This window comes from Dendropsophus ebraccatus, chromosome 7 (assembly GCF_027789765.1).
Source record: "Dendropsophus ebraccatus isolate aDenEbr1 chromosome 7, aDenEbr1.pat, whole genome shotgun sequence".
Classification (NCBI taxonomy): domain Eukaryota; kingdom Metazoa; phylum Chordata; class Amphibia; order Anura; family Hylidae; genus Dendropsophus; species Dendropsophus ebraccatus.
The window spans coordinates 10,632,054-10,776,232 of record NC_091460.1 but is presented as its reverse complement, the minus strand read 5'-3'; the positions used below and the strand labels follow the sequence as shown (position 1 = coordinate 10,776,232).

General features: G+C 45.9%; 2 protein-coding genes across 2 annotated transcripts; both read left to right on the top strand.

The window, feature by feature from the left end:
• Positions 1-88,142: 88,142 nt before the first annotated feature.
• Positions 88,143-107,992, top strand: LOC138796430 (tachylectin-2-like). Its single transcript, XM_069976031.1, has 4 exons — positions 88,143-88,295; positions 92,103-92,189; positions 102,074-102,191; positions 107,139-107,992. The coding sequence occupies exons 3-4, from the start codon at positions 102,161-102,163 to the stop codon at positions 107,990-107,992; spliced, it is 885 nt and encodes a 294-aa protein (XP_069832132.1). The 5' UTR covers positions 88,143-88,295; positions 92,103-92,189; positions 102,074-102,160.
• A 2,393-nt stretch (positions 107,993-110,385) lies between these two features.
• On the top strand, positions 110,386-142,216 carry LOC138796652 (uncharacterized). The gene is made up of 5 exons (XM_069976276.1): positions 110,386-110,427; positions 130,912-131,075; positions 133,195-134,038; positions 137,122-137,302; positions 141,744-142,216. The coding sequence occupies exons 1-5, from the start codon at positions 110,417-110,419 to the stop codon at positions 141,945-141,947; spliced, it is 1,404 nt and encodes a 467-aa protein (XP_069832377.1). The 5' UTR covers positions 110,386-110,416; the 3' UTR covers positions 141,948-142,216.
• The last annotated feature ends 1,963 nt before the right edge of the window (positions 142,217-144,179 follow it).

Genomic DNA, 144,179 nt, shown 5'->3' with positions numbered 1-144,179 from the left:
TCACAGCCTATCAAGTATACACTCCACAATATAACCTCTATGTAAAGTTGAAAAAACACCAGGAAACCTTCTTTCCTCTACGTTATATCATGGTCCGAAAGCTAAACTTAAAGCATGCACCCCTTTAAATCCCGTTACCTATGACAACTACAGATGGTATAGGCAAGGGGGAAATCAAACAGCACCCACCCCTAACTGTCATTGTGTGTATGTATGTGTGTTATGTGGTCAGACACCTTCTAAATATAAAGGGGCGTGGTTCTCCTGGAAACCATGTAAAAACTGAAATTGAGGTCCGTCTGTGAGGGGAGCCCTCCCAAAAATAGTGGGAGTTACAGGAAAACTGGTAACAATACAATCTTCTTAAGAGACCCTGGAATTTAACCCTTTAGTTACCACCATGCTGCCTTTTAACGGGGGATCAGCGGTCAGTATGACAGCTGACCCCCTCCTGTAACTGCCCGGAGCGGAGGATTCTCCGCTCCGGGCAGTTTAACCCGTTAAATGCCGCTGTCAAAGCATGACAGCGGCATCTAACGGGTTCCGGTGTGTACCGGACGGCTCCGCAGGTCCACTTACGCGATCGGAGGTCCCGCGGCATCGTCCGGTCCCTCCGACGTCTCCATGGTAACTCCGGGGGCCTAATGAAGGCCCCCGGGCTTACCATGGATAAGCCATCCTGCTGACAGGGATGGCTCTGCTACTGCCTGTCAGCAGGATGGTCACATGGCACAATACACTGTACTGCAGAAGCAGTACAGTGTATTGTATGCTGTGATCTAAGGGTACTATTCCACCGAACGCTTATCGTTCGCATAATCGCTAACGATTAACGATCTCAAACGCTATTGCGAAAGACCTGAAAACGTTCACTCATTTCCATGGAACGATAATTGTTACTTATGATCATAATTGCGATCGTTGTTCCTTCGCTATTTATTCGCTATTGCATTCGTATCTATTGCGAACGACCGAACGATGTCTTATTCAATGCGAACGATCTGCGAACGTTTTGCGAACGAGCAACGATAAAAATAGGTCCAGGTCTTATATAGCGATCAGCGATTTCTGAACGATAATCGTTCGGTGGAATAGGGCCCTAAGTCTTACACTAGTGTACAGTAATGTACACTAGTGTAAAAAAGTAAAAACAAAGTGCACCAAACACATTCCCCCCAGCCCCCTCCCCCATAATAAAAATGCATTACATCCCCCATACACTATAAAACATTACATAAAAGTGATCGAAAACACAAATCCTATACATATTTGGTATCGCTACGTCCGTAACGACCCAATCAATAAAACGATATCAATAATTATATCGCACGAAACACTCTGTAAAAAAATAAATAAAAAAACAGTACCAGATTAGCTGTATTTTATCAATCTGCTTTAGAAAATACGCCATAAAAGAGATCAAAAAGTCATATACATATAAAACTTGGTATCAATAGAAACTACAGATCTTCCCGCAAAAAATAAGTCCAAAACCAGCTCTGTCGCGCAAAAGATAAGAACGCTATGGATCTTGCAATGTGGTGACAGTTTTTGTGGGTTTTTGCTAGGAAGATAGTTTCTATTGCGCCAAAGCGGTAATAGTTAAAAAAAAACCCTACACAAATGTGGTATCGCCGTAACCGTAGTGACCCAGAGAATACATGTATTATGTTATGAGTGACTGCCGATACGGATTTTTACGGCGATCACCAATGGGCTCTATTCTGCTGCCATCAGCTCTTTATTGCAATGGCGCAGAATAGTGCAGCAGCGCCGGTAATGCCCGCAGCCCCCTCCTCTCAGCTACCGGAGGTCGCTGAGAAGTTGGGGCAGAGTGTGGGCTCAGTCCCGGCCAGTCCCCGGACCGACAATCGCCGTTATTACCAGTATAACGGCAGCCACCGGTAACGGGCACTGCATGCTTTCATCTCCTCTCACCGTTAATCCACAGTGAGAGGAGATGAATGTCCCCCCCGGAATAACCTTAGTGTTCACAGTGAGTAATTCCTTAGGGTACAAACACACTTGGTGTATTTGCAGCGAGACTCTCTGAGGATCCTGGCCCTGTGTACTCAATGGCAGACAAAGTCGCAGCAGGGATGTACATACCTGCTGCGAGTTTGTCCAAAGGCCGACCCGTTAACCCCCCGGCCGCTGGAGACTATACATCACCTGGTCCCGACTATACATCACCTGGTCCTTCGCTGATTCCAGGCACGTCCCGCTCAGCCAATCAGTGCGCTGCCCCACCGCAGCACTGATTGGCTGAACGGGCAGTGAAGACGCCGGGAGCCCCGTAGCCGGGATCAGGTGACATATAGTCTCCAGCGGCCGGGGAGTTAACGGGCGAGCTGTATTACCTGTAACCACCTCGTATTACCTGTAACCACCTCGCATTACCTGTAACCACTCCGCATTACCTGTAACCACCCCAGATTACTTGTAACCACCTCGCATTACCTGTAACCACCCCAGATTACCTGTAACCACCCCAGATTACCTGTAACCACCCCAGATTATTCATAACCACTCCAGTTTACCTGTAACTTCTCAGATTACCCATAACCACCCCAGATTGCCTGTAACCACCCCAGATTGCCACAGGCTACCCATAACCACTACAGATTACCCCAGATTGCCCGTAACCACCCCAGATTGCCCGTAACCACCCCAGATTGCCCATACCCACTCCAGAATGCCTGTGACCCCCCCCCCCCCAGATTGTCTGTTACCACCCCATATAGCCAGTAAACACCCCCAGATTGTCCGTTACCACCCCAGATAGCCGGTAAACACCCCCAGATAGCCGGTAAACACCCCCAGATTGCCCGTAACCAACCCAGATTGCCACAGACTGCTCGTACCACCCCAGATTGCCCATAAACATCCCAGATAGCAAGTAAACACTCCCAGGTCACTACCCCAGATTACCTGTAATCTCATTTAAAAAAAATTTTTAGCACCTGCGCTATTCTAATAACCGATACTAGCTGCGGTTTTGCACCGGCAAAATTACGCTCCTTCCCTTCTGAGCCCTGCTGCGTGCCCATACAGTGGTTTATGCCCACATATGGGGTACCGTTGTACTCGGAAGAACCTGTTACAGATTTTGGGGTGCCTTTTCTCTCCTTTTCCTTGTGAAATTATGAAATTTCAAACTAAACATACATATTATTGGAAAAATTCTAGTTTTTCATTTTTACTGTCTAATTTTAAATACTTTCCTCTAATACCTGTGGGGTCAAAATGCTCACCACACCCCAAGATGACTTCTTTGAGGGGTTATCTTTCCAAAATGGGGTGACTTTTGGGGGGGTTTCACTTCCCTGGCACTACAGGGGCACTGCAAACGCACCTGGCGCCTGAAAACTTGTACAGCAAAATCTGCACTGAAAATGCTAATTGGCGCTCCTTCCCTTCTGAGCCTCACTGTGTGCCCATACAGTGGTTTATGCCCCCATATAGGGTACCATTGTACTCAGGAGAACCTGTGTTACAAATTTTGGGGTGCTTTTTCTCTCCTGTTGCTTGTGAAAATGAGATACTTTAATCTGAACGAACATATTATTTGAAAATTTCTATTTTCCATTTTTTTCCGGCCTAATTGTGAAAACTTTCCTCCAGCCCCTGTAGGGTTAAAATGCTCATTATACCCCTAGATTAATTCTTTAAGGTGTCTAGTTTCCAAAATGGGGTCACTTATGGGGGTTTCCAGTATACAAGCCTCCTAAACACACTTCAAAAAAGAACTGGTCCCTAAAAAAAATTAGTTTTGGAAATTTCATGAAAAATTGGTAATTTGCTGATAAATTTCTAAGCCCTGTAACAGCGAAGAAAAGTAAAATATTATTGCAGAATAAAAATTATGGCAGAATAAAGAGGACATATTGGTAATGTGACCTAGTAACTAATTTATGTGATACGACTTTCTTTTCTTAGAAGCAGAGAATTTCAAAGTTTGTAAAGTGCAAATTTTTCAAATTTTTCATGATATATTTTATTATTTTTCACAAAAAACACAAAAGATAGTGACCAAATTTTACCACTAATACAAAGTACCATATGTTACAAAAAACAATCTCAGAATCGCTAGCATATGTTAAAGCATCACTGAGCTATAAGCGCATTAAGTGAGACAGGTCAGATTTTGAAAAATGAGCCTGGTCATTAAGGCTCAAATAGGCTTGGTCCCTAAGGGGTTAAATGTTCACTTTTTTTTTTTTTTTTTTTTTTTTTTACTTTAGCAAACTTTTTAGGACATTTCCTGTGAGTGAAAAACACCCTCTCATATTCCACTATTTTTTTTTAACTAGAGAGATCCACATACTGAGTCTAGGGGGCCGTCTATCTATCCACCTCAGTGCTATACCTGTACTTGCCATGAACAGCGTCTCTCTCGTGCAGATCCGTATATGATGGGGCCATTTTTCTTCATCCATGAGACCCAAAAGGCACATAGCAGGATCTAAAGTAACAGGCATGTGAACAACTTCTGACAATAGTTCCAGCACCTCTTTCCAAAAATTACTGACACGGGGACAGGCCCAAATCATGTGCCAAAAGTCTGCTGGCTGATGTAAACACTTAGGGCATGAGGGTTCTGGGATCCAACACTGGTGTATGATGTAAAGTTGGGTCATTTTATTGTTCACTGCGGGGGAAACATGCAGGTGAGATTCCAGTAACTCCTCACAGTCTTCATCAGTGAGGGTGGGTATGTATGTTTTTCATTTTTCTACAGAAGGAAGAGGGTGGGAATGTGCTTTAGATCTTATAAGGTGGTCATATAAAGATGAAATCAGGCCTCCCGGCCTTGGGATCTGATAATACCAATGAGGGGGTAGAAGGAAATAGGAGCACTAGGTGAGGGGAATTGTGCGTTCAGCGCATGTCTTAATTGCAAGAAACTGTAAAATTGTGAGTTTGCGATTTCATCCTTATTCTGTAGGTATTTAAATGACACCACTGCGTCGTATGTATAGACATCTGACTATGTACTTATCCCTCGCCGAGACCAGTATTGGTAGTCGGGGAGGTCAAGCAGGTGAGTATATAGTGAGTTTTGCCACAATCTTGACTCAGCTGGTATGTCGTTAAATTGTAGGATAAGTTGACCTGCCAAGTACTATATTAGTATGTCAGGTAATGCCATACCTGCTAAGTCTTTCGGTCTTTGGAGCTTGGATCAGAAGGAACCCCAGATAAAGCATATTATAGTTGAGTCTAGAGTCCTAAAGAAAGATTGCACAAGGGGGATAAAAAAACGTGCTGTAAAACGTACAGACATTTGGGGAGAGTCACCATTTTAACCAAATTTATTCGTCCTTTCACAGAGAGAGGCAGTGAACCCCAGATCTGGAATTTCTTTCTGAAATGGGTTAGGGTAGGATCCATATTCAAGGCAATGATGTCCGAAGGATCCTTACATATGTGTATGCTCAAATATTTAAAAGTACTGACCACCTTCACACCCTCCACCGTAATCCCCGTTAGCTCAGCTCTTTCAGCACTAAGATACATGATGGCGGATTTTGTCCAGTTAATGGTCAAACCGGAGTAGTGACCATAGTCATTAATAATGAAAATTGCTCTGGGTAGCGATTTGTCAGGGTCAGATGGCATCAGTAGCAAGTCGTCAGCGTATAAGCTGACTCGCTTCTCCCCTAGCGTGTGTGGGATACCAGATAAGCCAGCATCCCTCCTAAGCAAGGCTGCCAAGGGTTCTATAGAAAGTATGAAGAGCAGGGGAGGCAGGGGACATCACTGTCTCGTCCCGGGTCCCAACCTAAATGCCAGAGAGGGCAGGTCATTCAGAGCAATAGAGGCCTTAGGGTGATGGTATTATATAGATATCCAGGCGATAAAGATATCTCCGAACCGATATCTGCGCAACACTTCCAGCAGAAATGGCCATTCGACGGAGTCGAAGGCCTTGGCCGCCTCAAGCAAGGTCAAGGCCCAGTCCTCCCCCAGAGACAAGAATGTTCACACTTTAAATCCTTTACAGAGTATCTAAAAGAAGGCAAATTTAAATTGAATTTGATGGAAAAACGACCCACTACTACCGCATCTACCAACCTGATTGATCCTGCCTGCTAAACTGTGACTTTTTTCACCTAAAAGCAAATATTGATTTTGTGGCCCTTGAGGTGAGCACTCCAACATTCACATTCGATTCAAATCAATTTGATTTAATTTAAAAAAAAAAAAAGGGAAAAAGGTAAATGAAAGACTGGATTGAATTCGATTTGATTTAAAATTTGAAATTGAAGATTAAAAAAACAGACGATAAAGTGGCCTTTACTGACCTGCCGGATTTTGCCTTTAAAACATCTACAAAATGAAAGGAAGGCAGAGGACATCGCCAGCAAGTTTTTCTCCTGAAATTAAATTGTTTGAAATGGACAACACAAGGAACCTACTAAAATGGCAAGATTCTGATTGAAAGTTCAAATGTCAAGTTTTTGCCCGACACCCTGATGCAATTGTGCATGAGAGCCTAATTATTGGAGGCAGGGAAGCCAGAAGGCACCAAAATTATCAATACCAATTATGATGAGCATTGACAAGTTATAATTGATTTTGATGTTGTAGAGGTGAGCCCTTTAAAAACTTATTTTGATGTTCCTGAGAAGAGATATCCAAAAATGGAGTTAGACAAGTTAGAATTGAAACCTTCCAAAAATTGTTTATGATGCCGTTGAGGTGAGCCCTCTAAAAATTTATCTGGATGCCCTTGAGGTGAGCCCTCCAAAAATCCTGGGAGTTATGGGAGAACTGATAACAATACAGGCTTCTTAAGAGACCCTGGAATTTGAATGTTAACACTTTAAATCCTTTAACCCCTTAGCGACCCATGACGTATCTGATACGTCATGGTGCCGCTCGGGGTGTTCAGAGCGGGGTCCCGCCGGGACCCCGCTCTGAACGGCGCTGATCCCGGCTGACACGTGCAGCCGGGCAGTGCCTCTATTAGCCGGCGCGGGTCCCGTTGCCGCACCGGCTAATTAAGCCTCTTAAGTGCAGCTGTCAAACCTGACAGCTGCATTTAGAGGCACTGCGCCGCACGTCCCTGGTGTCTAGTGGGACGGATCTCCCCCCCGCGATGCGATCGCGGGGGGGAGATCCGTTCTTCTGCCCGTGCCGGGCCTCAGCGTCGGAATGACGCTGATCCCGGCTCGGCAATAGATTGCTGTGGCCTGCAGCAGGCCATAGTAATCTATGACCGATCTAATCGATCTTTGCTGTGTATATACACTGCATTGATCTCTATGAGAGATCAGTGCTGTCTATATACAAGTCCCCCAGGGGGGCTTCTAGTTACAGTAAAAAAAAAAGTAAAAAAGTGTTTTTATTAATAAAAAAATCCCCTCCCCTAATAAAAGTCCAAATCACCCCCCTTTTCCCATTTTATTAATATAAATTAATAAATAAATAAATAAACATATTTAGTATCGCCGCGCGCGTAATCGCCCGAACTATTAATTAATCACATTCCTGATCTCGCACGGTAAACGGCGTCAGCGCAAAAAAATTCCAAAGTGCAAAATTGCGCATTTTTGGTCGCATCAAATCCAGAAAAAATGTAATAAAAAACGATCAAAAAGTCGTATATACGCAATCAAGGTACCGATAGAAAGAACACATCATGGCGCAAAAACTGACACCTCACACAGCCCCATAGACCAAAGGATAAAAGCGCTATAAGCCTGGGAATGGAGCGATTTTAAGGAACGTATATTTGTTAACAATGGTTTGAATTTTTTACAGGCCATCCGATACAATATAAGTTATACATGTTATATATCATAATAATCGTAACGACTTGAGGAACATGCATAACAAGTCAGTTTTACCATAGGACGGACGGCGTAAATGCAAAACTCCCCGAAATCAAAACAAATTCTTTTTTTTTTTCAATTTGACAGCGCAAATGATTTTTTTCCGGTTTCGCAGCATATGTTATGGAAAAATAATGCCTGTCATTGCAAAGTACAATTGGTTTCGCAAAAAATAAGCGCTCATATACGTCTCTAGGTGAAAAAATGCAAGCGCTATGGACTTTTAAACTTAAAATGGAATAAGCAAAAGCGCAAAAACGAAAATAGGCTTTGACCTTAAGGGGTTAAAGAGTATCTATAGCAAGGCAAATTTAAATTGAATTTGATGGAAAAACCACCCACTACTACTGCCTCTACCAACCTGATTGATCCTGCCTCCTAAATAGTTACTTCACCTAAAAGCATATTGAATCCCATTCGATTCGATCTAATAAAAAATAAAAATAAAAGATTGAATTGAATTTGAATTAATTTGAAATCGAAGATTAAAAAAACTGCAGATAAAGTGGCTGCAAAATGAAAGGAAGGTGGAAAACACCACTAACAAGTTTTATCCAGAGATAAAATGGTTTGAAATTGGCAGCGCAAGGATCTTACTAAAATAGTAAGATTCTGATTGAAAGTTGAAATGCCAAGTTTTTGCCCCACACAAGTTTTTGCCCTTACAAGGGCTTTTGTGGGTCTCTCCTGCCTAAAATCACCTATTAACTAACTCACTCTGCTATACACTGTCTCCCTCTCTAGCTACAAGTAGCATCTGATAACGAATCTCAAATCCACTGTTCTATGCATTGCCCCTGAGACGATCCCTCTAAAAATTAGCATGAGACACTCGAGGTGAGCCTTTTAGAGGTGTGGGGATTAGTTCAAATGGCAATAGTCTCTCTCCATATGCAGTTTAGCCGAATATTTCATAAGGCAATGGAAATCCAGACTGGAATTCGTGGGAGCAGTCATCCCACCCAGCACTAAGATTGCTCCAGTGAAAGACCTGCCCGGATAAGCTGTGCAAACAGCCATATCATTTTTTTTTTTAAAGTGTCAGTAACCTAGGGTTACTGACAAAAGCTACCGGTTCACTTCAGCAAAGCCAGGAACCTTGGTGACACGTATCTGTCATATACTATGACACCTTGTACCTTCTCACAAGGCCCTTTTAAAAGCGGAGTTGAGGTCCTTGAGGTCAGCCCTCAAAAATTAGCCTTAGGCACTTGAGGTGAGACTTTTAAGAGCGGAGTTAGAGGCCCATGAGATAAGCCCTCCAAAAAATTAGCTTGAGGTCCTCAGAAAATATTGTATGGATGGCCCTTGAAGTGAGCCCTCTAAAAAAATTATATGGAGGCCCTTGAAAGAGCCCCCGAAAAAATTATGAGCATGGCCCTTCAGGTAAGCCTCAATGCTGTTTTTTTTCTACGGTGTTTGAGGTGGAGGAAATGAGCTGGAGTAGACACATGGCACTTCACTTTTGGCTGCATTCCACCGGTGGAGAAGCAAAGTCTGGGTCAATCCCGGGGCTGTTCATTTTCATCAGCGTCAGCCGGTCAGCACTGTCAGTTGACAGACCGCTGCGCTTATCCGTAATTTTTCCCCCAGTTACACTGAACACCCTTTCTAACAGAACACTGGCGGCAGGGCAGGCCAGCACCTCCTAGGCATACAGGGACAGTTCCAGCCATGTGTCCAACTAGGAGACCCAGTAAGTGTAGGGTGCCAAGGGATCGGGGAGGATAGGGCCGCGGTTGGCCAGGTACTCCCGTAACATCTTCTGATACTTCTCCCTCCTGCTCACTACAGTCCCCGCAGTGATGGAAGTTTTGTGCGGGGGTGCCATGAATGTATCCCACACATTGGAGAGTGTTCCCCTGGTGGCTGTGGACCTGATAGATGTTGTCAGACTTTGAGAGGAACTCTCCTCTCTGCCGCCAGCGATGATAGATGGGAATATTTCCATCATGTTCTGCAAGATTTCCTTATGGTATTCCTGCAATCCATGGCTCAGTTGCCCCTAGCAACCAATCAGATTCCACCTTCATTTTCCAAAGAGTCTGTGAGGAATGAAAGGTGTAATCTGATTGGTTGCTAGGGGCAACTGAGCCAGTTTCATTTTACACCATGTTTGATAAATCTCCCCCCCCCCCCTTATCTTTATACCGGGGGTTGAGGATAGCAAACATACAGTATCGTTTGCTCTCCATTATGTGGCCAATGCGTTTGTCCTGGGGAAAGCAGACCAACATAAAGTTCGCCATATGTGCTCGGAATAGGCATGACTTCGCTGCCCCCACCGAAAGGATCGCTCTCAATTTTTTCCTCCCCCTTCTCTTCGCCCTATCTGCGCTGAATCGGTGGGGTGCACCCAACTTGAGTACTACCCTCGCCAGCTTCCTCCTCTTCAACAGCCTCCTCCACGTCATCGTCCTCCTCTTCCTCCTGCAACTGCTGTTGAGAAGCAGACAGTGTGGTCTGAGTGTCTACGTCTCCTCCTATCCTGGCCTCCTCTGTGCGCACCGTGTTCTCCCTTATGGCGATAAGGGATTATTTGAGGATGTATAGGAGCGGGATGGATACGCTGACCGTGGTGTCGTTGCAGCTGACCCTCTTTGTGGCCTCCTCAAATATGCGTAATACTTTGCATATGTTTGCCATCCATGGCCACTCATGTTGGCGAACTGAGGCAGCTTTGTTGGAGGCACATGTGTGTTTTGGAGCTGGTACTCAATCAACGCTCACACACTCTGGACAACATATGATATGTTGAATTCCAGTGAGTGCTGACGTTGCACAACAGCCAGTGTTCAGGCAAATGGAGGTGTTGCTGAAGTTTTCAGAGGCTAGCAGCACCAACGCTGACTTCCGAAAGTGGGCACACAAGCGCCGCACTTTTGCCAGTAGCTCTGCGAGATTGGGGTATGTTTTTAGAAAGCGTTGTACCACCAAATTAAAAACGTGGGCCAGGCATGGTACGTGTGTGAGTTCGGCAAGCTCCAGAGCCGCTACAAAGTTACGGCCATTATCGCATACGACCATGCCTGGTTCTAGCTGCAGCGGCGACAGCCACATCTGCTGCAATATGGCATCCATCACCTCTGGGGCGCTGTGCTTATCGCCCAAGCTAATGAGCTTAAGCAAAGCCTGCTGACGCCTCCTCATACCAGTGCTGCAGTGTTTCTAGTTAGCAGACAAGGGCGATGTTACTGCGGACGAAGAGGAGGAGGGGATGTCAGAACCCGTGCTGTCAATCTTGGGCGGGGGTAGGAGGTAGGCCGTCCCTGGTCGCGACCCATTCCCCGCTTCAATGACATTTACCCAATGGGCCGTCAAGGATATGTAGCATCCCTGGCCACAGGCGCTTGTCCACTTGTTGGTGGTCAAGTGGACCTTCGCGTGTAACTCAGCACCTGCCCCCATAGTGGCCGAAGCAGAGGCAGATGGGGAGGTGTCCTTGCTGGTAGCCTGGACTGCAGAAGGGAAAGAACCAGTGGCGGCAACAGATTGTCGTGCACTTGCTCTCTCCCACTCAGCCCAGTACTTGGCTTCCAAGTGACGCTGCATGCCTGAGGTGGTCATGTTGCTCTTCTCAGAGCCCCTACTCAGCCTTGAATTGCAGAGTGTGCAAACTGCGCTGAGTTAGTCATCCACGCACACATTAAAAAATCTCAACACTAAAGAAAGTTTCCCCAATGGGGGAGCTTTGCACGTGTGGCTGCTACGGAGAAGAGCTAGGTCCCTGCTGCCTCTGCCCTACGTTCTCTCAATGGACCATTCTCCTGCCTCTAGCTGCCTTTTGCGGTGCTGTACAGCCCTTCTCATCTCCCTTGCTTTCCCTGCTGGACATTACCTCTGGACAGGTCGGGTCGGTGACTTCATCATCCGGCACCTCCTCTTCCACATTCTGCTCCTCCTTCTGCCCACTGAAGGTACCAACAGTCTCCCCCGATGGCAACTGTGTCTCATCTTCATCGATTACAATTTGATATGCAGGTTGCCGGTACACACCACCAAAGTCACCAGGAGATGGCGGATACTCCAGTGTTTGGGCATCGCTACACAGAAAATCCTCAGGCAGCTCTTGGGATTCTTTAAGTACTTTAATGGAGTCCAATTCAGGAAAAGGACCCGAAAAGAGCTCCTGAGATTGGGCAAGGGTGGCATGACTCTGTTGGTGAGATTGGGCAGGTTAAGAGGAAGGAGTGGACTGGGTAGATCATGCGTCTCCAAACTGCGGCCCTCCAGCTGTTGCGAAACCACAATTCCCATCATGCCTGGACAGCTAAAGGTTTGGATTTGGCTGTCCAGGCATGATGGGAAATGTAGTTTTGCGACAGCTGGAAGGCCGCAGTTTGGAGACCCATGGGGTAGATGATTGGGTGCTGGACTAGTGAGTGGAAGCATTATCTTCTATCCACTTTACCACCTGTTCCTGCTGCTTAGGCTTCAGCAGCAGTGTACCCTGGCCCCTGTTTAACTGTCCAATGAACCTACGGATGCTGGATGAGATTTATGTTTTTTAATTGTGCACAGCACTCAAGAGAGTAGTACCACGCTTAGATTTTTTGCCTTTGCACACAAGGAGTATACAGCCGTATACCCTCACTAATGTATTACAAGAAGTATACAGCCATATACCCTATACAGACACATAAACTGCAGCCTATTCCTCACACAGCACTCCAGCTGCCTCTTTGAACACACTGATGTGCTGCTAGCTAGTTTAATAGCAGTATATCTTTAGATAATTATATTCTTTCTATAATTTTAGCCCTAACAAGGGCTTTTGGGGGGGTCTCTCCTGCCTAAAATCACCTAACACCTGACTGTCTCTACTACACACTGTCTCCCTCTCTAGCTCCAAGTCTCATCAGAATATCACTATTCTATAACTGCTTGTGTGCTACTAGTGCCTACCCCACCCCACCACTGTTCTCCTCCTCTGCTCTGCACTCTGCTGTGCTGTGTTGGGATCTGCTATTTCAGGTCCTGTCATTTGGAGGCGGGAATAAGATTATAGAAGATAGAGCAGTCTGGCAGGTGGGCCAGTAGAGAAATCCAGATCACCTCTACCTTCAGAGCAGTCAGGGAGTGATGTTACTAGCCCGGCCATTGCTCCTAACACAGATAACACAGAGAAGTGGTCGGGAACCTAGAGAATGAGCTGTAAACATGAGTGTTACTGTTGAGAGCCTTTTTTTTTTTTTTTTTTTTTTTTACTTTTAATGAACTTCTGTTTTAGATATAGTTATTGTGATGAGTATACCCCCTTTAATAGAGCCTTTCTACAGCAGCCAAGATAATGGCTCTATAAAGAACATCAATGTATTGCTCATAGAAGTCCTCTTTCTCAATTATCAACCAAATAGTCCAACTATTAACCCCTTAAGGACCTATGACATACCGGTACGTTATGAGATCCTGTCACTTAAAGGGGTTATCCAGTGCTACAAAAACATGGCCACTTTCTTTCAGACACAACACGACTCCTGTCTCCAGTTCAAGTGCAGTTCGCAATTAAGCTCCATTCACTTCAATGGAACTGAGCAGCAAAACCCCGCCCAAGCTGGAGACAAGAGTGGGGCTGTCTCTGGAAGAAAGTGTCTATATTTTAGTAGCGTTGGATAACCACTTTAAGGACCATAACACGTGGGGACCGGTAGCTATATGCAGCCAGGTCCTCAATGTTAATGAAGAGCCGCCGCGATTGCGAGGTGGCCCACCATTAACCCCTGCGGCACTTACAACAGTGACAGGAGCTGCACTCTTGTCACTGTCTGATCGGGACCCCCGCAGTCACACCGATCGTTCTATCTAAATGCTGGAGGTCACGTACCTTCCTCCCAGCAGTCAGACGGGTGATCAGTGTATGTGCAATGATCGCAGATTAAGCTGACCAATGTTATGCTATGACATAGCAATGATCAGTGTATATAATGCAATATAAAAATATTAAAGTCACCTGGGGGGGGGGGGGGGGCAGGGCATAAAAAGTGTAAAAAAATGTTAAGTTTTTAAAACATGCCATAGCCCCTCTCTCATCACTACCCCTTCCCCATTTTATAAATAACACACATAACAATAAATAAACATATTATATAACGTAGCGTGTGCAATTGTCCCATCTATTAAAATAAAACAATTATTTTAACCGCATAGTGAACGGCATGAATAATAAGCGGTAAAATATACGCCAAGATCTTTATTATAGTGGTTGAAAAATCTCTATATTGTAATCCGTATTCTTCTTCTTCTTCCAGCCATTTCTCTGCGATTAATACAGCCCGAACCACTTTGCGCACAGACTCCATTCTAACTGTGTTTCGAAGCCCTCGGCGGTGTGGTGTGCTATCTTTTTTTGGTTTCGATCAAATTTTGTTGTTTTTAAGAAATTTACGTTTAAAGACCCCAAATTTCCCATAGAAAATAATGGCCCATTGGAAATAATGGCCACACTCTAACGCTAACAGCCAATCACAGCACATATGCAAATAGCTGAAATATAGCAGCCAATAGAAATTCTAAGGTCTTGTCAGTCAATGCCTCACAACATCCACACAGTCACGTGTCCACTATTGGCCAATAGAAGATGTAGAATATGGAAGGTCCTTAACGATTTTGTCTCACTGACATGAGTAAGATTGTCATGGTAACAGAGCAAGGATCTTTACCATAATAAGTAGCAGAGTTCAGTCAGTAAAGTAGCAGAGCTGAGGGGACGGTACCCAAGCCACTCTTAAAAGGGGCATTACTTAAGCCGCTCTTAACCCCTTGCCGCAAAATGACGTTCCGGGAATGTCATGCTCTCCCTGCCTCCCCCCTCTGTCCCTATCAGCGATCAGGGAGCGGAAGGAGGCTTTGTCACACAGCCTCCTCCCGCTGCCTCTGCCCGGACGGGAGCCACGCTCCCCCTGGGCAGTTAACCCTACAGACACCGCGGTGCGGCCGACCGCAGTGTCTATGGAGCAGCCGGAGGGAAATGACTCTTAAATGAGTACTCCATTGATTTTTTTTTTTCACTGTTCTCCTTAAGTTCAGTGATTGGTGTGTTTTGCATGTACACAAAAGGTGTAACACTACAAACGTCAGCTTATGCCGCAAAAAAAAGCCCTCACCTAACTCCATTGGTGAAAAAATTAACATATTGCTGCTCTTACAATATGCAAGACAAAGTTTTTATAGCATAAATGCCATAAACTATGACAAAAGCCATATAAAGTGGATATCACTGTAATCGTACCAACCTGACTAATAACAATAAAGTCATATGTAACGTATAGTAAACGGTGTACAAAAATGGTGAAAAACAGCTGCTAAATTGTGTTTTTTATTCATGCCACCTCATAAAAAAATTAATAAAAAATTATTAGGGTGTCACATGTCCCCTCGAGTGGTACAGATGGAAACGTCAACTCATCTTACACAAATATTTTGGCACCGCAAAGCCTCTGTGACATGGTATAATGGCTAAAAAAACCCTGAAATAAAAAAAGGCCCCAAAATTCCCAAGGTCTCTGTCATGTCTGAGGCCTGTGGTTGAGGCCTATTTCTCAGTTAGTATTTGCTGTGTAAGAGGAAAAAAAATAATTAAAATAGAATATCTGCCAAAATAATGAAAATTTTTAATTTCCCCTCCAACTTGCTTAAATTTCTGCGTAACACCTAAAGGGTTAATAAACTTATGAAATGTTACTCTGAATACTTTGAGGGGTGCAGTTTTTACAGTGGAGGGATTTATGCGGGTAACTAACATACAGGCCCCACAAATCCACTTCAGAACTGAACTGGTCCCTAATAAAATCAGAGCTAAAATTTTCATGAAAATTTGAAAAATCGCTGCAAAATTTCGAAGCCCTCTAACATCCTCAAAAGTAAAAGGACGTTCACCAAATGAAGTCACCATAAAGCAAACATGTTGTAGATGTTGCAGTAATAATTAGTTTATGTGATATTACTATCTTTCTTAGGAAAAGAGTTTTGAATCTAAAGAAATGTAAATTTTTCTAATTTTTGCGCAATTGTGTTTTTTCTTTTTTACAAAAAACTACTGAGTGTATCGACCAAAATATACCACAAACATAAAAGAGGAATATGTCACGAAAAAACAGTCTCAGAATAACCGCAATAGTTAAAAGCATCGCAGAGTTATCACTACATAAAGAGACACAGGTCAGATTTGAAAAATAGGCCCCGGGCATTAAGGCCAAAATAGGCTGAAAAGGCAAGGGGTTAAAGGGATGGTACCCAAGTTGCTGTTAAAGGGACGGTACCCAAGTTGCTCTTAAAGGAACGGTACTCAAGTCACTGTTAAAGGACGGTACACAAGCCGCTCTAAAAGGAAAGGTACCCAAGCCGCTGTTAAAGAGACAGTACCCAAGTCGCTGTTAAAGGGACAGTACCCAAGCCACTCTTAAAGGGACGGTACCCAAGTCGCTCTTATGGAGACCCAAGGTAGTTGACCTTGTCGCCCGAACGTCAAATGGAAGGGAGTGTAACCAGTGGAGCAGTGAACAGTGTTGTTGTAGATCTCCACCAGTTCTCCCAACAGGTCAGGCCATTCACCTGGCTTGGATCCCACAGCGGTTCTCAGCATGTTGATGATCACCTGATTCATGCGCTCACACAGTCCATTTAATTGGCCGTGATACGCCGTGGTGCATAGTTTCTTACATTCATGGTACAGGCATAGTTCTTTGAAGAGCTGAAACCTAAACGCCGGACCTTGGTCTGAAAGAATGGCTTCAAGGCACCCATAGTGTTTGATGTAAAGGTGATACAGCATAGTAGCTGTGGTTCTTGCTGTCAGGTCCTTCAGTGGAACAACCAATACCCACTTACTGTAGTGGTCAATCATGGTCAGAGCCGAATCTGTTAGGGGCCAATTTCACATGGTCTATGGCCACAATCTCTCCCGGTTTGGAGGTGCGGATGGGATGTAGAGGGGCTCTGTCTTCTGTCTTCCCTCTTTTGGCCAGATTGCAGTCAGGGCAATTTTGACACCAACCTTCAATGTAAGTCTTCATACGGACCCAATAAAATCTTCTCCCGATGGTAGCTTCTGTTTTGTGTACTCCGAAGTGGCCGGACTGATTATGGTAGGCATCCAAGACCATCTTAGCATCTCGCCTGGGGATGAGGATCTGTTGAACCCTCTCTCCTGTGACAGGATCTAGGGAGTTTCTGAAAAGTAGGCCTCTCTGTAGGAAGAGGCATTTCCTTTGGTGCCAGAGTCTTTGTAGCTCAACGTCTGAGTGAGCCAAGGCAACCTGACAGGTATCTTGCCCGTAAGCAGGTAGTCTTGAAGCTCTCCAAGCACACGACTTTCCGCCTGAAGTAGTTTCCACTTGGGGAGATCATGACAAGGGTCTTCGCCAGTTTGCAAGCCGTATAGTGCATCAGCGTTCACATTGGCTTTGCCACTGCGGTACTTAATGGTAAAGCAGTTCACCAGAGGTGAGGCCCATCTCTGCTCCAAGGCACCAAGCTTAGCAGTGTTAAGGTGCGCCAGAGGGTTAATATCCATATACACTGTGAAACTGGAGGCCGCCAGATAATCTCTGAATTTTTCGGTGACAGCCCAGAGTAAGGCCAAGAGTTCCAGTTTGAAAGAGATATAGTTCTGATAGTTTTTCTCTCTTTCTCTGAGGCCTCTGCTGGCATAAGCGATTACTCGCTCCTTGTTATCTTGAACTTGGGAGAGGATGGCTCCTAGGCCTTGGTAGCTGGCATCAGTGTACCGCCGGAATTGCTGAGTATAGTCTGGGTAGGCAAGAATTGGGGGTTGAGTGAGAAGGGCTTTCAAGGTTTGGAAAGCTTCTTCCTGCTGCCAGTTGATGGACAGTCTCATTATAGGAACATCTTTTGGACAGCCACACAATAACTCTGTCAAGGGAGCAGCGATTTGATCAAAGTGCGGGATGAAGCGCCTGTAGTACCCAGTGAATCCTAGGAAACTTCTAACATCTTTAACGGTTTTGGGTGCAGCCCAATTGGTGACTGCAGCTGTCTTCTCTGGGTCAGGCTGGACGCCTGTGGAACTGACAACATGGCCCAGATAATTGACACGGGGCTTCAGCAGATGACACTTGGAGGGCTTGATTTTTAAGCCATGACGAATAAGGACTTGGAAGACCTCTGTCAGGTGCTGTAGGTGATCTTGATAGGAGACCGAATACACGATTACATCATTGAGGTACAACAGGACACTCTGGAAGTTAACATGGCTGAGACATCTCTCCATTAAACTGTGGAAGGTTGCAGGAGCATTACATAGGCCAAAGGGCATCCCATTGAATTTGTATAGTCCCATGGGAGTAGTAAAAGCAGTTTTCACCCTATCTTCTTGAGCGACAGGTACTTGCCAGTATCCACTGGTTAAGTCCAAGGTGGAAAAGTAGGATGCTGACCCCAGTGCTGCAAGCGATTCCTCTATCCTAGTGAGAGGATAGGCGTCCTTGTGAGTGACCTTGAGCTTCCTGTAGTCGACACAGAATCGAATGGCTCCATTTTTTTTTTTTTTTTTAACCAGGACAATAGGTGCAGCCCAAGGACTTTGGCTGTCTTGAATCATGCCAGCATCTTTCATCTCTTGAACCAGCTCTTTAACTAACTGGTACATGGCTGGGGCTATAGGGAGATGTCCCTCCTTGATTGATGGATGCTCGCCTGTATTTATTTGATGTTGTAGAAGGGCGGTCTTCCCATAGTCCAGAGGATTCTTACTGAAGGCCAAGTGATCTCTCTTTACCACTTTGAGAACTCCGTTGAAATACTCTGGAGGAGTATTGGCATCTCCTATATGGATGTCAGACTACCAAGGGGTGTTAGGTGTGGAATCAGAACTAAGGTTGACTGACCTCTGCTTAACTTTAGGGTTCTCCGCCAGGACATCTTCTGGATGTAGTTGGTACAGCTGGGCCACTGCATGGTACTTAGAGTCTTGCCAGAACATAACTGAGGTTCACCAGACGGATGGGTACTCTCCCTTTGGAGACTGTGACAAGGCTTCTAGCTGCTCTGATGAGAGGGTGTCCTTCCACATTGATGGGATCCAGGGTAGCTTGATAGTCTTCATTACCTATGCCGGGTCGTGCTCGGCACCAGATCACCACTTCACTATAGGCCGGAAGGACTACTGGACGTGGGTCTGCAATTCTGAATCACTAAAACAGTTAAACCAAAAAACTTTTGCTAAATAGCCTCCAAAGAGTAAAAAAAAAAGACACTCTATGCTCATAGATGTGTAATACATACATTACCCCAAAAACTCTTCACACAGAAGACATCTGAGCCAAACCACAAATTTTTTGAAATAATTAATAACGTTTACTTGAACAGTTATTTTGAAAACATGATTATTACACACAAGTTCATAAAATATTCATTATACAAAGGAGGACAATACAGGACAGACAACACAACATAAGGAAAGGGAGACAACACGGTTCATACATGTGTCATATGGGGAATAAAGTGTATGCTTTGACCAGCGGATCTCCCTAAAACAGTGCCTAATTATATTCATGCCCAACACCATATCAGAACTCGTGCTACCATAAGTTTCAGTTACAATTTTATAACTTGACCTGATATCCTGTCTCTAACTAGCTGAATTGTAGCTTCCCAGTAACCATTCTGGAGTAAGGGTGTACCATTACTAGCAACGAGTGACAGACCTCCTGGAAACTCACCAGACAGTTCAGAACAATCAAAATGCCTTGTAATAACCTGGGGGGAGGGGTATTTATGAAGACCGGCGTATAAGTATGCCTGTCTTATATTAGGCCCCGCCCCCTTTTCCCCGGCAGTATTCACTAAGAGGTGCACGACTCTTAGTGAATCCAGCCGGCCGGGCGCCCGAACCCACGCCCGGCCTACTAAATCTACACCTGCTTCCTCCCCGCCTTGTCACGTCACCCCAAGCTCCCCTGGCCCGCCCATCGGGCAACCGGGCGTACGGCAGGCGTACGCCAGGGAGAAGGGGTGAATCTGCACCTTCTCTCTGGCGTATACCTTGGGCAGACGTTTCGTAAATGTCCCCCTTGGTGATCAGTAGTAGTGACATGAGAGCCTGTGTCTATGAGTGCATCTAAGGGTATACCGTTAACTCTGACAGTTACATGGGGGCAGGACGTTAGGAACCTCTATTCCCACTTGGACGCCTCCTTGAACCTTGGAAATTTTTCACCCGAGGGTCGGTCCCTTGCCTTCGGGGCAGCTTGTTTTACTGGTAGCAATCTCGCCTGTAGTGGCCAGGTCTCCTACAGAAAGTACAAAACGTACACCTCTTACACCTCTTAGTACACCTCTTCTAGGTGGAGGACGGTCAGGGCTGGTAAGCCGGATGTGAGGTGCAGGTGAACGTGGTCAGCTGTGAGAGTACTTTCTAGAATTAGAAGTAGATTGTACTTGTAAGTCCTTTAGGGCCTGACACGCAGTCTTAAGGGTCTCTGCCATTGCTTCTACCTGTTCCTGCAGAGGGTTAGAAGGGGCAGTTGCAGCCTGTAAATCCTGACTTGGTGGAGTGGCAATGAGCACTGGTGGAGCTGGAGGAGAAGAGGCTGTATAGAGTGTCTCTGCAGGGGAGTCACTGGTGCCTGGAAGGCTGAGGGAATTGAGTGCCAGAGTCTTAAAGTGACTCTGTACCCACAATCTGTCTCCCCAAACCGCTTGTACCTTCGGATAGCTGCTTTTAATCCAAGATCTGTTCAGCAGGTGATGCAGTTACTGTCCTAAAAAACAACTATTAAACTTTCAGCCCTGTGTCAAACTGCCGTGGCCTAGAGTATCTGTGCCCTAACTTTGCACCACCCCTCCGTTCCTCCACCCCACCCTCTTCATCATTAGGAATACCACTGGCATGATTTTTCCTATTCCTTTGCAGTGAACTGCACAGGTGCCTACCGATCCAGCCCATGTGCCGTGTTCTCACAGGTGATGAATAGGAGACAATCTGCCTGGAGCATTCCTAATGATGAAGAGGGTGGGGAGGAGGAACAGAGAGGTTGTGCCAGCCTAATGCACAGACACTCTTGGCTATGCTAATTTGACACAGGGCTGCAAGTTTAAAAGTTGTTTTTTAGGACAATAACTGCATCACCTGCCGAACGGACCCCAGGACAGATCTTTGATTAAAGCAGCTATCTGAAGGTACAAGTGGTTTGGGGTGGGCAGATTGTGGGTACAGAGTCACTTCAATTCTGTAAATGGCATGCCAGGGTTTTGTTTTGCTAGGTCCTGGAGTCTATCTTGGGTGGACCTGAAATCTACACCCTCTATGAATCTGTCCGCACCTACAGGGGTGAAGGTGTCTAGCTGGCGGACAGCCCTGAATGTCATCTGGCTTCTGACGCCTGTCATAGAACCTGAGCATTTATTCTGAAGGGGACTGGATCTCAAATTCCGCTTTCAGCTTACAGAGGATTGCATCAATGCTGACCAGGTGCCCAGGTACGAACTTCCTCAGCTGCTGGTCTAGGAGGTTCTCCACCTGTTGCTCGGGAGATAAGGAGAGAAACGTTAGAGATCTATGTAACTTCTCACTAAAATGGGCCAGGGTCCTCGGGGTACCCCGATAAAATGGTAGGTTGGTGGGGCGTAGGAAGATAGAAGCAGGGTGAGCTGCCATAGGGGGGGCTGATGAGGATGCAACACCAGAGGCTGCTGGAGATACAGATGATGCTGACGATGCTGGCGGGGGTGCGGAGGCACCGACAACTTGCTGGTCATCACTGTCCGAGGTGGACATAGTGGATTTCGCAGTGGCACCTGAGTGGAAATTGCAGGGGAAGGGTTGCGGTAATCACCCCTGCTTCTTTCGGGCTGTACGGGACTTGTAGTGCACTGCTGGGTGGACTTAGGGCTGCAGGGGAGGGTAGTAAGATGGCGCTATCGGAACTTCCGGTGAATGTTGTGGTCCTTCCTGGTTCTGCCGCAAGGTGACGCTGGTGTGTTGGCGGGCTTTTGGCAGAGCTTTCCCACGGTGGCTTTGGCGGGCTTTCTAGGAGTGATGGCGTAGTCAATAAGCACAGAACACAGCCCCGAAACAATAAAGATGGCTCCCCCACTTCTACATAGGCAGTCAGGGAGATTCTCTTCGGGCACTTATCTTCAGGGCAGTAGGGGTTTTGGTCGTTAACAGTTCCCAACAATAAAGAGCACACAGTTCTTGATAACTTTTGCACAGTATGTAACACACCACACATTGTTCTTTATAACAGCAATTATAGACCGCAACAAGGTTTGAATCTTCTTTGTGACGCCAATTCTGTGGTGCCCACCCCCAGTAGTGTGGAAGTGGGATGGATGGTCACTTGCTAGATGGTGAAGTGTGACGCCACTCCTGTGGTGGTGGGCCGAGATATAGCCGGTCCCTGATGCCAGTGCAGGTTGGGCACACAGGTATGGTGGCACACCTGCTTTTAGTTTAGAGGGCCAGTTATACCTTGTTCCCCTGTTGACAGTGGCCTGACGGGTTATTGCGAGGTCCCTTGGGCTGTTGTCACGGTGGTCCGGAGGGGAGTAGTGACCCACCCGGACTAATGGCACTTCCACCCACAGAAAGGGGAAATGACCCAAGGAATGTTTATGTGCTGTGTTGGTGCCTGACGAGGAATCAGTCTCTTTATCATAAATAAAATCTGCTTTACTCTGAGGATACTTATGTGCAGCAGGTCATACAGCTTTGCATTGACAGAAGACCTTACACTTGATAAGACACTTGGTAACTTAGGATCCAGATCTGAAGTGGGCGAATAAAGAGTGGTACAGTTGTGGCAACTGAGTTGCGTGTTGAAAGGTTTATAGAAGAGATTCAGAAGAGTAGAGAGGAGGATGTTGTGACAGTCGGAGGTAGAAATAGAAGAATATTTGAGAAGAGAGAGAGAATACTTGTGCCCATGTTTTGACTCCTGGGTCTTTGCACCACCTTTTGCTCTACCAGTGTCAGGGGACCCGTCCTAGTGGGTGACACAGGCCCCAGATCTTGTTACCTGGGATGAGCGGAATGCTTAGGGTTCCCTGCTTACACCCGTGCGGAGAGATAGAGTTCATAGTCTTCTAGCAAGTTTGCTCTATCCGGATCAGTTCCTAGCCTTGCTTTAGGGATACTGTCCTGCTGTTACAGGATTATGAATATCAAAATATCAATATTCTAATTAAATATTAATAATTTCCATAAATGAATATTAATATACTAAGGCGAATATTAATATTTCCTATTAAATACAGCACTGATAATCACTCTTGTGATTATGCATATGGTATTATTAATATAACTCCTGTTTATGTTTCCGTTAAGATGCAATATTGACCATAAAGGTCTAATCAGGCCGTTAACAATCAATATTACAATACAGTACAGTCTCAGCAATGCTTGACTGTATAGTATTGAGACACATCTTAATCGTATCTAACGTTTCCCTTATTCCTATCTACCTGACTACTATACCTGTTCTTGTATAACAGATTGAGAAAATGCTGTGTTAACAATAATCCAATATTTATTATACACACTCAATCTACTTCTAAACAGTTATACAAATCACATACAGTATAATAATAATAATAATTATTAATCTACAACACCTAACTATAGTCTCACCTACGTAGCTAATACACACACAACACTTTACCAACCCACCCAGACCTATCACTAAACTTTCCCTAAAAAGGGGGGGAAACAAGTGGTTACAAAAGGGACAAGGAATGAAGGGGTTCAGAACAGAGGGGAGGTAGGCAGGATGAGAGAGAATGAGTATACTGAAGATGAGAGAGAGAGGAGAGGCTGGGAGCAACAGAGGTGAAGCAGGGAGGATACTTAGACCACTTCTTGTGTAGCAAGATCCTGATCCTGTGGAGCAGATGGTCTTGTTGGTCTCAGTGGGGAAGATGGAACTCCCACTTTTTGGTCTTGGTGGGCAAGATGGATCTCTCGAAGGCTACTACATGCAGTCTATTTAAACTCCCCCAGGGGGGCGTACCCAAAGCTACATGCCCGAGCATTGACACAGAGAGATGATGTCACCATGTTCATGCACGTACAGATATTTGTGCCCGTGCAGTTGTGCCCAAGGTTGTGGTGGGATGCAGATGTTATACAGGAATTCAGCTATCTAGGAGATAAAGGATCAAAGACCCCTGTCTTCCTGTATTACAGGGTGTAATAACAAAAATCTATGATCCAAGAGAGAGATATGGTCCTATTGGTGATGTGACTTGCACCCTACAACAAAAGGGTCTGTGTTCTGTAAGTGACCAATGTTTACTTACATGCTGCAGCACAAGGGTTAACAAGCAGAAGACAGATCTCTGCTTCACTGCACTGATAACCTCTGACCTCTGTTCTCCAGCTGAGCAATCAAGTAGGAACGGAAAATGTGCAGAGCTCCCTGGAGAAGTCAGAGGTTATCAGTGCACAGACAGTAAGGCAGATATCTCATTGTCTTCTGAGCTTTGGGTCACTTACACACTGCAGTACATAAAGGGTTAAGCAGAAGGTAGTCTGCTCCTGCACTTATGTATTTACCATAAGGACTTCTAATGGGCCCTTATTAGGTAAAAACAGTGGACTGACAGAGCAAGCAGCCATTGGCTTTCTGCTCTGCAGGTCACTCTTATGGCTGCAGCCAGGATTCTGTCACAATAGATTTTATTTTTTTGGCCACATCACAGAGCATTATATATATATCTCCACTGTGTGGGTTAAGATGATTTCCGACTGGTCTTCTCTATTGAAGGATCTGGGTTAGGAGTGCATATGTAAGAAGGTAAGAGAGAAATGATAAGATAGAAGAAGAAAGTTCGCTCATTGGTCTACAGATCCATGTGACATAAAACAACTAAGTACATTTACTTACAATAGTGACATCTTGTGGGGAAACTTTTACACTACTACATCACCACTTATATACAAAAAGGACAGGCTTTTAGGAAAAGTGTGTAACTACTAGCAACTAGCCACTGCTTACCTCATCCTTCATGCACTTACCCATGTAACTCTCTACTCTGTTCATCTTAATTCTCATTTTTGTATATTTCATTCCCTGATGGGATGTATAAATGAAATATACAAAACTTTTAATGAAAAATTTAAAACACATTAGAACTCCAGTTGGTTGCCTCGGTTCTCTGCATGGCACCCATGGCAGAAAAGTATTGCCTTTTTCATTTTAATTTTTGTATATTTCATTTAGATATCCCTTTTAAGGAGAGAAATTTACAAAAATCAGAAACAGAAAAATATCAGCTGGTGATGTCACTGCCCCGCACTCTCTCCTGGATCACTCATCTGCCTATGCCATCTGGAGATGGTCACCTTCCCAGTACCTATCCTACTGTATCTGGAGATGGTCACCTTCCCAGTACCTATCCTACTGTATCTGGGGATGGTCACCTTCCCAGTACCTATCCTACTGTATCTGGGGATGGTCACCTTCCCAGTTCCTATCCTCCTGTATCTGGGGATGGTCACCTTCCCAGTACCTATCCTACTGTATCTGGGGATGGTCACCTTCCCAGTACCTATCCTACTGTATCTGGGGATGGTCACCTTCCCAGTACCTATGCTCCTGTATCTGGGGATGGTCACCTTCCCAGTACCTATGCAACTGTATCTGGGGATGGTCACCTTCCCAGTACCTATCCTACTGTATCTGGGGATGGTCACCTTCCCAGTACCTCTCCTCCTGTATCTGGGGATGGTCACCTTCCCAGTACCTCTCCTCCTGTATCTGGGGATGGTCACCTTCCCAGTACCTATCCTACTGTATCTGGGGATGGTCACCTTCCCAGTACCTATCCTACTGTATCTGGGGATGGTCACCTTCCCAGTACCTATCCTACTGTATCTGGGGATGGTCACCTTCCCAGTACCTATCCTACTGTATCTGGGGATGGTCACCTTCCCAGTACCTCTCCTCCTGTATCTGGGGATGGTCACCTTCCCAGTACCATTGCTACTGTATCCGGGTATTCTAAATCTTCCCAGTACCCTCAATAGGAGCTGTGCTATAGACATTTGTAGTGACAGAAGCCCCAATGCAAAGTACCAGTGCAGTCAGTCTATTCAGGAGAGGTAACAGTGAGAAGCGGTGGGGCTCAGGAAGACTGTGACTAGTAACAGTGTAATAGTCTCCATGGGAGAGATGGCAAAGCAAGTAGCACTGTAGCCTACAGATAGAGCGAGGGGAAGAGACGGCTACGTGGCACAGAGGGATTGCGGCAGATGGATGCTGAATAGTGAGACATCTGAAAACAGTGACAATGGACATATTGGGAGCTTAAAGAAAAAGACTGGACTAGTATCAGTACTGTATGTGACACTGCGGCTGACTAGTGGGGAGAGGAGAAGGAAGCGGATACATTATATACCCACGTTTCCCAACCGGGGTGTCGCCGCACACCGGGGCACCGGGAGAACCCGCCAGGGGTGGCGCGGGATCCCGGTGGGAATTGTGACACTGTCACTTTAAGCATTCCTAGAAGCTGCGGCCGTGCAGCTTCTAGGGATGCACCAATCACTTTGACTTTCTGCCCGCACTGTGAGCGGGTGGAACATTAAAGTGAGCAGAATGTAGGAGCAGGAACTGTCAGCCTATGGGACACTGGGACGTCACATCATCACGCCTGCCAGAGAGGTCACGTCATCACGTCTGCTGGAGGTTCCATCCCCGCGGTTCACAAAATGGAGCCCGAAGAAAGAGAAGAGCTGCTCCCTGCAGCCACACAGCCCAGATTAGGTGAGTATCATGTGTTTTTTTTTTTTGTGTGTGTTTTTTTTAGCTATTAGGGGCAGAGCAGGGGGAATTATTATTGCATGGGGGCACATCTGGGGGCGTTATTATTGTATGAGGGCAAAGGAGGGGGCAGTATTGTATGGGGGTACACAGCAGGGGGCATTATTAGTATATAAGGGGAAAACAGAGGGCATTATTACTATATGGAGGGCACATCAGGGGGCATTATTAGTATAAGGGGCACATCAGGGGCAATATTAGTATAAGAGCACAGCAGGGGGCATTATTAGTATATGAGGACACAGCAGAGGGCATTATTATTGTATGGGGGTACACAGCAGGGGGCATTATTAGTGTATGAGGGCACAGCAGGGGGCATTAGTATAAGGGGGCACAGCAGAGGGCATTATTAGTATATGAGGGCACAGCAGTGGGCATTATTAGTATAAGGGGCACAGCAGGGGGCATTAGTATAAGGGGGCACAGCAGAGGGCATTATTAGTATTAGTATAAGGGGGCCCAGCAGGGGGCATTATTAGTATAAGGGGCACAGCAGGGGGCATTATTAGTATAAGGGGGAACAGCAGGGGGTAGTATTAGTATTACTAGTATAAGGGGGCACAGCAGGGGTATTATTAGTATAAGGGGGCACAGCAGGGGCCATTATTAGTACATGAGGGTACAGCAGGGGATCCTACATACAGGGGGCAACCCACATTCCTACTTGCTTTACAGCACTTGACACCAAGCAGCGCAGTTACCCCTGTATAGGAGCCTATAGGAGGGAGAAAGGGAAGAAAGTTGCTAGAATGTGCGGAGCCTAAAATGTTTGTCTCGCAGGTTCTGAAGACATGAAAAGTAGCTGGAAGAAATCATCATGGTGGTCCAGGCTGGATGGAGAGGAAAAGGGAAAGTGACGCCTCAGATCAAAGATGTCACCTGTGAGTCAATGTATGTCGTTTTCTGTATTTTGTAGAACATTATTTGCCCCGAGCAAATTTTTTTTCCAAGGAGTGTCCCGAGGTAAAAAAAGGTTGGGAAGCACTGCTATATACAGTAGTATAGGAGGATGGTGGCAGATGGGTGTTAGGCAGGGCCGGATTAAGGATGGTGGAGGCCCCGGGCGATAATTTGGTTGTGGGCCCACTTTTTTTTTTTTTTTCCCAAAATAAACTATACAGCGATCTATACAGATGGCTACTTACTGTAGGGGACTTAGCATCTACTTCTCCTCGCTCCTGGCTGTATGGCTCAGCATCCTCCTCTGTTGTACATGTGAAGGTCACTAGAGGCTGCAGTGCAGAGGAAGATGCCAGGCCCTAGAGACAGGAGTGGGGAGGGTGAGTGAGTATCGGAATGTCCCCACATTGTATTTGTGTTAATAAAGCAATGTGAGAACCCAGCACTTTCTGTGGGCTCTTGCCCACTGTGTCAGGGCTGTATAACAGGGCCTGATATCCTGGGTAAAATAAACCAAACGGTCGGCACAATCCACAAACGTGATACTTGAAAAAGATTCCCGACACTCGCAGAATTCAAATGCAATATTTCTCTTTATTCCATAACTGGATACAATTCACACAGGACGCGTTTTGGCTCGTCCGTATAGCCTTTATCAACTGTGTAATGACATACATGCAAACGGTATCTTATACAGAGGACAATTAGTCGCAGCATTATGACATCATGCTTGGTTACTAATTAACAGAATAAACAATACATTATACACAATGGAAGCATGTGCAAAAAACCAAAAGAACAAAATATCTGTATCATGAAAACCTATTATATAGATCTCACATATAGTGAATCAGAGGATACATTCTCATCAATGAATTCAGGATGGTATCTGTAGAGAAAAGAAAATTTATATCATGAATAAACTTGTTACCTGCATATGTTCAGTACAATAGGGCCAATAACGCATACTCCCGATTTAACCCCTTATGGTGCGTTTACACAGACAGATTTATCTGACAGATCTTTGAAGCCAAAACCAGAAACGGACTATAAACAGGGATCAGGTCATAAAGGAAAGACTGGGATCAGTCCTCTTTTCAAATCCATTCCTGGCTTTGGCTTCCAAAATCTGTCAGATAAATCTCTCTGTGTAAACGCACCATTAGGTTCTAATGTTTCCAATTCGTGAATCCAAAAGGCTTCTCGACGAAGCAGCAACTGCTTAAGATCTCCTCCTCTCCTAGGTAATCTTACTTGCTCTATTATCTGAAAGTGTAGTTGTGCTACAGTGTGGTGTTTTTTCTTGAAGTGTGCTGGCAATGGTGGTAAAAGGTTTTCACTTCTAATCGTGGATTTATGTTTGCTGATGCGATCTTCTATGCGCTGTGTTGTTTCCCCGATATACAATAAACCGCATGGGCACTTGATGGAATAAATTACATTTTTGCTATCACATATAAAGTATCCTTTTACTGAATAGGGTTTACCACTATGGGGATACATTATGAATAGTGATGAGTGAGCATGCTCGTTAAAGCTTGGAACTCGTTCAAGTACTAGGTTACTCGTTACTCGAGACAATGGCATCTTCCTCTTCCTGCATGTTTGGCGGTTTTTTCTCAGCCAATCATCATGCAGGAGAGGCTTTGGGAGCTTATAGCATCACGTGGGAACCCTACATGTCGATAGCAGCGATTGACTGGCCAGATCAGATGACCTGGGCATATAAGAATCTGGGCCGGCAGTATTCGCCTCACACGCATGCTGGAAGAGATTAGGGACAGAGCTGCTGCTGGTCAGGGAGAACGTTAGGGAGGGAATTAGAGTTCTTGTAGGCAGGGATACTGGAGACAGAACCCAACAGCCCTTGTAAGAGGTTAAACTTTTTATTTTTTTGAAGTACTCCAGACTGCTGACTGGGACTTGCAGTGCAGCTACCACAATCTTAGCTGCACTGTGGTGATCGACTGCTGGCAGAAAGGGGACAGCCGGTGTTGCATACAGACCCCACATAAGTCCTCATTACTATTTTTTTTTTTTTGTGGCTGGTGCAGCGGCTGTTGTACATTGTATTGCTGTGATTTGTAGTACAGCTGCATAGAACCTCACTGCTCATTGTCCTGTGTAAGAGGTGGCATACACCGTATAGCACCACTTACACGCAGACTATATATGACTACCTCCAAAGTAGTCTGAGTAATATATTATTTTGGCTTGCTGTGATCTGTAGTGCAGCTATCTCAGTCTTGACCAGTGCAGTGTCCATAAAATGGTGAACCCCAGGGTTAAGGGTCGAGAATGAGAACGAGGGGGTGGGGTTCCAAGCGATGCAGTGGGCAGAGGCCGTGGTTCTGGGCAGGGTGACACAGCACCCATTGAGGAGGGAGCAGTGGCACACTGCAGACATTCACTCCCTAGCTTTTTCTTGCAACTTACAGGGTCTCAGGGTACACCGCTATTGATACCACAGCAGTGTGAACAGGTGATGACGTCGATAGCAGATAATGTGTCCAGTAACTTATCCACCACCCAGTCTTCCACGCAGTCCACCCACGCTAGCCAAGAGAATGGAACCCTTGCTCCATTAGCTCTGCCTCCTTCCCCACAGCCTGGACCCTCCAGAGAAAGGAGGGATTCAGATCCACCACCATGCTCCCAGGAACTCTTTTCTGGACCCTTCCTTGAGTCTGAGCAACCGGAGCAGTCGATCTGTCCCGATGCCCAAACTATGCAGCTCATGCAGTCAGTGGGTGGTGAGAGTGGGGACTTACAAGTCCTTCACTTCTCAGCCAACAGCCAATTCTTCTTCCGCCATGCTGTCTGGCATAATTTTTGGGAGGCTCACCTGCTACTGCTTCTACCTTGGTCACTCTGTCATCACCGCCATACTGTGTCTGGCATAATTTTTGGGAGGCTCAACTGCTACCGCTTCTACCTTGGTCACTCTCTTATCACCGCCATGCTGTGTCAGGCATCATTTTTGGAATACTCACTTGCTACCTCAGTTTTAAAGGTTCCCTTTGTTCTCACTGCAATGCTGTGTCAGGCTAAATTTTGGGGTGGTTCATATGTTACCCCTGTGTTCTCACTGCCATGCTGTGTCAGGCTAAATTTTTGAGCATCTTGCCTTCAGTCGGTAGCTTTGCCATGGGTAAACACCAACAGGCAGTGCTCAAACTGCTGGGCAGCACCTTCTACCTTCCTTGGACGTTGTAGCCGTTTTGAAGGCAGGATTGACCAGGTCTTTTTAATACACAGGCGACCGCACTTGCCCTCTCTTAGATACTTTTTAAAAAATTAAAAGTGTATTAGTTCAAATTCCGGGGCCTCTTAAGACGACTGTATTATTATTTCTGTGTGTCATGCCCCAGCCCTGGTCAGTCTATTAACTCTTGCTGTGATCTGTAGTTGCAGCTATCTCAGTCTTGACCAGTGCAGTGTCCATAAAATGGTGAACCCCAGGGTTAAGGGTCGAGAATGAGGACGAGGGCGTGGGGTTCCAAGCGATGCAGTGGGCAGAGGCCGTGGTTCTGGGCAGGGTGACACAGCACCCGTTGAGGAGGGGGGGTGGAGCAGTCAGCTTGTCAGGCACCGGCAACTTGTCAGGCACCAGCAGGGGAACACTCTCCAAGTTCTTTGACCTCCAAAGTGACCTTCAGGCCTTTGACCTTGGTGCCTTGCCCATCTTGCGCATGTGCCTTGCCCATCTTGATCTGGGTCAGCACTATTATCTTGAGGTTGACCACCAGGCTGTTGCCCAGAATTTGGCGTTATGGCGCAATTAGGCAGCCTCAGACGCATCCATTTTTTAATTGTTTGTATGTACCAAATTTTCCGGCGAATAAGGCGACCCCTGACTTTTAATCAGATTGTCAGGAATTCACCTTATACGCCGGAAAATGTTAACCCCTGCCTGACAGCAGCCCTGCTCGACTGCTCGGGAGAGCTTCAGAAGAATGTCAGAGGCTTCGGGTACTTCCGAAGCTCTCCCGAGCAGCTAAGCGTCTCCGATTAGACGCTAGGCTGCTCGGGAGAGCTTCGGGCATCCCCAGCGCAGTCACTGTACGTCACACTGGCTGCGCTGGCAATGGGAGCGGAAAAGACGCGGGGACATCGGGTACAGGCCCAGGTGAGTTAACTGTTTTTTGTTTGTTTTTTAAATAGTTTACCCAAACGTTGGTGATGCGGCCATTTTTGAGCCCCCCCCCCCCACCATATAGGGCAACCATACTCGGCGTATAAGATGACCCCCGACTTCTGACAATATTTTTTGGGGTTAAAAAGTCGTCTTATACGCCGGAAAATATGGTAGTCTCGTAAGAAAGTTGTCGCATAATTTCATTGTTGTACATCTCAGTATCGAGTACTACAATAGAGCCGCCTTTATCGGCTGGCTTTATTGTAATTGTATCATCTGTAGCCAGTGTCCGAATCACAGATTTTTCTTCTTGTGTTAAATTGGATCTTAATGTACCAATAATGTTTTTGACTGTGTGATAAAATTTTTGCACATCAGTTGTAACTGTGTGAAAGTCTCTACTGGATATGTTTTAGGTGGTGTATATAATGGCTTTTAACCCTTGGACCTAAGTCACTAAGAAACAACATGTCAGGAGAAACATCAAGTACTTTATCAAAAGACGCAAAATGTTTTCAGTCTAATATGCCTAATTTTTGTAGAGAAATGTCCATGGCAAACATATCAAATATGTCCGATAGGACTGAAAGAAAGTTTTAATCTGTTTAGGCGTTAAGACATTCAGATGAAATGTTTATAACCAATTTATTGTAGTATAGGGATAAGATGGCCCTCTGCTGTGGTGGTGGTGCTGGTGGTAGACACTGGTCCCAGCAAGCAATAAAGGAAGGTCCCGGCACTCACCAAATTCTTTTTTGTGCTTTATTGTGGCATTCACATCATATAGGTACAAAAATAGGAGGGCGCGGCGTTTCGGCCCGTGGCCTTCATCAGCTCAACAACAGACACTAGCTAGTTTAAATAAGCAAAAAAGACCGCCAAACACGTGGGTGGAGCCCAAAATGACATCATAATGACATGTCAGGTGACGTAGTAGGTAAGCAATGCATTACAGTAGGTAGGCTAATACATCGTATAAGTATGAAAATAATGTTACATAACCGGTACCTGTAAGTAGGAGAGTGAGGGATAGTGAGGGACGGGTATATGTGTAGAAAGGGGGTGCGATGGGGAAAGCCGCGATGTCCCTGGTAGGAGCGGAGATCGGGATGCTGGGGAGCCTCTGAAGAGCGCGCACACCGGCGCATGCGCAGTGCTGTCTAGTGTGGCTGTATAGTGTAGGCTGGTTGGGATCGTAGCTGAAAAGGAAAGAGATGTAAGAGTGAGTGAATAGGAGCATGTAATCTAGAAGCCGTGTGCTAGCTTAAAGGGGTACTCCGTGCTGGGTTCTTTTTTAAAGGATCGCCGGGGAGGGGGTGGAAATTGAAGCCGGAGGTCACTTACCTCCTCCGTTCCAGCACCGGTGCACGGATCTCCTGCCCCGTGGCCGCTTCCTGGTCAGAGCTGCCACGTGAGACGTCTCAAGGCAGCTCTGCCAATCAGCGGCCGTAGCGGAGTCCCGCCTCAGCCGCTGAATGGCAGAGCTGCCTTGAGACGTGACGTCTCATCCAGGCACCGGCGCTAGAATGGGGGAGGTAAGTGACCTCCGGCTTCAATTTCCACCTCCTCCCCGGCGATCCTCAAAAATGCCCCCTGGCCCGGTGTCCCCCTTAAGTGTGCTATGTCTCTAAGTCTATGAGCGAGTAGATCAACGCATCGGTGTAAACCAGAGGTCAACACTGTATATGTAGCGATCACAGGAACATGAAATGAACACATAAAAGCGACGACAGTGCGGGATATAAACAATATATACAAAATGTATACTAATATACAAATGATACTGTCCAATGTACAGAAACTGAAAAGAATGAATATGTAGCAACATGTTGTGAGAATGTAGTGAGAGGGCATATGTGATCAAAGAATTGCTCAAGGCAATCGGGCATACATATGCCACTGTATAAAATGAATGCTTGTAAGGGTGTACCATGTTGTGTGTCTGGACATAATGTGTTAGGTACCAGGTCAGACTTGTGGGTACATGTAATGTATAGAGTAGTTAGAATATATGGCATGAAAGAAATGGCTATGTAATGGTACATCGCACCGACTAGCACAAGATATATGTGGAGGGACTAAGGAGCACAATATGGGGAGCAGGAATCACGTACCTCCAGGATAAGACGACCATATCCCCCCCGGGAGTTTGGGGTCTATAATTGCAGGGAGGACTGTAGAAGAAAGGAAAGTCATGTCAGAAAACTGGATAACGCATATTCCCTGTTTAGGACTCTAGGGGCGAGTGTTTGTAGGGTGTGTATCCAGAATGCTTCTCGTTTGTGGAGGAGGTTTTTGAGGTTCCCCCTCTTTTGGGTAATGTGACCTGCTCTTTGGTGAAAGTGCCTTCTCCAAACAGATGGATACAGGGCTGAGTCAATAGAGGCCACAATGGGTCTGCCCGGTGGATTATCAAGGGTTTTGTGTACCTTCGGTAGTACATATATGACTGGTGTGACCGGATAGTCCTTGGTCAAGTATGTAGGAAGTTTCGTGTCTATGGTTCCTTTCGAGCAATGTTTGTCCAATGTCTCTTTTATCTTAGACTGTATGTACGGAAGGGGGTTCCTTTGTAGTTTGGTGTAGGTGGAGCTGTCAGAGAGTGGGCGTAGAATCTCATGTCTGTAGGTGCTAATATCCATTACTATTATGGAACCCCCTTTGTCTGCTGGTTTAATTGTGATGTCAGTGTCCCCCATAAGTTCCCTTAGTGCTCTCTTTTCGTCTGGTGAGATATTGTTCTTGATGTGTATACCCAGTATGCTAAAGGAGTTTGTGATGGTTTCCACATCCCTCTTTACCCACTGTCCCTCACTCTCCTACTTACAGGTACCTGTTATGTAGCATTATTTCCTACTTATACGATGTATTAGCCTACCTACTGTAATGCATTGTTTACCTACGTCGTCACCTGACATGTCATTATGGCGTCATTTTGGGCTCCACCCATATGTGTTTGGCGGTCTTTTTTGCTTATTTAAACTAGCTAGTGTCTGTTGTTGAGCTGATGAAGACCACGGGACGAAACAATGCGTCCTCCTATTTTTGTACCTCTATGATGTGAATGCCACAATAAAGCACACAAAAGAATTTGGTGAGTGCCGGGACCTTCCTTTATTGCTTGCTGGGACCAGTGCCTACCACGAGCACCACCACCACAGCAGAGGGCCATCTTATCCCTATACTACAGTTCCTTCTGGATCACGCACCTGCTTCGGAACTCTTATGTCTACCACTTTATCATATGAGGACGCCGACACAGCCAGGATCCTCGCCTAAACTACTACCTCAAGAGCATTTCTACAGATTCCCACAAGTGAATACAAGAAACGAGACTTAGAAAGGGAGTCCAAGAAACTTACTTTGATTGAATTGCATGCAGCAACATTGACTGAATACCACGAGCAAAGCAAAATACCTCATGGCTTGAGAGTACATCTCAGACCTACTCTCTTTACTGACGACGAGACAAATTGTGAGAACTTTGAGCACATCCTCAACAAGTGCTCGCTGGACATTATAGACCTCACAATTGAGAGAATCCATAAAGAGATCATCACAACCCGGGATATGATAGAGCTAGCCGAGACTCAACTGCGAGACGCCCTCACAGCAGAGGACTTCAAGACACTTAAAGAGAACTCCAACTCACCATGACATGTGACACTCAGGAAGTGAGCCTTCTAGACACTTTGGTGAAGAAAACAAATACAGGGGGATTAGAGACCGATCTATATCGGAAAACGACCGATAGAAATAGCTTATTGCATTTCACAAGTTCACACCCATACAGTAAAAAAAAAAAAAAAATCTATCCTCAAACCGCAGTTTCAATGATTAGCATAGGCTGTATCCCAGTTCTCCAGGCGGTCCGTCCGCTGTATCCGCCCTCTCCACGGAGCGGGCAGACAGTGGGAATCATTGCGGAGAGTTCAGGTTTGTACGAACCCAAACCTCGGCAGGTTTGGACCATCCCTAATTATTACTAATCCTGACACAAGGGAGGTCAGATTACAAGAATTAGAACAGAGGTTCCGAGAGAGGGTATGCCCTACACACATTTTAAGGGAAGCTAGGAATTTTACACCCACTATAAAAAAAACTCACTACACAACAGAGGATCCCCTTTGTTCGAGAATTCCACCCTTTACAATATAAGGTAGACAACATTGTTAGAAGACACTGGACAATCCTGAAAAGGGCTGATCCAGAGATACCCAAGTTTCAAAACTTACCCTTATGGTACTATTACACGGAACGATAATCGGCCCTATCCGGCCGATTATCGTTCCGTGTAATAAACACAAAGATCAGCCGATGATTGTTGTCATCGGCTGATCGTTGATATAGGTTTGGATCTATAATTGTCGGCCACTGACCGCGCATCGCTACGTGTAAAAGTGGTGCGTGGCCGGTGGCTGACGAATAGCAAAGTAAATACATTACCTATCCATGGTCCAGGGCTCCTCTTGTGGTACGCTCCTCCCCGGGTCCTGCGCGCTGCAGCTTCAGAGCGGCCTGTCTTAATTGACAGGCCGCTCAGCCAATCACAGGCCGGGACTGCCGCGGCCAGTGATTGGCCGAGTGGCCTGTCAGTTAAGACAGGCTGCTCTGAAGATGCAGCGCGCAGGACCCGGGGAGGAGCGTACCACAAGAGGAGCTCTGGACCATGGATAGGTAATGTATGCCAGTTTAACAAGGGTTGGAAGGGCATCGGTAACTAGGTCCTTGCAGCACTTGTTAAACGATTATCGGGCCATGTAACACTACCCCTAATCTGTAACAAACATGCCCGCAACATTCGTGATAGACTTGTTAGAGCAGATTCACATCGCAAGACACTTTCATGCCAGACCAGGATTGAAACTAGGAGGAAAGGTACTTCCCCTTGTCTCCAATGCCGACAGTGTAATAGCGTCATTAAAGGAGAGTTCATAATGCATCCCCATAGTGGTAAACCCTATTCAGTAGAAGGATACTTTATATGTGATAGCAAATATGTGATTTATAAAAGATCAGCAAACATAAATCCACGATTAGAAGTGAAAACCTTTTACCACCATTGCCAGCACACTTCAAGAAAAAACACCACACTGTAGCACAACTACACTTTCAGATAATAGAGCAAGTAAGATTACCTAGGAGAGGAGGAGATCTTAAAGAGGATGTACCACCAGATACATCCTCTTGAATTTTGCCCACCGATAGAACGGCGTAGTCATGGGCAAGCCAGTGCCGCGGTCTGTTTTTCGAACCGCGGCCCGGTTCCCGTGTGCCGTTCTATGCACCGAGACCGGCCGGTGCTCAAGCACTGGAGGTAGGCCGGCCTGCCCCCAGTGGGAGGGAATTCCCTCCCCTCTTAGATGTGGCTACATTGATTCTAAAGGAGCCGCATCATAGAGGGGCGGGAATTCCCTCCCACTTGGGGAGGGCTGGCCTGCCTCCAGTGCTAGAGCACTGGCTGGTAACCGTGGATAGAACGGAACCGTACACGGCAAACAGGTCGCGGTTCGAAAAACGGACCGCGGCACCAGCGTCTCCATAATTGCGCCATTCTATCGGTGGGCAAAATTCAAGAGGAAGTACCTGGTGGTACATCCTCTTTAAGCAGTTGCTGCTTCGTAGAGAAGCCTTTTGGATTCATGAATTGAAAACATTAGAACCTAAGGGGTTAAATCGGGAGTATGAATTATCGGCCCTATAATACTGAACATATGCAGGTAACAAGTTTATTCATGATATAAATTTTCTTTTCTCTACAGATACCATCCTGAATTCATTGATGACAATGTATCCTTTGATTCACTATATGTGAGATCTATATAATAGGTTTTCATGATACAGATATTTTGTTCTTTTGGTTTTTTGCACATTCTTCCATTGTGTATAATGTATTGTTTATTCTGTTACTTAGTAACCAAGCATGATGTCATAATGCTGCGAGTAATTGTCCTCTGTATAAGATACCGTTTGCATGTATGTCATTACACAGTTGATAAAGGCTATACGGACGAGCCAAAACGCGTCTTGTGTGAATTGTATCCAGTTATGGAATAAAGAGAAATGTTGCATTGGAATTCTCTGATATCCTGGGTAAACCTCTCCCATGGCTCCATCTAATTAGGCCCTTAGCCAGGGGCGTAGCGAGGGGGGGGGGCAGCAGCCCCGGGCACAAGACTAAGGGGGGCGCAAGCTTCCCCCATACACAACTCCACTAACCTGCCACTGACTCCTCACTGTGCAGAGAGCTCGGCCCTGCTGTACAATAACTGCCCAACAGAAGAGCAGAGTGTGAGCTCAGCAGGACAGTGGAGTTGGTGCTGGGTGCAGGGTAAACGCTAGAACGGTAGATGCTAGAGTGTATCCTCTCCTTTGAGTGTGATGTCAGCAGGAGGGGCGGGGCCTCGACCAGAAGGGGCGGAGTTGTATTTACCTTACAAACAGGAAGTAGGAAGCAGTGAGCTGCTGCACCATTCATTCCTGTAGAGCCTAGAATGTATCCTCTCCTCTGAGTTTCTCACTATAGCAGTGATTGCTAACCTTGACACTCCAGCTCTTGCAAAACTACAATTCATCCAATGATGGGAATTGTAGTTTTGCAACAGCTGGAGGGCTAAGGTTAGCCATCACTGCACTATAGGGTATACATTCTAACATCTTCAGTAGTGAAATGTCTAGAATGTATCCTCTCCTCTGAGTGTATCCTCTCCTCTGAGTCTCTCACTGTAGGGTATACATTCTAGCATGTTTAGTATTGAAATGTCTAGAATATGGACCCTCTCAGAGGAGAGGATAAACTCAGAGGAGAGGATACATTCAGAGGAGAGGATACATTTTAGCATGTTCAGTACTGAAATGTCTAGAGTGTATCCTCTCCTCTGAGTGTGTATCCTCTCCTCTGAGTGTGTGTATCCTCTCCTCTGAGTGTGTGTATCCTCTCCTCTGAGTGAGTGTATCCTCTCCTCTGAGTGTATCCTCTCCTCTGAGTGTATCCTCTCCTCTGAGTCTCTCACTGTAGGGTATACATTCTAGCATGTTTAGTATTGAAATGTCTAGAATATATACCCTCTCAGAGGAGAGGATAAACTCAGAGGAGAGGATACATTCAGAGGAGAGGATACATTTTAGCATGTTCAGTACTGAAATGTCTAGAGTGTATCCTCTTCTCTGAGTGTATGTATCCTCTCCTCTGAGTGTGTGTATCCTCTCCTCTGAGTGTATCCTCTCCTCTGAGGCTCTCACTGCAGGGTATACATTCTAGCATGTTTAGTATTGAAATGTCTAGAATATATACCCTCTCAGAGGAGAGGATAAACTCAGAGGAGAGGATACATTCAGAGGAGAGGATACATTTTAGCATGTTCAGTACTGAAATGTCTAGAGTGTATCCTCTCCTCTGAGTGTATCCTCTCCTCTGAGTGTATCCTCTCTTCTGAGGCTCTCACTGCAGGGTATACATCCTAACATGTTTAGGGCTATGTTCACACATAGTATTTCGGTCAGTCTTTCTTCAACCAAAACCAGGAGTGGGTTGAAAACACAGCAGCTGTGCAAATCTTTCCATTATAATTTTGCCCTGTTAGTTCCACTCCTGGTTTTGGTTGAAAAAAAAAAAGACTGACAGAAATTCTATGTGTGAACGTAGCCTAGTAATGTAACGTATAGCGTGTATCCTAGACTTTAGGGCATACATTCTAGCAGGTTTAGTACTGAAATGTCTAGAGCACAGGTGTCAGACTTCGGCCCTCAGCTGTTATAAACTAAATTTCCCATCATGCCTTACCTCTCCAGGCATGGTGGGAATTGTATTTTTCAGCTGCTGGAGGGCCTGAGTCTGACATCTCTGGTCTAGAATGTTCTCTTTTCTCACTGCAGGGTATACAGTCTACCATGTTCAGTATTGTTCTAGCATATTCAGTAAATGTCTAGTATGTATCCTCTCCTCTGAGCAGGGCCGGATTAAGGTTGGTGGAAGCCATGGGCTTTGTTGGAGGCTCCCCCCCTCCAAAAAAAGAAAATAAAACAATATCGCGATCTATACAGATGGCAGCTTACTGTGGGCGACTTAACACAGACCCCTCCTCGCTCCTGGCTGTGTGGCTCAGCATCCTCCTCTGTTATGCACGTGATGGTCACTAGAGGCTGCAGTGCAGAGGAAGATGCCAGGCCCTAGAGACAGGAGCGGGAATGGGGTGAGTATCAGGGTGGGTTCTCAAATTGTGTTTGTGTTAATAACGCGATGTGAGAACCCAGCACTTTCTGTGCGCTCTTAGCCACTGTGTTAGTGCCATATTACATAATCTGATATCCTGGGTAAGCAGCACCGTTCTGCAAGATTGGCGCTCACGTACAGAGCCTATTATAAGGCTCGATCAGCCATCAGTCGCCCATTACTATTAAACTTAGCGATGCATGGCCGGTGGCCAATCATTTTTGAACATGTGTAAAGACATGGATCAGTTAATGGGGGAGATTTTGCTAGGGAGAAGCAGTGTGGGTATTATGGCTTAGAGCAATATAGCCTAACCTTCTCTTTTTTTTTTTTTTTTTTTAACTCTGGGCACCCCTACCTAATAATTTTCTAAAAAATACAAAAGAAATGTCATCCAGTGACTCACAGGTGACGTCTTCTTTGATCTGAGGTGTCACTTTCAGTTTCCTCTCTATCCGGCCCAGGCCTCCATGACGATTTCTTGACCTGCCAGACAAACAACTCAGGCTCTGCACTTTTACAACAACTTCCTTTTTCTTTTTTAAACCCATAAGGTCCCAAACAGTAGTAATTCCACTTTGTGGTGTGATTTCCAGTAAAGTGAGTAAGTATGTGGGTTGCCCCCTGTATGTCCCCTGCTGTGCCCCAAATAGTTATAAAGTCCCTATGTCCCCATATAGTAATAATGTCCCCTGCTGTGCCCCCATATAGTAATAATGTCCCCTGCTATGTCCACATATAGTAATAATGTCCCCTGCTATGTCCACATATAGTAATAATATCTCTGCTGTACACCCCATATAGCAATAATGCTTCATGCTGTGCCTCCATATAATAATAATGTCCCCTGCTGTGCCCCCACATAGTAATATTGTCCCCTGCTGTGCCTCCATATAGTAATATTGTCCCCTGCTGTGCCCCCATATAGTAATAATGCCCCTGGTGGCTGTAGTCAACCCCTAGTGGTGTCCTGGTAGCTGTAATTACCCTCCCTCCCATCCCCAGTGGTGTCCTGGTAGCTGTAGTTCACTCCCCCCCCCTCCAGTGGTGTCCTGGTAGCTGTAGTTCACTCCCCTCCCCCCAGTGATATGCAGTTAGCTGTAGTTATCCCCCTCCCCCATCCCCAGTGGTGTCCTGGTAGCTGTAGTTATCCCCCTCCCCCATCCCCAGTGGTGTCCTGGTAGCTGTAGTTATCCCCCTCCCCCATCCCCAGTGGTGTCCTGGTAGCTGTAGTTATCCCCCTCCCCCATGCCCAGTGGTGTCCTGGTAGCTGTAGTTATCCCCCTCCCCCATCCCCAGTGGTGTCCTGGTAGCTGTAGTTATCCCCCCCCCCCATCCCCAGTGGTGTCCTGGTAGCTGTAGTTCTCCCCCCCCCATCCCCAGTGGTGTCCTAGTAGCTGTAATTACTGCCCTAGGAACTTTGCATGCTGAGGCAACACCCCCCCCCCCCCCCAGGGCCCTGGCGTGGTGCATGGTGTATACCTTGGCTCGGCTGGCACCCCAGCACCGAATACTTAGCACCCAGTACTACTGAGTGGCACCCCCCGGTTGTCAGTAGTACTGGGTGCTGGGGTGCCGCTCTGCTTGATGCCGGCTCTTCTCATCAAACAGATATATACACTGGATGCTTTGTGGTATATAAGAATACATAGATCTGTGGAGGCTCAGTGTAGGGAAGTGACCCCAGAACAGCACTGATAGGGATAGGGGTAGATGTTTTTGTTCTATCCCCCATTAGTGCTGTTCTGGGGTTGCACTGAGCCCCCACAGATCTATGTATTCTGATCCCCCACAAAGCATCCAGTGTATAGGACCCAACTACAACAGCTGCAGGCACTACAACTCCCAGCATTCACTGACAGTCTGCAGCCCTCAGCATATGCTGGGAGTTGTATTGCCTGCAGCTGTTGTAATTGGTTTCTGGTTTAAAAGTTTGCGCTAGTGAACTGTAGTGACCACGAGGCTGTGTCAGTACACTGCCACAAACAATACACTGACCTATTTAGACCCCAATGGTACACAGGCTCGGCACACTATAGAAGTGATTACAGTGCAGTTACTAATGACTCATAGGGTACTATTACACAGAGCGATAATCGACTGAATCAGCCCTATTCGACCAATTATCGCTCAGTGTAATAGATACAACAATCAGCCGATGACAACGATCATGGGCTGATCGTTGATATAAGTTTGGACCTATATTTGTCGGGCACCGACCGCGCATCGCTACGTGTAATAGCAGTGCGTGGCCGGCGACTGACGATATATATATTGCCTATCCACGCTCCAGGGCAGCTCCTTCTCCGCCGTGGCCTGTGATTGACTGAGCGGCCTGTCAGCTGACAGGCCACTCTGAAGCTGGCCGATGATCGGCCGAGGGGCAGGGAGAGAACCTGGGGGGCAGGGGAATCGACCGAGGGGAATTCCCCCCCCCCCTTCAGTTACGGCCCAGGTGTGCTTCCAGCAGACAGCCTGTTACACACAGGCATGGAACCTCACAGCAGCAGCCCTCGGTACCGAGCAGGAAGTCCAGGTACCGTGGGCTGCAGCTGTGAGCTTCTGTGCCTGTGTGTAACAGGCTGTCTGCTAAAAGCTCACCTGGCCCCGAAGCTGCACCCCGGCTGACACTGCGCAACACCAATCCACCCCCCCCCCCCGGCGTAGACATAGGAGGCGGCAGAGGAGGGGGTTTGGAAAAAAATGCACCAACCTGAATCCGGAACCCTGCTTCTGGGTTCGGGTTGGTGGGGGCCCCTTTGTGGTGGGGGTCCCAAGGCATGTCGCCCGTACAATCCTTAGATTGTTAGGACTGCCATTGTAGACAGCAGCGTCATCGTGATCTGGATTTCTCAACCTCAAACAGCCGTTATCATGGATTATTACACCAAATCATTTGGTGTAATAATCCTTTGGTGTAATATGACCCTTAGCATTACAGGGAGAGGACTGGTGTGTGTGGGGTCTGTATACTGGAGGAGAGGACTATACACCCCCCACACACCAGTCCTCTCCCCTGTATACAGACCCCACACACACACCAGTCCTCTCCCCCTGTATACAGACCACACACACCAGTCCTCTCCCCTGTATACAGACCCCACACACACACCAGTCCTCTCCCCCTGTATACAGACCACACACACCAGTCCTCTCCCCTGTATACAGACCCCACACACACACCAGTCCTCTCCCCCTGTATACAGACCACACACACCAGTCCTCTCCCCTGTATACAGACCCCACACACCAGTCCTCTCCCCCTGTATACAGACCCCACACACCAGTCCTCTCCCCCTGTATACAGACCCCACACACCAGTCCTCTCCCCCTGTATACAGACCCCCACACACCAGTCCTCTCTCCCTGTATACAGACCCCACACACCAGTCCTCTCCCCCTGTATACAGATCCCACACACCAGTCCTCTCCCCCTGTATACAGACCCCCCACACACCAGTCCTCTCCCCCTGTATACAGACCCCCCACACACCAGTCCTCTCCCCCTGTATACAGACCCCACACACCAGTCCTCTCCCCCTGTATACAGACCCCACACACCAGTCCTCTCCCCTTGTATACAGACCCCACACACCAGTCCTCTCCTTCTGTATACAGACCCCACACACACCAGTCCTCTCCCCTGTATACAGACCCCCCACACAACAGTCCTCTCCCCTGTATACAGACCCTACACACCAGTCCTCTCCCCCTGTATACAGACCCACACACACACCAGTCCTCTCCCCTGTATACAGACCCCACACACCAGTCCTCTACCCTGTATACAGACCCCACACACCAGTCCTCTCCTCTGTATACAGACCCCACACACCAGTCCTCTCCCCTGTATACAGACCCCGCACACCAGTCCTCTCCCCCTGTATACAGACCCCACACACCAGTCCTCTCCCCCTGTATACAGACCCCGCACACCAGTCCTCTCCCCCTGTATACAGACCCCACACACACACACCAGTCCTCTCCCCCTGTATACAGACCCCACACACAAGTCCTCTCCCCCTGTATACAGACCCCACACACACACACCAGTCCTCTCACCCTGTATACAGACCCCACACACCAGTCCTCTCCCCCTGTATACAGACCCCACACACCAGTCCTCTCCCCCTGTATACAGACCCCACACACCAGTCCTCTCCCCTGTATACAGACCCCGCACACCAGTCCTCTCCCCCTGTATACAGACCCCGCACACCAGTCCTCTCCCCCTGTATACAGACCCCACACACACACACCAGTCCTCTCCCCCGTATACAGACCCCTCACACCAGTCCTCTCCCCCTGTATACAGACCCCACACACACACACCAGTCCTCTCCCCCTGTATACAGACCCCGCACACCAGTCCTCTCCCCCTGTATACAGACCCCACACACACACACCAGTCCTCTCCCCCTGTATACAGACCCCCCACACACCAGTCCTCTCCTTCTGTATGCAGACCACACACCAGTCCTCTCCCTGCAGCCACTAGAGGCCGCTCTCTCCTCCCAGCTCCAGGGCCTGGCATGGTGAGGAGAGGTTGTGTGCTCCTGACTTACCTCTGGGGGAGGGGGAATAACTTCAGATACTGGAGGGAGTGAGGGGAGTTGGGCTGAGTCCTCTGGGAAAGGCCCTGGTCTGGATTTGGGCCTCCATCCTGATGTTGGAGAAGGTCCATCTTGTGGAGGTCAGTCTGGGATTGTGGATGAGGAGATGGCTGCGGTCGCTGCTGTAAGTACTAAAGTTACTCATAAGGATATATTGAAGGAGGAATTGCAAATCTCAAGATGGTATGATGATATAGAGAGAGACTGATCCTAGAGAGAAGCTGGTGAAGGGTGAGCGGCTGGATGTTTGTCTGAGGGATTTCATTGCTATGAAAGATTCATATAGAAAACCAACAAAAATACAGACATGGTCCCCTCTAACAAGGAGGGAAACCAGGCGACAAGCGTCCCGGAGACGGGAGATGATCAGCAATAAGGACGTTGATTATGATGGTGTGATAAATATTGTAACACAAGAGAGATCTGCAAGTGTCATGGCTGCTGCGCAGCCTGTAGAGGGCAATATGGCCACTGAGGGGTAACTGCACCAGGCCCTGGGGATGACTGCATGGACTGCAAGGATACATGGTCACTGGGTAATAGTGCTGTATGTGATCCAGACCCTGAGAGGAGAGGGTTAATAGTCTCTATATCTGATGGCTGTGCACTGGGTGGGATTGTGTTTGATACTCAGAGGCCTGTAATACCTGTAACCCCACAGGCAGAGACTGAATGTATCCCTAACAGGCCCAACATGGAGGACGGTGAGCCCACAGCCCTGACCCCAGAGGTAGAGACTGAAAATATCCCTAACAGGCCCAACATGGAGGATAGCGAGCCCACAGCCCTGACCCCAGAGGTAGAGACTGAAAATATCCCTAACAGGCCCAACATGGAGGATAGCGAGCCCACAGCCCTGACCCCAGAGGCAGAGACTGAAAATATCCCTAACAGGCCCAACATGGAGGATAGCGAGCCCACAGCCCTGACCCCAGAGGTAGAGACTTAAAATATCCCTAACAGGCCCAACATGGAGGACGGTGAGCCCACAGCCCTGACCCCACAGGCAGAGACTGAATGTATCCCTAACAGGCCCAACATGGAGGACGGTGAGCCCACAGCCCTGACCCCAGAGGTAGAGACTGAAAATATCCCTAACAGGCCCAACATGGAGGATAGCGAGCCCACAGCCCTGACCCCAGAGGCAGAGACTGAAAATATCCCTAACAGGCCCAACATGGAGGATAGCGAGCCCACAGCCCTGACCCCAGAGGTAGAGACTGAAAATATCCCTAACAGGCCCAACATGGAGGATAGCGAGCCCACAGCCCTGACCCCAGAGGCAGAGACTGAAAATATCCCTAACAGGCCCAACATGGAGGATAGCGAGCCCACAGCCCTGACCCCACAGGCAGAGACTGAAAATATCCCTAACAGGCCCAACATGGAGGATAGCGAGCCCACAGCCCTGACCCCAGAGGCAGAGACTGAAAATATCCCTAATAGGCCCAACATGGAGGACGGTGAGCCCACAGCCCTGACCCCAGAGGCAGAGACTGAAAATATCCCTAACAGGCCCAACATGGAGGATAGCGAGCCCACAGCCCTGACCCCAGAGGTAGAGACTGAAAATATCCCTAACAGGCCCAACATGGAGGATAGCGAGCCCACAGCCCTGACCCCAGAGGTAGAGACTTAAAATATCCCTAACAGGCCCAACATGGAGGACGGTGAGCCCACAGCCCTGACCCCAGAGGCAGAGACTGAACGTATCCCTAACAGGCCCAACATGGAGGACGGCGAGCCCACAGCCCTGACCCCAAGGGATGGAGGTGAGCGAACAAAGTATAAATATCTCCACAGTCCAGGGCAGCCCTGATCCCAGAAACAACATGGAGGATAGCAAGCACTCACCTCCAGTACAGAGGAGCAGCTCCAGTGTACAGCAGGTAGGGGCAGGTGACCCCACAGCCCAGGATAACACTGACCCCAGAAACATGGAGGACAGCGAGTAGTCACCTCCAGTACAGAGAATAAGCTCCAGTGTACAGCAGGTAGGGGCAGGTGACCCCACAGCTCAGGGCAGCACTGACTCCAGAAACAACATGGAGGACAGCGAGCACTCACCCCTAGTACAGAGGAGCAGCTCCAGTGTACAGCAGTTAGGGGCAGGTGTCCCCACAGCTTAGGGCAGCACTGACCCCAGAAACATGGAGGACAGCGAGCACTCACCTCCAGTACAGAGGGGCAGCTCCAGTGTACAGCAGCCAGGGGTAAATATCCCCAAAGCCCAGGATAACACTGATCCCCACACAGAGAGACCACAGAGACTGTTCTCTAGTGTTACTCGCTCTACATACCCCACACCCCAAAGAAGAAATGCAGTACAGATTAAGTATAGTGGTCCGGAGGAAGCCGCCCCCACAAGACAGTACATAGGAAGAGACATATTGAAAAATTTCATGAAGTTTGATGCATCTGAAATATACGCACTCATCCATGTACCAACCTCCAGGATCTATGACATTAGCTTTAAGCTGCCTCAGAGTCTGGACATGTTCTGGGAGATTTTCTTCAAAGGACAATGACATCTAGAATCATTTGCAGGTTATTCAGCTGTCCAAGCCTCTGACCGTGCTGGTCACTATTCTTTTCCAGTCTGAGGTGGTGGCACTGGCGGACTTACAGCACTGTCTAAACAGGCAGTGTACGGTACTCAGCCCCCCAGCCAAGGTCTACGATGAAGAAGGGTTCTGGAATGGTGGTTATAGAGTAAGAGCTCAACTCCTGCAGGACCATGGAGTCACCAGACATCTGCCTCACATCTTCTATCTGGGATCTGACAGGGGTATATGTTATTACCCTGGACAACCAAGGTTGTGCCATAGATGTGGGGGCAGACATTTGGCGTACACTTGCCCTCATGTAAAAAGCACAATGTGTGGAGAGCTGGCCCATACAAGAGACGCCTGTACAGGACGGGTCATATGTAATCTATGCTCAGAACATGGGCATACCTTCAGGGAGTGCCCAGTGGCACATCAGTCCATCTGAAGAGATTGGGGAGGATGTGGCCTGTGATCTGGAGGCAAGTACTTATGTGGAAGGGACAAGATGGTGCCGGCTTGGATGCAACTGTAACAGTGCAAGAAGTGGAAGTCATCATCCTGAAGTAAATAAGCAGGGATCCCCTCCGGTCAGTGCCGAGCCGTCCAGTATAGTGTCTAATGTTATTACAGAGACCTCTGTGCACTAAGGCCCAAGTACCATCAGAGTCACCGAGCCTGTAGACCAGGACGGATTCCAAGTGGTAAAAAGGAAACATGCTTCATCTGAACAGGAGTCTCGCAAACAGGTGATGGGAAAGATGCAGAAGTCATCAGCTGTGGAGACTTCATTGGGAAGGATTACACGAAACGATAATTGGCCCGATAGTACAATTAACGATGTCGGAGTAACGATTTTTTTTCATAACGATCATCGTTTAGACGGTACGATATATCGTACGGAAATTCGTTTTGCGATCGCTTAAGCCTATCTCACACATTGGTTAAATCGGCGAACAACTGTTTACACAGAACGATCTGCGAATTTTTTGCGAACGACGATTTTAGAACATGTTGCAAGATCAAAATGAACGATTTCTTGTTCGTCGTTTGATCGTTCGCAGCGTTTACACGTACGATTATCGTTCGAATTCGATCGTTATCGCGCAAATTCGCACGATAATCGTTCCGTGTAAACGCAGCATTAGTGTCTAAGGGTCCATTTACACAGAAAGATTATGTGACAGATTATCTGCCAAAGACTTAAAGCCAAAGCCAGGAGTGGATTTGAAAAGAGGAAGAATCTCAGGCTTTCCTTTTATTAACTGTTCTCTGTTTATAGTCTGTTTCTGGCTTTTGCTTCAAATCTTTGGCAGATAATCTGTCAGATAATCTTTCTGTGTAAATGGACCCGTAGGGGAAGATGGAGATGACATCCCGAACATGCTGGAGCCGGTTGAGGAGGAGGAGGGTACTGAGGACAGAGACATTGAGGTGCCTGTATCCATCAAGAAATACAAAAGGACATAACAGCGGTTAAAGGAAAAAAAAATATAAGAAAGTGAGGTAACCTGTATGTGCCTGAGAGTCTGCACACTCAATGTGAATAGTGTGAAGACCAGAGCAAGACGCCAGGCAGTATACCAGCGATTGTCTGATGAGAGCCTGGACTTATATATGATACAGGAGACCAGACTGGAGACTAATGTGGAGGTCTTCTTGGCTAAGAGGGACTGGACACATGGGGTGTCTTGCTGGGCTTTTGGGTTGGTTTTGGGTCACCCTGGGGGGTTCCAGTCAGGCTGATGGAGCTGCTCTCTGTGTTGACCAGCTGGGTCAGTCTCTGAGGGGTCCTGGTGGCGGGCTGCTGACATCACATGACCCGCTTCAACCACCTTCAGTGATTGGTGGAGCTGGGCCATGAAGCGCAAGTGATTTTAAACGGCCAGCAACATATTGTGGGGACACTGTAGGTGAAGCGGGACACTGCGTGCTGTTCCAGGACAGCGGGACAGCACCCCAAAATCGGGACTGTCCCGCCGGATCTGAGACAGTTGAGAGCTATGCTATGGAGTCTATACTGTAAGAGCGGTCACACTATGGTGTATATACTGTAAGAGTGGTCACACTATGGTGTATATACTGTAAGAGCGGTCACACTATGGGGTATATACTGTAAGAACGGTCACACTATAATGTATATACTGTAAGAGCGGTCACACTATGGTGTATATACTGTAAGAGCGGTCACACTATGGAGTCTATACTGTAAGAGCGGTCACACCATGGTGTATATACTGTAAGAGCGGTCACACTATGGAGTCTATACTGTAAGAGCGGTCACACTATGGTGTATATACTGTAAGAGCGGTCACACTATGGAGTCTATACTGTAAGAGCGGTCACACTATGGTGTATATACTGTAAGAGCGGTCACACTATGGGGTATATACTGTAAGAGCGATCACACTATGGGGTATATACTGTAAGAGCGGTCACACTATGGTGTATATACTGTAAGAGCGGTCAGGCTATGGGGTATATACAGTAAGAGTGGTCACACTATGGGGTATATACTGTAAGAGCGGTCACACTATGGGGTATATACTGTAAGAGCGGTCACACTATGGGGTATATACTGTAAGAGCGGTCACACTATGGTGTATATACTGTAAGAGCGGTCACACTATGGGGTATATACTGTAAGAGTGGTCACACTATGGAGTATATACTGTAAGAGCGGTCACACTATGGTGTATATACTGTAAGAGCGGTCACACTATGGAGTCTATACTGTAAGAGCGGTCACACTATGGTGTATATACTGTAAGAGCAGTCACACTATGGGGTATATACTGTAAGAGCGGTCACACTATGGAGTCTATACTGTAAGAGCGGTCACACCATGGTGTATATACTGTAAGAGCGGTCACACTATGGTGTATATACTGTAAGAGCGGTCACACTACGGTGTATATACTGTAAGAGCGGTCACACTATGGTGTATATACTGTAAGAGCGGTCACACTATGGGGTCTATACTGTAAGAGCGGTCACACTATGGGGTCTATACTGTAAGAGCGGTCACACTATGGGGTATATACTGTAAGAGCGGTCACACTATGGTATATATACTGTAAGAGCGGTCACACTATGGTGTATATACTATAAGAGCGGTCACACTATGGTGTATATACTGTAAGAGCGGTCACACTATGGTGTATATACTGTAAGAGCGGTCACACTATGGGGTATATACTGTAAGAGCGGTCACACTATGGGGTATATACTATAAGAGCGGTCACACTATGGAGTCTATACTGTAAGAGCGGTCACACTATGGGGTATATACTATAAGAGCGGTCACACTATGGTGTATATACTGTAAGAGCGGTCACACTATGGGGTGTATATACTGTAAGAGCGGTCACACTATGGGGTGTATATACTGTAAGAGCGGTCACACTATGGGGTGTATATACTGTAAGAGCGGTCACACTATGGGGTGTATATACTGTAAGAGCGATCACACTATGGTGTATATACTGTAAGAGCGGTCACACTATGGTGTATATACTGTAAGAGCGGTCACACTGTGGTGTATATACTGTAAGAGCGGTCACACTATTGTGTATATACTGTAAGAGCGGTCACACTATGGAGCCTATACTGTAAGAGCGGTCACACTATGGTGTATATACTGTAAGAGCGGTCACACTATGGAGTATATACTGTAAGAGCGATCACACTATGGGGTATATACTGTAAGAGCGGTCACACTATGGTGTATATACTGTAAGAGCGGTCACACTATGGGGTATATACTGTAATACATAGCAGCATTTCCTATGACCTGTGATATAATAACCTGCTAAACCTCCTATAATGTACAGTATTACATTGTGATCAGACGCTGTAGTCTGTATATTTCCGGACTGTCCAGTAATCTGCAGATCCCTGTCATCTCTGGAGCCATAACCCCCATCATCTATTACAGGAATATTACATATAGAAGCCTGTACTGTGTCTATAGATGGGGAAGCTGCAGCCGTCACTATTCTCTCCCCTCTTCTTATAGATGAAAGTATCACTTACCCCCTACAATTTAGTATCTTGTTAGGGTCCCCTAGACCAGTTATATCGTCAGCCTTGTAGTATATTGCCAGTAATCCCCCGATGATGAGGTCTCCATCCCGGTAAGGTATATTTATGTTATTTGCAATTGATCTTATCCGGAGATCACAAGCTTTTTGCATTGAGAGAAGCCATAGTTGCATCAATATCACAAGGAAAAGCAGCATCTGCTCCTAGGAATGGGATGAGGAAGAAGAAGAATATCTAAGTATTACAGGATGGAGGCAGCAAGAAGAGCAGAGACACAGAGCATGCGGCAGCTGATAGGATCAGTGACATTATGGGGACTGCTCTCATCTCTCCTCTTCTTATACAGGATGATGGGACATAGGTTACACTGTCTGGTTACATCACACATTATTCTGGTCTGATCCCTGATGACTGTGGCCGCATCCGTCTTTACCATGGAGAATTGTAGAGTAAGAGACAGAAATATGCTGATCAGCCATCATTGTGTTATACAGATATATTTGCTGTTACATTTTGTATTATTGCAAAGACATCACCTTCACAAACGTACAAATAAAAAAAATATATATATCTAATAATTTCTGTTTAGCAATTTTGATCCTATATTGTATTTGTGATGTCATATATATGTTTTTATTTGTACATATTATTGCTACATGCAGCTATGGTGTCCCACCGCAGGTTTTATTAGTTTTTACATCCCTTGCAAAAGTCTGTACTTCAAGTAAATGGTAATGAAGTAGTACCTAAGTTTTACCTCAAGATGTCACTATTATCTGTATATGCACTTGTATATTGCACAGCTGCAGTGAACAAAGGGTTATTGTTTGTTATAATGTGCGCACCAATGAGAGCCCTCTTCTCTTCTTCACCTATCTCTATTCTCCTTTTCTCTTTACACTTTCTCCACCACTCACAGGGGACATTACACCTCCTGTAGGAAGTTGTCACATGTAGAGAGGAAGTACACGCCCACACTTGGTAAGTCTTACCCAAGTCTTGGTGGAGAGAGGACGCAATACAAGACTGTCCCTGCTGTAGTCCAGCTGGGCCCTGGCTTTGCCAGGTCCCCCCTCCAGTAGGTCCAGTGTAGTCGTGTCTAGTGTGTGGTAGTGGATAGACGCACATGGGAGACAGCGACTTTCTTCAAAAGCTACACCGATTCTTAGTATGCAGTGCTAAGCCACTCAGGAGACAAGTCAGAGAACACCCCAACCCATGCCGTGAGAACTTCTTAAAGTGCAGGACAGTATCCTGAAACAAAAGGGAACTGATCCGGATAGAGCAAATTTACGACAAGTATACATAATCTATCTTGCAACATGTGTGTGTGTGGGGGTGGGGGCGCCGCCAAAAGCAAATTCCGCACAAGGCGCCATCTACCCTAAGGCCGGCCCTGATTATACTTATTCTAAAGTTCCGTCAGAGCACACATCTACCCTGGGTTGGGACTCTCAGCACAAACTCCTATCCACTACTCTAAACTTGCAGCACAAACTCCTCTCTACTGTTCTCCGCTCACTCTACTTCTCAGCATGCAACCAAGTCAGCTCAGCTCTTCTACTCCGAAGGCTCTTAGCACAGATTCTGTTCTGTCCTTGGGTCATCTCCCCTTTCTGTGGGTGGCAGTACCGATAGTCACAACTCCACTTTGGACCACCGTGTTAAATACCAAAGGGACCCATCACAGCATGGCAGGTCACAGACCACAGGGGAAAGGGCCAATTGCCACATCACAGGGAGAAAATTCATTATTCCTGAATCAATCCATAACTTGCAATATTATATTTATTGAGAGAATCATCCAGGCCTCCCTTGTACTTATATAATAAATCAGCCATAACAGCATCATGTGGTAGAGAGCTCCATAGTCTCACTGCTCTTACAGTAAAGAATCTGTGTCGGTGTTGATGGTGAAAGCTTCTTTCCTCTAGACATAGAGGATGCCCCGTTGTCATGGTTACAGGCCTAGGAGTAAGGAGATCACTACAAGGATCTCTGAACTGTCCAAATATAAACCCATAAAGGTATAATCCTAGGATTAGTGACCCAGTAATATCCTTATACACCTCCACACACCCCCGGGAGCTTCTGCTGGGACTCTTCACATACAGGCCCCTCTGCCCACCACACACAGGCATAGCCAAGAACTCCCTATGAAAGCTTATAGTGCACCACAGGCCGGTGCCGGATCAGCAGCGAGTTCCTCTGTTAATCCAGTAGTTTGGGTCTCCATGGATACAGACATGTAATGAGACCATAATGCACGCCACTCCTACAGGTTCCAATAGGGGTCACACATATTATGGTCTCATGGTGTGTTCATATCCATGGAGACCCCAAGTTCTAAATTCACAGAGGAACTCATTGCTGATCTGGCACTGGGCTGTCGTGACTGGTACACTTTAAATTACCCATTTTAATGCCTAGGCTCCTTCCCAAGACGAACACTTAGGCTGGGTTCACACTACGTATATTTCAGTCAGTATTGTGGTCCTCATATTGCAACCAAAACCAGAGGTGGATTAAAAACACAGAAAGGATCTGTTCACATAATTGTGAAATTGAGTGGATGGCCGCCATATAATGGCAAATATTTGCTGTTATTTTAAAACAACGGCTGTGGTATTGAAATAATGGCCGTTATTTACTGTTATATGGCGGCCATCCACTCAATTTCACCATTGTGTGAACAGATCCTTTCTGTGTTTTTAATCCACTCCTGGCTTTGATTGCAATATGAGGACCACAATACTGACTGAAATATATATAGGACAAAAAGTTTCTGAATTCTTATAAATAACATTGTAGCTGCTACCAATGAGGAATAAACTTCTTACCACTAATGTGACTTCTGGTGCTACACTACCCCATCTGACCCCCCCCCCCCACACACACACACACACACTACCCCACCTGACCCCCACACACACACATACACACACTACCCAACCTGACACCCTCCAAACACACACTATCCCACCTGAACCCCTCCCACACACTACCCCCTTCCCCCACACACACTACCCCACCTGACACCCCCACCTACACATTACCCCAATTAACCCCTCCACACACACTACCCCACCTAACCCCCAGAAAAACACCCCCCCCCACCTGACCCCCCAACACACACACACTACCCCACCTGACCCCTACTCACACATTACCCAAACTAACTAAACCCTCTGAACACACTACCCCACCTAACACCCCAGAAACACACACACACACTACCCCACCTGACCCTTCCCCCATGCACACACACTACCTCCCCCCTGACCCCCCCCCCCCCACGCACACACAGCCATGTGCTGCCCCACATGAATGCCCACCCAGCAGACCTCTGTGTTGTACCTGGCATGCTCCTCCATGCACGCACATCCGTTCTAATGTACTGTGCCACTGTCCTCTAATGTACTGTGACACTATCCCCTCTAATGTACTGTACCACCATATTCTCTAATGTACTGTACTGTGGTGTCCTACCACGGGCGTTACTATTATATACATCCTTTGTAAAAGCCTGTACTTATTGTACTTATGTGGTGATGAAAGTAGTGATAAAGTTTGGCCACTAGATGTCGCTGTATTAGATTTGTATATTCAGATGCTGCACAACTGAAGTGTATAAAGGCTTATTGTTTATTTGTATGTAACATGGATCTGCAGACCAATAGGAATCTGTACTTCTCTCCTATCACCTCTCTCTTTACTTCTTCTGTTTGCACTCTTCACCCACTCACAACGCACTAGTTATGCTAAGGAAGGAAGTCATGTGGGAGATAGGAAGAGTAGGTCAATCTTAGCTAGAACCCTGTATGGGTAGGACGCAGGACAAGACAGAGCTACCAATTTCTTCTCAGTAACGCTACACAACATTATGCAGTGTTAAACTCCTCTCAGGAGAGGACAAGTCAGAGACAACCTCAACCCATGCCATGGACTAGGAGAGTAACAGAGCAGGACAGTATCCACAGACAGAAGTAAGCTAGGAACTTATCCAGATAGAGCAAAGTTGGGCAAAGCCTAGGAACTCTTATCTCACAGTGCGGTTGTCCACAGGGAACCCTCAGCATTCCGCTCATACCAGGTAACAAGGTCTGTGGCTTGTTTCACCCTCTAGGACGGTTCAGCCAAATCTAGTGGGCATAAGGTGGTATGAAGACTAATCAAAGGTCCTCACACAGGCACAAGTGTCCTTTTTCTTCTTCTAAGTATTCTTCTACCTAATCCACCAGCATCCCGGCAGAGCACAGTACTACTTGGGTTGAGACTCTTACGACACCCTCCTCTCTGCTACTCTGCGTCTCTGTATCACTACACAAGTTACTCAGTCGGCACAACTATATCTCACACTACATTCCTATCACAGATTAGGGAGGACGTAAGCGGGCGCAGCATAGCTGCAGCCCGGACATGAAGGGGTGGGCAGTAGGGGGTTAGGGTTAGCTAAGTGGTAGGGTTTAGGCAAGAGCACGAGCGTAGCGCGTGGTTAGGCTGAGGGAGGGGGGATAGAGCAGGGGGAGTGGGAACCCTTAAAGGGACCAATAGGAGAGCAGGGGATAGCATTGGGGTGGGCTGCAGACCGGAGGGTATAAAGGGAGGGCAAGGGGCTTTCCACTCACCAGCTCCTCGTGTCCCAGACCTGGAAGCGTGACGTGCTGCCCTGCTGCTGAGATGGACCACAAAGCATTCTCTACCTCACTGAGGGAGGCCGCGACTTGCCATGGGACTGCAGGAGCAGCTTCTTCAGGTACTTGGGGGAGCTGCAAGCTCCCAGGGTGCGCACCCCCGTACCTTGCCAACGCCCGCCGGAGCAGCTGAGCCCCGACTTGCCCTGCTGCGTAGGGAGCCCTATCCAGGACTCTCAAGCCCCTGCTGACCGGTCCTCGCCACGCCAGTCCGGCAGGGCTGCTGGGAGGAATCGCGGAGGGGTTCCGGTGCCGGGAGTGAGGCACGTGCAGCAGCCTCTTCGTCCTCGGTGCCGGCTTCTGCCTCAGGAGCTGTTGCGGCTGGCCCCTCCCACTGGCGCATGCAGGGGGCAGCCAGGGGACGGAGTGAGTCCATCTACAGGCCCCACAAGAATAGTGTGGCGAAATCGAGCGGCCGGCGCTGGCCTGAGGGGAATTCCCAGGGGGAGGGCACCCCTGCTAACGACGTCAGCTTAGGTGCGGGTGGAGGCCAGGTCGGTCCAGGCGTCGTCGTGCTGCGGTGCGTCTCCAGCGGTCGACACCCTGAGAAGCGGCAGCCCTAATGCATTGTGGGCGCAGGGTCAGGGTGAGAGCCTTACGCCAGGGGCGTCATCCCGGATAGGAGGGCTTCTTCGTCAGAAGATGACCGTGAGGCCTTGGAAGAAGGTGAACTCGCCAGTGATCCACCGATGCGTCCGGTATCCTCTGTCGCGGCTGTTCCGGCGCCTGTCCTGAGTCAGCCTGGTGAGTTGCGGTCCATGTCTGTTTTGCCTGCGTCTTTGTCGCCCATGTCGTTTGGTGTGAGTGGTGGGGGTGTGTGCGTAGCTGGGGGTCAGGGGTCTGTGAGCGGTGGGGGTCAGTTTGCTGGTATGGGTGAAGTAGTGGCGTAGTTCTTGGCGGGTATGCGTGAGATGTTGTCCCAGGGTGTGTCTGCTCGGGGGGGGTCCCCTGTGTCTGCATGGTTGGGCGGTAGCGCAGCGCCAGGGTCGTCTTTGGCTGTCGGATTAGCGGAGGGGGTGTTGGTGTCGGTTGGGGCGTCTGGGGGAACGCAGGGTGCTAGAGCTTCTGAGGTTTCGGTGAGGCTCAACGACACTGCGCGCGGGGAGGTGTAAGTCTGCTTTGAGTGGCCCTGGAGGCCCATCTCAAGCAGGAGGTACGAGAGAAGATTTGACAGGGTGAATATGTTGAAATATTCTCCCTGCTGCCCCTAGAGAAGTTTAATTTAGATAAAGGAAAGCCTGATGACTGCAAGAAAGAGGAGGAAGAGAAGCGGCGGTATCTGCTGATACCGCGCACTTTTTCTAACTGGCTTCAGGCTTTCGCAATTCTGGCCAGTGTAGTTGGGGAAAAGGCTCCTCAGCACTGCTCAGCCCTGTTTCGCTACCTTGACTCGATAGGCGAAGTGTATCGGGTTTATGGTGGCACAGCATGGCTCCGGTATGACGAGCAATTTACACAGCGCAAGGCAATTCGGCGATCCCTGAGGTGGGATCACAAGGACATAGCCTTGTTGATGCGGCTCATGACGGCAGCGTGCGCTCCGTCGCAGCCGTTTCGGCGTCAACAGCCGGAACCTCGGCCAGCCAGCTACCGGGTTGTTGCTGGCAATACAGCGAGGGGCACTGTCGTTTCGGTTCCTCGTGCAAGTTCAAGCACGAGTGCGGAACTTGCGGGGGGAACCACCCACAATTTGATGCTTCAAGAAGCAGAAGGGGTGTACTGGAGAGACTAGCGGTAAAGGGGCGGACGCCGGTGAGCCTAGAGGCAATGCGTCCGTATCTAAATGGATATCTAGATCGTGCGGCAGCGGAATTATTGTTAGGCGGTTTCCAGTTTGTCTTTCGTATCCTGTTCTCGCGGGAGGCTCCAATTTTCCGCCCACCAAATTTGAAGTCCGCAAGGTTGCGCCCGGATGTGGGCGACAAATTGGGTAAGGAGGCGGCCCTGGGGCTGATGGCCGGTCCGTTTGTGGACCCTCCGTGGCTCCACCTGCGGGTTTCTCCTTTGGGTTTGGTCCCCAAGAAGGAGCCCAATAAATTCCGGTTAATTCACTATTTGTCCTACCCAGCGAGTTTGTCCGTAAACGATGGGATCGAGCAAGAGGTTTGCTCGGTCTCATATGTGTCGTTTGACCGGGCGGTGGACTGGTTGTGGTGGTCCGGGGCACTCATGGCCAAAAAGGACATTAAGGCTGCCTTTCGGCTTTTGTCGGTGCACCCTGACTGTTTCCATTTGCTGGGGTTTGTGTGGGAGGGGGCGTACTACGTGGATTGCTGCCTTCCTATGGGGTGCTCGATCTCTTGTTTATATTTCGAGACATTTAGCACCTTTGTGGAATGGGTCATGCGTAGGGAGTCGGGTTTGCAGTCGGTGTTGCATTTAATGGATGACTTCCTGTGCATTGGTCCGGCGCAGTCCACTTGTTGCTCCCTTCTCTTGCATACGGCCGAGCAGGTTGCCCACAGGTTCGGCATCCCATTGGCACCGGAAAAAAACGGAGGGCCCAGCTGTTTTTTGGGCATCAAGATTGATTTGGCCGACTTCCCTGTGACAAATTGGTGGAGCTGCGGGGGTTGGTGGGTTGTTTCTTTGAATTGCGCAAGGTACGTTTGCGGCAGTTGCAATCGCTGCTGGGCAAGCTAAATTTAGCTTGCCGTGTCATGCCAATGGGCTGCATATTTTGTCGCCGATTAGCGAAGGCCACGGCCGGGGTACGTTCGCCAATGCACAGGATACGGTTGACGGCGGATCATAGGGCGGATTTGCAGGTTTGGGCGCAGTTCTAAGTTAGTTTTAATGGCCGGTCTATGTGGATGGAGGAGTGGATTGAGAATATGGATATGGAGCTGTTCACTGATGCGTCTGGTTCGGTTAGTTTTGGGGCGTATCTGGGGGGTGAATGGTTTGCGGGGAAGTGGCCGGCTAGTTGGTGAGAGAATGGGTGGGTTCGTCACCTGGCCCTTTTGGAACTGTTTCCAATTGTGGTTGCGCTTAAAGTGTGGGGTGAAAGGTTTCGTGTTGGTTGCAGCGCTCTAAGACTGATCAGGCGGGCAAAGGTAGTAGGGTGCTGTTGCATGCGGTTCCCAGTTCGGTTGTGTGTCCAGTGGAGAGCGTGGGGTTGTTTAGTGTGGTTTGGCCTCTGGGTGCTGGGGGGCCCTTTTTGATTCATAGGGATGGGAGAGCGCTCTTGCGCTCTCAGTTTGTATCTGTGTTCCGGAAGGGCCTGGCGAGACTGGGCCTGCCGGCGCGGGAGTTTGCCTCCCATTCCTTTCAGATTGGGGGGCGACGGAGGCGGTTCGTTGGGGGTTGGAGGAATCATAGGCATGTCAGATTGGTAGGTGGCAATCCGCCATGTTCCGGTCTTATGTCAGGTTGGAGTTGCTTTAAGGGGGGGGGCATGCTTGCTTTTGAGGGGTGTTTTCATAATGTCATTGCCTTTATGTGTTTTGTTTTAGACCCGGCATGCTTTGTATGGATCCTCGGCCATTCGTTTGTTCAGAGAGGGCCGAGCCATGCGGATATCCGGGCAGAGGGAAGGCAGCTGGATTTCCCGCGGGCCGAAGTTCACGTCCGTTGGATGGGGATAGGTGGCATGCTGTGGAGCGAAGTGCTGCCTGAAGTCCATTACTACTAAAGGTTGGATAGGCGCCCTGATATTCTAGTACTTCACGTCGGGGGCAACGACTTGGGCGTAATATCTTCTAGGGATATCAAGTGCGATCCGTTGCACCTTTTGGTCGTTGTTCCCCGCCGTGATTTTGGTGTGGTCCAAAATTGTGGCCCGGTTTGTGTGGAGACACGCTCGTTCGGTGGAAAGGTTGAATAGGTCGAGAGGCAGGCTTAATGGTAAGGTGTCTCGTTTCGTGGCCCGCAATGGGGGCATCGTGGCCAGTCACCGGGAGTTGGAAGTCCCTGATCGGGGGTTTATGGATAGTGATAGGGTGCACCTTAATGGGGTGGGAATGGATCTGTGGTCTTTGGATATCCAGGACGGGCTGGAAAGAGCGGACGGTGTGTGGCGGGACTTGTGAGGTCAAGGCGTCGAGCTCGCTCGTGGTGGCGGAGGGGTTGTCGTGGATGGCACTGTGTGAGGAGGTGTTGGAGGTGATATGAAGGTGGCAATCCCCTCTCCTTTAGATTGCAGGGAGGTGGGGCATGGTTGATGGTGTTTACCGCTTAGGCGGAGGGATACATGATTCTCTGAGAAGCAGTATTGGGCATATTTGCCAGCCCTGAGTCTGCGCGGTGCGACTGGGGACCGATAGTTGATACTGCTGCTGGGCCATCCATGACCTCCCTGATGGGTATGTTGGTTAGGTTGGGTGGGAGTTATCGGGGTTAAATAGTATTGCTATATATATTTGACATGTTATTTATTGTTTAATAAAGAGGCTGCTGTGTCCATTATTCCAACGTTAGCAGGTGTCATGTCATCATTTAAGGTAAAAGGGAGGTGAATTGTTGGGAGGGGGCAAAAGGGGGAGTTTAAGTTATCATCTTAGGAAATCCCCGTAATCTGCCGTACACCTAGTCATGGTTGCTGTATAATCAAGTATTTGTCTACATGTGTATTATCCAGTGCTTTATCAAGAGAAATGTCATAACCTTGTAACCTACTGCAAGCAAGTACCTTTTTTAGTAAAGACCAACTTATTAATGCTAAAGAGACTCTGTGATCTTTCGCCTTACACCGATACAGCACACACCGCAACCTTGGGACACTTCCTCTTTCTGTGGGTGGCAGATCCGATAGTCCGGGAGGGTCATTAAACCGCTCTGGCCCTCTGTGATTATACTATCCCAAGAGACCCCGTAGCAACCCGGTAGGACACTGACCACAGGGGAAAAGCTACAACTGGCCTTGTAAAATAAAAGCAGGAGTGCCATCACCCCTGCGTGCCCAACCGGCACTGGCGTCACGATATAACACCTCAAGGCCAACCACCACCGGAGTGGAGTCACACTTCACCATCTAGCAAGTGACCGGCAAATTCTCCGATATAACATCACAGGGAGCTCACACAACAGTATCACTGTCCTCTAGTGTACTGTACCACTGTCCCCTCTAATGTACTGTACGACTGTCCCCTCTAATGTACTGTGCCACTGTCCACTCTAATGTACTGTACCACTGTCCTCTCTAATGTACTGTACCACTGTCCCCTCTAATGTACTGTACCACTGTCCCCTCTAATGTACTGTACCACTGTCCTCTCTAATGTACTGTACCACTGTCCCCTCTAATGTACTGTACCACTATACCCTCTAATGTACTTTGCCACTACAATTCCCATTATCATCTGTCAGCAGGACATTATGGGGGGGGGGGAGACTGGAGAGCCGCAGGTTGGAGATCACAGCCCATAGTAGTCTCCCCCTGTAATGCTCAACTCTCCTGGCTCCTGCTGTGCTCCAATGCTCTGACATCTCCTGGTCTGGATGCTGTATAATGCAGGAAGAGGTAATCTTATAGGAGGTGTCGGGTGGCAGGACAGGGAACCCTGTTCTCCCCTCCTCCTGCCAGCACTCTGCTCTAACGTTTTATCAGCGATGTGCAGTGATTTGCTGATACAACTGAATAGAAGGAGAGCAACGTGCAGGCTCGCTCACCGCAGTTCTCCTGAATTCGCTGTCATTTTCTCTCATTTAGACTGTACACAGGCTCTGCAGACCTTATTGGTGATTATATTGGAGATATTCAGTGACTCACAGGGCACGTCCGTCTTGAAAACCTCTCCGGCCATCTGTGAGACAAACATTTTAGGCTCCTCTCTCCAGTATCATCCTCATCTGCTTCACAGTAACTCTCTGTGCCCCATATGGTACAGACCCCTCTGTGCCTCCATATCCCATTGTAGTAGCCTCCATCTCCCCATAGGACACACTGAAGTAACCCCCCCTCCTCCTAGTTATTCCTACTGCAGTAGCCCCCATCTCCCTACAGGACACACTGTGGTTTCCCCATCTCCCCATAGGACACACTGTAGTAGCCCCTCCTCTCCCTTGTTAATCCCACTGTAGTAACCCCCCTCATCATAGGTCCCACTGTAGTATCCCCCCCCCAACACAGGTCCCACTGTAGTATCCCCCCATCATAGGTCCCACAGTAGTATCCCCCCCCAACACAGGTCCCACTGTAGTATCCCCCCATCATAGGTCCCACTGTAGTATCTCCCCCCATCATAGGTCCCACTCAGTAGTGGATTATAATAGGGGCGTTCTGGGCAGCAGCCCGGGGCCCTGAGCTCCTGGGGGGCCCATGACCACCTAAAAATACCTATACTTTCAATGGTGTACTGTCTCCTGGCTACACTTCTGCCATGATTTGCAAAAAATCACAGTTTTTTATGGCAATTTTGCACAAATCAGGACATCATGACATTATCTATCCTGTACTATGAACGCCAGGCTAGTGCTTCCATAGTTACAGTGTGGTGGGGGGGCCCAGGCTTGGTGAACAGCCCGGGGCCTATGGTAAAGTTAATCTGCCCCTGGTCCCACTGTAGTATCCCCCCATCATAGGTCCCACTGTAGTATCCCCCCATCATAGGTCCCACTGTAGTATCCCCCCTCCCCATCATAGGTCCCACTGTAGTATCTCCCCCCATAATAGGTCCCACTGTAGTATCCCCCCTCCCATCATAGGTCCCACTGTAGTATCCCCCCTCCCATCATAGGTCCCACTGTAGTATCCCTCCCCATCATAGGCCCCACTGTAGAAGCCCCCATCCCCTCTCCTCTAGGCAGACCAATCCCTGACAGAAAGTACTAAAAACATCTGTCGTCTGTCTTCTCCAAGCTGATGCTAAGGTCACAGGTCAGGGACAAAGCAGGAGAGAGGCAGCCTGACACACAGCTCAGCCCCCGCTTTCATCTTCTCTACTGCTGTCCCTGAGCTGTGAAGTCATCAGCAGCGTGTAGGAGAGAAAAGAAAAGAGTGCAGGTACCGCGAGGCTGGAGCAGAGAGCTTCCGGGGCAGCAGCTGAGCTGTGTGTGAGGCTGCCTGCTCCAGAAGCTCCCTGCAAGTGCAAACAGCCTCCCTGAAGCCACCTGACACTGTCAAATGGCGTTAGAAACTCGTATAAATCTCTCTGATTGGCCGGTACTCATGCTCTCCTATTGGTTGTATATCATGACGGTGCTGCCTCTGATTGGCTGGTACTCCTGCTCTCCTATTGGTTGTATATCATGACGGTGCTGCCTCTGATTGGCCGATACTCCTGCTCTCCTATTGGTTGTATAATATGACGGTGCTGCTTCTGATTGGCCGGTACTCATGCTCTCCTCTTGGTTGTATAACATGACGGCGCTGTCTAACTCTCTTACTAGTTATATAAAATACATAAAAAAAAAACACACTTCAGGCTCATTAATGCCAAACAGCCTTAGTAAAGTAGAAGTGACAGCCGGGGGGCGTTGGGAAGGGGAGGGGTATAGGGGGGGGGGGGTGGTAGCCGGTCTGGTTATTTTGGTTTCTGAAATTAGAAAAGGAGGCACAGAAATATCCCTGCTAGTGAAGTAGCAGTAAGGAAATAGTAGGAAGTAAAATTATAAGAAATATTATCCAGCTCATTCACTGCCACAAATACATATATAAAAAAAAATCTATGGAAGAAACTGAAGTCGGCCCTACGACTATCACGGCTGGGGCTACGGCTTGGGGGGTGAAGTGTGAGACCGGTTGTTGCTGCCGGACGCTACTTTTATATGAATGACAGTCTTGTCTCGTCTCAGTATCAAAAATAAAATAAGAAGCAGAGGGCACTCACTGTTCAGTGCAACTTCCTTTATTCCAGGTGGCACAGCTAGACATGTGGAGGCAGACGAGGATGCCATACACTTCTATGGAACCGTAGCAGTAGTTTCACACACATTCGTGCTTCATCAGACGTCTCTCCTGCAGCATGTTCCAGGTAAAATACTTTCTGTGATGTGCACGAGTGGGTGATACAAAGGAAACATGTTATAAACAGTGTAATAACCTTATCAAGTGACTAATACAAACATATTCAGCTCTATTCTGTCTCTGAGACCATTGCCTGCTTGCGCTCCTATAGAAGGGATCAGCTGTGCCTTCTTTTCTCAGAGGTTTTTGTTACTGTTTATCCTGCTCTATTATATATATGTTCTACGGCTAATGTTCACGTGCGGTAATAACAACAGCTGTTCTGTGTGAATGGCTACCTACGGCCGGAATTAATAAACGGCCGTTATTAGAGCACGTGAACATAGCCTAAGCCTAATCCTGACAGTCTGTTTCCGCCATGATGTTCCTGTACATGCTGAATGAGTCTTGTGGCCCCCTTATTCGTTGTCACTGAATGTACACGTCTGCAGAACCTTTGATTTAGTCTTGTCTTACCAATATAGAAGACCCCACACTTATATATTTGCATAAACTACACTTTTTGGCAAAAAATATTTTTCTTTCAAATAAGCTGGTTTCGGGAAGTTGTAATTTAGTACAATTTAAAAATCTTCCCATACTTATCAGCTGCTGTATGTCCTGGAGGAAGTGGTGTTTTTCTCCAGTCTGACAGAGTGCTCTCTGCTGCCACCTCTGTCCATGTCAGGAACTGTTCAGATCAGCAGCAAATTCCCATAGAAAATCTCTCCTAGTCTGAGCTGTATCTGACAGAGTTGGCAGTAGAGAGCAGTGTGACAGACTGAAAAGAAAACAACATTTCCTGCAGGACATAAAGCTGCTGATAAGTATGGGAAGACTAGAGATTTTTAACCTCTTAAATGGCCTTAAGGACCCGACCAAATTTCAGGAATATGACCTGTGTCACTTTATCCATTAATAACTTGGGAATGCTTTTACCTATCCGGCTGATTCTGAGAACGTTTTCTCGTGACATGTTGTACTTTATATTTCTGGTAAATTTGAGTTGATACTTGTAGCCTATATTTATGAAAAAAAACAACAAATTTTTCCAAATTTTTGCAAGAATTTCAAAATCAGATTTAGCAAGGGACCAGTTCACATTTGAAGTGGATTTGAGGGGACTGTATGTTATTTATGAAGCCCCACAAAGCACCCCATTTCAGAAACTGCACCCCTTAAACTGTTCAAAATTCCAGAAAGTTTTTTAACCCTTTAGGTGAGCTACAGAAATAAAAGCTAAGTGCGTGAGAAAATTGAAAATTTCAATTTTCTTTGCAGAAATTATATTGTGATTTAATATCTTTCATAATAGAAAATCTATTTCCAGAGAAATGCACTACAATTTTTATTGCCCCATTTCTGCGGTTTATAGAAATGCCCCATATGTGGCCCTATTGCGCTATTTGACTCAACCACAAGCCTCAGATATAAAGGAGCGCCTAGGGAATTTTGAAGCCTCCATTATAATTAGTTAATTTTCAAAGTACCTTTTCTGGTTGGCAGAGCCTCTGGGGTGCCAAACATACCCCCCACAAGTAACCCCATTATGGAAACTACACCCCTTGAGGAATGTAACAAGGGGTATACTAAGCATCTGGACCCCACTGGTGACGGGCACAAATGTGGAACAATGTGCCATGAAAATGAAAAACTAAATTGTTTACATTAAAACATTGGTGTAACTCTAAATTTTTTCATGTTCACAAGGGGTTAAAAGAAAAAATGAACCACTAATCATGTAGAGCAATTTCCCCCGATTACAGCAGTACCCCACGTGTGGACACAAAGTGCAAGGCGGGTGCACGGAAAGCCTCCAAAGGGAAGGAGCGCAATTTGGATTTTGGAAGCTGGATTTGGCCAGAATGGAGGACGAAGGCCATGTCGGGTTTGCAGAGCCCTCATGCTGCCAAAACAGTGGAAATTCCCCACACGTGACCCCCTTATGGAAACTGCACCCCTCAAGGAACGTGACAATGGGTATAGTGAGCGCATGGACCCCACTGGTGACAGGCACAATATGCCGTGAAAATGAAATTTTTTTTTTTTTTTTACACTAAAACTTGGTTTAGCCTTAAATTTTTCAGGTTCAAAAGGGGTTAAAAGAAGGAGAAAAAAAAAACAGAACTTGTAGATCAATTTCCCCCGAGTACAAAAGTACCTCACATGGGGACATATTGTGTAGAGATGAGTGAACCTGGAGCATGCTCAAGTCGATCCGAACGTTCGGCATTTGATTAGCGGTGGCTACTGAACTTGGATAAAGCCCTAAGGCTATGTGGAAAACATGGATATAGTCATTGGCTGTATCCATGTTTTCCAGACAACCTTAGAGCTTTATCCAAGTTCAGCAGCCACCGCTAATCAAATGCTGATAGTTCGGGTTCAGATCGACCCGAACCCGGTTCGCTCATCTCTAATATTGTGCCATGACAGCGCAGGACAGGCCTCCAAAAGAAAGGTGCACCATTTGGCTATTGGGAGCTGGATTTTGCCAGAAAGGAGGATGGAGGTCATGTTGGTTTACAAAGCTCCCATGCTGCCAAAACAGTGGGAACCCCTCACAAATGACACCATTATGAAAACTACACCCCTCGCGGAATCTAACAAGAGGTTAGGCGAGCATATGGACCCCACTGGTGACAGACACAAATGAACAATGTGACGTAAAAATGAAAAATTTTATTTTTTACACTAAAATGTTGTAACTTTGAATTTGGCCAGAATGGAGGACGAAGGCCATGTCGGGTTCACAGAGCCCCCGTGCTGCCAAAACATTGGAAACCTCCCAAAAGTGACCCCAACAAGCTCAGGAATCTGTGGCTCAGATGTGTCAGGGCGTGGGGTAACTTGAGGGGGCTTCTTGGGGCCTAGTCCTGGGGTGGCGCCTTGGGGGCTTATCATCACTAAATGAGGATGAGAATGATGAAGAAGAGGAAGGAAGAAGGAATGAGCGATCTTACTCCATAAGTCTTTCTGTAATTATATCTTGTGATTTGGGTATTTTATGCATCTTTTCACCTTATGTACATTCTATGTTTTATGTTTCTATCTTATTCAGACAGTAAATTATCTGTACTCCCCTTAATAGCTCTGATATCATAGCACATAACTATTTGTCTTCCTTGAGGACCTGTTATCCCCTCTTTACTTGGTTGTAAGAATGGAGGGAGAATCAGCTGATCACACAATTGTTATCTAAGAAAAACAGATAAACAATTCACCGTAGCCAAACGCTGATAACGGGGAATTAGCCCACGGCTACTAACTCCAAACCTACAATGTATCACACAAGGGGGAGAGGAGGAGTAACCCTATTAGGCTATTAGTAATCTGGCTCTCCCTACTGGCACAGGGTAGTAGTGGGGCACCCGTCCTAATAAGGGAGACCGCTGCCCTGAACTGCCCCTTTAAGACTTCCCTTCTAAATAATCAGAGTGACACTAATCTCAGCAGCCTAAACCCTGTCCCACTCCGACCTACGTCTCATCCAAGTAGTTGTCTCCTCAGGGAGGGAAACTAAGTGACATCACACAGGGATATAATACAAGGAAATAGAGGGAAGGAAGGGGGACGGGTGGAGGGAAGGGGGATATACAAGGAGGGGGATGAATGGATGGAGGGAAGGAGGATATATAAGAAGGGGGTGGAGGGAAGGAGGAAGGATGGATGCAGTGAAGGGGGAGGGACGGGGGGAGAAAGGATGGATGGAGAGAATGGGGGAGTGGATGGAGGGAAGGAAGGGGAACGGGTGGAGGGAAGAGGGATATACAAGCCGGGGATGAATGAAGGAAAGGAGGGGGATGGAGAGAAGGAGGGGGATGGAGGGAAGGAGGGGGATGGATGGAGGGAAGGAGGATATATAAGAAAGGGATGGAGGGAAGGAGGTGGGATGGAGAGAATGGGGAGGGATGGATGGAGGGAAGGGGGATGGATAGAAAGAAAGGAGGAGGATGCAGGGAAGGGGGGACGAATGGGGAGAAGGGGGAGGGATTGATAGAAAGAAAGAAGGGGGAGGGATGGATGGAAGGGAAGGGAGATACAGATGGATAGATACATTCTATATTCTGTACATACATTTATGTTATGTTGGTCTAAAGAACTTGTCTCCCCTGTAGTGAAGAATTTACTCATTGCTGTGACCAGATCACTACACAGATAGATTAGAATAGATAAGATAGAAATAGTTATATACAGTTATCACTACATATATATATGGTTATATACAGTTATCACTACATATATATATAATATATACAGTTATCACTACATATATATATATAGTATATACAGTTATCACTATATATGTGTATATATATATATATATATATATATATATATATATATATAGTTATCAATACTAGAGATAAGCGAAGCTGCCGAGGTTCGGGTTCGTGTGAACCCGAACTTTGTATGTTGGGGGACACCTAAAAACCAGGAATGGCCTCTTACCTCCAGTCCAGTCCTTGAATACAATTCTCTGCATTACTCAGAGCGAGAGGAAAATACCTCCCATCCAGCAACAAACCCCCGACCGTGTCACACTACGTATATAAAAAAGCAATGTAATAAAGAAATGATTACAGGAAGAAACTTACTGGATGGGTTTGGCAGAATCGGGCTGTCCGCATGGTCGGGATGAGATCTGCAGCTTTCAGCCACTGTTGTGGATGTAACTAGAATCCTGTAGATGGGGGAATGTTAGCGGCAGCTGGCGGCGGCACACCCATCATACCTAATAGTAATTGTAACCTTCTCTGTGACTGGGAGCGGGGGCTCTAGTGCCACCTAGTGGTATCTATTAGAATTGCAGCCTTCAGGATATAGTAATAAGAAATGCCTCATAAGTGATTTATTCTTAGCAATTACAATATATAAAATAACATGAACCATATGACGTCTGTTACATTTCTAGTCACATTGTTTTAAATGTTTTTTTGATACGTTATATTTTATAGTAAGAAGTGCATGGAACGTATCAGGAAATGTATATAAGGTAGGGCTGGGCGATTAATCAAATTAATTTGATTAATTCACCCAGAATTTTAGAATTTGATTTGATTTTTTGGCGAGAATTGTAAATTTGATTTTCACAAAAAAACCTTGCGGGCGGTCTGGTGTGGGGCGGGCGGTGAGGTGTGGGGCGGCCCCCAGCTGCTTAAGCTAGCAGAGCAGTTGCTGACCTTACACATAGCAGGATTAGATCCCCTCCTGGCCGCACTTGGAGGTCCCCGGTCTCTGTAGGAGGAGGTTGCAGAGACTGCACAATAGGGTGATAGCGCCGCTGCAGGTGCTGGAGCTGTACAGCGGGATCGGGGGTGCAGTGCAGACAATCCCCCTCAGTCTGCCCCAGTCACCCAGTCATCTATACCTGTACTACTACACCCCTCATCTATACCTGTACTACTACTACTACACTCCTCATCTGTACCTATACTACTACTACACTCCTCATCTATACCTGTACTACTACTACACCCCTCATCTATACCTGTACTACTACTACACCCCTCATCTATACCTGTACTACTACTACACCCCTCATCTATACCTGTACTACTACTGCTACACCCCTCATCTGTACCTGTACTACACCCCTCATGTGTTCCTATACTACTACTACACCCCTCATCTGTACCTGTACTACTACTACACCCCTCATCTGTACCTGTACTACTACTACACCCCTCATCTATACCTGTACTACTACACCTCATCTATACCTGTACTACTACTACACCCCTCATCTATACCTGTACTACTACTACACCCCTCATCTATACCTGTACTACTACTACACCCCTCATCTATACCTGTACTACTACACTCCTTATCTATACCTGTACTACTACTACTACACCCCTCATCTGTACCTATACTACACCCCTCATGTGTTCCTATACTACTACTACACCCCTCATCTGTACCTGTACTACTACTACACCCCTCATCTGTACCTGTACTACTACACCCCTCATCTGTACCTGTACTACTACTAATACTACACCCCTCATCTATACCTGTACTACTACTACACCCCACATCTATACCTGTAGTACTACTACACCCCTCATCTATACCTGTACTACTAATACACCCCTCATCTGTACCTGTACTACTACTACACCCCTCATCTATACCTGTACTACTACACCCCTCATCTGTACCTGTACTACTACTACACCGCTCATCTATACCTGTACTACTACTACACCCCTCATCTACACCTGTACTACTACTACTACACCCCTCATCTATACATGTACTACTACTACACCCCTCATCTATACCTGTACTACTACTACACCCTCATCTATACCTGTACTACTACTACACCCTCATCTATACCTGTACTACTACTACACCCTCATCTGTACCTGTACTACTACTACTACACCCCTCATATATACCTGTACTACTACTACACCCAGTAGCGTAGCTACCAGGGTTGCAGCGGTCACCAATGCAACCCAGCCCACCACAAAGGGGGGCCCGCGAGGGCCCCCTTGCCACCGCAGTAGTACAGGTAAAGTTGAGGGGTGTAGTAGTACAGGAACAGATGAGGGGTGTATGAGTAGTACAGGTAAAGATGAGGGACACACAGGAGAGCGCATGGGGCATACGAGGCAGACCTGGGGGAGCAAAGGGAAGACCGGAGAGAGCATGGGGTAGATCGGGGCAGGAGGGCACATACCCGGTATACCCTCCTCCCTCTCTACTCAGGCACACACCTCCGGTACTTCCGCTCCCCTCCTGGCCCCAGTGCAGACCCCCGATCCCGCTGTACAGCTCCAGCACCCGCAGCAACACTATCACTCGATGCTTCAGTCCCTGTAGTCCCCCAAGTTGTGATGACGTCACAATGCAGGGAGAAATGCCTGTATCGGCTGATGAACTGGCTACTCAGTCAATCAGTGACTGGAGCGGCATCGTGCCCCAGTCACTGACTAGCTGAGAAGCCAGTCCATCAGCGGGGTCGTGATGTGGACTTCCTGGAGATCCCATAACCCGCCGGAGGTCTCGTGACCAGGGGCGGATTAAAGGGAGGGCACAAGGGGCATGTGCCCAAGGGGCCTCCACCACTAGGGGGCCCCCACCAGCCCAAATCAGGAGGTGGTGTCTGGGAGCCAGTCCCATGCGCAAAAAGCATGTGGAAACCCTACCTGGACACAGCACTGGCCACACTGCATGCTGTCCAGGGAGGGAGGGAGGTGTAGGGTTAATCCTGTGTAAGCATCTCCCCCCCCCCCCCCCCCCCCCCCCCCCCCCCCCCCCCCCCCCCCCGGTGGGTCTTTCAATAGTTTCTTCCTGTCAAGCTTCCGGGTACCTATCTCCTGCCAAGGTCCTCACTCCTCCTTGCCCCTCCCCCTCACTGAGGAGAGGACTGTGTGGGACCTTAGCAGGGAAACCTGATCTCTCCAGCAGGGATGTGACATCATGATGGAGCATGCTGGAGCATCTGTCACAGTGGCTGACAGGCTGAAGGAACAGAGAAGAGCCAGAAGAGAGAAGACCTGTCATCTGCCCAGATCAGGTGAGTATGAGGTTTTGTTTTGTATTGGCACATCAGAGCAGGGGTATATACTATAGAGGCATATATCAGAGCAGGGATATATACTATAGGGGCATATATCAGAACAGAGGTGTGTGTGTGTGTATATATATATATATATATATATATATATATATATAGCCTGTGTGCAGCATATGACATATAGCATGTGTGCAGCCTATGATATATAGCATGTGTGCAGCCTATGATATATAGCCTGTGTGCAGCCTATAATATATAGCCTGTGTGCAGTCTATGATATATAGCCTGTGTGCAGCATATGACATATAGCCTGTGTGCAGTGTATGATATATAGCCTGTGTGAAGTGTATGATATATAGCCTGTGTGCAGCCTATGATATATAGCCTGTGTGCAGCGTATGGTGTGTATATATAGCCTGTGTGCAGCAAATAACATGTAGCCTGTGTGCAGCTATATATGCCATGATCCTTAGGGTATATTCACATGTACCATATCCGCTACAGATTATACACAGCCTTTAAGTACTTTCTGGGTGCTCCTTACTGCTTCAGGTAGTTTATATGGTTGGGAACTGAAGATGGGACTTATACTTGCAAGTCCAGGTCTGCCTGCGATTCACAACTGCATATGCTGCTGTGGTGGCTGACACAGTGGGCAAGAGAGCACAGAAAGTCCTAAAGTGCTCTGTTCTCGCATTGAATTAAGTGGGAACACACCGCGATGCTCACCCCTCCCCATCCTGTCTCTAGGGCCTGACATCTTCCTCTAGACTGCAGCCTCTAGGGACCATCATCTGCAGAACAGAGGAGGATGCTGAGCCATACAGCCAGGAGTGAGGAAGGGTAGGTGCTAAGTCCCCTACAGTAATCAGCCACCTGTATAGATTGCTGTGGGGTTTATTTGTGGGGGAAGAAAATGGGGGGGCCCCAACAAAATTGTTGCCCAGGGCCTCCACGAACCTTAATCCGGCCCTGCCCGTGACTGCTCCAGAACTCCAGAACTCTGCGGCCGGACGGATCATCCAGCCGGTACTTAAGTACCGGCCGCGATGATCCGGGCACAGACCGGTCATTCTGTGACCCGGCCGGGGTCACGGAACAGCCGGTCTGATACGTCGTGTGAACATAGCCTTAAGAGGGAAGAAAATAGGAAAAAATAAGAGTCAATGCATAAAGATAATGGCCAAGTGTTAGGTGGTTAGAGGGGGAAGGAAGGTCGGTCCTGGGGAGAAAAAGAGGGATTTAAAGGGGTAGTTTACTCCCCCCCCAAAAAATTCTTTCAAATCAACTGGTGTTAGAAAGTGCCAGGGATTTGTAATTTACTTCTATTAAAGGGGAAAAAAAATTTCGTCTTTCAGTACATGTCCAATGAACAACACTGCCCTCCAAATGCTGACTGCTGCTGTGGAGCTGGAACTTAGAAGGATCCATTACACAATACCAGTCTGGCTATTCACCTGACCACTGGGTGCTACTGGGAGCTGCAACCTCCATGCAAGCATGTAGAGATCACCACTGCCACAACCCCGTGTTCCAACACTTCCACAACGTCCACTGCTACCCTTCTGGCCACTGGCGAAACCCTGAAAAGAGCCAGACTTCTTTACACGCTTTCACATCCTTGCCGAGGATAATTTATTTGTATCAAAATTAATACTATTCTAAATTAAATGAATAGAAATTAAATTGACACTTATATTGGTACAACTTAAGCTAACAGGGGATACAAAGGGTGACACACAATGGGAGGTCAAAGGGTACTTGAAGAGGGATTGGAACATGTTAAATGGTTTATTAGAATGTTTATAGATTTTATGCCACTGATTCACCAATGTCCACTGCTGTCCAGGATGAAAATGGAACATTTTAAAAATTTTACATTTTCCAATACCAGTCTATGTGTATACTATACAGTGTATTATATCCTGTAGTGTCCGGTCTATGTGTATATTATACATTGCATTATATCCTGCAGTGTCCGGTCTATGTGTATATTATATCCTGTAGTGTCCGGTCTATGTGTATATTATACATTGTATTATACCCTGTAGTGTCCGGTCTATGTGTATATTATATCCTGTAGTGTCCGGTCTATGTGTATATTATACATTGTATTAGACATGACACTGTATTCTCTGTATAACCAGATGAGAGATCAGAGCGGCGGTCACAGCTGTCGCGCTCCGCTCCCCCGCCCGCACTCCTCACTACATGGATAAATCTGTAATCCATCCAGGACTCAGTTACCTGAATACATAATTACACAGGACGGACAATGAATGGGATATAGAAAGTCACACTGATGGAGGTGACAGGTGCGCCCCCTCCTCCACGGTGTAGAATTCCCTCGCCATATGCCGATCATATAGAGCTGTAATCACAGGGGAGCCCCCATATTGGGCTGTAATAACTACTCTACACAACAATCACAAACTTCTACTTAATTACAGGTCACAGAAACTTTCTGCCCATTCAGAGCTGTAATCACAGGGGAGCCGCCATATTGTAATAATTACAGATCACAGAAACTTTCTGCCTATTCAGAGCTGTAATAATAGGGGAGACGCCGCACACCAGAGAACACGGAGAAACTTCTGCTTATTTACATCACTGACTTTCTGCACATTGGGAATTAGATACGGAAATGTCTCTTATTCTTCTGTAACATGATGGAAGTGATGAATAAAGACTTTACATTTACTAAGTAAAATGGCTGACACCAATACCAATACATTGTAGTAGATACTGAACTCATATAGTGAATCAGGGATCACTGGGCTCAGCAGGTTTTAAAATAGCTGAAATGTCGGGTTATAATCATTGCTGAGACCCCCGCAGTCACTAAAAGCAATGGGCAGAGAGCTGAGAGTACGGACTACACGGGCCACCACCATGGCCGACATACTGACTGCAACTACATCACAGCCCCAACATACAGATTCAGGCCTTACACATAGGTTATAGTCTCAGGGATATTACAACGTCTGGCCCCACATACACTTGTGCTACTTAGTGAGACACAACAGACATACAAGGCCTCTCCACCACCCCACACCCTGTTCTGTACCGCTCCAACTTTCTACAGATGGGTGACTCTTCCTTTTGGAGAAGGTTCTAGGTTAGCTGGAAATCACCAGATTTGTTTCATGGCCCTTTAAGGGGCTGAGCACTAATTCACTGGGAAGTTGCCTCCAATAGATGGTCAACAGAGCCCATTCTTTTTCTTCTGGAGGAGAGACACTTTGAATACACTAAGAGGTACACTACCCAAAAGTAGCCTCTGAGCCAGGCAGTGTTAACTTGTTGGTAAAATCCCCATCTATCATGTCAAGTGACCACCAGGTTCTTCTTCTAAAGGGCAACCTATTGGTAGCTCCAATCCCTTTACTTGTATTTCTGGTAGCCCTGCCCATTCATTGCTAGCCCTGCCCCTTTATTGCTAGCCTTGCCCCCTTTTCATAGCCCTGCCACCTTTACATCATTTGGAGCCAATTTTGCTTTAACCCTCAGCGGCATCAACACGTTACTGTACATCTCGAGCCGACCTTCCATTATACCAGACAGCCCTCTGTTACTACTACATGTGTCAGAGAGCTGCTTCCTGATGCCAGCACAGACCAAGCGCCATGTCGGCATGAATTACCCCTTAATTCCCATTTTAAAATCGGAAAATGGGTGTTAAGGTGCTTTAAATGTGTTATCTGATCCAGTGCCGATCCCTGGTGTCCAGTGGCATCCTGGTGCCCAATGCTCTTCATACATCTGCGTCTGGGCGTTGCAAGTAGTGAAATATTTGACTTTCAAAAATTCTAATCAAATAGTCACAGAGATTCGACTATTTGAACGAATATTCAATTCCATTATAGTCTATGGGAAAAAAAATTGCGGCCAACCAAATTCGACCACAAAGTCCCCCATGAAACCTCCCTGGACGTTGCCAACACCTCCGGAATGACACTGAGACATTAGGGGGAGCATGCCTGGGTGCACCCAACACCCCAAAATCACAGTGTAATGACACTCTCCGCAATTGCGAAGGAAAAATATTTGCGAACAATTGCGAACAATATTTACGAACAATAATGGCAAAGTTCACACATTTCATTTGTATTTGTTGTGCAGCGTTACATAATGATTCCAATGTGCGTCCGTAGAGCGTCATGTTATTCGTACGTATCACGCATTACGCTGTACGGAAGCCTTTACTGGGCTACTGTTACAGTATGTATCAAGTGCCTTTACTCGGCTGCTGGAACAGTATGTATCACGTGCCCTTAGTGGGCTACTGGAACAGTGTGTATCAAGTGCCTTTACTGGGCTACTGGAACAGTATGTATAATGTGCCTTTACTGGGCTACTGAAACAGTATATATCACATGCCTTTACTGGGCTACTGGAACAGTATATATATCACGTGCCCTTAGTGGGCTACTGGGACAGTATTTATCACGTGCCTTTAGTGGGCAACTAGAACAGTATGTATAACGTGCTTTTACTGGGCTACAGGAAAAGTATGTATCACGTTCCCTTAGTGGGCTACTGGAACAGTATGTATAACGTGCCCTTACTGGGCTACTGGAACAGTAGATATCAGGTGCCCTTAGTGGGCTACTAGAACAATATGTATAACGTGCCCTTAGTGGGCTACTGGAACAGTATGTATCACGTGCCTTTTTCTGAGGTACTGGAACAGTATGTATCACGTGCCTTTTTCTGGGCTACGGGGACAGACGATGGGCTATTGGGAGCAGGACGATGAAGGGGTAGTAGAATGATGATGGAGGAGCAGAAGGATGAAACAGGTAGTAGTATGATGATGGAGGGGCAAAAAGATGAAGGGGTAGTAGTATAATTATGGAGGGGCAGGAGGATGAAGGGGTTAGTAGTATGATGATGGACGGGCATGAGGATGAAGGGGGTAGTAGTATGATGATATGGGGTGCAGCTGCATCATATGGGCACAAGGTAACAGTATATACAGTCAGTCAGTAGAGTGCTATCTCTGGGCCACAGCCTGTGTGCTGCTCTGAGGTGGGTTGTGTAATAAACTGGGGACCTTACACTGGGGTGTGTAATTTACTAGGAACCTGATACTAGTGTGTGTAATATACTGGGGACCTGACAGTAGGGTGTGTAATATACTTGATACTGGGGTGTTTAGTATACTGGGGACCTGATACTGGGGGGTGTAATATACTGGGGACCTGACACTGGAGTGTGGAATATACTGGGGACCTGTTACTGGGGTGTGTAATATCCTGGGGACCTGACACTGGAGTGTGTAATATACCGGGGACCTGATACTGGGGTGTGTAATATACTGGGGACCTGTTACTGGGGTGTGTAATATACTGGGGACCTGATACTGGGGTGTGTAATATACTGGGTACCTGATACTGGGGTGAGTAATGCTCCTTTTGTGTTGTTCTGAATGTGAAATTATCACTAGAAAAGTCTGTAAAAAAAAAAAACACTGGTGACAAGTCACACCCCGCAAACCACACCCACGATAGGCCACACCCCACCGATACCACATCAACAATAAGCCACACCCCTTGCTGTCAACGCTAAAGTGTCCCTGGAAAGAATTTTCAAATGTTGGCAACTATGCTGTATGTTACCTGCCAGGACCTGGTGACATCATCAGGAAAATCATGTCAGGTCCTGGCAGGTAGATAGAGAAAGGTCACAGCCTCTATGGCCTCCCAGCAGCCTCAGCAGCTCTGACACATCACTCATTATTACTGTCTGATGAATTTGTGCAAAATGCAATAATGTAAGCGATGTGGTAGAGCTGTTCTGGACTTAAGAAAGAGCTCATACTAGGCTCTCACTTCTAGGGATGATCGAACAGTAAAATGTTCGAGTTCGAGTTAAACCTCGAACAGTAGTGAAGTTTGGTTCAAAGTTCGACTCGAACTCGAACCCCATTAAAGTCAATGTGGAGATGTTCAGGTTAATTTTTTTACCTATATAGGCGAGGTGAAGCTGGAATTACTATGCAGAAGAGGAAACTGGAGACATGGAACAACTTAGTGAAGAAATTTTTTCTCTAAGAATGACAGAAAAAAAATGAAGAGGGTAAAATACTTCATTTAGTGATGAGCGAATAGTACGAGGAGACTGTGGAGCCTTGGTTGCGAGTCTCAAAACACAGGAATGGTAAGATATCCCTAGCCTGTTGCCACGGGGTGCCTCAAGTATTCAAGCTGATTCGATTAAAAAATAAATTAATTAATTTAAAAGAAAAATGAAAGATTGAATTAAATTTAATGAGTCATTAGCCACACTAGAGAATCATTATACTCAAATCTCTGAGGGAGATTTATGAAAGGGTGTAAATATACACCTGATGTAAACTGCCCCCAGCAACCAATCACAGCTCAGCTTTCAGCTCTGGTAGAATAAAAGGAACTGTGATTGGTTGCTGTGGGCAGTTTACACCAGGTGTATATTTACACCCTTTCATAAATCTCCCCCTCTACAGGAAATTAATGAAATGGAGAGCTGTTACTATGTGTACTTGAAATACAGAAGAGAACTGCGAGAATGTGAAGATGTTCTAAAGCATCACTATGACCATGCTGCATTTTCATTGTCTGTTCTTTTGATTTGATTTGAAATCAAAGATTAAAAAAACAGCCGATAAAGTGGCCTTTACCGAGTTGCTGGCTTCTGCCTTTGAAACGGCTACAAAATCAAAAGAAGGCAGAGGACACCCCACAATGGGAGGTGTCCGGGTTAATTTTGGCACCTATATGTAGGAGAAACTGTAATTATTCTCCAGAACAGTAAACTGTAAACATGGAAGAACTCATTGCCTAATATTTGGCTTTAAGAACTTACATCTATCAGATTAAGAGATTATTTTTTAAAAAAAAGTTGTTCTGCAATGCAGACTGTCAAAAATGGGCTCTGTACCCACTCAGGATAAATTTAACCACCAACTCCTCTGTACGATTATTTTACAAAAAAATTATTCTGCAATGACAAAAATTGGCTTTTTACCCACTAAGGATAAATTGGTGCCATTGGTGGCAGCGAGAAGAGCCCAGCAGGGAACAAGGAGGTTGCAGTTCAACTAAATCAGGTAGCAGGATAGAAAGGGGCATTTAAAAAATAACCATTTTGAAGCCTATAAAGAGGATGAGGAGAAAGAGATGTATGTAGTGGGCATCAAGTTCATACAGGTGTATTTTAAAAATATTTATATATATTTAGTTAAAACTCTTGAAACACTAGCTGTGGGCAGCAGTAGAATCCAATTTTTAGAAGCAGCAGGCATAGGAACTACAGACATGAGATGTAGTGCAGTAGAAATGTGTATTTACTAGTTTACAGTTTACTAGTCAGTGACATTGGCAACCAGGGCAACAAAATAGTCAGAGATCCATGCTTGATTCATTATTATAAATGTCAAACGATCCACATAGTCAGTGGATAGACGGATATGTTTACCAGTTATCACCCCGCCAGCTGTGCGTTCCAAGATAACACTGGTGCTGGGCAAGATAACACTTCTATGGCGTGTCGAGCAAGCTCAGGCCATTCAACCAGTTTGGACAACCAGAAGTTGAATGGGTCAAGAACAAGTCCAAAAAGGTCGATATTGAGAGGCACAGATAGTCATGGACCATAGTCTTAAGGCGTTCTCTTTGTATCATAATGCTGCCCTGCCTTTCCGGCCTTGGTGAGGTGGTAAAAAAATGATTGCCAAATGTCACCCAGTAAGGTTCTGCCACACTGCCTGCTGCTGCGGCTGCTTGTGATTCTACTGCTGCCGTGTTGCTGACGCTGTTCCGCCGTGACATTAGAATGTGAAGACCCAAAAGATGTCTTGAGTTGGTCAATGAGCACTGTCTCAAAAGCCCGCATTCTACTATCAATTTCTGTGGGTGGAAGGAAATTGCTCAGTACGGTCTTGTAATGAGGATCAAGGAGGGTTGCCACCCAGTAATCGCTTTTAATTTTTATTGCTTTGATGCGTGGATCATGTTGAAAGTAATGTAGCATCCAAGCACTCATGCGTGAGATGCTACCGGGATCTCCCAATCCTCGGGGTCGAGGGGCAATAACAGGATCTTCCTCCTCTTCCTCCTCCCCTGTAATCTGTGCCAACCTCTTACAAGTGAAGGGGAATCAATACCGGTGGTGCCCACCCCTGCCTCCTCATTCTTCTCCACTTATTCCTCCTGACCATCACCAGAGGTCTGACTAGCCTCATGCGCTCTACCGTGGGAGCTGTACTGCCGGCCTGCACCCGCCCTCGACCTAGAACCACTGCCTAAAGGAGACCTATAAAAATGTGCAACAGTTGGGTCCCCTACATCCTCCGGTGAGTAAGGTTCCGTGTCTGCCTCCTCCTCCTCCTCCCCCTCCTCCATCATTGTTGAGACCTGCTGCCGCAGAGTGCCTAACGCTTGTTCCAATAAAAATATCACCATAACAGTGATGCTGATAAGGGCATCATCTCAATTGACCATTTTGGTGGCCTCTTCAAAACTGGCAAGGATGGTGAACAGATCTTTCACCTGTTTCCACTCTCTAAGAATGAACTCCCCAAGGTCCGCACCACTGCTCGTCAGGCCATGCAACATTTCGTACTGCATAATGGCATTACGCTGCTGCCACAACTGATGGAATATGTGGAGCATGGAATTCAAGCATGTTGACACATCACAAATGAGACGGTTGACGGGAATGCCCAGATCCAGTTGCAACGATGCCAGTCATGCCGAAGCAGGGTGCGAACTTTGGAAGTGGGAGCTTAGACCTCGAGCCTTCTTCAGGAGACCGTCAACACCAGGGTAGCACTTAAGAAATTTCTGCACAACCAGGTTCATGACGTGTGCCAGACAAGGCACGTGCGTAAGTCTGCCGATCTTAAGCGCAGCAAGGAGATTGCTCCTGTTGTCGCACACCACCTTACCTGGTGCCAGGTTCTTAGCAACCAGCCAGTGGTCGGTCTGAGTGCGCAGAGCCCTCCACAGCTCTTGACCTGTGTGGTGACGGTCTCCAAGACAAATTAATTTGAGAACAGCACGCACGTTTAATTAATTTATTACCTGTGAGCAGACCAAAATACACTTTTTGGCACTATGTACAAATTGGCAAATCCAATATGCAGCCTGCAATCCCAAAGCTAAGTATTGCTGTGACTACAATGTTGTCTATGGACAGGAAAATGCTTATTGCAAATATGCTAGTGTAACCTTGCTAAACAACCCACTAATCTCTCTAGTCTCAATGCCTATCTCAGTAATCTTACTACCTATCTGTCTAATCAAAATGGCAGCATGCAGGGACACAATGATACACTGAGATAATTTGTACAGCACAGTGAGTGAGGAGACAATGGCGTCCAGAACGCAGCACAGTGACTAATCAAAATGCCAGCATGCAGGGAGACAATATAACACAGAGATAGGAGTCTGTACAGCACAGTGAATGAGGAGAAAATGGCATCCAGAACGCAGCATAGTGACTTTTATATGGGATGGTCATGTGATTTTAGCAGCCAATGAGACCCCTACACCTCAGCAATGACATTTCTGACACTTCTATGTGCTCTGCACAGATTGGCTGGCAAAAAGGCGCTAACTCGAACGAACAGTAAAATGTTCAAGTTCGAGAATATCGAGATGTTCGACTGGAACCTTACTTTTTCTCGAACAGTTCGATCAACACTAGTGCTCATCTGTCTGCTGTTCCATACTTTGGCAGCTCCGCCCTGGTGTGTTGTTCGTCCACCATACAGATGAGTTTCTGAACAGCCTGTTGTGTCTTATCTTCGGCTGTGCTGAAGTTGGTGGGGCATCAGCTTTGCTGAGAGTAATGCCCCTATTCCATGAGTCGTTTGAAGGAGCAAACGAGCGCTATTAGCGCTCGTTTGCTCCTCGTTCCCCGCTCGCTGCCGCCACTATTCAACGCGGCGTCAGCGAACGGGTGAGTGCGGGAGGGGCGGCAGGGAGCTGCCTGGGGGGCTGCCCGGGGGATCGCTGATCGTCCGGGCAGCCCATAGGATACAGCAGCGTCTGCTGCCGATGCTCCTATTCAACGGAGCGACGGCAGCAGATCGCTGCTATATCAGTCGCTTGTTTTTCAACATGTTGAAAAACAAGCGACTACAACGATCAGCCGACATGAACGATGTCGGCTGATCGTTGCACTCCATTCCACGGGACGAATATCGTTCGTAGCGGTCGATATCGGCCGAATACGAACAATATTGCTCCTCTAAACGACCCGTGGAATAGGGCCTTATGAGGAGTCGGCAGAGGAGGAAGACTGGTAGGAGGAAGAGGCAACAGGAGACAAGTACTGATGTCTAGCAATCCAGAGTGGTGGTATCACAGACGCTGAGGGTTGTTGCTAATTCTTTCAATACAGGGCCACATCCCTTCTTTGCTGTGTTTTCCTCTGTACTCTCAGGGGCTTCAGTCCATGAGGGGTCTAGGACCTTGTCATCATTGTTTTGTATCTAGTACCAATCAATGCTTCACGGTATAAAATCTAATGTATTTTTATTGTGTGCATTGACATGAGCTTCACTAAGTTAAAAGGGTATAAGCTGGAGTTCTTCCACACAGAGTTGTATCATCCCACATCAGTGATGCCCATTTAGCAGACACAATTAATATTAAAGCTGGAGAGCATATGTTTGAAATAGAAGATGGCTCCAAAGAGGAATGGAGAGGAATGGTGTTGGCACAAGTACTGATTTGGAAATCGTTGGACATAGCCTATGAAAGGAGTGTATTCATACAATAACTCTGTACCCCAGTTGTTACCTATCCATATCCCTGTTGTTAACCTTCCCCTTCCTGGTGGCAAAACCTCCGAACCACCCATGTCTTGTGGTCAGGACTTTGCCAGAAAAGGTGCCATGCCAGTGAGCTTCTCTGAGCTGGCCTTGGTGTGCTCTGGGTGCGTTGGCCTGCACTAGCGGACCAACTGGTTCCGGACCATGGAGTGGCTGGGGCTGTGTGTCTACCACCTCTTCTTCCAGACACTCGCATAGACTTCCATCCTTGCGGGGTCTAGAACCTTGTCACTGCTGCCCTTCTAGGAGCTCTCCACACTGCAGAAGGTTGCAACAGTTTTATCTATTTATTAATCACTTGTTGGAATTTCACACCCAGGGACTGCTTAAAAAGTCAATACTAATTTTGGTTTAAAATTAAAAATAAATCTGAATTAGCTTGTACTGTTGTTAACACACATTCTGGTTTCATGTGCAGTCTTCTACCCCTTTCTACACCAATTTTACAGTAATGTTTGTGGCCTAGAGTTCAGGAACCCGTTTTTTTACAAACTTTTGCACAGACCCAATGGGGTTGGGATGTGCACAAAAATTTGGATCAAACTCTGGGTTCTGGTTTGCTTATCTCTACCCCTTACCTACTGTATATTGGGGTTGACACCCTCTACATTCCCAAATGTACATTTCACAATATATATATTTTTTTTTTTTGCTTCCTTAAGGGGTTTTACAAATAGGAAAGTGGAGACATAATGGGAATCTTTTTTTATGCTACTAAAGGGAAGAAGGCAAAGGAAGGAACATGATGCCAAAATCTAACAAAAGTCCCTTGCTTCACTTACCCTTCACTTATCCCTGGCTTATTGTTTGCCACACAATGTAGGCTGCTTAGTGCACCAGGATTTCCTTGAGAAGAAGCAAAAGGGGCACCAGATTGTGACTGCCGCCTGTGGGCCAGACCACTCCCCTCTAATATTGTGACTGCCGCCTGTGGGCCAGACCACTCCCCTCTAATATTCTGACTGCGGCCTGTGGGCCAGACCACTCCCCTCTAATATTCTGACTGCGGCCTGTGGGCCAGACCACTCCCCTCTAATATTATGACTGCCGCCTGTGGGCCAGACCACTCCCCTCTAATATTGTGACTGCCGCCTGTGGGCCAGACCACTCCCCTCTAATATTGTGACTGCGGCCTGTGGGCCAGACCACTTCTCTCTAATATTGTGACTGGGTATCTCCAACATTTATTTAATTGGGCAAGTCCTATACAGTACAGAGAGTTAGGTGTTTTATACCATCTTGTTAACAGCTTGTAATGGTTCTTTTGAAATTGTATGCATCTGAAAAAAAAACCGGTTATGTTTCAACACAAAGGAACATTCAGATTCAGATAGCTTTCTTTCAATGTCTGTTTCCCAAGCTAGCATAAACAGAGGTGTAGGTGGTGCTAATCCCTTTAGAAGAGTAGTAACCAGTAACCTTTCCAGCCACTATAGTTCCCTATTTGATTTGTGTTTGTAGAGGAAGAGAGCGCTCATTTTTCTTAATTGTACCTAATTAGACAGGCTCTAATTCATGCCCCCGGTGTAGACTGGTATTTGTAGTTGTTTCTACCCTCTTGTTGTTGGAGATGTTTTATGTAACAGCCAAATGTCTGGAATACCTAGACCTCAGTTCTCTCTTTTCTTGATCATATGTTTGTGTGCCATCAATGGTTTTTTATTTGACCACAAAAAGGTAGAAAAGTTGCTGCCAAGCCAAAACGTGGGAGCTTAGGAGGCCTATATGGACCATTCGGAATAGGTATAGGATAGAGGCAACTATGTGTGGATGCTGATATATCTTTGTTCATGTGAACAGTGGAATCATTCAGTTTGAGTCCTTCATGTTTGTCATTCATGTTCGTTGTGGCTGATGTGCCTACAAAGCTCAGAAGGACACAGATTACATCCTGGCATCTTGAGGCTTGGGTTTAGGACTAGAGATGAGCGATGAGTCGATCCGAACCCGAACGTTTGGTATTTGATTAGCTGGGGCTGCTGAACTTGGATAAAGCTCTAAGGTTGTCTGGAAAACTTGGATACAGCCAATGACTATATCCATGATTTCCACATAGCCTTAGGGCTTTATCCAAGTTCAGCAGCCACCACTATTCAAATGCTGAAAGTTCGGGTTCGGATCGACTCGAGCATGCTCCAGGTTCGCTCATCTCTATTTAGGACGCAAAGCTTGATTTATACATTCTATGATAATATTGCTCATTCTGCTTACTAGGTGTGTGGATGTCCCAAAGGGGTTCTCTCTCAGTAGCACTCAAGAGGACACTGGTTAATCTCAGGGAGATCAACCAAAACACCGCAGAGAAACTATCACGAGTCTCGACGTCAGGAACAACCAAGACAGGGAATGTCTTCAGTCAAGGAAACCACCCAAGCAAGGTATTCATCCACAGACAGCTGTTTCGGGGGATTGCCCCTTATCAGTGTGGAGTACGATTCTGGCTAGTGGGAGCAATGCCTAGTAAGTGCATGCAAAAGGACGCTGGTTGATCGACCAAAACACCGCAGAGACACCATCACTAGTCTGGACGTCAGTGTATCTGGGACATTGCAACCCAGGGGGCAATGTCATAAAAACACTGACGTCGAGACACGTCTTGATCACGTCTGTGACTGTCTGCTTGTTTGCTAGCATGCTGCAATTTAGATTAGTGCGATAGGTAGTTTAGTGGGGTGTCGAGCAAGCTAAGGGACAAGCTTAGATTGGACTTTTATCAGCAAGCATTTTCCTGTCCATAGACGGCAATACTTGTTTGATATTGCAGACTGCATCTTGGATTTGCCAATTCATACAAAGTGCCTAGGTTCAGAGCTATCTTCAAAAAAAATAGTTCACATCTGTCATACCCAGTAACCAATCATACATAGGATTTGTGTACTGTGATTTATCCAGAGTGGGTAGATCTGTATTTTTTTGTTATATCTTATATCATAGCTATCATATTTGCTTTTGAACATGGTAAGAACTAGAGGTGGTAAGCAAGCAATATCAGGCGTAGGAAGGGGAGATAGAGGTAGTACACAAGGCACTCCTTCCAGTGCTCTGGCCAACATACAACCGAGAACATCGTCAGTAGCAGGACCGCCAGGCCTGTCATCTCTTGCTCGGTTTCCTGTGCGCCTTATTACTGAACAGCGTCGTCAATCTGTTCTTCAGTGGTTATCGGACCCTGAATCTAGCAGTTTGACCTCCTCTTCCTCTCAGTCATGGCCACAAATGTCATCATCAACGTCAGCAAAGACGGGCAGAATGTTCCTACTCAATATACAGACCACTGTAAATAATCCAGATTCTGAAGAGCTCTTTGACCACACAATGGAGTTAGGGTCAGAAGGCGGCCAAAGAGGATGATTTAGTCTGCTCTGAGTCTGACACCCAATTGCTGATGCCCTTAGAGGAGGATCAGGAAGCTGGTCTGTCGTCAGAAATACCGAGCGGTCAGCAATGCCTGAAAGTGCCCGTGGCTTTTAGTCCACAGCTTGAGGACGTAGACTGTCAGAGAGAGGAAGTCACCTGTGATGATGATGACATTGCGCATCCAATGTGGTCTTTGGAGCGACAGCTGCCGAGGGCATCAGTGAAGGATAAGGAGGATGAGGTGGTGACAGTGCGGGTCCAACCTCAGAAAGGGAGAGGGCGGTTGTACAAGTTGGCTGACAGGTTACCAGCCATGGTCAGTGGTGGCAGCGGGAACACAGGTACTAGGTTTTCACCATCTAAGAAGTCCAGAACCTGTGAAGCCTGGGCCTTTTTTGATCAAGCCTCTGATTCTCCGACTGAGGTGATATGCAGTATTTGCAGGCAACGCGTCAGTAGAGGTAAAAATTAGAAGTGTTTAAGTGCAACAAGCATGAACAGGCACATGCAGGGAAAGCCGGGAGATAGAAGAAGTGGAGATGGAGATGTCCACCAATGGTACTGCCATCTAATCTACTCCAGCCTGCAGAGGTTCCTATCACTGCACCCCCTAGAGCTACGCCACTGCTTGCAAGCTGTCCTCATCTCTTCAGTTATCCATTGAAACAAATGCAGTATTTTACCCTCTTAATTTTTTTCCGGTCATTCTTAGAACCAAATTTTCTTTTTTAAGTTGTTCCATGTTTCCAGTTTACTCGTCTGGATGGTAAATCCAGCTTCTCCTATCATGTATAGATATAAAAAGTAACCTGAACTTCTCCCATTGACTTTAATGGGGTTTGAGTTTAACTTGAACCAAACACACCTACTGTTCGATGTTCGACTCGGACCTGAACATCACTAGTAACGAATAGTCATCTTTTAGACTCTGGTTCCAGCTCTCTTCAGGTCATGGCCATGTCCTCCTGCATGGTTCTGGGCTGATTCCTGGCCTTTTTGAGAATCTTCCTTACCACATAAGGCATGGAGCCCCAGACCAAGGAAGATTGACAGTCACCTTGTATTTCCCTGTCCTCCTATTAGCCTCACAACGGATGGGGGTGTCTCCGCCCCTGTGGGAACGCAGGACGAGAGGAATTTTAATGATAAATCAAAAACCTCCACCTCTCATGCTGGACTATAACCAACTCCCTGGACCCCATAACCTCAGTTATTCCTTTGTCCTCTGGGCCACAGGTACGGGGACATGCTGTAATTCTTGCTAGGTGATCAAATACAGATTTTATGTAATAAAATAGAAATTAATTATTTATAAATTATACAATGTGATTTTCAGATTTTTTTTTTTTTTTTTGTAGATTCCGTCTTTCACAGGAGAATTGTACCTTCCATAAATATTATAGACATCTCCATTTTTTATAGGTTGGAAAATGGGCAAAATCGCCAGTTTATATACTGAGCTTGTAACATTTATATTACCTTTTATGTGACACTTGTATTTTAAAAAAAAGAAAAGGACTAAACTTATTTTTTAACTTCTGTATTCTGAGAAATGTTCTCACTTCTCTCGTATTGATGAGGATGCCTGATGTTATGTCTACTTCCCCCCGCTGTGACCCGGACTTGGGCGAGTCACCATAACTTGTTTTTTTTACCTTCACTTATGATGAAAGTACCAGAAACCACTTATTATGAGCTATATCTGGTCTGTGGTCTACCACTTCCCTTTTCTTCTAAAACTTCATATTTTTTTATTCTCAACACTGAAAAATATCCAAAAGTTTGTGTTAAACGGCCCTCTGGATTTGTTATGATCGCTCAGACCTAAAAAAGAAGTTATGGACAACACATAAGGCCATGTTCACATGGCGTAAGACACCGGCCATTCCGTGACTCGGACGGTGTAAGAGAACATCATCCCGGTCGGTACTGCAGTAGCGGCCGGATGATCTTCACTTGTTGATGAATTGGGATGTGGGCGCATCCGGGCTCGCCCGCATCAGAGTTCCCCACTGCACACAATGGAGCGTGTTGCCGGAGCCGCACGCTCCATTGTGTGCACTGACATGTTTTCTGCGGCTGCTATTCAATGTGTAGCCTATGCCGCAGAAAACTGACATGTTGCTAGGGATCCCGGCCGGAGTGTATACTATGTGTATGTATACATGTACAATGCAAGAAAAAACGGTGTTTGGAGACAGTATCCGTGCAGTGAAAAAAAGTTACTTTATTTTGCCATATGCATATAAAAAGACAACGTTTTGGCTCTTAACAATCCTGAGCCTTTCTCAAGTCTACCATAATGCTGTGCAATACACCCTTATATACAATGAATATCCAATCCACATACACAATCAATAAAATCACAACCAATTATAGAGGTTATGGGGCGGAGTTAACATAATCAGCATACTTTATCCATTTTACTGTTATATCAGTCCATTGATGTCTATTTTCCCGCCTGGGATTATACATAATTCATATCTGTACCTCCTAGCAAACGGCGATCCATGGTCCCACCTGCGGATCACATCCAGCGAAGATCTGTACTGCACTCCCGGGTCCGTTTGTAAACAAACACAGCGCGGCTGCGCCCGACCTCCACACTGATTGGAACAGTCCATCTCCATGGTAACCGTGTATGACGCTGCCCCTCAATGCCGATCAAGGTTCATTTGCAAATAAAAACAGTGCGACTGCGCCCGGCCACTGTCCTGATTGGTGCGGTCCGTATCCTCGGCGACCACACATGATGCCACTTCTCAGCGTCATTGGGCAGCAGTCCGGTTAAGCTAAGTTCTTGCCTTCACATCTTGGATTGTGTCCCTGACAGCTGATACGCAGCAATCCAGTCCTTCCATGTTACACACAGTGCATCCAAGCTGTCACACCGTTCATTATCAGACGTCCACAAGTGGCTGTATATGGTATATCATTTAAGTTAGTCCCTTCAGACGTGTGTTTCAAAGCAGTCTTTTGTTATCTTAGTCCCAAAAACAGAATCACAAGTGGATGGAGACATATGGTAATCCCCCTGATAGATTGAGATGAGCGAACCGGGTTCTCGAACCCGAACGTTCGGCATTTGATTAGCTGGGGCTGCTGAACTTGGATAAAGCTCTAAGTTTGTCTGGAAAACATGGATACAGCCAACAACTATATCCATAATTTCCACATAGCCTTAGGGCTTTATCCAACTTCAGCAGCCACCGCTAATCAAATGCCGAACGATCGGGTTTAGATCGACTCGTGCGTGCTCAAGGTTCGCTCATCTCTAGTGACCACTGTAACGTATAGACTAAGGCTAGGTTCACACTGCGTTTTCAGCATCTGTTTAACGGATCCGTTTTTTTTAATGTCCAGAAAAATAGGGTCAGCAACGTTTTTTGGTCAGTTTTGGTCCGCCAAAAAAAACGGATCCGTTTTTTTAATAATGGAAGTCAATGGAAAAACGGATGCACACAAATGAATCCGTTTTTTGCAATCCGTTTTTCATGCGTTTTTTTAAAAAAACGGATGTGTTAAACGGATGCTGAAAACGCAGTGTGAACCTAGCCTAAGCAGATTGAAGAGGTTATTTTGGCAAAATAACCTTGTCCCCAATCCACAGGATATGGGACAAGTAAGGGAATCGGGGGGGAAGGGAGGGGGAACCTCATTACCCCCTGACGGTCTCTGTATCAGGCCCCAGGCTTTTTTGTTATGAATACAGCCTCAGGTACGGCACGTGACCAGCGGCTCTTATTAATCCTATGGAGCCACTGGAAAGAGCTGAGTAAGCTGGAAAGTGTTTACTCAACTCTTTCTGGCGGCTCCATATTAATGATTAAAGCTGCGGGTCACGTGCCGTACCTGAGGCTGTATTCATAACAGAAAAGCTGGGGGCCCAATACGGAGAAGGTACGGAAGTTGAATTACCACTCCCGATCTCTTGTCCCCTATCCTGTGGGACAAGTTAATTTTGCCATGACAACCTCTTTAATAGTTCCATTTTCTTTGTATGTACATACAGTGCCCCCCCACACCCTCATATAAGCACGTACATAGTCTTCAAATGTTAGGCAGTGGTGATGCATACATTGTATGGATCATCAATGACCAATGGCTAAAGGTTTGGGATTTTAAAATATATAATTCTACCAAGTCAGAATGATACATTACTACTGCTGTGACTTAATAATACCACCATACGCTTACTGAATATAAAACACTATACACAGACCACCCACGCCCCATACCCTAATATCACTGATACCTCAGCTGTGGTGCTTCACAGGGGGAGTCTTCTTGGAATTGTTTGATTCAAGCCCTGCAGACAGTATAAAAGGATATGTTGCACATACATCCAGTGGCTCACAGGGGGCATCTTCTTATAGTAGTTCTCTTTCCATTCTTTTCCTTCTGCCTAAGATTCCCACGAAAAATTATTCAGAAAGTAAGTCAACGCTGGAGAATCAGCCACACAAACGTCTTAGGTTCCGCACCTTTCCAGCATATACACAACCTTTTACCTGCCCCAGTACCCCAAATAATGTCTCGCCAGTGCAAGGTAATTTTCCCCTATATATAAGTTGTATACCCTTAGTGGGTATTTTCCCCAATTAGGTAGATGACCTCAGGAGGTAGATAATCTCCCCCCTCCTCAATAAATAGGTATTCCCATCTAAGCTTGTAATCTCCTATGCATAGGATAGGGGATAGCAATTGACAAGTGGGGGTCCGACTTCCAGGACCCCCACTAATTTTCGACATTTCCGAGAATAAGAATGCAAATACTGCAGTGAATGGAGCATGCTTGCACTTTAATTTTGCGCCAAGGGCAACTATACCACTACCAGTAGAGAGGATAGCAGTAGTGACAGAGGATAATGGTGGTGACAGAGAGGATAGCAGTAGTGACAGAGGATAGCAGTAGTGACAGAGGATAACGGTGGTGACAGAGGATAGCAGTGGTGACAGAGAGGATAGCAGTAGTGACAGAGAGGATAGCAGTGGTGACAAAAAGGATAGGAGTGGTGACTGAGAGGATAGCAGTAGTGACAGAGAGGATAGCAGTGGTGACAAAAAGGATAGGAGTGGTGACTGAGAGGATAGCAGTAGTGACAGAGAGGATAGAAGTGGTGACAGAGAGGATAACAGTAGTGACAGAGAGGATAGCAATAGTGACAGAGAGGATAGCAGTGGTGACAGAGAGGATAGCAGTGGTGACAGAGAGGATAGCAGTGGTGACAGAGACGATAGCAGCGGTGACAGAGAGGATAGTAGTAGTGACAGAGAGGATAGAAGTGGTGCCAGAGAAAATAGCAGTGGTGGCAGAAAGGATAGCAGTAATGACAGAGAGGATAGCAGTAGTGACAGAGAGGATATAAGTGGTGACAGAGAGGATAGCAGTGGTGACAAAGAGGATAGTAGTAGTGACAGAAAGGATAGAAGTGGTGACAGAGATAATAGAAGTACTAAGAGAGAGGGTAGTAGTAGTGACAGAGAGGATAGCATTAGTGACAAAGAGGTTAGAAGTGGTGACAGAGACGATAGCAGCGGTGACAGAGAGGATAGCAGTGGTGACAGAGAGGATAGCAGTATTGATAGGGAGGATAGCAGTAGTGACAGAGAGGATAGCAGTGGTGACAGAGAGGATAGAAGTGGTGACAGAGAGGATAGCAATAGTGACAGAGAAGACAGAAGTGGTGACAGAGAGGATAGTAGTAGTGACAGAAAGGATAGCAGTAGTAACAGAGAGGATAGCAGTAGTGACGGAGAGGATAGCAGTGGTGACAGAGAGGATAGCAGTGGTGACAGAGAGAATAGCAGTTGTGACAGAGAGGATAGCAGCAGTGACAGAGAGGATAGCAGCAGTGACAGAGAGGATTGAGGTGGTGACAGGGAGGATATAAGTGGTGACAGAGAGGATAGAGTTGGTGACAAAGAGGATAGAAGTGGTGACAGAGAGGATAGCAGTGGTGACAGAGAGGATAGCAGTAGGGACAGAGAGGATAGCAGTGGTGACAGAGAGGATAGCAGTAGGGACAGAGAGGATAGCAGTGGTGACAGAGAGAATAGCAGTTGTGACAGAGAGGATAGCAGTGGTGACAGAGAGGATAGTAGTAGTGACAGAAAGGATAGCAGTAGTGACAGAGAGGATAGCAGTGGTGACAGAGAGGATAGCAGTAGTGACAGAGAGGATAGCAGTGGTGACAGAGAGGATAGCAGTGGTGACATTGTCTATGTGAAATGAGGACAGCTGGAGAGACAGCTGAGACCAGGAGACAGACAAGTGTGATATCAGCAGTGTGAATTCAGCTTTGGAGAATAACTAGGGGGCACAATCACTGACACCAATGTTAGCTACTTGGCCCATAAACATGCATTGATTTTGCTAAGGGACTCCGTTTTTCCTATTTCTTTACTTTAGAAATAATATTGCTAATTGTACAACCACTTTAAGCAAAAAAACAATTACAACACAATAGTTACCCCATGGGGGTGTTTTACTCCCAAGTGTTTAAATATTGTATTCTCCAGAACTTGAAAGATGCTGATGCTGGTACAAAACACCTCACGTATCCCTGCCCTCCCTCATGGCGTTGTGTTCCTTGTGCCGCCATACATCAGAAAGCATTGTGTAAATCTAGTATGTTTTTTATTGTAATTTTAGCTGTCACTGACGTATACATGAGGAGGTGGGAACCAGTATTGTGATTGGCTATAAATATATACTGTGTGGTATAATATAGGTATAACCTGAACGGTGCTCCTCAGTAACTCCACATTAGACCAAATCCTTGAGTCTCCACATCCTCGAGAACAGGTGTGTATTACAGGTGAGACAGGTAATCTTTAGACCTTAGCTAAACAATACCTCATATACGTCATAGTACATATAGTTCCGTGTTAGCCAGAAAAATCCATGTGGTGGTAAATATTTTTTAGGGGGGTGAGGGTAGATACAAAAGAGAGATAAGACTTGTTGTAATTTAAGGTTTATTTAGAAGTCCAAGATTCTTGGTCAGTTCAGTTTTATCTGTGGAGTGTGTCCATGTAGCGGGTCATACATCCAGGGGCCAGGGTTAGTCCATGTAGTGGGTCATACATCCAGGGGCCAGGGTTAGTCCATGTAGTGGGTCATACATCCAGGGGCCAGGGTTAGTCCATGTTGTGGGTCGTACATCCCTGTGCAAGGTTTAGTCCATGTAGTGGGTCATACATCCAGGGGCCAGGTTTAGTCCATGTAGTGGGTCATACATCCAGGGGCCAGGTTTAGTCCATGTAGTGGGTCATACATCCCGGTGCCAGGTTTAGTCCATGTAGTGGGTCATACATCCCTGTGCCAGGTTTAGTCCATGTAGTGGGTCATACATCCAGGGGCCAGGTTTAGTCCATGTAGAGGGTTATACATCCAGGTGCCAGGTTCAGTCCATGTAGCGGGTCATACATCCCGGTGCCAGGTTTAGTCAATGTAGCGGATCATACATCCAGGTGCCAGGTATAGTCCATGTAGCGGGTCATACATCCAGGTGCCAGGTTTAGTCAATGTAGCGGATCATACATCTAGGTGCCAGGTATAGTCCATGTAGCGGGTCATACATTCCGGTGCCAGGTTTAGTCCATGTAGCGGGTCATACATCCAGGTGCCAGGTATAGTCCATGTAGCAGGTCATACATCCAGGTGCCAGGGTTAGTCCATGTTGTGGGTCATACATCCCGGTGCCAGGGTTAGTCCATGTAGTGGGTCATACATCCCGGTGCCAGGTTTAGTCCATATAGCGGGTCATACATCCAGGTGCCAGGTATAGTCCATGTAGTGGGTCATACATCCAGGGGCCAGGGTTAGTCCATGTAGTGGGTCATACATCCAGGGGCCAGGGTTAGTCCATGTAGTGGGTCATACATCCAGGGGCCAGGGTTAGTCCATGTTGTGGGTCGTACATCCCTGTGCAAGGTTTAGTCCATGTAGTGGGTCATACATCCAGGGGCCAGGTTTAGTCCATGTAGTGGGTCATACATCCAGGGGCCAGGTTTAGTCCATGTAGTGGGTCATACATCCCGGTGCCAGGTTTAGTCCATGTAGTGGGTCATACATCCCTGTGCCAGGTTTAGTCCATGTAGTGGGTCATACATCCAGGGGCCAGGTTTAGTCCATGTAGAGGGTTATACATCCAGGTGCCAGGTTCAGTCCATGTAGCGGGTCATACATCCCGGTGCCAGGTTTAGTCAATGTAGCGGATCATACATCCAGGTGCCAGGTATAGTCCATGTAGCGGGTCATACATCCAGGTGCCAGGTTTAGTCAATGTAGCGGATCATACATCTAGGTGCCAGGTATAGTCCATGTAGCGGGTCATACATTCCGGTGCCAGGTTTAGTCCATGTAGCGGGTCATACATCCAGGTGCCAGGTATAGTCCATGTAGCAGGTCATACATCCAGGTGCCAGGGTTAGTCCATGTTGTGGGTCATACATCCCGGTGCCAGGGTTAGTCCATGTAGTGGGTCATACATCCCGGTGCCAGGTTTAGTCCATGTAGTGGGTCATACATCCAGGTGCCAGGTTTAGTCCATGTAGTGGGTCATACGTCCTGGTGCCAGGTATAGTCCATGTAGTCAGTCATACATCCTGGTGCCAGGTATAGTCCATGTAGTGGGTCATACATCCAGAGGCCAGGTTTATTCAATGTAGCGGATCATACATCTAGGTGCCAGGTTTAGTCCATGTAGTGGCTCATACAGTACATCCAGGTACCAGGTTTAGTCCATGTAGCGGGTCATACATCCAGGTGCCAGGGTTAGTCCATGTTGTGGGTCATACATCCAGGTGCCAGGGTTAGTCCATGTTGTGGGTCGTACATCCCGGTGCCAGGGTTAGTCCATGTAGTGGGTCATACATCCAGGGGCCAGGTTTAGTCCATGTAGTGGGTCATACATCCAGGGGCCAGGTTTAGTCCATGTAGTGGGTCATACATCCAGGGGCCAGGGTTAGTCCATGTAGTGGGTCATACATCCAGGGGCCAGGGTTAGTCCATGTAGTGGGTCATACATCCTGGTGCCAGGTATAGTCCATGTAGTGGGTCATACATCCTGGTGCCAGGTATAGTCCATGTAGTGGGTCATACATCCAGGGGCCAGGGTTAGTCCGTGTAGTGGGTCATACATCTAGGTGCCAGGTTTAGTCCATGTAGTGGGTCATACATCCAGGTGCCAGGTATAGTCCATGTAGCGGGTCATACATCCAGGTGCCAGGTATAGTCAATGTAGCAGGTCATACATCCAGGTGCCAGGGTTAGTCAATGTAGCGGATCATATATCTAGGTGCCAGGTATAGTCCGTGTAGTGGCTCATACATTCCGGTTCCAGGTTTAGTCCATGTAGTGGGTCATAAGTCCTGGTGTATTAGTTCATGTAGTGGGTCATACATCCAGGGGCCAGGTTTAGTCCATGTAGTGGGTCATACATCCAGGGGCCAGGTTTAGTCCATGTAGTGGGTCATACATCCAGGGGCCAGGTTTAGTCCATGTGTTAATGACTTTAAGGTTTTTATCAATTTGAATTCCCACACTTTCCTCTCTCCGTCACTCTGGAAGTGACCTTTGACTACCACAACCTTTAGATCTTTTATTCTATGATCTGGTCCTGATGTGGCCTATATGGGTGTTTAGGCTTCTTTTTATTGTGTGTAAATTCATTCTAGTCCACAAACAAAAGGATATCGGCCAAAATGTACGGTACAACTTATCATTTATCACTAGAAATAGCTAAAATTAGCCTGTTCCTAAAGGGGAAAATGGAATAATAAAATGTGCCATCTCAAAGTACAACGGGTCCTGTGACAAACGAGCCATCACGTGGTTCTGAAGATAGAAAAATGATGGCGAGAAAGAAAAAACAAAAATCTGAAAATGAACGTTAAGGGCGTCATCCATTAACAGTACCTGTCATTAAAAATAACTTTTGACCCTAGAAAATTCCCACTTCAGCCACTTTGAACATTATTGACGTTTTCTCCTAAAGTTTCCTACTATAAATTCAACGTAACAAAGTCCTCTCTTATGCCTTTAAATTTGCCACCTAATGTATCCCTTAAACTTTCTAAACTCAAATTTATATGGGCTCCTCTCAGCATTACATATTTGGGGAGACTCCTATCCTCAACTACCTTACAAGTCATTTCTCTAAACTATTCAAAACTTTTCAAGACACTTTAACCCTGAGCGGAATCGGCCAATTAAAATGTTTGCGTTTTCATTTTTTCCTCCTTGTATATAAAAGGTCATAGCACTTGCATTTTTTCACCTAGAAACCCACATGAGCCCTTATTTTTTGCGTCACTAATTGTACTTTGCAATGACAGGCTGAATTTTTGCATAAAGTACACTGCGAAACCAGAAAAAAATTCAAAGTGTGGTGAAATTGAAAAAAAAACATTTCTTTTTTTTGTTTTTTTTTTTCATTTTTAGGCTGGGTTCACACACAGTATGTTTCAGTCAGTATTGTGGTCCTCATATTGCAGCCTCAACCAGGAGTGGATTGAAAACACAAAAAGGATCTGTTCACACAATGGTGAAATTGAGGGGATGGCCGCCATATAACAGTAAATAACGGCCATTATTTCAATATAACAGCCATTGTTCTAAAATAACAGCAAATATTTGCTATTAAATGGCGGCCATCCACTCAATTTCAACATTGTGTGAATATAGCCTTCCTGTGTTTTCAATCCACTCCTGGTTTTGGTTGCAATATGAGGACCACAATACTGACTGAAATATACGTAGTGTGAACCCAGCCTTAAGCTGTTTACTATGGGGTAAAACTGACTTTTTATATATGTCAAGTTGTTACGATTACTATGATATATAACATGTATAACTTATATTGTATCTGATGGACTGTAAAAAATTCAAACCATTGTTAACAAATATATGTTCCTTAAAACCGCTCCATTCCCAGGCTTATAGCGCTTTTATCCTTTGGTCTATGGGGCTGTGTCAGGTGTCATTTTTTGCGCCATGATGTGTTCTTTCTATTTGTACCTTGATTGCGCATATACGACTTTTTGATCGCTTTTTATTAAAATTTTTCTGGATTTGATGCGACCAAAAATGCGCAAGTTTGCACTTTGGGATTTTTTTGCGCTTACGCCATTTTTACGTGCAAGATCAAGAATGTGATTAATTAATAGTTCGGGCGATTACGCACACGGCGATAGCAAACATGTTTATTTATTTACTTTTATTTATAACCTGGGAAAAGGGGGGTGATTCAGACTTTTATTAGGGGAGGGGGCTTTTTATTAATAATAACACTTTTATTTTTACTTTTACACTTATACTAGAAGCCCACACGGCCCCGCTCTGAACGCGTGGAGGCGGCCCTGGACGTACGGGTACATCCAGGGTCGCCTAGGGGTTAAAGTGACTCTGTACCCACATTCTGACCCCCCAAACCGCTTGTACCGTTGGATCACTGCTTTTAATCCAAGATTTGTCCTGGGGTCCGTTCGGCAGGTGATGCAGTTATTGTCCTGAAAACAACTTTTAAACTTGCAGTCCTGTGTCAAACGGGCGTGGAGTGTGTATGTGAGTGTGTATGCATTCGGCTAGCAAAACCTCTCTGTCCCTCCTCCCCGCCCTCCTCCTCATTATTAGGAATGCTCCAGGCAGGTATTCTCTAAAATCCTCACTTGTGTAAAAACTGAACATGTGCCTAACGATCCAGCCCATGTGCCGTGTTCACACAGTTGAGGAATAGGAGACAATCTGCCTGGAGCATTCCTAATAATGAGGAGGAGGGCGGGGAGGAGGGACAGAGAGGTTTTGCTAGCCGAATGCATACACACTCACATACACACTCCACGCCCGTTTGACACAGGACTGCAAGTTTAAAAGTTGTTTTCAGGACAATAACTGCATCACCTGCCGGACGGACCCTAAGGACAGATCTTGGATTAACCCCTTGCCTCTTCAGCCTATTTTGGCCTTAATGCCCGGGGCCTATTTTTCAAATCTGACCTGTCTCTCTTTATGTAGTGATAACTCTGCGATGCTTTAAACTATCGCGGTTATTCTAAGAGTTTTTTTGTGACATATTCCTCTTTATGTTTGTGGTATACTTTGGTTGATTACACTCAGTAGTTTTTGTAAAAAGCACAACATTTGTTCAAAAATTTGAAAAATTTACATTTCTTTATATTGAAAATTCTCATTACTAAGAAAGATAGTCATATCACATAAACTTATTATTGATGCAACATCTACAACATGTCTGCTGTATGGTGCCGTCATTTGGTGAACGTCCTTTTACTTGTTAGGATGTTAGAGGGCTTCGAAATTTTGCAGCAATTTTTCCTGAAAATTTTAATTCTGATTTTATTAGGGACCAGTTCAGTTCTGAAGTGGATTTGTGGGGCCTGTATGTTAGTTACCCGCATAAATCCCTCCACTGTAAAACTGCACCCCTCTAAGTATTCAAAGTAAAATTTCATAAGTTTATTAACCCTTTAGGTGTTTCGTAGAAGTTTAACCCCTTAAGGACAGAGCCAATTTAGATTTTGGGGTTTTCGTTTTTTCCTCCTTGTGCTTAAAAGGCCATAGCATAGAGACCCACATGAGCCCTTTTTTTTTGCGCCACTTATTGTGCTTTGCAATAACAGGCTGATTTTTTTCATAAAGTACACTGGGAAACCAGAAAAAAAAAATGTGTGAAGTTGAAAAAAAAAGCATTTTGCTTATTTGGGGGGTATTTGTTTTTACGCCATTCGCCCTGGGGTAAAACAGACTTGTTATATTTGTTCCTCAAGTCGTTACGATTACAACGATATGTAACATGTATAACTTTTCTTGTATCTGATGACCTGTAAAAAATTCAAACCATTGTTAACAAATATATGTCACTTAAAACCGCTCCATTCCCAGGCTTATAGCGCTTTTATCCTTTGGTCTATGGGGCTGTGTCAGGTGTCAGTTTTTGCGCCATGATGTGTTCTTTCTATCGGTACCTTGATTGCGCATATACGACTTTTTATTACAATTTTTCTGGATTTGATGCGACCAAAAATGCTCAATTTTGCACTTTTTTTGGATTTTTTGCCGCTTACGCAGTTTACCGTGCGAGATCAGGAATGTGATTAATTAATAGTTCGGGCGATTACGCACTCGGCGATAGCAAACATGTTTATTTATTTATTTACTTTTATTTAAAATATGGGAAAAGGGGGGTGATTCAGACTTTTATTAGGGGAGGGGGCTTTTTATTGACAACACTTTATTTTTATTTTTTTACATTTATACTAGAAGCCCCCCTGGGGTTAGGGTTATTCCCCCTGGGGTTAGGGTTATTCCCCCCTGGAGTTACGGTTATTCCCCCCTGGGGTTAGGGTTATTCCCTCTGGGGTTAGGGTTATTCCCCCCCTGGGGTTAGGGTTATTTCCCCCTGGGGTTAGGGTTATTCCCCCTGGGGTTAGGGTTATTCCCCCCTGGGGTTAGGGTTATTCCCCCTGGGGTTAGGGTTATTCCCCCCTGGGGTTAGGGTTATTCCCCCCTGGGGTTAGGGTTATCCCCCCCTGGGGTTAGGGTTACAGCAAAGATCAATGAGATCGGCACTCGTTTGCTTTCGGCTGCTGAGAACAAACGAGTGCCAAGCCGGGGTCAGCACCATCTTGGCGGAGACCCCGGCAGGTAATAGACAAGGAGATCGATCCTCTGGGACAACGTCCTGGGGGAGCGATCTCTGCCACTAGACACCAGGGAACGGCTGCATCCGGTAATTGGAAGTAGCTGTCAACTTTGACAGCTGCATCGGATTACGTGATTAGCAGGCACGGCGATCGGACCTTGCCCGCTAATAGCCGCGATCACGGGCTACACGCGGCACCCGGGATCACGGCGGTTCAGAGCGGGGTCGCCGTGCGGCCCTGTTCTGAAGCCCCTAACCGGCAATAGGGCGTAAATATATGCCCTTTGGCGTTAAGGGGTTAAGCAAGTTGAAGGGGAAATTTGAAATTTTAATTTTTTGCAGATATTCTATTTTCATAATTTTTTTTCCTCTTACACAGCAAATACTAACTGAGAAATGGAACTCACTATTTACTCCCCTTATTCCAATGTTTCTAGAAATCCCCCATATGTGGCCGCAGTGCGTCACCTGACTCCACAGGCTGCAGACATGACAGAGAACGGGGAATTTTTGGGGTCTTTTTTTATTTCAGTTTTTTTTTAGCCATTATACCATGTCACAGAGGCTTTGCGGTGCCAAAATATTTGTGTAAGACAAGTTTATGTTTCCATCGGTACCATTCTGGGGACATGTGGCACCCTTATCATTTTTTATTAAATTTTTTTTTTTATGAGGTGGTATGAATAAAAAACACAATTTAGCAGCTGTTTTTTCCCATTTTTTGGTACGGTGTTTACTATATGTCACATCTGACATTTTATTGTTATTCATCAGGTTGGTATGATTAGAGGGATATCCATGTTATATAGCTTTTCTTATAGTTTATGGCATTTATACTATAAAAACTATTTGTGTCTTGCATATTGTAAGGGCAGTAATATTTAAATTTTTTCCGCCAATGGAGTTTTGCGGCATAAGCTGACGTTATTAGCGGTACACCTTTTGGGCACATGTGATGTTTTGATAGCTTTTATCTATACTTTTTATGGGGTGGGATTAACAAAAAATTGTCATTTTGATTATTTTTTTATTTATTTTGTTTCCGGTGTTAATCGTGCGGGATAATTAATGTAACAGGTTAATAGATGGGGTCATTACGGATGTGGCGATACCAAATATATGTATCTCATTTATAGGGGATCATTTATAAAGGGGGATGGGGAATGTGTATATTTATTTATTTATGTACTTGCGTATGTATGTAATTGTGTGTGTGTTTTAACTTTTGCAGGTACCTCTAAATTACATTACAGCACATGATCAGTGCTGTAATGTACTATAGAGTGAATGAGCTGTCAGAAGGCTGACAGCTCATCCAGATGATCAGGTCCCTGCCTCAGTACAGGGGCCTGATCATCCTATACCATAGCAGCTCAGATGCATTACAAGTCTGGGTTGCTATAATAACCCCCCTGACCCGGATCTCCCCCCGTCTGCCCCATACACACTGTGCTACCACGTACCACTGTGCCTATGGGGTTAACTGCCCGGGGGGAGCGCAGCTCCTCTCCAGTCAGTGGCAGCAGGAGGAGGCTGTGTGATATAACCTCCTCCCGCTGCCTGATAGTCATTAGGGACAGCGGGGGGAGGCAGGGAAAGAATGACGTACTACCTGCTTTACATGACATTTCACAAGCGTCATTTTGCGGCAAGGGGTTAAAGGCAGCTATCCGAAGGTACAAGTGGTTTGGGGTGGGCAGATTGTGGGTACAGAGTCACTTTAACCCCTAGACGACCTAGGACGTACTGGTACGTCCTGGAAGTCTGTGCCCAGATGACCCTGGACGTACCGGTACGTCCTAAACTATGAAGCGCGCTCTGGGCCTCATAGCCGGCACCTCACCGTTAATGACATTAACTCCTTAAACGGCCGCGGCGTTTCAGTGTAACTTACCTGTCACTTACCGATCGGGGGGGGGGGGGGGGGGGTGTCCCGATCGTTAAAACGGACCGCCGGAAGTCTCTCACCTTCCTCCTTCGGTCCGATCGGCGATCTGCTACACTGAGCCTGCACAGGCAGGCTCAATGAGCAGATTGCCGATAACACTGATCAATGCTATGCCATGCAATTGTCTGATCTATTAAAATATAACAAGCGTCATCACCAACGGCGAACGGCGTACACGAAAAGAGGGAAAAAAGTGCGCGAATTACCGATTTGATGTTACATTATATATATAAAAAAAAATCATAAAAAGTGATCAAAACGTCCAATCTTCACAAATATGGTATTAATAAAAACTAGAGATCATGGCGGAAAAAATGACGCCCCATACAGCCCCGTAGGTGAAAAAATAAAACCGTTATAAGCGTCACAATAGTCCCATTTTATTTATAATTGCCAAAAAAAGGATTTCATTAAAAAAATATATAACATTAGAGAATCTGTGTAACCTGCATATGGTTGTGTTCAGACTGACCTAAAGAGTAATAGTATCATATCTCTTTTACCATATAGTGTATTACGTAGACACAGGAACCCCCCAAACGTTACCATATTGCATTCTTTTTTACGATTTCACCTATTTATATCTTCATAAATAATATATTTGGGATTCCGTCATATTTATTATGGTGAAATAAAAGACACCATTACACAGTGCAACTATTCCTGTAACAAACAAGCACTTACATGGCCTGTAGATAGAAAACTGAGAGTGCTGGAGCTCTTAGAAGGGGAGGAGGAAAAACAGAAGCGCAAAGATCAAAATTTGCGCCGTCCACTGGGTCATTTTGGGCCTGGTCCTCAAAGGGTTAGCTAGATTGTCTGGTGAGACGTACTGTGAACAGGAGATTTAGCCCAGTAGAGAGTGCGAGGGCCATGCGATCCACTTCCCGATTGTACGCTAATTCTGATAGTTTAGCCTCATAGACTATAATGGAGCTCAACTGTTAGAATTGGCTCCTTAGCAACGGGACCCCTGGTTATCAATGGCTTTTGACATGCCTGATAACATGATCTTTATGACTCTTTTAGGGTTAAAATATGGTGGACTAATGTGTACGTTTCCATGCCTTCTCAATACTCTTTATTACAGACAACTTACACCCTCCAGATCCAAGCCATCCAGGACAATTCTCTACACATCTAATCGCACATAGTGAAGAAGATCAGGTGTTCTCCAATGGCGCAATCCTCGGAGCACAGTGAGCCTGGTGAGAATTGACTTCCCATACTGTTCAAAAACAGAGACCAGAATTTAAAATTGTTAAATTTCCAGTAAATTCATGAAAATATGTTTCTAATTAAGCCGATAAATTTGATTCAGATTCTTATGCTGATAAGGTTTTGGGTGTAGCCAAAGTGGCCAGAAAAGTTTGGTACAAGACTAAGGTCTCAAACCCCTTGGCTCATTAACATTAAGACAGCTTTGATGGCTCTACAGAAGGCTTGTAGAAATACAATCTGATCCCAGCAGCCTGAATAACAATAAAAAAAAAAAAAATGGCCATGAAGCCCAAAACAGACCTTACTGTAAAAATTTTGTGCTCGAGCCTGGTAGCGACCCTCATTATAATTGGGGGAGTGCAGGGCAGACTCTGGGTTCTCTGCCGCCTAAGATAGACCTCAGCCGGCCGCCCCCTCACTAGCGCCCACCCCCCCACGCCCGGAAAAAGCCTAATACAGAATCTGCCGCCTGAGGCAAACCGCAGGCGACCACCCCCTCTCTAGCGCCCCCCCCCCCCATGTCTGGAACAAGCCTAATACAGAATGTGCTGCCTGCTCATTCCGCCTCTTGGCAGAAGCGGACCTGGGGGAGAGCCTGGTGGTGACCTCGGTAAAATTCTGGACTAGAGTCTGTTGTGACCAAGATTATAATTGTGGGTAAGAGCCAGTTGTTAGCCTTATTATAATTTTGGCCAAAAGCCTGTTGTTAAAGGGGTTATCCAGCGCTACAAAAACATGGCCACTTTCCCCCTACTGTTGTCTCCAGTTCCATTGAAGTAAATGGAGCTTAACTGCAAACCGCACCTGAACTGGAGACAACAGTAGGGGGAAAAGTGGCCATGTTTTTGTAGCGCTGGATAACCCCTTTAAGTATCTTATAATTCTGGGTAAGTTGTGACCCTCATTAATTGTGGGTAAAGGCCTGTTGTGGGTCTATTATAATAAAGGATAAGGGCCTGTTGTGAATCAGCTTATAATTGTGGATAAGAGCCTATCCCTGTAAGCTAAGAGAACACAAGGGAATCGAGCATCAGGTGACTTGGGTCTCTAAAGACCTGGGTCACCTGATTCAGGCGGCCAATCAGTACTATGACAGCAGCTAACGTAGCTCCTCCCAGTCCCTAACCCGCAGATTTTTTTTGGCTTATTTAAACCGCCAAACATGCGGGGAGGAGACTATCCATGTACCACATGATGATCATTTGAGTATTGAGTAATTTCCAGTATTACTCAAGTGAATAGTGAACTTTAATATACTCACTCATCTCTAATGCACACCACATAAACACTGATCAAACATTACACATATCACATACACACCGATCACACATACTAAAATCCCTCTAAACATAATGCAAATAAAGAGGCAATTAATGGAAATTGGGTAGAAAGGGGCCAGAACAGAAGTGCACTGCTATATCAATGATGGTAAATGCTTCCCTAGTGGCCATTTGCAATGTTCATCAGACAGAATGCTCAGCTCTGTATATTGTATAGTGTTGGCACCGGGTTACTGCCTCTCAGCTTGGGGACTAAGCTGCTGCAGCAGCCGTCACCACCACATATACATATGTTTGTGCTCACGAGTTTACATACACAGGCAGAATTTTTGCTTTCTTGTCCCTTTTTTTTTTAGAAAATATAAATGATAATACAAAAATGTTTCCTCCCTCATGGTTAGTGGTCGGGTGAAGCCATTGATTGTCAGATTAATGTGTTTTCTCTTTTTTTAATCATAATGACAACCAAAAACATCCAAATTACATGGATCAAAAGTTTCCATCCCCCAGTTCTTAATCCTGTGTATTGCCCCCTCTAACATCAATAACAGCTTGAAGCCTTTTGTGGTAGTTCTTGGGGCAAAAAAACTCCAGTTCCTGTAAAATTCCTGGGCTGTCCTGCATGAACTGCACTCTTGTGATCTCCCGAGAGTGGCTCAATGATATTGAGGTCAGAAGACTGACATGGCCACTCCAGAAACTTCACTTTTTTCTGCCGTAGCCAATGACAGGTTGACTTGGCCTTGTGTTCTGGATCGTTGTCATGTTGGAATGTCCAAGTATGTCCCATGTGCAGCTTACGGGCTGATAACATGCTGCATTCATCTTTCCTTCAACTTTGACCACATTTTCTGCACCTTTGTAGATCACACATCCCCAAAACATTAGCGATCCACCCTTGTGCTTTACGGTAGGAGTGGTTTTCCTTTCATCATAGACCTTGTTGACACCTCTCCAAATGTAACATTTATGGTTATGGCCAAAAAGTAAAATGTTGGTCCGTTACTCCAAATGACCTTGTTCCAGAAGTTTTGAGGCTTGTCTCTGTACTGTTTGGGGTATTGTAGACGAGATACTTTGTGACATTTGCACAGTAATGGCTTTCTTCTGGCGACTCAACCATTCTGCCCATTTCTCTTTAAATGCCTTCTAGAATCCTGGATTTCAGCTGATGTGATTTCTCGTTTTTTCTTTGCATCCCGAACAATTTTGCTGGCAGTTGTGGCCAACATTTTTGCTGGTCTACCTTACTGTGGTTGCCAGGGTATGCCAAATTATGATGAGGGTCATCTGGATGTTTTGGTTGTCATTATAATTTAACAAGCACAGTAGTTTGACAATAAATGGCTTCACCCAACCAATAGAGATGAGCGAATACGATTCGATAGAGATGGTATTCGATTGAATATTGCTGTATTCAAATGATTCAAATTCAATCGAGTAGTGAGACGAATACGCGGAAAACATTCGAAAACCCTCCCATCGCACTTGGCGCTTTTTTTAATCCAATCTCCTTGCAGGAAGGCCGTGAAGGACCCTGGGAGTATGCACGCAGCGCGAAATCGGCGTCTACCCTCATTGGATAGCTGAACCACATGACCTTGAATCTTAAATACTTGGCTCCCGCCTCTCGACTGCAAATGTGTTTTCAACCTAGTCAGGGAGAGATCTTGGAGCAGGGAGAGATAGGTTTTAGTAGCGTTTTGGCTAGACAGGCTTACTACGGAACCCAAAACTCCTTTTCAGGGCTAATATCCAGCGAAAAAGTCATCTCTGCATCCAAAGCTTCTCAGTGCTAAGAAATAGATGATAACAACAGCATCAGCAGCAGCAGGTGTATTCATTCCAGTACCCTGTGTGTACAAGTGACTTATAGTGTCCCCGGTTTAGCCCACTAAGGGCACGTTATACATATTGCTTCAGTAGCCCAGAAAAAGGCACGTCTTATATATTGTTCCAGTAGGCCAGTAAAAGGCACATCATACATACTGTTCCAGTAACGTTCGTACAGCATGACGCTTCATACGCACGAATAACATGACGCTTTGCGGACACACATTGGAATCATGTATGTAACGCTGCGCAAGAAATACGGAAGAAATGTGTGGACATTGCCGTAAACGTTCGTAAAGCGTTCGCAAATACTTTTCCTTTGCAACAGTGGAGAGTGGCATTATACTGCAATTTTGGGGTGTTGGGTGCACCCAGGCATGCTCCCCCTAATGTCCAAGTGTCATTCCGGAGGTGTTTGCATCGTCTAGAGTGGTTTCATGGGCGACTTGGTGACCTCCAAGTGGTCGAATTTGGATTTCCAAGTGCCGCAAATTTTTTTCCCATAGACTATAATGGGATCGAATATTCGTTCGAATAGTTGAATCTCGGTACCTATTTGATTCGAATTCTCGAAAGTCGAATATTTCACTACTCTCTCATCTCTACCAACCAATGACCATGAGTGGGAAAAAAAAGGTTTTGTGTTATCATTCATATACTGCCGGTCAGTTAAAAATTCTTGCGGGGTGTGTAAACTTTTGATCACAACTGTATATACCTACTGCCAGAATTGCTGTGTTTGCTCATTTCAAATCTTATAAAGTATATTATATAAAAAGCAATTAAAAAGGCACACTTACAGCAGTTGCAATGTTTTTCCTGTGATATGTAAGACGCTGCCTATATATATACTCTGAAAACTGAGCAAGCAAAAGCACCAAATGTCAACATTACATAGTGGGGTGGGACAACAAATGGAAGGACATTAAACCATGCAACCTGAGGTTGGCAATAGGATCCCTGGCCCTGGGGTTCTTGTGTAGAGAAACCACCATTGCAGAGCTGGAATCACATTCAGAAATATTCTTGGAGGTTTCGATGAGAGCTCAGTCCCATAATCTTAGTGTTCAGACTTTGAGACAAAAGCAAAAAATGGCATCCATCAGCTATGTCATGGGAACAGACTATATTTTACTTGACGTCTTCTTGTGACTTGTTAGCTGTATCCATTGGGAACATATCCTGGGTAATAATCATGTAAGAGCTAAATACAATGTTTAGTTGTGAGAAGGTAACACTTCGGAGCAGCTTTGGAGCTGCCTGTCTGAGCTGACAGACCGCTTAGCCAATCAATAGCCAGGACCGCCGCGACCAGTGATTGGCTGAGCGCTCTGTCAGTTCAGACAGGCTGCTCTGAAGCTGCATGCAGCATGGTTAGGTAAAGTATGCTGTTTAAACAAGGGCTGCAAGGACATAGGCAACGATGTCCCTGCAACCCTCGCTAAACAATTATTGGGCTATGGAATAGGCCCCGTAAATGAGCGCCGATCTAGCAGATCGGCACTCGTTTACATTATTGATCGGGTCCCCATCGGCCCATGGAAAAGGACCCTTACAGAGCGGATCAACCGAAATCAGGCAGCGGTGAAGAAACGGGACAAGTAAGTACAGACATATCCCCCGCAGCCCCGGCAGCCTGGCCAAGTGGTCATTTTTCCCGGACAACCTCTTTAGTTCGCAGTTACCAATATATATATTTTTGTACCATGTCCATTGAATTACTCAAAGAGGTTTATGCGGGTCTCTTCCATTTTGTCCCAATGACAGTCTTCTAGTAATAATATATGGTTATGTTCTCCTTTCATTCGTTTTACATTCTAGCTACTCTCTTACTGACCATCTCCAAGCATGATACCATAAAAATCGGTCTGCCACCAAAAAGGGAAGATGACAACTTTCATAAGAGAGCTCAAGTTCTGGGAAAGATGGCACATGCCCACCATGTTATCAGCAGTCCCAGCGGGGAACTGTTCTGCGTTGGCCGTCACGGAGATCTCTACAGGGGGCCATTGCCAGCAAACAAAGAGGACAACTGGTTTTCCAAAGCCACAAAGGTTGGGAAATCTGAATGGAGAAATTTCAAGTTTGTTTTCTTTCATCCAAATGGAGAATTGTACGGTGCAACCGAAGAGGGAGAGTTATATAAAGGTCCACAGCCAACCAATGAGAATGTACCTTGGATGACTGAACAAGCCACAGCTCTTGGGGGCTTCCATTGGAAAAATTATGAAGCCTTATTCTTTGATCTATCTGGTAATCTGTTTGCATTAGGCAAACATGGTATAATAATGAAAGGAAAACCACTAACACAGGCAGACTACGAGAACTGGGAGACGACAGCCAAAATGTTTCCCGACAACGGCTGGTATAAGCACACCGAATTCATGTCCTTCTGCCCCGATGGCTACCTGTGGTCTGTAAATAAGAAGGGAAATATTTTCAGATCAATCATGGTAGATAACGGTGAAAACATAGAATACCCTGAAAAAATGGGAAAAGGCTACGATGATTACTCTTTCCTCTCTTTCACAAAGGATAACACAATTTCCAGTATTATAAGCTTCGAGTTCCTGATAGAACGCGGGAAAATACTTTCTGATAGTCCTGAATATCTCGAGAACAAAAAGTATAGTAACTTCTCAGGAGACACCCCATTAAAGCACACGTTCACGTGAGTATTACAATGTGTGTGTGTGTCTCTCTCTCGCTAGGTAGTTACTAGGGCTAAAAATATGCTCTTAAATATACATTTATTATTATTATTTTTTTTTAAGTTTTTAGTTTTTTTTTCTAAGGGGGTGGGGGTAGAACATGTCTTGAGGACAGCATTGCTGCAGTATCACAACCTGGAAACCACAGGCATAGCTATAGCCCTTCATCAGGATATGACTTTATTATTAGCCGCCGTATCCACATATATGTGAGCTTTGCCCCAACATAATCTGTAGCACAATGTATACAACAGCGTATCTCTGCATAATACAGACCTTCACTTACTTACAGCTCTATACAAGGGTCAAATTACCTATACACACCATGACCACATATATTGTATCTACTGTACAGACTAATATAACCACTGTTTACCCCAAGTAGTGCCGATATAAATACTATGATTAAACGAGTGCACTACTTTAATGTTCCCTGTGCCCTCCTAAAGTAACAATGCCTGAGCTCTCACAGCATACCAAATTCCCGACCCCCCCCCCCCACACACACACACACACACATAGGTCTTCAGAGTGGCTCTCATAGCAAGGGAACGGTTGGTGGTGCAAGCTACTCTGATAAGCCATGCCGCACCCTCCGGGGTAGGCCACACATCCCTGTCGCAAGGTCCCCATAGCAGCTGTGGGACCTACCTCCTTGGTAGCTATGCCACAGGTATTAATGTCACCTATGTAGCCATACAGTAATAGATGTAGTAGGTGTAGATAATAATAGAGTAATAGATGCCCCATGTATCTGTAATAATAATTTCTACCTGTGACCAGCATTTGTAATAATGTCATATCCTGTTGCCTGCTGGCACCCTAGTAGATCGTTCTCTCAGGTTAACAAAGTGGGAGATGTAGTACTGTATTTTTCCCCACTAGATGTCACCACTGTCTGTCAGTGTCTTTTATGCACAGCTGAAGAGAAGAGGGTCAAATGTTCATGTCATGTCTTTTATGCTGACCAGTCACAGGTGCTCTTTCTTCCTGTCCTTTCCTGTCCTTCTCTTCTCTCACACACACTTAGCCCCACCACTCACAGGAGCCTTGAGATTGGCCCCTGAAGTAGGAGTTAGCTCAGTGTAGGGAAAATTACAAGGAGTTAATTGTTGGAGGTCCGAGGGGACGGATGTGTGAGAGGCTAGCTCTTAGAGAGACTTTCCTTATGCAAGCAACTACCACACGTATGCAGTGCTAGACTTCACTAAGGGGAGAGAAGCCACAGAGGAACACCCTAGATAAAGCCAGGAACCTTTCCAAACAGAGCAGTCTCCTGACACTAGAGGAACTGATTCCAGTAGGACAAAGCTATCAGAGAAAGGTCTACATATCCTACTGCGCAGCACAGGAAGGCTGGGAAACCTCATCAACCTACAACTCCCAGATAACCGACAGCTAGGGCTCATATTTTTCACTTAGCACAGGTTCTATGCAACTAGGGGGCATAGGTTTTTCAAAACCACAAGTAGGCATCTGTGAGTACAAGTATCAATACTTCTTCTTTGATACACTACTGTTCCAGCAGAGCACATATTCTACATTGGGCAGGGCTCTTCTGGCAACTCCTCTCTCTACCTCTACAGAACATTCACCACTACAAAGCACCTACTTTTACAAACCACTGCAAATCTCTGTACTGTCAGCAACTACGTATCAGTGTCAAGAATATTATGGGTATTACATTATTACGTATACTGTTCACTGCAAACCTTGTTCAGTAAAGTGTTCTATTTTTATTTAACATATGGGACTTATCTGTCTACACCTGCACCCACACACACTACAGCTCTTGTTGGTTTATTCTTCCCCGTTCTGTGGGTGGCGGTACCAATTACCCGGGTGGGTCTACTACCAATACAGGCAACCGTGACAAGTGCCCAAGGGACCCTCAACACTCCCGGGAGGTTACTGACCATTTTAGGAGAAGACACGGGTGTTATCACAACACCAGCCCAACTAGGCTCATAGACTTCAAGACGGAAGTGGCTGCCACCTGTGAGTAAACGGCAGAGAAGGAACTGATAGTTCTCTGCTCTGTCATTGCACTTGACTGTATCTAGAGGCAGTAAAATTTGGCAGTCACCCAGAGATACTGGGCCCGGTGATGGAGGTTCTGGCTGTGTAGCTCCCTCAGATCTCAGACATCCAGCCATTGTAGCATGACCATCAGCTGCCTAGGTCAAGTTTTAGGTGGAATTTTTTTTTTATTTTGCAGGTTTGAAGAGCAAGTGAAGGTAGCCAGCACCTTCTCTCATAAACATGGATTTACATTTCAAATTGGAGCGGATTTTACATTTAGAGCCGGGATACCAAGTGTTGTTGCAAATACAGCAACTTTGAAGGTTAATCTGAGCTCGAGTCACGAGTGGAGCTTCACAAAAACCAATGAGACTCAGGTAAATGAACATTGCCTACAGGGTTTTTCATGGCCTTTCTGTTGCCTGAGCCAAACATTGAAGTAGCACTTGAGTGTGGGGTAAGTATATGTGGGGGAGTGTGTAAAAAAAAAAGTGTATTTTAACAAACAAATGCTGCATACAATCTGCATAAAATCAGGTAAATAAACATTATATCAGAGCAAAGCGTGTTACATAAATACTATCAGAACTAAATGCAATGAATAGTAAGTATAGTACTAGAAACAAGTATTTACAGCAAAAATAAATTCTGTATATAAATATAGTTTCAGATTCAAGTACAATAAATAAATATGGAACTAGAACCAAGCTCAATTCATAGATATGGTACCAGAACTAAACTATCCCACTCTCTCTTTGTATGTAAATTTGCAAAATCCCCCTGCGTCTTTATGTAATCTCAGACACTCAGTAATCTTGAAAGCAGGAATTTTGGGGGGCCATATTATCACACCCAGGACTACTACTACTTCTTTACACTAATAATAGACATTGGCTGTATGTTTTTTTTTCTCCCTACTATGGGATGTATTTTCAGACACCTCCTTGATAGTGTAATAGATAACTAGAGAAGTATCTGACTGTATTTCTCAGCATTGTGGACACCATTAATCGTGACAAAATGCACAAATTAATTGGAAATGCAGCCCCAAAATTGAATGGACCCCACACTATGCTTTACCAAAGCTGGAAGACATCCATTATTGTTCATGCTGTGGGGTCCTGATCAGTCAGTGACAGCTTCTTGTCCTGTCACTGACTACCTCTGTACAGTGCTGGGGTTGAGGGGAGCTCTGTACAGTGCTTGGGGTGAGGGGAGCTCTGTACAGTGCTTGGGGTGAGGGGAGCTCTGTACAGTGCCGTGGGTGAGGGGAGCTCTGTACAGTGCTTGGGGTGAGGGGAGCTCTGTACAGTGCTTGGGGTGAGGGGAGCTCTGTACAGTGCTGGCGGTGAGGGGAGCTCTGTACAGTGCTGGCGGTGAGGGGAGCTCTGTACAGTGCTTGGGGTGAGGGGAGCTCTGTACAGTGCTTGGGGTGAGGGGAGCTCTTTGCAGTGCTGGAGGTGAGAGGAGCTCTGTACAGCCCTGGGGGTGAGGGGAGCTCTGTACAGTGCTGGGGTGAGGGGAGCTCTGTACAGTGCTGGGGGTGTGGGGAGCTCTGTACAGTGCTGGGGGTGAGGGGAGCTCTGTACAGCCCTGGGGGTGAGGGGAGCTCTGTACAGCCCTGGGGGTGAGGGGAGCTCTGTACAGTGATGGGGTGAGGGGAGCTCTGTACAGTGCTGGGGGTGTGGGGAGCTCTGTACAGTGCTGGGGGTGAGGGGAGCTCTGTATAGTGCTGGGGGTGAGGGGGCTGTGTACAGTGCTGGGGTTGAGGGGAGCTCTGTACAGTGCTAGGGGTGAGGGGGGCTGTGTACAGTGCTGGGGTTGAGTGGAGCTCTGTACAGTGCTGGGGGTGTGGGGAGCTCTGTACAGTGCTGGGGGTGTGGGGAGCTCTGTACAGTGCTGGGGGTGTGGGGAGCTCTGTACAGTGCTAGGGGTGAGGGGAGCTCTGTACAGTGCTGGGGGTGAGGGGGCTCTGTACAGTGCTGGGGTTGAGGGGAGCTCTGTACAGTGCTGGGGGTGTGGGGAGCTCTGTACAGTGCTGGGGGTGAGGGGAGCTCTGTACAGTGATGGGGTGAGGGGAGCTCTGTACAGTGCTGGGGGTGTGGGGAGCTCTGTACAGTGCTGGGGGTGAGGGGAGCTCTGTATAGTGCTGGGGGTGAGGGGGCTGTGTACAGTGCTGGGGTTGAGGGGAGCTCTGTACAGTGCTAGGGGTGAGGGGGGCTGTGTACAGTGCTGGGGTTGAGGGGAGCTCTGTACAGTGCTGGGGGTGTGGGGAGCTCTGTACAGTGCTGGGGGTGTGGGGAGCTCTGTACAGTGCTGGGGTTGAGGGCAGACACACATGTTGGGCCTGCTCCTTACTGGCAGTGTTCATGCTGTTGATTATTGATGTCGCCCAGTTGTCCCGGTGCTGAACCTGTTTAGTGCTCACAAATTACCTTGATGCCAGTCTGCAATATTTTGCTGGTGGGTCCTAGGTTGGTGGATGCTCCTGAGCACATACCCAGGTGCCTAAGAGGGGATCTGTCATTATGTCATGTCATAGAGACACGTCAAAAGTTTTGTTTGGTCTGGGTCTGAGTGATCAGCCCCAAACTGATCAGGAGAATGAGCAGGAGAGAACCGCGCTTAGCTCCTAATGTACAGTAAGTCTATGGAGCCTGACTTCTTTTCTTACACAGAGCTGGGAAACAATGTGCTGCAGTGCGGTCCTTTCCCGGCTAGTCCTCTCCCGGATAGTCCTCTCCCCGCTAGTCCTCTCCACGCTAGTCCTCTCCCCTCTCGTCCTCTCCACGCTAGTCCTCTCCACGCTAGTCCTCTCCACGCTATTCCTCTCCACGCTATTCCTCTCCACGCTAGTCTTCTACATGCTAATCCTCCCCATGCTAGTCCTCTCCCCACTAGTTCTCTCCACGCTAGTCCTCTTCCCGTTAGTCCTCTTCCCGCTAGTCCTCTCCCCGCTAGTTCTCTTCACGCTAGTCCTCTCCCCTCTCGTCCTGACCCGGCTAGTCCTCTCCATGCTAGTACACTCCATGCTAGTCCTCTCCCCACTAGTTCTCTCCACGCTAGTCCTCTCCCCTCTCGTCCTCTCCTGGCTAGTCCTCACCTGGCTAGTCTTCTCCCCGCTAGTCCTCTCCACGCTAGTCCTCTACATGCTATTCCTCCCCATGCTAGTCCTCTCCCCGCTAGTTCTCTTCACGCTAGTCCTCTCCCCTCTCGACCTCTCCCGGCTAGTCTTTTCCCCGCTAGTCCTCTCCACGCTAGTCCTCTCCCCACTAGTCCTCTCCACGCTCGTTCTCACGTTCATTACAGGTCTAAACACTCAGACCCGAACCGATTAAAACTTTTGTCATGTCTTTACATGTCTCTGTGATTCTGTGCCATTGGTTTCCACATCCTGAGCCTCCTGTACTGAATAAAGAAACATTTCCTCCATATTCCCCAGCTTCCATTCTCCAAATGCCATATGCTTACTGGATAAAGAACTGACCCTTCCTTATCATTTTCCCTTCATACAGCATAAAATAGCAACAACCTCACCTGTGGAAGTCGCTCCTGGTAAGGGCATAGTGGTGAAGGCAGAAGTGAGGAAAGCAGTACTGTCTGTGCCGTACCGGGCTAAAGTCAGGACCCTCTACGGCTTCGAGACAGAAATTGAAGGCACATGGGACGGAGTGGCAATGTATAATGTGAGGGTTATACAAGAGGACTTAAAGGAATAACAACAATGCATGGAGAGCAGATCCATCGTCACAAACGCCAATGATTCTGCTCCATACACAATGTGCACATTTAGGCCCCCTTCACACGTCCGGAAAAACCATCCGGATTTCCTATCAGAGAAACCGGACGGATTTCCGGACCCATAGACTTTAATTGGTCACAGACTCTCTTCCGGATTTTTCCGGAAGGGTATCCGTTCCGGAAAATATATCCGGAAAAAATAGGACATGTCCTATTTTTGTCCGGAATTCCGGCCCGGACGCCCCCATAGAAGTCTATGGGAGCGCCGGAATCACGGAATGTACATCAGGAAAGTGCCCGTGAATCCGGATAATTGACAGCCTGCCCGCACCCCCGCTGCCCGGACGCCGCGCCGTCACCACCCCAAGGGATCAGACAGGACATCAGCTGCCCGCCGCCCGGAGCTCACCAGTATTCTGTGCCCCTGCACCCGGACATCAGCTGCCGCCGCCCGATGAACCCGCCGCGCCGCATCGCATCACCCCGCCACCCGATGAACCCACGCCGCATCGCATCACCCACCCCCGACCTCTGTTGCCCCCCCCCGAGACTGCAGCAGGTTGCACCCGCCCGCCTAGGACTCCCACCAGCTGCCGCCGCTGTTCTTCCGCCGCTGACAGGTGAGATACACAGCCCCCTCCCCCCCCAATACTAAAACTCCCACTATGATGGGAGTTGTACTTCTGCAGCCTGTGGCCATTCAGGTACACTAGAGGCAATGTGAGAACACTTTTTTTTTTACTCATCAGGAAATCCTGAAGGTTTTTCCTGATGGTTTCCTGATGGTAAAAACGGATTACTGTCAGGAAATCCTGATACTTTCCTGATGACTTTTGAGGTCTCCTGATCAGGATTTCCTGACAGTAGAAACTGACACGGACGTGTGAATGGGGCCTTACTTTTACGTATTATACAGCTTCTGTGCTTCACTAACAATGATCTGTAAGCAATGCAAAAGTAATTAAATAAAAAAATTATATTATTAATTAAAAATGTAACCAGGAACACAACATGATGAGAGATGTCTATGGAGAAGCTTTCTAACATTGGAGAATAATAATAATAATAATAATAATAATAATAATAAAAAGCCTTCTGCTAGTCTGTCAGCCAGATTGTACAGATATGAGGAAATATATTTTTAAAATATCCCATAGAATGATATGTTTCTATACAATCTGCTTATTCATTATAACGCATTAAAGGGGTAGTTCACTCAAAAAAAAAACAAAAAAAAAAAAACAAATCTTTTAAATCAAGTGGTGCCAGAAAGAGCCAGAGATTTGTACTTTACTTATATTTAAAAAATAAAATAAAATTCAGTCTTCCAGTACTTAGAAGCTGCTGTATGCCCTGCAGGAAGTGGCTTATTCTCTCCAGTCTGGATGGAGAGCTTGAGGGATTTTCTATGGGAATTGCTGCTGCTCTGGACAGTTCATGACATGGACAGAGGTGGCAGCAGAGAGCACTGTGTCAGACTGGAGAGAATACACCACTTCCTGCAGGGCATACAGCAGCTGTACGAAAGACTGGAGATTTTGTAATAGAACTAAATACAAATTTCTGGCACTCTCTGGGTCCAGTTGATTTGAAAGGGGAAAAAAAAAGTTAACCACCCCTTTAAGCTATTAATTACTTATTATATACAATCAATGAGCTTATGCTAAACTGAAGAAGTTTAATAAAATATTTGCAAAAAAAATTCAGTCTTGTGATTTTTACTATGTAATGGAAATTCCAGATCCCATCTATATCCACATCGGACCCAGTAGATATCACTAGAGCTGCCACTGTCTGTCCAGCCAGGGATGTGCTCGGAGCAGATACCAGTGTGATGTTCCCACATGGTGCTGGGTGGATTTGGAACAAGTTCGTTTGGTTCTGTATTACAAATATTACAAAAAGATTAAGATTTATTTACATTTCTTTGCAATTCCCTTCGAAATTTGTTTCAGGATTTGTAGAATGGACAGGTATATGCTGTATGCCTTGTAGCTCTGCCCCTAAGGGGGGTTGTAGAATACCCACCTGCTCCCAACTCCTGTGGCCAGGATGGGATTGGGGTTTTTTCTGTGCTCTCTATTGACCAGATATTGGTCGTTAAAGTGCGCAGAGGAAAACCCCAATCAGGACCATGCCACAGCCAGGAGCGGGGAGTGGGTGAGTATTGTCATTCTACCCCACAGCCAGGGGCAGGTGGAGGTGAGTATTGTCATACTACCCCCCAGCAGGGAGCAGGGAGTGGTGAGTATTCTCACACTAAACTACAGCTATAAACAGGAAGGGGTGAGTATTTTCATTCTACCAAACACCAGAAGCAGGGGGTGGTGAGTATTCTCATACTACACCACAGCTAGGAGCAGGAAGGGGTGAGTATTCTCATATTAACCCACAGCCAGGGGCAGCGGGTGGTGAGTATTCTCACACTAAACTACAGCCATAAGCAGGGGGTGGTGAGTATTCTCATTCTACCACACACCAGAAGCAGGGGGTGGTGAGTATTCTAATACTACGCCACAGCTAGAAGCAGGAAGGGGTGAGTATTCTCATATTAACCCACAGCCAGGAGCAGGTAGAGGTGAATATTCTCATATTAACCCACAGCAAGGAGCAGGGGGTGGTGAGTATTCTCATTCTACCACACACCAGAAGCAGGGAGTGGTGAGTATTCTAATACTACCCCACAGCTAGGAGCAGGAAGAGGTGAGTATTCTCAAATTAACCCACAGCCATAAGCAGGGGGTGGTGAGTATTTTCATTCTACCACACACCAGAAGCAGGGGGTGGTGAGTATTCTCATACTACCCCACAGCTAGGAGCAGGAAGAGGTGAGTATTCTCATATTAACCCACAGCCATAAGCAGGGGGTGGTGAGTATTCTCATATTAACCCACAGCCAGAAGCAGGGGATGGTGAGTATTCTAATACTACCCCACAGCTAGGAGCAGAAAGGGGTGAGTATTCTCATATTAACCCACAGCCAGGGGCAGGGGGTGGTGAGTATTCTCATTCTACCACACACCAGTAGCAGGGGATGGTGAGTATTGTCATATAACTCCACAGACAGGAACAGGAGTTACTTGACACCTGTCCGATTGCATGTAGGGCCAAATCTAAATGGATGTCAAATCCAAAACAAATTTGATAATAATCTAAAACTACATACACAATAAAATAATAACATTATAATTGCGTAATCAGAGAAAACTATCTTCAGGCAAGAAGACTTTAGCAGTCTAAACTACTGCAAACATTGACTTTCTTTATTGTAGAGAATGAGAAAATTGTATTTTAAGCGGTACTATCAGCAGGTTCTGGCCAATGAACCTGCTGATATCCCCCAGCAGCTTTCTGCCTTATGACCGGAGTGCTGTTATTCTTATTTCTTTGTTTTCCCATATTGTGGAGCTTGTGGCTAATTGCACATATGCTAATTCCTGGTTTAGGAGCATTATGGGTGTTGCCCGTCCACCCAGACTACCCTCCTCTGCCCACCTCTCCCGTGCCGCCCACTCTTCACATTCATATATGCATAGGAACGCCTCTTGTTATAGCGCATTTGCAAGGAAAATCTGCGATGATTCTGGCGCATGCGCATTTCTTCCAGTGCCCTTGGGTGTAAAGAATCCCAATGCAGCCCTGTTGTCAGTGACTTCCAAGATGCTGAACACGGTGCTGTGTCAGGATTCTTCACGACCTCGTCAGTCAGGAGCACTGGAAGAATTGCGCATGCGCAGATTCATTGGCCGTAACCCGCTTTAAGTAAAACTGTCATTGCAAATGATATAACTTACCAATATAGAGTAATCACTCAAGTATGGGCTTCAGGGTAGTTTTGCTAGATTCACGTTTATAGGGACCCAAGAAGTCACAGTGTACAGGGGTGAAAGAACAAATATTTGATGCTAGCAAATATACAGTATTAGGCTATGTTCACACTATGTAAGTTTCCGGACGTAGCGCGCTCTGTGAATAAGCGGCCGGAGATTTACGTAGTTTGCGTACAATGGAAAGTATACCATCTACGGCTGCACAGTTCACACTACGTAAGAACTTACGCCAGGATCGTATGCGGCGCCGTAAAAGATGAACCAGACCATTGTTTGAGGACGAAAATGCTGTAACTTACGTCCGTAGCGTAACATGCGGTCCCGTACGTAGTGGTGATTTCTTCATTTTTGCACTTTTCTTTGCCGATCCGAAAGGTTCTGTGGGGTGTCCGGGGCTAGGCGAAGATATCCAAGTAAAAGACCGCTGTCAGATCGCTATTTACTGTGCTCGGGAAGCGTAAGTAGACTACGGGCGTAAGTTCGCGGACCGTACGTAGCCGGCTGCAACTTACGTAAATCTCCGGCCGGAGTTTCACACGTATATGTCCGGACGCGAAAATATGCGGCCGGACATATACGTAGTGTGAACATAGCCTAAGCAAGTAGAGATGAGCGAGTAGTGAAATATTCTAATATATTCTCATACTCGACTATTCAATTGAATATCGAATCCCATTAAAGTCTATTGAAAAAAAAAGCTCGACTATTGGAAATCGAAATTCGACCACTTGGAGGTCACCAGGTCCACAATGACACCTCAGGAAATTATGTTAACTGGGACAGCAGGGGAAGCATGCCTGGCTGCATCTAACACGCCAAAGTCGCAGTATTACGCCACTATGACAGCCTATCAACTATACACTACAAATACATGGCCAGAAAGCAACATTTTAAGTTAAAAAAACATTTTCATGCACCTCTTTAAATCCCATTGCCTATGCCAACTACAGATGGTGGTGGGTGGGGGGAATCATACAGCACCCACCTGTCATTGTGTGTGTTATGTGGTCAGACACGTCCTACATATAAAGGGGTGTAGTTCTCATAGAAACCATGTCAAAAATGAGGCCCGTGGATGAGGTGAGCCCTCCAGAAATCATCGGAGTTACAGGAGAACTGGTAACAATAGAGTCTTCCTAAGAGTCCCTGGAATTTGAATGTTCACACTTTAAATCCTTTAACCCCTTGCCTCCGCAGCTGGTTACCCCCCCCCCCTTGCCGCCGCAGCCTGTTTTGGCCTTAATGCCCGGGGCCTATTTTTCAAATCTGACCTGTGTCTCTTTATGTAGTGATAACCCAGCAATGCTTTTAACTATCGCGGTTATTCTGAGATTGTTTTTTCGTGACATATTCCTCTTCATGTTTGTGGTATACTTTGGTTGATACACTCAGTAGTTTTTTGTAAAAATCCCATTTGCACAAAAACTTTATGTTTCTTTATATTCGAAATTCTTTTGTTCTAAGAAAAATAGTCATGCCACGTGAACTAATTATTACCGCAACATCTACAACACGTCCGCTTTATGGTGACGTCATTTGGTGAACGTCCTTTTACTTGTTAGGATGTTAGAGGGCTTCGATATTTTGCAGCGATTTTTCAAATTTTCAGAAAAATTTCTAATTCTGATTTTATTAGGGACCAGTTCAGACCTGAAGTGGATTTGTGGGGCCTGTATGTTAGTTACCCCTATAAATCCCTCCACTGTAAAAACTAAATAACATTTCATAATTTTATTAACCCTTTAGGTGTTTTCACTAACACACAACAAGGCTAAACATTTAAAAATATAAATTTTTATTAGCAGGATTAAAAAATCTCAAAACATTTCATAGTGCAAAAAGGAATCCAGCAAGGACAAACCGAAACCACAGTACTACAATAATATAATAATCTGCATATATATGGTCAAGCGTCTCTAAGACATAGGTATCAGTACATGCAGTGTATCCACATGGCCTCAGGGTCGCAACCGCAGACCTGCACAACCTGAGATTATCTATCCAAAGTACAGTGTCTCTTACCCATAGTGGATTCTGGCGTCCGTAACCCCGACGCACGTTTCGCGTAAGATCGCTTTCTCAAGGGGCGTGTCTAACTCCTGTATCTCGCGCTATTTATGATGTGGATGGGGATTCCTTCCGGGTGGCGACGCAAGTCACAGGAGGGGCCAGGGATCACGCGACTTCCTCCCGGCCTCCGTCACTGGAACGCACGCCTGCCGGTGGAACGCAGGCGGGCATGCGCACAGCGAACTAATGAGGCCATGTCGGAAGGGCGCCTATGCCCGATTTTCCCAGGACCCGCGTACAAGGAAGGAACCTATTATGAGCTGTTACGAGGCCATGTATTTACACAATGCTGTACAAATGGGACGCATCTTACATCAATTACAACCACCGACCAATTCATAAATAAAGTGCAATAGTACCATCTCAATGTAAACTGTGAATAATAAAAAGTGCTATGTGCCAGAAAAAAAAAAGTTCAATCTATATATATACTTATTACAATGCATAATCAAAAAACACACAAATAAAACACAAATTGCAAAAAACATACAAAGTGAACGCTATTCAATACATGATTATATTGTTAATATAAAGTGCATCATATAATATACCATGAAAGTGACATATTAGAGAATAAATAAGTGCTATAATGGCGCAATGGTAAATCTCATATTATCCCATATCAATACATTTTCCCTTTACATAACCGTATTACATTAGTTCCATTCCATGATTCATTTATTCTTCGCCTTGGATCTTTTTTATTTCTCCTCGTTCCCCCCATCATGACTAGGAATCCACATCATACTGCTTCACAAATTCCCAAAGAACTAAAAATAAAATACAATACACAAAACACAGACGTTAAAAACATGCAATTAAAATAGATGCAACAAGAGAACTACAGGAATGAAGCAAAGCTTCGCTGTTCATTTAACCCGTGAGGGGTCAGGCTACCTAGCACATGTATCCATCGACATTCTTTCTGTGCTAGAATCTTCTTTTGGTTCCCACCTCTGATGCCACCTGTGACTTTTTCAATCCCCCTAATTCTCAGGGACCTTGGATCACTGTTATGGTGCAGCTTAAAATGGCGAGGAATTGTTTTTAGCTGATGAATATCGTCACACTCTTTCGCTGCCACAATGCCTCGTACGTGCTTTCTTACCCGGACCCTTAGTTCCCTTGAAGTAAGTCCTACGTACACCATGTTGCAACCACATGTCGCATAGTAGATGACATAACGAGTAGAGCATGAGATGTAATCTCTAATTCTATATTGTTTCTGTCCATCTACTGACTCAAATGTGTCAGTTCTCTCAATGTTTGGGCATGCTCTACAATCACCGCATGGGTAGCATCCTGTGCGTGGTTTCCCACTTACCATAAATGGATTGGTGATCTTCGGGCTGTAGTGACGCCTTACTAGGAGATCTTTTAAATTCCTGCCCCTCCGGGCTGTCATAAGGGGGGCATCAGACACTTTCCTTGCTAGAATTGGGTCAGTTTTTAAAACTGCCCAATGTTTAGCCATCATTTTTCGCATGACCTCCCACTTCTCATTGTAATTGGAAATGTATCGAGCCTGGTTGTCCCCATGTTTTGTCTTTACATTCATTTGCAGTTTTTGTGCAATTTGTGTTTTATTTGTCTGTTTTTTGATTATGCATTGTAATAAGTATATATATAGATTGAACTTTTTTTTTTTTCTCGCACATAGCACTTTTTATTATTCACAGTTTACATTGAGATGGTACTATTGCACTTTATTTATGAATTGGTTGGTGGTTGTAATTGATGTAAGATGCGTCCCATTTGTACAGCATTGTGTAAATACATGGCCTCGTAACAGCTCATAATAGGTTCCTTCCTTGTACGCGGGTCCTGGGAGAATCGGGCATAGGCGCCCTTCCGACATGGCCTCATTAGTTCGCTGTGCGCATGCCCGCCTGCGTTCCACCGGCAGGCGTGCGTTCCAGTGACGGAGGCTGGGAGGAAGTCGCGTGATCCCTGGCCCCTCCTGTGACTTGCGTCGCCACCCGGAAGGAATCCCCATCCACATCATAAATAGCGCGAGATACAGGAGTTAGACACGCCCCTTGAGAAAGCGATCTTACACGAAACGTGCGTCGGGGTTACGGACGCCAGAATCCACTATGGGTAAGAGACACTGTACTTTGGATAGATAATCTCAGGTTGTGCAGGTCTGCGGTTGCGACCCTGAGGCCATGTGGATACACTGCATGTACTGATACCTATGTCTTAGAGACGCTTGCCCATATATATGCAGATTATTATATCATTGTAGTAATGTGGTTTCGGTTTGTCCTTGCTGGATTCCTTTTTACACTATGAAATGTTTTGAGATTTTTTAATCCTGCTAATAAAAATTTATATTTTTAAATGTTTAGCCTTGTTGTGTGTTAGTGGTTATTTAGTAAGGCTACTATTTGGTACAGTTGTGGACAGAACTCAATGTGGTTAATCAACCCCGATAGTCAGAGACTAATATACTGTGTTAATGTCCATTGGAACTATTGTGTATAAACCCTTTAGGTGTTTTGTAGAAATTTAAGCAAGTTTAAGGGGAAATTCAAAATTTTCATTTTTTTGGCAGATATTCTATTTTAATACATTTTTTCCTTTAACAGCAAATACTAACTGAGAAATGGAACTCAATATTTATTCCCCTTATTCCAATGTTTCTAGAATCCCCCATATGTGGCCGCAGTGCGTCACCTGACTCATCCACAGGCATCAGACATGACTGAGACCTGGGGAATTTTGGGGCCTTTTTTTATTTCAGTTTTTTTTTAGCCATTATACCGTGTCACAGAAGCCTTGCGGTGCCAAAATATTTGTGTAAGATGAGTTGCCGTTTCCATCAGTACCATTCGGGGGAACATGTGACACTTTCATCATTTTTTATTAATTTCTTTATGAGGTGGTCCGAATAACAAAACACAATTTAGCAGCTGTTTTTTTTAATCTTTTTTTGTACACCGTTTACTATACGTTACATATGACGTTACCATTATTTGTCAAGTCCGTACGATTACAGTGACGTCAATTTTATATAGCTTTTTTTTATAGCTTATAGCATTCATACTATAAAAACTGTTTGTGTCTTGCATGTTGTAAGAGCAGTAATATTTTTATTTTTTCGCCAATGGAGGTACTGTATATTGGGGGCTTTTTTTTGCGGCATAAGCTGAGGTTTGTAGCGGTACATGTTTTGGGTACATGTGACGTTTTGATCTATATTTTGTCTATATTTTTTAGGGGGCGGGATTAACAAAAAAAGGTCATTTTGGTTAGCTTTTTATGTATTTTTTTACGGCGTTAATAGGGCTGAATAATTAATGTAACGGGTTAATAGACGGTGTCATTACAGACACGGCGATACCAAATATATGTATCTTATTCATAGGGGATCATTTATAAAGGGGGATGGGGAATGTGTATATTTATTTTCTTATTTATATTTATTTATTTATCTTATTTGTTTGTTTGTTTATTTATTTATGTGTGTAATTGTGTGTGTGTTTAACTTTCACTTTACAGGCACATCTATAATACATTACAGCACATGATCAGTGCTGTAATGTATCATAGAATGAATGAGCTTTCAGAACAGCTGACAGCTCATTCATACGATCAGGCCTCTGTGCAGGGGCCTGATCGTACTCATCCACAGCAGCCCAGAGGCATAAAGCAGCGTCTGGGTTACTATGGTAATCCCCCGGAGCCGAGCGATGGACACAGCCTCCTTCTGTTGCTAGGGACAGCGGGGGGAGGCAGGGACAGCATGACGTTCCTGGAACGTCATGTTGCAGGAACTACCTGCTTTACATGACGTTCCAGGAACGTAATTTTGCGGCAAGGGGTGAAAGAGTATCTAAGAGAAGGTAAATTTAAATTGAATTTCATGGAGAAATCACCCACTACTACCACCTCTGCGACCTGAATGATCCTGCCTGCTAAACAGTGACTTGTTTAGTCTAAAAACATATTGAAAGAAAATTAGCAGGCCCTGGAAATGAGTCCTCCAAAAATTAATTTTGTGGCGAGGCCTCCAACATTCCCATTCAATTCGATTTAATGAAAAAAAAAATGAGCATAGCCCTTCAGGTGAGCCTCAATGCTGTTTTTTTTATATGGTGGTTGAGGAGGAGGAGGACATTAGCTGGAACAGACACATGGCACTTCACTTTTGGCTGCTTTCCACTGGTGGAAAAAGTCTGGGTAAATTCAGTGGCTGTTCATTTTTATCAGTGTCAGCCGGTCAGCACTGTCAGTTGACAGGCAGCTGCACTTATCTGTGATGTCCAACTTGGAGACGCAGTGAGTGTAGGGTGCCGAGGGATTGGGGAGGATAGGGCTGCGGTCAGCCAGATACTCCAGCAACATCTTCTGATACTTCTCCCTCCTGCTCACTACAGGCCCCACAGTGATGGAAGTTTTGTGCGGGGGTGCCATGAATGTGTCCCACACCTTGGAGAGTGTTCCCCTGGTGGCTGTGGAACTGATAGATGTTGTCAGGCTTTGGGAGGAACTCTCCTCTCTGCCGCCAGCGATGGTAGGTGGGAATATTTCCATTATGTTCTGCAAGATTTCTTTATGGTATTCCTGCAATCCATGGCTCCTCTCCTCCACCAATAAAGGAGGACACCTTATCTTTATTCCGGGGGTTGAGGATAGCCAACATCCAGTATCATTTGCTCTCCATTATGTGGACAATACGTTTGTCCTGGGAAATGCAGCCCAACATAAAGTCAGCCATGTGTGCCAGGCTCTGAATAGGCACGACTTCGCTGCCACCACCGGAAGGATCGCTCTCCATTTCCTCCTCTTTCTCCTCCACCTCCTCTTTGTACATCCGTGCTGTACCAATGGAACACACCCTACTTAAGGGCCACCCTCGCCAGCCTCCTCCTCTTCAACAGCCTCGTTCATGTCCTCCTCCTCTTTCTCCTGCAACTGCTGCTGAGATGCAGACACGAGTGCCTACATCTCCTCTTATCCCGGATTCCCACACACGATAAAAACCTGCTCTATAGACATTGAAAATTGAGGATCTTAGCAATCTTTGTTACCATGTCACCACGTTTAGGTGTTCTCAGAGACATGATCCCTACTCTAGCATTTTCACACTAGTAATGGCCTCTCCTGGGCTGAACAAGCTTACAACCGGGCAGATAGGATCCAAATGATCTCTTTTTATATGGTTGCCAGTACACACCACCAAAGTCACCAGGAGATGGCGGATGCTCCAATGTTTGAGCATTACTACACAGAAAATCCTCAGGCAGCTCCTGGGATTCTTCAAATACTTTAATGGAGTCCAATTCAGGAAAAGGACCTGAAAAGAGCTCCTGGGAGTGGGCAAGGGTGGCATGACTCTCTGGGTGAGATTGGGCAGGTTGAGAGGAAGAAGTGGACTGGGTAGATGATTCAGTCCTGGACAAGTGAGTGGAAGTATTATCGGCTATCCACTTTACCACCTGTTCCGCTGCTCCTGGTGGCCCCTGCTTAATTCTCCAATGAACCCAGGGATGCTGGATGAAAACGCGTAGGTCCTGACATGCACACTACCAGTTTTTAAATGTACAAATAAAAGTTAATTTTTAACCGCCTACGTCCAGGAGTGCCGACTTCCACATCTTGCATCCAGCGACTGGCCAGCGCTCAGAATCTCGAGCACCCTCCTTACCAGTCTAATTTTTGCTGCTGAAATTCATCTATCAGTGAGCTGTATCTCCTTTCTTTTTCTATACACATGCTATATTCCTCACACTGCACTCCAGCTGCCTGTCTGTCTGAACACACATTTGTGCTTGTGCTGCTAGCCAGTTTAATAGCTATGTATCTTTGGCTAAATGTGTTTTTCTATAATTTTAGCCCTAACAAATGCTTTTGTGGGTCTCTCCTGCCTAATATGATCTAATACCTGACTGTCCCTGCTACACACTGTCTCACTGTCTAATACCTGACTGTCCCTGCTACACACTGTCTCCCTGTCTAATACCTGCCTGTCCCTGCTATACACTGTCTCCCTGTCTAATACCTGACTGTCCCTGCTACACACTATCTCCCTATCTAATACCTGACTGTCCCTGCTACACACTGTCTCCCTGTCTAACACCTGACTGTCCCTGCTATACACTGTCTCACTGTCTAATACCTGACTGTCCCTGCTACACACTGTCTCCCTAACACTTGACTGTCCTTGCTACACATTCTCTCCCTGTCTAACACCTGACTGTCCCTGAAACACACTGTCTCCCTGTCTAACACCTGACTGTCCCTGCTACACACTGTCTCCCTTTCTAATACCTGACCGTCCCTGCTACACACTGTCTCCCTCACACTGTCTCCCTCTCTAACACCTGACTGTCCCTGCTACACACTGTCTCCCTCTCTAACACCTGACTGTCCCTGCTACACACTCGATCCAGGAGTGCTGCACCTCACACCTATGGCTGACACTAGTGCCTCTCGGCTGCATATAAAAAAACATCAGAAGTTAGTATGTGAATTGATCAAGCAACACTGCCCCATGTACCGGCGTGCAGGTCTCTGATACACATGGGTCCCTACACAAAGTCCACACCGTGTCGGTCAGTGACCACCACCCCCGCTCATGCACGCCTGCGGGGGTGGTGGCCACTGACCAACACAGTGGGGACTTAGTGTAGGGACCCATGTGTATCAGATACCTGCATGTTGGTACATGGGGCAGTGTGGCTTGATCAATTCATACACAAAATTCTGATGTTTTTTATGCAGCCGAGTGGCACAAGTGTCAGCCATAGGTGTGAGGTGCAGCGCTCTATTTCTTCCCTGAACTTGCTACACACTGTTTCCTCCCTAACACCTGACTGTCCCTGCTATACACTGTCTCCCTGTCTAATACCTGACTGTCCCTGCTATACACTGTCTCCCTGTCTAATACCTGACTGTCTCTGCTACACACTGTCTCCCTGTCTAATACCTGACTGTGCCTGCTACACACTGTCTCCCTGTCTAATACCTGACTGTTCCTGCTACACACTGTCTCCCTGTCTAATACCTGACTGTGCTTGCTACACACTGTCTCCCTGTCTAACACCTGACTGTCCCTGCTACACACTGTCTCCCTCTCTAGCTCCAAGTCTCATCTGAATCCGAATCTCAAATACACTATTCTATTACTGTAAAAGTCACATGGTTTAGCCAGCCAATAAATGCAGATGCTTTTTTTTCACTGCCTGTGTGCTCCTAGTGCCTGTCCCACCCCCGCTGCATAGTTATTGGTTAAAAAAAAACACCAGGGAAGGTGGAGGGGATTCTAATTTTTACGGCGTTTCTGATCGACTACTTGATTGAAACCGGGTATTTTGAATACTGTACTATTCGATTGAATACCAACTCGATCGAGCAGTACTCGCTCATCTCTAAAGATCACATATCATTTATACTGTGCAGGGAGCACAATAACACCATAAAGAATACTGGTTTTTTTTTTATCTTGTCTCACTCCAAATTTTTTTTAATAAAAACTTATCAAAGGGAGAATTTATCAAGGGTTTTAGAATCGCATCAGGCTTTACTTTAGTGCAAGGCGATGCCAGGGTACTGCAGCTCATCTTCTACTGACGTGAATAGGGGTGGAGGCTACACTGGTGCCACCGATACACAGGAGTTAACAGAGCCAACCGCTTCTAGCTCCATTGAACTCAGGAGCCGCCACTCCGCCAATCATCTATTAGTAGTCTACTGTTTTTTTTTTTTTTTACTGGACAACCCCTTTAACCCCTTAAGGACCCATGACATACCGGTGCGCCAGTGGATCCGGCGGTTGTATGAAGTAAGCTCAGGAGCTATTAGCAGCCAAGCCCTCACTGTTAATGATGGGCCACCATTAACCCCTGCAGTGCCGCCTGAGATCCTGTCACTGTCCGATAGAGAACTCCGCAGTGTTACTTTGGGGGTTCCAATCATTGTAACTGACTGCCGGAGGTCTCTTACCATTCTCCCGGCAGCCATCCTGGCGATCATTGTACAGATTCAGCCACAGGCCCTACTCCTTCTGCATGGCTGTCGAGGTGCTCTCTGAATTTCCCCTCTCCCTTCCTGCACTAGGAGTGCACAAGTGAGCCACAATGCTGGGGGAGGTAGCGACCTCTTGTGGCTGGAGGTATAACGCTGCCTCCATCCAGAAGAGTAATTGCCAGGTGAATGTTAGTGTCACATTTAACTGTAGGCACCCCTGATAGTAACATATACTGTTAAAGGGCCAGGCGCAGCACCTGCCAATATTTGCCTGAGGGCTGACACTGACCCTGGCTGACTAGCAGAACATTCATAATCCCTGTCAGTTCCTATATGCTTATCCAAAACTGTCCAGAATTCAAGATTTTCTCATAGACTTCTATGGGGAATCCATGCCGGAATTACAGACAAAAATAGGACAGGATCTATAATGTCCTGATCTATTTTCCAGCACGGACACCCTTCAGGAAGAATCCTAAAGAGTGTCCATGCCTCATATAAGTCTATGGGTCTGTAAATGTATCCGGATTTCCCGATAAGAAATCCGAATAAATTTTCCTGGCATGCAAGCGGCCAACGTTATTTTACACATAAACAATTTTAATGCTTTATTGTCACGAAGTGACTTATTTTTATGTTCTTTTACTGGGAAAACCACCTTCAGCAATAAACCAACTACAGACAACGCCTAAAAGGTATGTTACCACATTGGGGGGAGGGGGTTACTTGTGAATTTGAAGATTACATTCTCGAGAACTTGCTGGTAACAGAATTTCCTCGGTAATTGGGAAGGCGTCCTTGCTTCATTATTGTGGCATAGAAAGAGGTAGGTGATGAGCGTATAGTAATGTATGATATATGTATCATTGTGTATTGGCATTTTAGTTGTCACTTATGTATGTAAGAAGGGGCGTGAACCTGTAATGTGATTGGCTGTTAATATATATTGCGTGATATAATACAGGTATAATATGAGCAGTTCCACATCACTGGGCTGCCAGATCTACATGTACAGCTGTATATTACAGGTGAGAACAAATTTATTATACTGATAGATTTTGGCCCTAGAGGATGCAGGCAGTTTCCACTTTTGTGGTTTTGTGGCCTTTTAAGAGACATGGGGGGAGATTTATCAAAGGGTGTAAAATTTAGACTGGTGTAAACTGCCCACAGCAACCAATCACAGCTCAGCTTCCAGCTCTGGTAAAAGGAAAGCTGAGCTGTGATTGGTTGCTTTGGGCAGTTTGCACCAGTCTAAATTTTACACCCTTTGATAAATCTCCTCCATGATTCTTATTTTTACATTTGGGGTTTAGTTTATTTGTGGGACCCTCTGCACCTTGCAGCGACACACTTCCTGTAGGAGAAGTCCGGTGATTTATAAAATCGGTCGGGGGCAGGGGGAATCAATAACAAGTACTAACTTACCTGTCCCTGTGTCTGTGGTGAGCGGCAGGACCGGCCTCGGGACCCTCGACAGGCTCTGGGATCTCCGCCACTGACACATCAGCTAATGGACTGGCCACTGGACTTCTCCTTTAACCATAAAATATACTACTAAACAAACACAAATTTTTTGTAATTTTTTTTTTATATTTCAAATATTTTACTTTCCAGTAGAAATGACATGCTCTGTTTAGTTTAAATAATTCTAAGAAGTATTTTGAATTGTCGAATTCTGCCTGTTTTTAGTTTTTTATTTCTCCGCTGTGTGAGGACTCTTGAGCCGTGATCTGTACTTTTTTTTATCAGTACCGTTATATGCAGATGGGACATTTTGAATTTATTTTTTTTTTACATTTTTTTACAGTTTTGATGGACTTGTATAAGCAATCATATATATTGCACTTGTCTATTAACTCTACAATCTTGTAGTATTACTAATATAGCACGCCTAAGGCTGTAACAGAAAATCTATCATAATGGTTTAGAGTCGCATAGAGGTGACCACAACCCACATAATGGCTGTAATACACAACCGGACTATACCCGATGTAATACACAGTCACAGCCACAGCCAGAATATACCAGATGTAATACACAGCCACACTCAGTCTATGTGTAACTTGCTAGGAGCATGCAACTTGAACTCTTGGGTTCTCTGCTGAAAGGCGTGTCATAATAGTCCATACAAGTAGTAGAAGATAGTCACTGACACTCACCATGTGTTAAAATGCGGTCTTTATTTTTATTTTTTCTGACGAAGCGCGCATGCGCGTGAAACAGCTGTCATAGCTCGTGTGTTTAGTGCTTTGGCGTCTGCACCCGCTTCAGATGTTACCTGCTGTATTTTAAAGCACACATGAAATAAAGTCTACGCATCAAAACGGTGAGTGCCCCCGCATCTCTTTTTTCTCTGCTAATATAGATTTGTTTAAGCACCGTCTATTTTCTAAAGGGGAGCACCCCGTGGGCGAGACAATCTACCCTAAGCTTCAAGATGTGTCAGTCTGATCATTCACCTGTGTCCAGTGAGTAGTGCCGGTACTATACGCCTATAAGAAGGCTTTATTTTTAATACACAAGTTACACGGCAGACATGGTAAAAGGCAGGAGTGTTCTACTAATGGCGACGGGCTGTTTCACTCATTTGCGCTTGCTTAGGCCTGCCTTTTACCATGTCTGCCGTGTAAATTTTATATTAAAAATAAAGACCGCGTTTTAAGGTTTGGTGAGTGCCGCTGACTATCTTCTACTACTTTTATGGACTATTATGTTTCTTCTGCTAATTTCTTTGAAGTGACACAGAAAGTTTTCGATATGTAGATGACTAAACAAATGTCAGACATGTCTTTCTTTAACCTTTGACTAATTGTACTAAACAATTTAATGCACAAGTAAGAAATGGTGGTAAGAAACAGGATCCTTAGTGTTGCTAACAGAGGAAACAATGATCCAGGTTCTTATATTTTATTTCCATTTTGGACAGGAAAACAGGAAGTGAGGTAACATTCCTCCAATAAGACCTCCCCCAAGGAACCCTGCCCTCCAACAATTCACTATATCCACACCTCCTAACTTGCTAAAGGGAACCTCCCCCCCTCCCCCCCGTGCCGGGTTGTAGGCCCTCCGACCCCCAACTAGAGCCCCGGATACTTACCACATCTCACCAAGTCCCTCTCCTGGAGCCGGTCCCGGGACGGAGATGTTCTTGGTTATCGTAAAGTTATGGTTAGAATATGGTTGTTACTGGATAATGTCCGTGCGCCTCCATGTTTTATCAGTATCCTATTTTACACTCTCCAGATCCACACCATCCAGAATAAGTCTGATCTCAGCATCCCGGCCTGATCCTCAGTACAGGAAACAAATAACTCATTTTCCAGAAGACCAGGCATTTTACCCTATAAAGCATAAGAAAACAATGGCACAATCTAAAGAATCAGCTCCCGTTAAAGTGGGTCACCCTGGTAAGAACTTTCTAACTTTTTCTTATACAGCAAAAAGGCCATGTGATGATTTAAAGTGAATGTACTATCTAACAGGCAACGATGAGATATACATACCAGCCTGTCAGCGCCGCCGTGTAGAATCAACCGGTGTGGAGCTTTTCTTAACCAGTCACTCGGAGGCCAGCCTGTCACATGCAATGCAAAGTCATCTCCCTCCCCTCTGTGATGTGCTCCACCTCCAGTCTGCCTTACAACCCCGCCTCCTGGAGGCGTGCCTTGATCACAAGAGAAGCTGGCATCACAGAAGGGAGGGAGATGACTTTGAATTGCACGCGCCAGTGCTCAACGGCAGCTCATTAGCATATTGGTGTAAAGGTGAGATAATGGCAACCAAGTGACTCATTAAGAAAAGCTCCACACTTTGGTATGTATATCTCACCATTGCCTGTTAGATGGTACATTCACTTTAAGTAGGTTTTGATGTTTCGACCCCAGTGATCAACAAGTGACATAGCTGTCCAGATGTAGTCATGGTGTCAGGACTGTGCCTCGGCGCTCCTCGGTTCGGGCTGTGCAGCCAAGAAGGCGCTGAGTTTGGTGTTTCAGTGCAGTGTCCTGAACCCTGTCTGAACACAGGTGTATCTTAGGTTTGTTCCGTCCCACCCACCTTGCTTTCTATGCTTTTGGAAGCTTCAGGGTTTGCTGCTGTTCAGGTGATCTGTGTTGAGGATCACGGGCCAGTCCAATCAGCCGCTGGAGTCCCCGATCCCCCATAAATAGCTCCAGCAATCCTTGCTGGCTATTGTAGTTGTATTACTCTTGATCTGCTTTGTATAGATTCTCTTTCTGTGTTTTGACCCTCGGTTTTCTCCAATTTGACTGTCCTTGTTTCTTGACTGCCCTGAACCTCGTGCCTGTATCTTGACCTTCCTTTTGCTTATCCCTTTGTAGTTTGCTGACCACCATTGCCGACCTGGACAGTAGACTTTGATTGCATTGTGTTTGTTTGTCTATCTTGTGGCAAGTAGGCAGGGACAGTGGGCGGGTTCAGCTTAGGGCTCATTGTTTTTGTCTTGGCTGCCTATCTTGCTAGCGTTCCAGTGCTAACACATGATTATCTAGAGAGCGTTAATCTGACAGAGCTTTGGGTTGGGTTTGGATATCCTGCTGCACCGGGGAAATAGATAAGGTCAGTCTTCCTAAAGTCAGGTCAATCCTGACTTTAGGAATGTAGCATGATAGCTATGCTGGGGCCAAATAACGAAGCCATACCATATGCATTACCACCACACAATGACAGGATAATACCACTATACTGTTCCAGTATAATTTTGCCCTGGTATTATTGGTCTATGTACAGTATTTTTTATCCAAATACTGTACATAGACCAATAATACCAGGGCAAAATTATACTGGAACAGATTCCTTGTGGTCTGCTACTCTTGTGGGCCACACATCATGCCTCCGTTGTCAATTGCAAAACTGGAAGACAGCCCCTTTAAGGAAATGTTAGATCTTATGTTAGAAGCCAAAAAGATGGTCAGTTCCATTTTAATGGTGACGTTTTAGCCCATAACAACTTCAGCTCTATCAATGAGATGTTGTGACCAGGTAAAAACTAGTCTTCATAAAAACACTAGTAACTCCTGGTCATGAATAGGTTGAAGAAGTTGTCTGAGAAGTAGTAAGGTAAAGTCTTTTGCTCCTCAGCATTGATGGTTGCACACGATGATCGGGACCTAGACCCACTGCTCCATGTCTCGTAAGGGATATTCCCAAGATGTGAAATGAGAGGTCTTAAGCAAAAGGGAGCAAAAAAGCTCCTGTAATGTTCTTCTACTTCCTGGGGACTGGGGTATCTGGGGCCCACCAGAGGAAATGATCCTGGAGGCCCACCAATAAAGAATTAAGAAGAAATAACATGTCAATCAGTGTTTCTTCAGGTTCTAAAGTTGGGGACCCATCGGAGGATTCTTCGGTCCTCTGGCGGGCCTGTCCGACACCGGTAACCCATATACATTTTGGAAACTGTCCATGTAATTCCTCTTTGGAGATTGTGAGTCTTCTAATTCATCCTACTGAAGATCCATCAGTATTATTATACAGCTGTTTACTTGTCATTTCTTTGCTTTCTAGTGACTCTTTTATTGACCATCTCTAAGCAAGATATCGTAAGAATCGGTCTGCCACCAAGACATCCAGAAGACAACTATCATGATAGGGCTCAAGTTCTTGGAAAGCTGAAAAATGTCCAACACGTTTTCTGCAGTCTAGAAGGGGAACTGTTCTGTGTCCGTGATGGAACTCTCTACAAGGGGCCATTGCCATCAAACAAAGATGTCGATTGGTTTTCTATTGCCAAAAAAGTTGGCAAATCTGAGTGGAGCAAATTTAAGATCCTTTTCTTTCATCCAAATGGACAATTGTATGGTGCCACCAAGGACGGAGAGTTATACAAAGGTTTACCGCCAAGCAATGAGAATGTACCTTGGATGTATGAAAAAGCCACCCCAATCGGGTCCTATCGCTGGGATGAGTATGAATTCTTATTCTTCGATCCAGAAGGCAATATGTTCACAGTAAACAAACAAGACCAAATTGTAAAAGTAAAATCACCAACTCGTAAATTCAAGGAGTGGGAGAAGTCGGTCACAGTCATTGCAGACAAGGGCAAGCTGAAGGACAGTTACTTTATGTCGATTTGTCCAGAGGGAAGCCTGTGGTTCGTAAATAAGAAAGGAAAAATTTACAAAACATCCATATTAGATGACGATGAAAACATAACCGACCCCAAGAACATGGGAGAGGGCTACAACGATTACCGCTTCCTCTGTTTCACAAAGGACAAGACAATCAGCAGCATCATAAGCTTCGAGTTTATGCCGGAACGCGGCCAAAAAGGCTGCGAGTGTCTTGAAGTGATCGAAGAGAAAATCTATGATAATAGGAATAGCTCAACTAGATTGAAACACAACTTCACGTGAGTAACAATGCGAATGAATCAGAGTGACGTTAAGTCCTGTCCCAGTTTAAGGGATTGTCCTAAATTAAAACTTACTGTAACCTAGTAAACCTGTAAGGAAGCTCCTCCATGTGGTTCTTCTCTTCTCAGTGTGGTATTGTCCTTCATGGTGAACAACATAAACAAAATGACGATTTAAAACTGCAGGGTTGCTGATTTCTTGTCACATTATATATCAAGAAAAATGTATAAAAATAATCAAAAATTTGTAAAAAAAAATAATTAAAAAATACTGTTTTAAATATTAAAGAAAAAGAGGAATAAAAGGAAAAGCTGTGAGCATGGGTATCGTTGTATTTGGACTGACCTATAGAATAAAGATAACCTGTCAGTATTACCAAAAAGTACATTGCCTAAAACTACTACACCCCCCAAGCATTTTGAAAATGCAATAATATTTTTTTAATTTCACAATACTTTGGGGTTCCATCATACAGTGTATGGTAGATAGCAAGCCCTTACATCGCCCTGTAGATGAAAAATTAGAGGGATAAAGGGAAAAAAAATCTTTCAACCAATGCCACAAAGATCCAAAGATTTGTAATTTACTTCTATTTAAAAAAAAAATTCCAGTCTTCCAACATCATCTGCTGTATGTCCTGCAGGAAGGGGTGTATTCTTTCCAGTCTGGAGAGCAGGGGAGGTTTTCTATGGGGATTTGCTACTTCTCCGAACAGTTCCTGACATGGACAGAGGTGGCAGCAGAGAGCACTGTGTCTGACTGGAAAGAATACACCACTTGCTGTAGGACATACAGCAGCTGATAAGTACCATATTTTTCGCTTTATAAGACGCACTTTTTTTCCTCCCAAAGTGGGAGGAAAAACCAAGTGCGTCCTATAAAGCGAAGACGGCTCCCAAGCAGTGCTGAGCACCGCAAGGAAGCCGTCCCGCCCGCCCCCCTGTATTGCCGCTCACTATGCATATGCATAGTGAGCGGCCCTGAGTGATCCTCTCCGCCCGCCCAGCCCGCCCCTTCTATCGCCGCTCAGCTGAGCCGATCAGAAGCCCGGGAAAGTGCAATGAGCAGCACTTTCCTGGGCTCCTGATCGGCTAAGCGGCGATGGAGGGGGCGGGCTGGGCGGGCGGAGGGGATCGCTGTCCTACTCACCTGTCCGCCAGCACCAGCAGCTCCTCTCCCGACACTCGGGTCTCCCGTCATCCTCCGGCACAGGCAGTGGGGTACAGAGACGCTGCCTGTGTCCCGGAAGTGTTCTGCAGCGGCTGCAGGACACTTCTGGCACAGGCAGTCTCTCTGTACCCCACTGCCTGTGCCGGAGGATGACGGGAGACCCGAGTGTCGGGAGAGGAGCTGCTGGTGTCGGCGGACAGGTGAGTAACCTGTTTGTTGTTTTTCTGGTCGCAGGGGGCATTGGCTACTGTATGGCAACATTGGCTACTATGGGGGCACTGTATGGGGGCATTGGCTACTATGGGGGCACTGTATGGGGACATTGGCTACTGTATGGGGGCATTTGCTACTATGGGGGGCACTGGCTACAATGGGGGCACTGTATGGGGGCATTGGCTACTATGGGGGCACTGTATGGGGGCATTGGCTATTATGGGGGCACTGTATGGGGGCATTGGCTACTGTATGGGGGCATTGGCTACTATGGGGGGCACTGGCTACAATGGGGGCACTGTATGGGGGCATTGGCTACTATGTGGGGCATTGGCTACTATATAGAGGCATTGGCTACTATATGAGAGCATTGGCTACTATGGGGGGCACTATATGGGGGCATTGGCTACTATGTGGGCACTATATGGGGGCATTGGCTACTATGTGGGCACTATATGGGGGCATTGGCTACTATGTGGGGCACTATATGGGGGCATTGGCTACTATGTGAGGCACTATATGGGGGGATTGGCACCAATCACACTGCTGCTATCTCCAAACTGTGACAATGAGCAAAATATTTTTTTTTCTATTTTTCCCCCCTAAAATCAGGGGTGCGTCTTATCAAAAGGCGCATCCTATAAAGCGAAAAATACGGTACTTATCACAAATCTCTGGCACTTTCTGGCACCAGTTGATTCTGGCCCCATTGAAATCAATGACGACCCAAAAAATTACAGTTTGGCCCCCAGAGGGTCAAGTTTACACCCTGGGAGGGGGGGGGGCAAGACATCTCTGTTGAGATGGGAAGGGGGTTAAACTTACCCAATGTTGTGTCTTCTATCCTCTTCATTCTGAAATCAATCAGCCAGTCAATGGCTGAGGTGGGACACCGCTGCCGCCGCTGATTGGCTGAGCAGGGATTCCTGCAATTTCCACTCAGCCACTGATTGGTTATAGCACATGAAGGAGCTGAAATAGAAGACACTGCATGCTGGGAGCGAAAGATGGTGAACATAAAGTCCAGCGATTTATAAACTCCATCAGCCCGTAGGGGCAGGGAGGATATTGATAACAAGTATGAACTTACCTCTCCAGGTTGCTGCAGTGATTGGCTGGACCGGCTTCAGAACCCCCCCGAAGACATTTTCTCCCAAGTAGTGATGACATCATGACTCGGGGGGGAGGCTTGTTCCGACTTATGGAATGGTCACTCAGCCAATCAGTGAGCGGCCAGTCCATTAGGCGTGTCAGTGCTGGAGATCCCGAAGCCAAGCGGGGGTCCCGAGGCCAGTCCCACCGCTCACCGCAGGCACGAGGAAAGCTTAGTTTGTACTTTTAATAAAATTTCCCTCCTGCCGGCTGCCGGATTTTATAAATCGCCGGACTTCTCCTTTAAGGGTTAAGGTAATGCATTATGCATTTCCACAGCCTTGAAGCTTTTTGATTGGCTGCTCAATAGCAGGACCAGAACACTGAACCCGAACAAGGTGGTCAGGTCCGGGGACACATCACAGACTCTCATCACTAACTGTAACGAGACCATCGGCCAGCTCAGGGCAGGTTACTGGAGTAGGCTCCATACTCTAACAACCGTCTGTGACCCGGCCCGATCTCCTTACAATCTGACGTTCTGCAGGATTTGACTATTTCACTGGAAATAACGAGAGATATTTTAACTTTTTTTCTGTGGCAGATTTAATAAATCTGTGAAGGTATCCAACTACTTCTCCCATGAACACGGATTTACATTTCAAGCTGGCATGGATCTCACAGTTAAATCTGGGATGCCATCTGTCTTTGCCGCTGAGGCCAATGTGAAAGTGAACATGACCAAAACCTATCAGTGGAATTTCAGAGGAAAGAATGAAACCGAGGTAAATGGATGTTGTCTGCGAGGGTACAAAGAGTATAGCGACACCTCCTTCCATCCCCACCTAAGGGTGAGAGTGGGTCATGGTGGACAAAGAGCAAGGGAAAGAATGATCCCATTATGTGCATAGGTTTATATATATATACACAGTGGTGCCTTGGATTACGAGCATAATTCATATCGGGACCGTGCTTGTAATCCAAATCCACTCTTAAACCAAAGCAAATTTTCCCATAAGGAATCATTGATATGCAGACAATTGGTTCCACACCCCAAAAATAATGATTTTTTTTATACTGAATAACATGTAAAACAGATGAAACAAAGATTTATAAACAGCTGAATATGTGATATTATAAATTACTGTACAGTATAGCAGTCAGCATGTGGAGTATAATGTTTAGAAACTGTATAACCCTGATAACACAGCAGCTGGATATGTGATATATAATTTACTGTACAGTATAGCAGCATGTGGTGTATAATGTATAGTAACTGTATAACCCTGATAACACAGCAGCAGCTGTATATGTGATATATAAGTTACTGTACAGTATAGCAGCATGTGGTGTATAATGTATAGTAACTGTATAACCCTGATAACACAGCAGCTGGATATGTGATATATAAGTTACTGTACAGTATAGCAATCAGCATGTGGTGTATAATGTATAGTAACTGTATAACCCTGATAACACAGCAGCTGGATATGTGATATATAAGTTACTGTACAGTATAGCAGCATGTGGTATATAATGTATAGTAACTGTATAACCCTGATAGCACAGCAGCTGGATATGTGATATATAAGTTACTGTACAGTATAGCAGCATGTGATGTATAATGTATAGTAACGGTATAACCCTGATAACACTGCAGCAGCTGGATATGTGATATATAAATTACTGTACAGTATAGCAGCATGTGGTGTATAATGTATAGTAACTGTATAACCCTGATAACACTGCAGCAGCTGGATATGTGATATATGTTACTGTACAGTATAGCAGCATGTGGTGTATAATGTATAGTAACTGTATAACCCTGATAACACAGCAGCTGGATATGTGATATATAAGTTACTGTACAGTATAGCAATCAGCATGTGGTGTATAATGTATAGTAACTGTATAACCCTGGTAACACAGCAGCTGGATATGTGATATATAAGTTACTGTACAGTATAGCAATCAGCATGTGGTATATAATGTATAGTAACTGTATAACCCTGATAACACAGCAGCAGCTGGATATGTGATATATAAGTTACTGTACAGTATAGCAGCATGTGGTGTATAATGTATAGTAACTGTATAACCCTGATAACACAGCAGCAGCTGAATATGTGATATATAAGTTAGTAGAAAATAAGAAGGCAGGCACTACGACTCCCAAGTGCTCCAACACTAACAGCATCGGCGTCCCATGTGCAACAACCCCACTCATGTGGTGCACGTTGTTGAGGTCAACAGTCCAGTGTACACTCTTAGCAATAGTAGAGATACAACGGCACTCACCCAGTTAGAGCGGAAAGGATTATTTATTGCACCTGCTTTTTGTATCTTTCCCCTGCAATAAAGTATCCTTAACCGGGTGAGTGCCGTTGTATCTCTACTATTGCTAAGAGTGATATATAAGTTACTGTACAGTATAGCAGCATGTGGTATATAATGTATAGTAACTGTATAACCCTGATAACACAGCAGCAGTTTGTAGATACAGGATGGAGCTGCAGATCCCCATAATGCAGTAGTGTAATACAACAGGCTAGAATAGAGAAGCAGGGCTGCTGTCAGAGGTCTGTGGGGTCACATGACAGCAATGGGGAAGGCGCGTGTGTTCAGCATGGACCAATCAGGAAGTAAGAATCACAGAACCGTGTAGGAGAACAGTAACAGAAATTTTATACACAGCAGTGTGAATGGCTGAGTGTGAGTGCAGGCACATTATAGCAGCAGTGTTTATAGCTGAGTGTGAGTGCAGGCACATTATAGCAGCAGTGTGAATGGCTGAGTGTGAGTGCAGGCACATTATAGCAGCAGTGTTTATAGCTGAGTGTGAGTGCAGGCACATTATAGCAGCAGTGTGAATGGCTGAGTGTGAGTGCAGGCACATTATAGCAGCAGTGTGTATAGCTGAGTCTAAGTACAGGCACAATATAGCAGGAATGGAGAGGATAAGAACACAAGGGCGGACAGACACTGCAGGGAGCATGAAAGAATGAGAAGGACATATGTGGGCACAGTATAGCAGCACTCTCTGTTCGGGAAAGCAAAACTTGTTACATGAATATTGTATCAGAACTAAAAGGAGAATTCTCTGCTGGGGTGATTTTTTGCCAGAATGTAGGTGACGGGGAGGATGAAAAAAATAACATGGACTTATCTCCAAAACTCCAGCACTGATGTTGGTATCCCACAGCTCTGGTCTCCTGGTCCCTGGCTGCTTCATGGCAAAAGAGGAGACCTGGGATGTGATGTGCCAGGCCTGCTCAGCCTGTTTGCAGTCAAGGTGGGACCCCGCTACTGCGGCTGGCTGCCTGAGCAGGTCTGGAACATCACATACCAGGTTCTCTCCTTTACCAGGAAGCGGACGGGGACCAGGGGACCGGATCTGCGGGAAATTGGCATCAGTGCTGGAGGGGGGGAAGTAAGTCCATGTTTTTCTTTCATCCTTCCCAGCACTCTGCCAAAAATCATACCAGCCCGGAATTTTCCTTTAAGTGCAATAAATAATGATGGTGCCAGAACCAAACTCAGTATATACATACAGCACCAAGAGCACACTCTGTATGGAAATATGGTTTCTAAACCAACCACAAGAACTTAATTTGGAAGTAGAACCAAGTTCAAATAATCAGGTACCAGAACTAATCTCAATCTGTCTCTTTATCTCCTTCTCTCTCTCTCTCTCTCTCTCTCTCATAAATATATCTTTGTTGAGAGAGAGAGAGAGCGAGAGGGAGGGAGATAAAGAGAGAGATTGAGATTAGTTCTGGTACCTGATTAATTTAACTTGGTTAAAGGTCTTGTGGTTTTTTACCTTTATCCTTGGTGTGGCTTCTGTGCTTTTAGGAGTTTAAACCATATGCTAATTAGGCACGTGATGCACTAGAGGCACTTTAAAGGAGAAGTCAGGGGGCGGGGGGGGGGGGGACAAAAAATTATTATGTGCAGGGGGTGGGGAAAATTATAAAAGATACTATGCTCACCTGTCCCCATGCCTGCGCTGTGCCCACATCACTGGGCTACCCTGCCGGGTGTCCTCTTCTCTCGGGTTAAGGGGACGTCACGTTAAGGTTGAACGTCACAAGTGCCTGAGATTTAACCCGCTTAGCCAATCAGTGACTGCAGTGATGTCCCTCCCCAGTCACTGACTGGGAGAGCAGACCATCCGTCAACCGGGTGGTGACACAGCCAGAGGGGAGCTAAGAAGGGGAGGCCCGAAGAAGGACGCGGTGCTGCGCGGTCACCGGGACATATGACACAATTAATGGTAATCTAGAACTTTTACAATTGAGCTATCATTTGCTATTTTTTATTTGTGGTTTAGGAATAACTTATATTTTAAGTTTACTGCAGAGATTTTTATTATGTTGAATGTTCAACTTAAAATTCACATAAATGGAGACTCCCCACTGAGCTTATTATATGTTTTATATATTAAATTTAAACCACAGATATTCAAAAGATGTTTTTACAAACAATATATTTTAAATATACAAAGTAGCAGAGTGGAGGGTTTTCTTGCAGGGGAAAGCAAGTGATCCTGCAGTGATTTATGCTGATATAAGTTTTTTTACACTCAATAATTGCGGCCGCTGGGATGATTTCAAAGGTTCTGCTAATATAGAGATCCACCACCCCATTCCTGAGATACGGAATTTTTTTTGTGTATGCAAATTATCGGGTCTGGTGCACTGAAAGCGATCCCAGTTCCCCCAGTGCACCGATCTCTCCTCCCATTGCTGCTAAAGAATAATGAGGCACAACAGCCATGGGAGAGGATATTGATACACTGGAGGTGTACCAGACCTGATAATTTGCATATACAAGAAAACTGACATATGTTGGGGGGGCAGATCTCTGAATAAGAGACTATTACATTGAAGTTATGAGACCAGCCTGACCCTTCTCTAAAGCCCTTCCGGTTCATCAATTGTATATACAAAAATTGGTGTTTTACTATTATTGTGTTATTATGACCTGATGAAGATGGCTTTTTTGGACTTCGAAACACGTTGGCTGTCCCAATAAATAATTATTCTATTCCATTCTGTTTGCCCCAGTATGCCTGTCTTAATATAATAACCAGCAGGAAACGTACAAGGGTGTGAGGGCTGTATACAAACCACCATTTTTTTCTGGAAAGTTTGCAGAACAATGACTGATGAGATCTTATTGAATGAAGAACTTACCATTCCTTATCATTGTCTCCTCATACAGACGAAGTTTTCATCAAGCTCAAGTGTGGACGTCCCTCCCGGTAAAGCCATACGAGTGGTGGCAACAGTGAAGAAATCAGAACTGTCTGTGCCGTACCGGGCTAAAGTCAAGACCCTGTTTGGCTTTGAGACAGAAATTGAAGGCACGTGGCACGGAACTGCGATGTATGATGTAATGGTTAAACAAGAGGATGATGACAAATAACAAATCCAATGATTCTGCTCCAATGTGCACACTTACTAGCATCAGACAAAAGTCAGACAATACACGTTAAGAATTTAGAGACAGTGTGTATAAATTGGGGTTGTATTTGGGTGAATCTAGTTATAGCTTTATTCGAGGCATCCAGTATATGGGGGGATCTTAGTCTATATAACATTCCAGGGTATGTATTCTCACAGTGTTATGTTTCTATAAAGTCTTTTTATTCCCTGTAACACATTGACCTAATAATGATGTACAATAAATGAGCTTTCACCAAACCAAAAGTATCTAGTAAAGTCTTTGCATTCGACTCTTGTGCTCTTCAGTATCTGTATCTAGAAAAAAACTGAAAAAAATAACTGTCAGGTAGGGAAAACATGTGGACAAGGGCAGCCCTAGACTGGCACCCGCCCAGCTGTCCTTATCTACTTGCCTCAAACAGTACTAGGAATTACTGCAGACAACTGGTCAACAAACCTTACACTAAATAAAGTGCAACACAGAACAAGACAAGACAAACAAACACAATAAGGAATGGTCAGGAAACAAGGTCAGCAACAGACGGGCAGCAAAGGTACAAAATTGGAATCCAGGAAGCAAGGTCAGGGTACAAAATCCAAAAGGTCAAAATAACAGCAGAAAACAATCAGGAGAACGCTTGATCCAGGCACAAGGCTCTATCACAGGCACTGGACTGAGACCAGGGGCTGGGATTTATAGTGGACAAGAACCTAGGTGCTGACAGATAACTGGCTAGGTCAGCTGTCAGTCACCATCAAAGGTACACCTGTTGCCGATCGACCGGGGGTGGTGAGGCCCTGGCCGCGGCTACACACAAAAGAAAATATAAAGAGAGCAGGCTGGTTGCTGGGGACGCGATCGGCGGGCCCCCGGCAACCAGTCCCGCACATAAGCAGAGCGTGGTGATGTCTAAGTGCGGCCTGAGACCCGGACGTGCAGGGCGGCCGCTAGGGCGGATCCTGCCTGTTGTGAAGAATGCCGTCGATGTTACTTCTAGCCAAGTCGCGCGCCTTGGCAGAGGCTGAAACTGGGCGCACGGCTCGGTTCCTGACAAAAACATTCTGGGAGCAGTAATGTCCTACAGTGTGAACACCCTCCAAACAACCAAATGACAACTTACAATAGGTGAGTGGTGAATTATCCCCATTCACACCCTAAAACACAAGATAATCAACAAGATAATCTCAGACCGGGTTCACTCTAATCACTCCAGCTGGTGAACAAGCACTGCACCGGCACAACAAGTATCCACAAAAACAAAGCAAAATTAGGAGAGCTATCCTTATCCGGTACAATGATTTTCACTGCTAAACTGGTGATTTTATTATCCCGGAAGAAGCAGTGTTTAAGCCCAGATACACGTTGGAATGTTTTAATAAATGTGTTGAAATTATTATGTGGCTGGAATCAGTACTCACATGAGGTCATGGATCATTGAACGAAGAGGAAAAGGATCATTGGCATGGTGCACCTTCCTAAGTGTGAATACAGGTGCAGCTGGGGCTTGAAGCTTCTCTGACTTCACAAACCATGATACGGGCGGGGGGGGGGGGGGGGGGGGGTTGCCAACTCCCCTCCTTCGTGTGACTAATCAGAAATTCACCAGTTTACCAGTGTAAACCATTCCACCGGATAAGGATCGCTCTCCTAATTTTGCTTTGTCTTTGTGGATACTCTTCATTATCTGGGAATTCCAGCATGTTTACATAGATATCAACACCGACCCCCTGGACATCACCAGAGACACAACTATGGCAGGAATATAATAAAAGGGTATAATTCTAAGACAAACTTAGGTAATGTGCCAAAATGGTAATGAATTTTAGGCCACATCCTCTCCACGCACCACCATGCCTTTTTCCAATAGAGCAATAATCAAAAAGAAGGACTCTCATGGAAAATGCCTACTATGACAAATGTGTGATCAAAACATGTAAATAAAATATAATTTATAAGAAAAATAAAGCAATCCTTGGAGAAAATATGATACTACATGTCTATGTGCATATGCATCTCAGACCCCATGGATATGGTTGAAAGTGGAGATGAGCGAACCGGGTTCGGGTTCGAGTCCATCCGAACCCGAACGATCGGTATTTGATTAGCTGGGGCTGCTGAACTTGGATAAAGCTCTAAGGTTGTCTGGAAAACATGGATACAGCCAATGACTATATCCATGTTTTCCATATAGCCTTAGGGCTTTATTCAAGG

Coding starts and splice junctions, on each gene's coding strand:
- LOC138796430 (XM_069976031.1), top strand. CDS start 102,161: ATGGCGCAATCCTCGGAGCACAGTGAGCCTG. Junction 102,192..107,138: donor CTCGGAGCACAGTGAGCCTG/GTGAGAATTGAC, acceptor TTTACATTCTAG/CTACTCTCTTACTGACCATC.
- LOC138796652 (XM_069976276.1), top strand. Junction 131,076..133,194: donor CGTTAAAGTGGGTCACCCTG/GTAAGAACTTTC, acceptor TTTGCTTTCTAG/TGACTCTTTTATTGACCATC. Junction 137,303..141,743: donor GAGGAAAGAATGAAACCGAG/GTAAATGGATGT, acceptor CTCCTCATACAG/ACGAAGTTTTCATCAAGCTC.